This window comes from Lates calcarifer, linkage group LG21, assembly GCF_001640805.2.
Source record: "Lates calcarifer isolate ASB-BC8 linkage group LG21, TLL_Latcal_v3, whole genome shotgun sequence".
Taxonomy (NCBI): Eukaryota; Metazoa; Chordata; class Actinopteri; family Centropomidae; genus Lates; species Lates calcarifer.
The window spans coordinates 27991562-28135740 of record NC_066853.1 but is presented as its reverse complement, the minus strand read 5'-3'; the positions used below and the strand labels follow the sequence as shown (position 1 = coordinate 28135740).

Genomic DNA, 144179 nt, shown 5'->3' with positions numbered 1-144179 from the left:
CTTCCTCACAATCCCTTTTGCCTTCCTTGCCTGTCTTCCTCCTCTTTCCATCTCTCTGCATGCCCCGCCACCCTCCACTCTCCTCCCCTTTCTGTGTTTGTGTCCTCATCTGACCCTGCTTGGCCTGAATCGCTGTTGGTGCCCATTTGGATCAGGCACAGCTGGTGTTGCTGCTGAAAGCTGAATGCCATTACCACCACTGTCTACTGTCTGTTCTGTCTGCCTGTTTGTCTGAGAGACACATTTTCATAATGATATTAGCCCTATTTCTCAGATTTTATATAGTTTTAATTCAGTAATCTCACTCCTGAATGTTCTTAATTTTATGTGTTGTATCCTTGTTTCCCTAATCCAGGGGGATCATGTAAGTTTTCTCTTATTTGCACTGCCATTCAGGAAATGGGAAGACATGACAAAATGAACATATAAGAGAGACACTATATTAAAATATAACAGAACAAAAAAATAAAATGTCAGTCATTGCAGGACAGAACAATACAGTGTGGATGAGAGAAAGGGTGTTTGTGCTCCTCACTGTCCAATCATGGGTCAATAAAAAACAGGAAATGGAGAGTGTTAGCTGACAGGACAGCATTTCAGCAATAATCACTTTGCCAGTAAACTTAGTGAAAGCAAAGAAGCAAAATCAAATTCTTCTGTGAACAGCAGAGAGCCAGAAAGAAGCTCAAGGAATATTTGTTGGAAACCACGCTCATAAACACACAAAAACAACGATAAGTATATACTAATTCTTATGATCAAATGTAATATTTAATGGGGCATGTGTAGAGTTCATGACATTTTTGTACATAGATACAGGTGATTATGTTATAAAACATTAATCTGTTCTCCTAAAAAAAATTCTCAGTGGTAGTGGTATATTTATGCTGAAATTTAAAGCTGCTGCTGAACTAAACCCTCACAAGTCTTCATTTAGTGCTCACCCATGCCTGTCAGGTAGCTTCAATAGCCTCAGTCTGTAGATCTTTTTTTATAACTTGTAGAAAATTTGAAAAGGATGCTTGTAAATCAGAATGATGTTGACTATGACAATCAAAAAAGCTGTGGGGATTAAGGAGATTTGAATGTGAAAAACGATTTTTGCAACCCTGCATGGGAAATTTTGATGCACTGGTTCATTCCTCGGTTCAGTTCTTGAAACAGGGATCAAGGCTTTCATAGCATAACATGGATAGTCCCATTTTAAATTTGATCTCCTCTACAATAACCACTAAAAGACTAAAAAAAATTCTGATTGCATGGCAAGCGTTGGTGTATAGTATGACAAACAGTGCATTCAAAAAGTATTCAGACCCCTTCACTTTTTTCACACTGTCATGTTGCAGTGTCATGCTAAAATTGTTTGAATTTATTTTTCATTTCCCATCAATCTACACTCAGTACTTCATGATGTTATAATCAACTCTCTCTGTCTCTCCTAGCATTTATTCTGGAGCTGAGGATAATTTTTTGGATAAAAAATTGTCTCAACAATTTGGCATTCCTCTGGTGGCCTTGAACATACAGCAAGAACACACAGCTTACAGCTAGCGCACTGGATGGTGGAGTCACTCTCCTCACCTGTCACAGTGGTTTTGTTAGGTAACCATCAAGAAAAAATGTTATTCAGTGTCCTCCCAACAAAACACCCCTGGTTCTCAGTCATCCTTGGTTAAAGTTTTACAACCTCTGCCCATCAGTTGGCTCTACAACCTGTCACGCCCTGAAGACACCTGGGAAAGATACATCAAAGACTTGTTCCAGGTATTATCTGCCCATCTTCCTCTCCTCTGGGTCTTGGCTTTGTCTTTGTGGCTACCTTTCACTCTTGCATCAACTTAAATCACATCACTGTGAAAAATAAATATCAACTCCTTTTAATCAACTCCGCTTTCAAGCCCCTCCAGGTGCTAATTGGACATTGGCAATACTTACTATCTAATGCACATAAGAGAGAGAAAGAGACAAGTGGAAAACTGTGTTTAATACCTGTCTTAGCCACTTTGAATATCTGGTGATGCCGTTTGGCTCGACGAATGCCCCCAGAGTTTTCCAGTGATGTGTTGCGAAATTTCTTGAACCGCTTTGTTTTTGTGAAACTTGATGATATATTACTTAAATGAATGTATATCTTGTGTGCACCAGGTCCTCCAGAGGTTCTTTGAGAGAAAACTGTATGTTAAGGCTGAGAAGTGTGAATTCCACTCTGCTACATCACTGGGAGCAGGCAGGTGAACCCACAGAAAATCAAGGCAGTTTCAGAGAGACCTCAACTGACTTCATGAAAACAGGTCCAACACCTTCTGGGCTTCACTAACTGTTATTAATTTAACTTTTTGATTCATCAAGGACTTCAGCAGACTTCAGAGTCGCAGCACCCCTCTCTGAACTCACGTTTTATGTTCCATTCACAGACCTCACCATCTCTGCACCAGTCCTGGTCCACCCTGATCCCTTTAGCCAATTCATTGTAGAGGTAGATGTACCTGACACAGTGTGCTAGGGCTGTGTTGCCCAAGTGGAGTGCAACTATGTAGGATACAGAGAGCCACTGGTGATGAAACTAGCTCTAGAAATGCAATAGAAATGAAGGCACTGGCTTGAAGGAGCAGAGCTACCATTTTATTGTGTGAACAGATCACAAAAAATACATTCAAACTGCTAAGCGCTTTCTCAGGAGACTGAAATTGTGGTGCCCTTTGTCCAAATGCACCTTTTGTCACCTTTTGAGTACTTACCAGATCATAAAATTAGGATGTCTTCCAAAAATACTCCTTTGAAGACAGATTCAAGGAAACTCTCATCCCATCATATCCGTGAGATGTTGAAACTGTCACTGTATCCTGAGTTCTACAATTGGGTCCTCCTGAAAATAGACTCTACTGAACTTAACATGTTGGGGTAAAGATTTGGTTGGACTTAGCCACAAAAACAACTTGGTTAGGTTTCACACTCTGTTAAGGTTTGAGGAAATAATACTTGAGGAAGTAAAATATATTATTATAATAAAAAGTTAATCCCATGTTGTAATAAGCTGCATAAACAAACAAACAACCCAACGGGTCATGTTTTATCAGGGGACAGTCTCCAATTGAACAATGAAGAGATATTCATATTACCAGGCATATTCATAGCGCTTTTCTAATTTTCAAATTTTCTTGAGAAATGATAATTGAAATGTTTGCAGATTAATTGGTTGATTTAGTTTAAAAGCTGATTACTTGACAAATTGATTCAGCTCAATACTCATATTTTATAGCAGAATAAAAAAAACGGGGGAACCTGTTTGGAGGAAAGAAATGGGAACATATTGCCATTACAAGGTTTTTGGTACCAAAAACACAGTTATCACTTAAAGCTATATTGATGAAAATCAGACCAAAAGATAAGTCATTATAAAGTCACATCCTTTTGTACTTTAGATGCATTGTGACTACAAATGTTATTATTTTGGCAACAAACTTTGAAGGACTAACTGATGAGCACTCAAAGGTGACATAGGTCACCTTCACTTTGCTCATTTCATTTTTGCATGATTTTGGAGCACATGAGGTATACATGAGGTACACTGCAATGAGGTAATATATGTTGCAATTTTCTGTGTTGGTTTGAAACTGCCAGTTATGTTCTCCTCACCTACTACTAATGTTGCTACCACAAATTTATATTCATGTACACCAGCTTTAACTTGGCTGACATGACTAGAGACACTTTAAAATGTTATCAAACCCAGCTGTGCCTGAAATTTCCTCCTCGGCCATAGAAGTTGTAAAGTGAGAGGTCTGAGAAGCCAACCTCTGTAAACAAGTTGCTTTGGCATGAATGTTGTTTCTATATACAGCTGCCTGACCAGAGCTGTCAGCAAAGAGGGAGTCCGGTGCATGAGTAAGCCAGTGGAATCTAGCCAAAATGATGCATCAGTTCAGTCTAATAGACAAAATGATGTAATGGATCATTCTAATCTGTAGACAAAGTGACCGATTCTACAATAATATGCAATCAATAAAGCTGCATCATACGTATTATCGTTTTGTTCAGGGGGAACCTATCCCAGCTGACCATGTACAGATCTCATCTCATCTCATCTCAGTGATCTACTCAGTGTACACCACTTACCTCTTAGTGCTGTTTGTAGAATGATGACAAAGGTTGAAACAGTGTTGATGATGATGTTTTTGTAAATAATATTGATGAATGAGGAAGGACTTGTTGTGAGATACTATTCAAAGTGACAAATGTTCAAGGCAATGTGTCTATGTAGATATCCAGGTCATGGTAGTAAATGGTCTGACCACTCAACGCACTTCGCCCACTCACATACACATTCAACACTTATTCTATACATTTATGTGCTCTTTAGCACATACACACACATTCACACACCAATGACACATCAGAGGCAGTTTGGAGTTCAGTATCTCACCAACCTGCCAATTGGTGGGTGACCACTCTACCTCCTGAGCCACAGCTGTCCTGTAGTCTTAAGTGCTGGAGTTCAAGGCAACTGGACTTCTTTTAGGTTTCTTGAAGACATTTCACCACTCATCCAAAAGACTTGACCAGTTCTGAAAACTGATTGGGCGGTCCCAGGCATTTATCTACATTTAAAGGAGAGGGGACACTCCTTTGAGGACAATAATGTCTACACCCTCTGGACTATATAGTGTCCATTTTGAAGGATTATATTTCTTTATTTCTTTATATTTTGAAGTCTGGGTTATATCACTATTTTGTTGCAATGCAACAATTTCCCGCACGGGATTAATAAAGGGTTCTGATTGTGATTTTGATTTTGGATAGAGAGGACAGATGGTTTGAGAGAGGAGTAAAAGAGGCTATCTATGCATATCTGGAATGTCCATCTTTAAACAGAGGTGGTGGCCTACGACACCAACTATCTCAGTCCTGAGATCCATAACCAGGTGATTTAACTGTCATTGACACCTCAACCCATGTGATCCTAACAACTCACATAATGACAGGCTGGGTCAATGACTCTCATGACCACCTCCAAGAGGTTAAATACCTGGGCCTCTAGAGCTGAGAAAGCCTTTCGGATGAGAGGTGAAACATCTTCAAGAAAACTAAAAGAAGTCCAGTTGCCTGACACACATATTGTCTCTCTATTGTCTCTTCTCTCCATCATGACTAAACACAGAAAGCACTATTTCTTAAATATGGGTTCAGTGAGAGGAGACAGTAAAAAGGCTAAATGCCATGGGTTTACTATGCATCCATCATAACGACCTAAATAACAAAATGGAGCACAAAAATACCTCATATCGAGTAAATAAAGTTAAATCAATTCTTAGCAGCAAAATAACATTGTAATTGTGTTGCAAAACTGTTAATGACTGTTTGAAAAATTATCATTTTAGCATCTTCTCATGTGCTGTCACAATAGGTGAGTTATGGTTAGTTTTAGGCATTGCAATGTATATAGGTATGGTTAGTACAAAATTGTAGTCACATTGACTGTTAGCAGGATATGGAAAATGAAAAGTAGTGTCTGGTGTCAAAGTAACACTCTTGCTTGACCTATCCATTCACTCCTGCCCCCTGCTTCAGGGGTGTTGCAGTACCATAACAATGTCTTAACACTGCCTTTTCATTTGCTTCTGCCAGACAAGAGTCATAAATCACATGACTCCTACATGTCCTTGTCAAACACAGACACCTGGACAAATGACAAATACTTAATTTTCTTGTAAGGACAGCATTGGAGTTTTCTTGGTAGATGGGAAGTAACAAATCAAAACTTTAGAGTGAAATCCTAAAACATCTCATAAACAGGACTGAACCAAGTTTTTTTTTTTACAAAGGACTAATCTTCTAACCAATTGTGATTTTGAGGAAACTTAATTTCACCCAGATTACCAGTACTAAACTAATTTGCAAAAGAGCAATTACCTTCACTTTTTCAATACCAAAGCAAGAAGTCTAGTAGTGGTCTTACAGTGCAGTATAAAGTTGTGGTGACGGATTGGTGCACATTTACCTGTGACATCATGGTCCAAGATTAGCATCCTGTTTTACCACAACATCAACTGGGTGCCTTTAGTTCTCCTAACAAACACACATATTTGAAAGACAGATACAAAAAGGCAAATTTTGCTGATACACTACATGACATTAAAAAAGATATTGCCTCCATCCAGCCACTGGATGGATGGTTTAATTTTTTAAACGTGACTACTGCTGTTTATTGCTCCACATGAGATTGTGGTCTCTTAATGCCCTTCTCTGTACACTGCTTCTGTGCTTTCTCTCAGGGAATGCCATTGTTGTGATGTAAGAAATATTTTCATTGTACACTAACTTTGGGCAACACATATATAAACACACACACACACACCAGATCATGTGGCATCAGTGAGCTTTTTTTGCACTGTGAATGTTTTCTACCTCTCTTTCTACCTACCTCAGATTAAAGGAGAGAGAAGTTCCAATGGTACACAAAAATTCAGAAAGACTGACATTGTCTATGACTTGATCTGAAATATATAGAGGAGACCTAGTCCAGAGTAGCAAAAAACAGCAGTTTTAGAGAACATCAGTGAACATCATGGATGATGATGATGATGTGTCTTGTATGCTTATCTCTCTCTCTCTCTATTGAGCTGACAGGAACTGCAGAGTTGGGTGATTATTCTAAGCAGTTTGGGTGCCCCTTCATATTATACACTGTCAATACTGTCATACGGAGGAGTTAAATATTATGGTCAGATTTATTTATCTGTATGATCCAACAGAGATTATTGTAACCACAGCAAGAGACTCTTATTGTTTGATTTTGATGTTGGTTTCCCACACTCCAATTACTCCAATCACTTTATTTTCTATTGACTGACTCATCAGCAGGAAACTTTATTTAAATAAACCAACACAGCTTGACTTCCTTAATAGCCAATCATACATAAACAGTCCATCCACCTAGACCTAACTGTATAGAGTATATCATTCTTATAATTTTAATAAATAAATAAGCAGAGGCTCTGGGTCTAAGATTCTGTTTTGTGTTTATGTTTACCATATGTTATTATAAACCCTCATCTTAGGAGTCTGCTTACTAGATTGAAACACAGGCCTGATTTGAACTAGTTGTGTTAAAGTGCAGATATTACAAACTGAAGTACTGCACAACCAGAGTCTTACACAACAGCACTGCTCTAACACAACAGCACTGATCTAACTTAATAAGTGATATATTGAGATGATAATTGCTTCTTGTTCAATTAGATCTGGTCAAGTCTGTACCATATACAATATGATTGTATCTGATAATTTGTATAATTATCTGAAACTTTTAGTGCCTCATTAATTCAATTCAGTTTTATTTCTATAGCGCCATATCACAACAAAAGTTATCTCAAGGCACTTTTCATACAGAGCACCCCACATTGCCCCCGATGTTTGTAACATCGGTGTGTGAATGTGCTAGAGCGCTTTGGCATAGTGCAAGCGCTGTATAAATGTGTGTGAATGGGTGAATGTGACATAGTGTAAAGTGCTTTGAGTGGTCGATATGACTTGAAAAGCACTCTATAAGTACAAGTCCATTTACTCTTTAAAATAGGTATTTACAGAGAGTGACCCAACAGATCCCACCATGAGCAGCACTAGGAGACAGTGGCAAGGAAAAACTTCCTTTTAAGAGGCAGAAATCTCAAGCAGAACCGGACTCAGGGTGGGTGGCCATCTGCCTCGACCGATTTGGTCATTAATGCCTGTACACTAGTGTTAATACTGACATCTACTTTTAGATTTGTATTTAGGTGTTTTAGAGAAGTTTAAGTCATCACTAATGTTGAATGGACACTTAGTCTTTGTCATGGGAAATATGAACAGTGACAAATATCTTTCTTCATAATTTTCATAAACAATAATAATACTTTACAGGCTTTTCAACTATAAAAACACAAGAATAGTTAAGTTAAAAAGTCAGACATTAAAGACATTATGTGTACCATGGTGGGTTTCTGTTTGCTACAGTGTTTTTGCTACACTACTACTGAGGGAAGTTGAAAATTCTCAAATTGTACACACCGAGAGCAGAAAACATAATAATAATTATACAATTAACGACTGTAGTATTTACACTGTAGCATTTAACGAAACATGTTGCTGATAAGAGAGTCAACTTTAGTTTCCTTTAACCATGACCATGATCATTCCCTGATCATTCAACCATCCATTATCTATACCACTTATCCATAAGGGTAACAGGGGGTTGGAGCCTATCCCAGCTGACATTTGGCCAGAGGCCGTTACACCCTGTACAGATCACCAGTCCATCACAGGGCCAACATATGCAGACAAACAACCATTCACACTCACATTCACACCGCAATCAGAGTCACCAATTAACCTGCATGTCTTTGGACTGTGGGAGGAAGCCGGAGTACCAGAGACAACATGCAAACTACACACAGAAAAGCCCCTGGCGAACTGGGGTTTCTACCTGGAACCTTCTTGCTGGATTTATTATTTTAGTCTTGACAATGACGACTTCCATAATGAAGAAGTAATTTTAACCTAATCCACAATATTTTCCAAATCCTAAACAAGTCTTTTTTTGTCTTTAAACAACACTGATAAATGATGTCATCCTTGTTGTACTTATTGATTTAATGCCTAAAGAAGAGAAGCAATTTTTTCAATTGTGACTTAAGTTGATCAATGCAAAATATTTGTGAGTTTCAATCAAACTATGAAAAATAAGTAAAATTAATGATATTTGAAATTCTATTAGTCATATAAAAATAACTGCTGTTAATATGTTAATACAGTGACACATTTTTGCTGTGAAACAAACCTTCCAGAAAGCACTTACTCCAAGCTCCATCCTCAGGAGGCTCTACCAATCAAATGTTTTATATTATATATGTTATATATTTATGTGGTTGATGGTCGGGTCATGGTTGGATTTTAAATCTACCCATCCTGGTGAAGGATGCCTGACCAGAGAGAGAGAAATATGACCCCTGAGCTTGAAAAATATGCTGCATATTGGCTGGGCACCACACCAGCAAACATAGTCTATTTACTGATGGCAATACTCACTACTGGAGGAATCACATGGGCTTAATGGTACAAGCAGCCCTAGATCTATTGTTGACTGTTACAGACATGGGGTCATGTTCTGTGGCCACGACCAATGGGCTGGTCTGCTGGTCAGTTGGGACAATTCTGAGGTGGCCTCAGAGTGGTGGGCGTGGCCCTGCCCAGATGGCCGTCGTATACAGCCCAGGGACACCCCCCAACAGACCAGATGGAGACCATTACAGTGGTGGGGTATCTAATTAACACAGTTGTTGAAATCTTCTCAGACTGCTTTTTTCTTGTTTCTCTGACACAAAATGCTCCCTCCCAACATGCACTGCAAAACCTCCTGAGAATTCCAGACTGTCACACAAAACAGAGGGACGGACAGAGAGAAAAATGCGGAAAAGAGGAGAAAAAGGCAAATGAAAGATATGTAAATCCAGCTGTCTAAGGTGAGAAGCATTAACTAGTGTTAGCAGGATAGCTGCCTCTATTTTTAGTGTTTGCATATGTTTGTGTGTGTCTTTCCATGCATGTCTGTGTGTGTCTATCTCTCTCTGCCGAGGTGTGTGATTACTTTTTTAAGTCTGGGCTTTCATGTTCTAGTCAGACAGTCTGGGCGTCGAGATATGTCAGCAGAAATATTCTGCCTAATTGAGGCACTTCACAAATGAAGCTGTCAAGTCTGGGCTTCAAACAGAATACACAACTGCGGTTAGAAGAAAATTTCTAGGACAGCAGTGTGAGGGAGGAATTAAAAAAAATCAAAACAAGTACAGTGTGTTAAATGATTACAGGTTGGTCATCTTCACAGTTGCCAAAATATCTAAAATAAAACTTGAGTGTTGAGCAGAGTAAAAAAAAGAGCAGCCATATCTTCAATCAGGTCTTCATGAAGTTCAGTTAAGGATGCATTTAGGTAATTTATTAGGTAGTCATGGTATTGACATTACGGACGGCTGGTCTCAAAGCCATCCAAAATAAAACTTTCAGATGATGTAATGCAGTGTCTATTTCGTAGCTACTGGAAGCAGCATGTCTCCAAGTGTACAACATTGCTTTGTCAACATGCAGAGCCCAGAGGATACATAATATAAAATAGGAATTAAAAGATAAAATAGTAAACTCAATAATGGAGATAAAATAAAGTGTCAGATGCTTGAAATAATGCCAAAGTAGCTCAGTTGGGAGAGCGTTAGACTGAAGATCTAAAGGTCCCTGGTTTGATCCTGGGTTTTGGCAGCAAATGTGCTGTTTTTTATAGTATTTCATTGTTTTGGAACAGTGACAATAAAGACTATTCTATTCTATTTTAAGTACAGTAAAAAAAAAAACAAAGAACAGAATACATTAAGTTCTAGTGCAGAATAAGAATGGTAAAATGCAAAATACCAGTAGTGGTTCCTGGTTGGTATTGATAAAGTGCTGATGCAGGATTGAAGAGCAGATTGAGTTTCCTCATTCTCCTCTATGACAAAGGGGGGAGTTAGGGAGCTGGCCACTGTTGGTTGTTTGATTTGGATTCGGTTGTTGTCAAAGTGACAGTGGAATTTGTTGAGACTGTTAGGTAGTTTGGGGTCATCACTGAGTGTAGAGACAGTGGTGTTATAGTTCGTTAGCCATTTAAGGCCTTGCCATACACCCCTGCTGTCATTGGTCTTGAGTTTATTTTCCAATTTGTACTTGTAGTCAGCTTTAGCTTTCCTAACAGCTCTCTCAAAATCATATTTGGCCGTCTTATACAGTTCCCTGTCTTTACCCTTGAAGGCACTGTGCTTGTTTTTCCAAAGTTGTTTTATCTCTCTAATGAACCTTAGCTTGTTGTTCCTGTATACAATCACAGACTTAGATGGAACACACACATTTTCAGAGAAGAGACCAATCTGTATTGTCCAGAAAATCCCTTAGGCTACCCATTGCCATTGGACCATTGTTTTACCACTTTAGTCCTTGGTTTGACAGCTTTCAATTTCTGACAGTAAACAGGGATGAGAAGGATCACATTATGGTCTGACTGCCCAAGGGGGGCCCAAGCTATGGCATGAAAGGCATTAGCAATAGTTCTATAATGCTGATTAAGTACTTTATCATACCTGGTGGGCACATGAATCTGTTGTTTAAAACTTGGCAGTGTCTTCTTCAAGTTAACATGGTTAAAATCCCAGAGTAGCAGTACCGACGAGTCTGGGTAGGAGTTTTCCATTTCCATGATGTGGGCTACCTCAGATGCTGCTGCTTGCAGAGGAATGTAAACAGCGACTAATATGACAAAGTCTTGTGGTGGGTAGAATAGTCTGCATTTAATAGTGAGTGTCTCCAATACTGTAGAGCAATCCTGTGAGATCACTGCCATGTCTGTGCTCCACTGCTGGTTCACATAGATATACATACATACTCCTCTGCCTTTCGTCTTGTATGCTGGTCACTGAGTCACTGCCTTAAAACAAAAAATAAATTAACTATGAACAACTAAAGGAAGTATAACTGAGGGAGCAGGTTGATAATGCAACAGGCCGAAATACTTTGTGGCTTGAGCTCAAGAATGTTGTGGGGCTGGCCAGATGGCCCAGGAGCTCAACATCAAGAGACAAGAGTGGCTGAAGGAGAGCACCAGCAGCTGGATGCCTTGTGGGTCTGAAAGTTTGAGCGGCCCATTTTGCCTGAGGCCTCAAGGTAAGCCCATTCAGTCACCTCAGTCTGACATAGTTCGTACCACCTCTCCTGGTTTTATTATACGGATAGCACCGCACTCTGGAAGCCCTCAAACAATGGCCAAATAAGCTTGGGATTATCTATAAGGAAGTGTGTTTATGGGGTGGAGTGACATAAGCTTCCCCACTAGGCTCTACAACTTTCATTCAGTATTTCCTCAGTCAGTGTAGGTTTTGTCACATACAGCGTGACGTGAATATAGAATGCAAAAATGCAAGATATTTTCCCACAAATATACAGAGGCTGAAGCTCCACCACGGCTGGTTGTGGACATATTTTTTAGGATGTTTGTAGGACTGTTTGAGGGTCCTCTTGGGGATGTGAATGCCACATTTGAAGAGGCAGGGGTCCAACTACCAGGATCCTTTGACCCAGAGCAACCTCTGACAGTCTTGTGACTGTGTTAATTGCGGTGTGAAAGCTCAGAAAAATCAACCTCCTTTTAAAAAAAAAGTGATCACTTTTCCGTTCTATGTGAAAGTTGTCATAACAAAAGCGACAGCTCTAAAAAATGACATGTGAATTAATCATGTGTAAAAATGCCTTAAAAGTGAATATTTCAATATCAGTATTTCAATATTATAATAACAAATCACGTTCCACTACACAGATGCTATTAGAAATTGGAAACTCCCATGAAAATTTACAAATGTGACACTGTGGCTACTGTACTTAAGTGCTTGTCTATAAAATCTATCAAATTCACCAAAGCATTTTTTCAACTTTCCAGTTGTAATCTCCGTTGTATAAAAACTTCCTCTCTCTTCTGCTTTTAACAAGTCTGATTTAGCTAGACCCCTTGACTCAATCACACTCACCTCTTCTATCAAGCCATGACTTTTAGTCCTTGAATGGCCAGGGCTTTTTGGAGGAACCAGTCATTGTTAAAAACTACCATCCACATATGGATGTGTGAAGCAAGACACACGACAAGTAAAGACGCCTGTTAACTTGTGTAATTATTTTTTTACATATATAATAGTCAGCAAATGAGATGGGGAATGACATACAAGAACTGTACCTGCACAGTCATAAACCAAGTCTTACTTTATATCATAATCCATAACCACACATCACAGCATCTTACTGGGGTCTCCAAATGGCTTAGTGCTTAATATGCATATTAATATATTATATTAATAGCCATATTCAGGCCAGGGATTTTTGTTGCATGTCATTTCCTACCACCCTCTGCTCATGTCCTGTCCCCATCGCTACTATGCAAAATGCAAAATGCAAAAAATAAATAAATAAATTCAAGTTTGTTTTTCCTGTAAACTCTGTTTACAATCAATAAGATTTTATGACATTAACTGAAACTAGTGCAGTAGTGCAATGCCTTTTCAAAGTGTCCCTTTAGGTGGCCTGATGTTAATAATGGATTCTGTTCACAAACTCAGAAAGCAGCGGTCTGTGATGTCCCTGATGACATCACAGTTTATGTGACAGCGTTATTAATGGCATAAATCTATGTTCATTTTTTGGATTAGGGTCCTGAAAACTACACCACAGTAGAAACTGCACTTATTCAGCAAAATACCCACAAAGTTTGATGATGAGCAGATGAGCAGTTGTCAAGAAAATTGAAGGATAGATAGATAGACTTAGACCCCATTTATGCCTGGTGTTAATATGGTAAATGGACTGCACTTATATAGTGCTTTTCTAGTCATATTGACCACTCAAAGCGCTTCAAACTACAGGTCACATTCACACAATAACACACACCATTCACATGCACATTCACACAACAATGACACATCAGAGACCAAGCCCAAGCATACTTCTTCCTTATCTGCATAAGGAAAAACATATTCATCCATTATCTATACTGCTTATCCTTTAAGGATGGCAGGGGCTGGAGCCTATCCCAGCTGACATTGGGTGAGAGGCAGAGTACACCCTGTGCAGATTGCCAGTACTTTGGCCAGAGAGACAAACAACCATTCACACCCATGGGCAATTTAGAGTCACCAATTAACCTGTATGTCTTTGAACAGTGGGAGGACGCAGGCACAGGGATAACATGCAAACTCAATACAGAAAAGCCCTGGACAAACTGGGGCTTGATCCTGGAACCTTTTTGCTGTAAATCAACAGTGCTTACCACTGCACCGTGCCACCCAGGAAAAACATATGGAAGATGTAAACATGTTTTGATCAGAATATGATCGGATCTGCTCAGATCTGCCTGAAACAATAATTCAGGCCAGGAATTTGAGCCCATCCCAAGCAACCCTGTTCACACAAACCACCAGATGACTAATTTTGTGGGCTAACCATGCAGACCTTTTCAGCACCAATGTCATGATTACCTCATAACTGTTAGCTGAAGTCAAAACAGAGGAAAATATACAATCTATGTGGAAAAACTGGAGGCAAAGTTGGATCACAGCATTCATTTGTAAACATCTTAAGATTTATATGCCCTCAGTTTCTCTTAAGTATACAGGTTTGCTTTCTAAATAAGGTAGTTGTAAATATCTCACCTGTAATCCTGTCAGATTGGGCATCCATTGCATTAGAGTGTATGGGTTGGTTAGTCTGGTTCCACAGGTTAATGTTAACTTTTTCAAGCAACACTCCTGGTTGTGGAGAGTGAGTGACTATACATATTCAGAAAAACCCACTTTTTCAGCCATTGCTTGAAAACAAGCCAACAAAACTTCCTTGCCTCCACCCATGAGAAATGTCATAATGTTTATTAACAGAAAAGGGATAAATTTGTTTATGTAATGGTACCATACCAGTAATTTGTCCACTGTGTTCATCTGGGAGGAACGTTATGCTGATTACGAAATACAAAAAATTGGGACTGACCAACAAGTAGCATATCTCAATACTGAGTTAGGGTATGCTGTGGCCTTTATGAACCCTCAAACTCAGTGGGAATACACAAATCATAGCAAATACAAACGTTCAAGGCTTGACAAACAAGCTGACTTGCCTACAATTTTGAAAAGATCCTGAGAAGCAGATACATGGCTGCTATGTGCGTCACTGTGAGACAACTAACTACACATGTGCATTGTTAGTTATGTGTGTTACCTCTGCTAGAATACTCTTGCAATCAAAATAAAAATAAAAATATATGGGGATACCTCATTTCATTACGCATTTGACACCTTTACACAAACTGAATTGAAAGAAAAGCATTTCAAGTTTGCTTGAAAGTTTATCAGTCTGACATAATGTTGGTTTGCTAGTTAATTCACCCAAGTAAACTAACATCGTGAAGGACAGCCACTGTTTAACGTAGCATGACCACACAGGCTATCTGCATCACACTTCATTCGGCTTCCTGTCTAGTTTGTTGACATAAATAGAGAACCACTGTGATGAGTGAAGATTTTGTAGTAAGGACCAGATCATTCACCCACCCACACACAAGCAATGATGCCTGTGATCAGAGAAGGTCATTGATCATGCACACTCTTTACAGCACCACAGTATTGTTATTTTTAGGCACTTATTATTGACTCTTATTATATACACCTGTGGACCTGTATTGTGAGTAGAAGCATGCTGCAGGCCAAAAGACCCTCAGGCTACAGGGAAATGTCTGGGTGCTCCCAATGGGCCATCCACCTGGATCTGCCTTACCACTACTAGGGGTATTCTGGCTTGCATTGTGTTTGGATACACTCCTTGCATCAAAAAATACCTCAAGTGATGAAAATGTAAAGAAGGCTATAACAGGTTCATGTCCCTAGAGCACTGGGAAATTAGATGCTTGTTGGCTTTTAGGGGTGTCCAAGCAAACTGGATTTATAGTAAGATAATCAGATGTGATTGGCAGTTATGCATGTATTGCATTGTATTGCACTGTATTCTAAATATCTATACACAGTCTCAGTAATGCTAAAATATAATAGAATACAATTTAAAAAATACTTGAAATAGTTTAAAAGTTGTAAAGTGTTGTAGTTTGCTAAAAGGTGAAGCATACAAATATTAAAGCCAGAAATACAGGCGGTAAAAATATTAGGTTACTATAATACAGTCAGCATTGAAACATACACTTTTTGTTTTATTTATTTATTTGTAACAAATAAAAATTATGAATCTGGTTGGGTTAATGGGTTCATAAATGGCAGTAGAGGCAAAGTACTATACAGCTGATTTGACTAGTGCCACCATAAAGTGTTCAACTTTTGTTATTCCATTTTTTTCCTTTAAGCTGTAATCTGTTTACATTGATTCAATTGTCAAGAGTAATTTAGTGTCAATATGGCTGAGAAAAAAAACTGAAAGTGCAGAATTTGAAAGACATGGGTATTAACCATACAGGAAGGGCCTGATGAAAAAAAGTTTTGGATCTAGGGTATCTAGGGTTCAACTCTTACTATGAACAAAAAGTCATGATATGTCTGGCTTGCTGCATAACTTTTGACCATTGAAAAAAGAAAGTCTGTCTTAAGCCACCCAACTTTGTGTGTGTAATACTAGATCATTGGAAAGAGATACAAATATGGAGAGAGCAAGTTTCCAATCGTCATGCTACAGGAAATATGCTGTGTACACTGACCTTAGTAAATTTAAAACTTAATAATGTACAAACAAAGAAGTTGAACAATCTAGTGTGATGAATAAAAATACTGACATAGTTGGGGAAATCTTGTTTTCTGTAGCAGAGTGTGAGACTACTGTAATGGAGGAGTATAGCTGTGGGGAAAGTGGATCAGTGAAACAATAGATGACTCTCTGTTCTGAAACTTTCACCATGAAGTCTAATACTCCACTGTGTTTGTCAGTGCAGTCTTTGTTTAGACAAGAAGAGCTGAACCCTGAGAACAGCAGGCTATTAGGGCTTGCTGCAGAGAGTGATACCAGTGGCTACAGATACCATATGGCACTGGGAACTAGATACAACACAAGCAAACAGGGGTGGGCAGACACAGACAATGGGATTACATAGGCTAGGATGCTATGTATGTGTATGTGGATATCCTTGATGCTGTATGGTTGTAGGTGTATGTACTGTAGTAGTGCAGTGTCCATTCAAAAATGTGCCTGCCGGTAGCCTGATGGGAGAAGTGGGCTCAATTTACAAACTCACAAAGCAACAGTCTGTGGCATAAAGGCAAAGGCAAACCATAAGTGTATGAATATGTGGGCATGTGATACAGCATTCTGTATATAAAACTCTGTATGAATGTGTGTGTGAATGGGTGAATGACCTGTAATGTTAAGTACTTTGAGTGACTGACATGACTAGTAGAGCACTATGTCCATTTCCAATTTACAACCTAACTATAACTGAATATTGTTTTATAGATGTGCTCAGGCCAAGACTCTTGACAAACATGAGATGTTTGGGGCAGCTTAGAGAATGAATATATGAGTTACAACTACTTCCCATTCAGTGGTGAAGTTTTAATACACCATAGTCAATTTAATGAATTCAAACATAACTTCCCAACTACAAATTTATGGCTAATCAAAATCATTGTTTTGATTATTATGAAAAGAAACAACCATGACTTTATTTTTCATAGTTTTCCTCAAACCATGAAAAATATTCTCTCAGGAAAGTATAATGACTTTGCGACTCTACAGGTAGATTTAGAACTGTATGTGTCATGATGTACATTTTGAATGGGCACTTCTTATCATGTTTGTGGTATATAAAAAAAATGAAAAATAACAACAGTGCTTCTGCTTGAAATGGAACTCGTCCATTTAGACTGGTGGAATCAAATCAACTCTAAGTAAAATATGAGGACCCATTACTGATGTTTTTCTATGTTGCCATAGAGACTGTTTTACACTAAGCTTTTGATTTGTCAACCCATAACAATATCCTTCCTTTGTGTATCATTGACTGTTAGAATCAAACAGAAAATGCTGCCATCTCAACAATACTGCTGTAGCTGTTTTAAGGAGCTATCAGGATACAAATGAGAATACATGAAAATACATGCAGCATACAGTGTGTTTGAGGAGGAGACATTGCAGCCATGGGCCCATTGTACAAAAAGATCCTTTGTTGTATTACTGCAACACGCACACACATACAGTACACACACACACAGCAAAAATGTGTGCTCCATGCATACCAGGCAGGGCAGAAGGAGGCTGCAGGTTTAAAGCTGTGAAGTCTGAAAGTTGCATTTGTCTCATACAAATGTGTTGTCTTAGCTACACTGCATATCATATTGCACATGCATCTAGTGTTTCAAATTTGTGTGTGTGTGTGTGTGTGTGTGTTACTGATTATGTGGACAAATCAAGGTTTAAAATCTACTAAGGACATTTTGGCATTGTGAGAACATTCTGGCTGATCCCCACAATGTCAAAGGGTTAAGACTTGATTTTAAGGTTTAGGTTTGGATAAAGGGCTTGGGAATGCATTATGTTAGTAAACTAATTTAAGGTGTGTGTGTGTGTGTGTGTGTGTGTGTGTGTGTACACTGACAAAGAGAAACTGTAAGTGCATACTGTATGTGGGTCAGGTCATCTTCACCTGCAGGTTTTGTCAGAGGGTAGACAGGAAGTGTTGTCAGTGTGTTAGTCTGGCAGCCCCAACCTCCTCCACCACCTTGTTGACAGCTCTGTGCAAACATATCTTGTGGAGATTTCACAGAAGTATGCAGGATTGCAGAGTATATCAAAATGTAAACACAAACCTTTCTTTTTTACTTTTATTTTTTAAGAATGTGTCATTAAAATGTACATTATGAGGCATAAAATTGGATCTGTCTGGAAATCTCTGAAATTGCTTTCTAGTGATTTATGTTAATGTAATTAACGCAAAATAAGCATAGATTTTTGACATGTAGAGTCTGCACATTGGATGGAGCTGGAACCAAATACCACCTTTCCTTTTACATATTTTTAAGGTTGGAGATTTATTTATTTGATTTAGTTTTGTTGTTTAGGGAAAAAAATGAATATGCATTATCTTACTATACCTTCAGAAGTCTCTGTTTGTCTGTGTGTCCTCCAATTTGCCCGCAGTGGTGAATGGTTGTTGGGAAAATCATTATATTACTTGGCCAGCATCAGCAAGCAGACTAAGTTAGTGACAAACCGGTGTGCTTAGTGAGGCAGCTAAAGAGACAGATATTTCCTTTTTCAGGAGCTAGCAGAGACCAAAATCAGAACTAACCGTGGCTCGAACGCCGAACCTTTTTGCTGTGAGGCGACAGTGTTAACCAGATTAGATTAGATTAGATGGATACTTTATTAATCAGCAAATTGGTTGATGTCATGGTGAATCCTTTCACACTTTTATTATACTAAAGCCATTAGATCAATGCTTCAACGTTTATCAAATACTGTACATCTCTGCTCACACTGATCAACATTTTCCTCCACAGCCCTGCATGAAAAGTTTGCTTCTCATGTTATTAGATTTGATTTGCTAATTTTTCATCTTGACAGCTTCAGTAAAGCAGCCTGAAAAGGCTCAAAATATTTCTGTGTGTGTGCCAGTATGGGAGTGAAAATGAATACAGCCTCCTTGCCTATTTCCCTCAAATCTGTTCATCTATGTTGCTATTTCAAAAGCAGTTTATTAGTTTTCTCCCTTTGAATTTTTGAATCGCCCTCCTTAACCCTCCATCTTATTACTCTTTCCATACAATACTTTGTATTTTTTCCAGCAGAGAAAAAACAACAACACTTGTCTTCTGGCTCCCAGTTTGTCTCTAAAGTTTTCCCTGCTTTGGTATTGGCTGGCTAGAGCATTTGATGTATTGGTATTGGGTGGTTCCAGCAGGTGAGGCATAGCTGTGCCACTTAATCAATGTCCTGCAGTGAGGGAAGCAAGTGCCAGACACACAGTGCAGCAACAGTAGCTGCAGCCGTCAGCAATGGCAGCTCTCCATGACGCTGAGCATGGGGATGGCATGACCTTCAGACTGCCCAGACTAGCAGGGGAAAGACAAACACATACACATACAAACTGTGAACATTTGTCTCGCAAATGACATTCTTTCTCAAAGTGTCTGCATAATAGTTTCAAAACAGTTCCAAACTGAATTCATATGATATTTAGGATGCAACTAATAAAAGAAGAATCTGAGGCTCTCTGGAACCATAAATACATTTAAATGCCTTTACCAAATAATAGATAGACACCAGCATGTTTTGGCTTCATTAAGGCAAAATGCCACTTCACATCACATCTTACCTTGTTTTCTTTATCAATAAAAAAGATCTGTATTATTGCTAAATAGCAATGATAATGATGACAATAATAATAACACCCACCACATCTGTCAAGGTAAACTGTGATTTAGTTGTGGGGTTTTAAGTTTGGGTTTGATTATTTTGGTTAGGGTGAAAGACAAGAACAAAGCTGGTGTTTTTCTGTATCTTCCGTACTGTTAATAAATACCATGGAAAGACCAAAACACACACTGCTTTATCAGGTATTCAGACTAAAAATACAAGGGGCTGATGGGGAGCATACTGCTTTTGGTATTATTGTGAAGATGAAAATACTATGCAGGAAAGCTGGTTCAGGTAATACATTCATGTGTTTGAAAGCTTCTAAAACACCAAAAGACTGTATCTTCACAGATGGGTCACAACTACATAGTCTCATTTTTATAAAATGCTTGGTAATTTACTAAAACATCTTTTTTTTTTTTTTTTTTTTACCAAAAAGTGTCTTAAATGGGAGAAAAGTGTAATTGTTGACAGTTTTCAGCTATGGATCAACACAGATAGTGAGTATTTACAGCAGCAGGATGGTTTATGTCAGACAGAGAGTGCCTATGTTTATTACAGTAACTCAAGGGTGCCCACTGGTTCCCTCAGTTCCCAGTAATTATGACCTGACTTCATTTGATGGAATCTAATTATTCTTAGCCCCCATTTGGATTTAATGTCATTTCATTTAATATAATTCATCATCATTTCAAATAAAAGTAATATTTAATGTTGAATATTATATATAGGTTACATGTTTTCAATCAGGTCCAAAATGTTGGATCCTTGAAGACCTCTAGAAGGAAACTGTCACCTAGTGCAACAGTGTGACTCATTCATGTATTTGTAAAAGTTTCTGGACAGCAGAGGAGCCATAAATTGTTGGCCAGATTAAGGCATGCATGTTGCATATTGATATAAAATGTTTTTTTTTTTTTATTTTAAAAAATACTTATTTTTCCTGACATCAGGCTCAGGCAGCAGCTGTGAATGGGCAAATATCAGCTTTTATTTTGATCCTGTACTTAACCAGGTTTTCAATATGGCTGACTTCACATCGGCATATATTCAAAAGAAATGCAGTCCCAGATCAATTCATGCTTTTTCATTCAGGAGAGATAAAAATATACCTTACATGCACCAATTCATTTTCACTTCCTCTCCCTCCACTCTCACTCCTGTCTCCAGCACTTGTCTCCAACACTCTCCCCACATATTGTTCTCCTGCCTGACCTACCCTCACTCTATCACCCTCCTATCCCCTACCCTCTTGTGAGCCCCGCACAGAGCCGACAGGCCCCCTATGTCGCTGATGTATTGACAAGCCTCAGTTTGCTTTAATGATGCCTCTGCTTAAGTCTGTGCAGCTGCTGCAGGTTTGAATAAGGAGGATAAGTCCGGGATCTTCAACATCCACATCATTGTTTAACTGCCATTCTCTGCTGTCATGTGTATTAGACAGAGAAGGGAAATGCTCTGGTTGGATGTCTCTATCTATGACTGTTTCATTTCAAAATGTATATTATTTATTATTATTTGTAGGTTTCAACTATCGCTGTCAGAAATCTCAAAAATTACAGTAAATATGTTATCACACATAATAACTTTTACTGGCTCTTTTCAACTGTGAATAAGACACAATAGGATTTTAGAGGATTTCATGTAATTACACCACACTGAATTTCAGAATTATTTTGACTTATGAATACAGGGGTGTTAAATCAATAATAAAACAGGTATTTTAACAAAAGAAAAATAAAAAACTAAGTACAGAAGGAAAAGAAAGAAAGATATTAAAGATGAAAAACAGATTGAAAAGACAGACATAAGAAGAAAGACAAATAGCCAAATTCTGTTGCTGGACTAATGTCAACTCTCTTCCTACTCAAAGGAGGGAGTCTGAAAAATGTTTTTACAACAACAATAAACACACCATATGTGTTTTTACACATTTATATCCATGTATAAATAATGAGCCCATGTGCCATAGCATAGCAGACAGTTGCTGAAGGATCCGTCAGTCAGCTGCTGTATTTATAGGGTGATGACCACCAACAGCTGCATCACACAAGGACAGAGACAGAAAGTGAGACAGAGAGGACACAGGAACTTGACATGCTCAGCACTCACCTCATCCAATTTAATGTGAACTATCATGTTAGTCTACACAGCATTTGGAACAATGTTGTGTTGGCATATTAAAGGCAGAGACAGCAGAGGGGACTGGTGGTACATGTCCATCCCAAAACTGAGGAAGATAAAGTGTCCCTTGCTAACAAAAACTGACTGATGAAATAAGTCAAAGTCATAGTCAAAGTCAGCTTGATTGTCCATTCCGCCATATGTGCAGACATGCAGAAGACTGAAATTGTGTTACTTCTAAGGCTTTTATTGTGAAATAGATTTCTGCTTGCCTCCTTTTACATAAGTCTGATAGCTGTGTCAAAGAATGGATTACTGCCCCAGTTTATAGTAATCCTTTGTAGTCCTATATGAAACCAAGCATTAGCTATGTATTTCTCCATGACCTGATTTATTGTGTGATCAGTAAAAATTTTAAATAATGCTGTTAATCTTAAAGGTTGAATGAGTAAAACCAGTTGTCTGTTCCTTTTTCTTCTCCTTCCAGATGTACCTGCTTTAAATTTTAATAGTTTTCAGTCTAATATTGAAACCTGGTGGCATAATGCAATCTTCTATGTGGTCTATCAGTCAGCCCACATGAGCTATACTACAGCTTTAGGACAAATTCATGCTATTTCAGAAGTCCTTAATCTCTTGATTCTGCCCACGTGTAAAATAGGTAGATGGAGGTGTGAACAAACATGGTGCTTACCAGGTGAAGGAAAGCAACATGGTATCCTCTCAAGGGAATGCTGAAGTGGTGTTACCAAGACTGGAATACCAACTGAGCAATGTGGGGTACTGTCTCAGGGTCCCAGAACTCCTGGGGCCCCGGCAGTTTCACTGTATGTCAAGTGACTTTTGTTAATTTTAGGGATGCAACTAACAATTATTTTCATAGTAGATTAATCTGCAGATTATTTTCTCAGTTGTTGATAAACCCTCAGAAAATTGCACGTAAATTACATAACAGCCATGAGGTAGCTCCTTTTTTCTTTGTGTTTATACATATAATTAAAAAAAAAAAATAGAATTTAATATAAAAATGTTAATTTAAATTTGTTACTTTGTTATTCCAGTTTTGTGTTTATATGTTGACATTTTTTTAAATAACTGTTGAATCACATTTTCAGACAGCAACTCTGTGGCTGTATGGTATTCAAGCATAAAAGCAGTTTGTGGGAGTAATGCGGGGCCTAATAGGGACAGAGAGCTGTGAGAGTGAGGAAACCTTTCAACTTGTAGTTTGTGGCCAAGGAGTTCACATTATATTTACACCTTCATTTTGTGTGCATTCACACCTGCATTAATATGTACTTATCTAGATAAGACATCCAGCCTGAATATTGTTGATACAAGGTGCAGATGGGATAAAATGATCTGCTTTGAGACAGCTTATTGCTACAAAGATGTAGGGACATTTTGATCCTTTATGACTTAATTTGTATTCTTTTACCTTATTACACAAATTGGGTATTTGCCATATCTGACTGATCTACAATTAAATACAATTTTGTCTTCAATGTCATAACAAAACATTCCTGCTATCATTTACATTGACTGAGTCATGGAAACTTGGCACAGTTTTCAGCACTACAGTAATCACTGGCTTCACATTTAACATTTAACAAAAATTATCCCAGTGTGCTCCATGTAATGAGATATACATATTAAAACTAGTTACTGGTAACCTTTTTGTAATGTTGTGGCTGGATGGTGTTAAGGTTGGTAAATATAAGTAACATACAAATATTGTTAATATTAATCTGTTCAGAGTCACATGCCTTCCAACACTGACTGAATATTTCATGAGACAGAGTTAGTTTGCATGCAGTGGTCTGATAATTCACTGCACCATGGTCATGACAGTGATGCTATTTGATTTCTAGTCACACTGCTCCTCTGTGGAGGACACAGCCTTCCAAACAAGCGTGGTGCATTGTTCACAATATGTACAAGAGCCTTAATGAAGCTGATTACAACCATGTTGTTGATGATGACTGCAGCACAAAGACCAAGGAAGCCAACAAGAAAACAACTGCTCTGGTTTTTTGTTGGATCCTACCCCAGCGTATCCCACTGAAGTACGGTACATCCTATTGCACATGCTCAGTCTGCTTATTTGCCATACAGTCAAAAGTTGGCTTTGAAGCTCTTTAAGGTGGAAAAAGAAAGAGAGGTTCATTCTGAGTTTGAGCTCAGCTGTGATGTAACTGTACGACGGCTATGCCGCAGTCAATTTAGGATTCAATGTCCTCAAACGACCTCAACTCTCTCCCCCCTCCTCCTCTGTCTCTGCCTCCCTCCTTTCTCTCCCTCTCTCTCTCTCCTCTATTTTTCTCCTCTCCTCATGCTGATGCCATTTATCTCTTCCACACCCTATCTGTCTTGTCTTTTTTCTGCTACTAAAATCTGCAACCACCCTCTCATATCTTCATGCACACTCTAATATTATCTTTTCTCCTCTTCTTCCCCTTCTCTGTCCCCTCTCTTGGTCTCAGCTCTTCCATGCATCACTGCCTCTGCTCTACTCCTGCCCAGCATCCCTTCTTTCTTAGGATGCAACTCTAACCTTCACACACATATAGAATGGGATCTCCCACTAAATTCACTTCCATAGGGCTCTAGAAGCGTGAAATGTGTTTACATGTTACAAACTGTCTACCTCAACAATAAAGTTGCTCATTGGACCTTACTGCCTTTAATAACAGTATATCTCCCAGACATATTTTGTTCTACTGTATGTTTATGACCCCTCCACACATCTCAGCCTCTCCCTGCACCACTCTCATCATTGCTTGCCTTTCCACTTCCCTACCTCTTTCCTCATGTACTTTCTCTCTACAGCCTTGTGCTTACCTGTCTCATCAGATTTTTTTGTGTGTACTGCTGTGCTGTATAATATTATAATGCATTTTATAATTAATAAGCATGTATCATGTTCAAACATAATATTTTGAATATTAGATTTTATATATATGTGTGTGTGTGTGTGTGTGTGTGTGTGTGTGTGTTTAAGTGTGTGTGTGCTCATCCTTCATTCCCCTCCTCTTCTCTCTCTGACTGATGGAGGGTGGGGTAATCTGCACCGGTTGCCATGACACCAGACAGCCCTTGCTTGGTGAAGGCACGTAGTTTCCTCTCTGCTCTATTTCCCCAGAGCCCTGCACTCAGAACTATGTGTGCATCTGTGTATGTCTGTGAATCTGCGAGTCTTATATGATGCACAAGGCTAAATGAAAAAATATAACATGAGCTTTTTTACTATCTCTAGATGTTGAACAGATGGGCAAATAAAGCAAGAAACACCTATCTAAAAGCAAATAAAGGTTTTCAATGCAATTATTTTACATACATGTCTAAAACTTCAGAAAGTTTAGTTTCATTTTTTCATCCTCTTTTGGTGAATTACAGTATTCCTTAGTATGCTTGCACATCCACTCAGGGACTGTGGGACTTCCCACAGCAGACTCTCATTACATCCTGTATACCTACTACAAATCTATATTACAAACCAGATCATTTCCCCTTTTAGTCATTTTTCATTTTTTATCCAGCCTCACTGTTAAGACAACTTATTCCGAAACTCAAACTGTCAGTGGCAGCTGGGATGCTTGGGCTCCTGGCATTTTTTCAGTCAACACATAGCATCCTGAATCACCTGATACAGGGTTATGTACTGGTTAAAATTAATAATTAGCGTATTCCTAAAAGATTTTTCTTCCATTTTTTTCTTAATTGTCACAGTCTACAGGAAATATGCAGTTATGATAATCATATATAAACAACGCTAAGCATATTTTTACACTTCACAAGGTTGATACATGCAGAGATCTGTCCTTATTTCACAGTTTAATTTAAGACTTTTTAAATTTAATTAGTCCAGTAAATAGCTGTTCCCAGACCTGATGCAATTACTTTTCTTAGTCTCAAAAGGCAATCATGGCGTTTTGAACCACTCTCCTCAAAGCTCTTGGAATCCTAATAAAAGTGTCCATGCCAACTCCTATCCATCTATCTATCTCTAGACTCCAGCCTAGTTGAATAATTTAGCAGGCTATATTTCCAGCCATCTGCTTCCCTCTCTCACTCATTCACACACTCTCTCACTTGCTCTCTCTCTATCATTCTTCTTTTCCTTTCTGAATTGAGTTGCTCAGTTCAAATTCTGCTCTTTTTCTCATGCTGGATTATGGTTTGTGATGGAGTTTCACATAAGAAGCCACATTTAGAAAATGTACACAAATATATTTTTATATTTTACTATTTATATTTTCTATATTATCAATATTAAAGCTTTCAGCTTCTACCACCAATGTAATGTCTGCTGCAAAGCTGACTATAATAATGTCCAACAACACATTAAAAGTCACACAAATCACGTCATTTGGGGTCAAAATAGTTTTCATTACATAGGAGTTTGTAATGTCAGACTATTTTAACATTCTTTAATTTTGGCACATTTATTGCTGTATTACTGACTCTATGCTGGATAACAGCAGGATGCAGCACTGACTCTCCTGAAACCATTCTAAAAGCCAGAGGAAGCCTTGAGAATACATATACATTGTGGATCAAATCATTAACAGATCAACATCTGCAACACTGTCTGTCAGAGTCCAGCAGAGGTCAGCCAAGTTCCTTAGTCCTGTTAGCACAATGAGCAAAGCAACCACATGTTCCTCCACCACCATCGCTTTCATCATCTGTGTGCAACATTTACACTGTCTGAGTATTTGCTGATCCTCTCATGCTTGCAGCAACAATGTGAGGACCACAACTAAAAAGGAATACATAATTACATATATGGGAACTGGCTGATTGTATGGCATGTGAGATTTATGTAAGCAAATAAAAACAGCCGGGGTGAATGTAAGGATGGTCTCAAATCACTGAGGAGAAGGCAAGATGGAGGAGCCAGCAGACAGACAGGGAAAAGCTCCAGCAAAGGTTAATGTTAATGGATGGAAGTCAGGTTGATCATGCTGGGGGAGAGGAAGGGGAAATTTAACGATACTTACTCCGTAAATTGGATTCATGTTACTTTTTTGCATTTTTTATCCTCAAAAATAGAAATAGATTATATGTTTTTAAACCATGAATGAGTTTCAGACAGTTCATTGATAAATCGTGTGACCTCTCGATAACTATAAATACCAAGTATACAAAAAAAGATCACCATCCTTTCCAAAAAATACTGTACTGAAAAATATAGACACAAGTATAATCTTATAATCTTATAACTCATCAGAGGGTAAAACAATCATATCTCCCCATTTTGGTACCAGGCTACAAATTCTGTATGTTCAAACTCATTTTTCAAAACACACTTGACTAAAATCTCCTTATATTTTTGCATACTATGAATCTCTGTATCAAATTGCTATTTGAGTGTATGTAGTACCCAAACAATAATGAGTAATGGGCAAACGTTATCCAGCACCTACTGGTAACCAGACAAGAGGTTATTTTGACCCAATGTTACATTATCATACTTTTTTTTTCTTTCTGTCTTTTTGGTTGTTGTTGTTTTGTTACTGAAACTAAAGTATGGTATTGTACTGAACTCTTACATCTTTTGTCACTCCTGATGCTGATTATGACATTAGAACTGCAAATAATATGCAGTTCTAATGTCATATTAACTATTGTCATATTTTGTATAACTACCAATAAATTTGGGACAGAAAGACATAACTTTGTGTCTAACACTCCATCAAGATAATTATTCTTTAGTTTGGGTAAATAACCCTATGTCAATATAAAACAGTAATACTAACACTGGGTGAAGATATCCCTGTATCATGTCAATGCTATATTGACCCAAACTAGATGAATTTCTAACCAAGTCATATTTAGTATGTGGATAACCCAAACTAATTTGGTTGATCTTCCAAGGAATCCACCCCTCAGTTGTTATTTATTTATTTTTTAAATGGTGGTCTTTGAGTGCAAATATAATCCAGTGGACTGGCCCAAAATGACCCAAAAAGTTAAATGCCAATTCATACATTCAGAAAACTTGCTCTCGAGAAGTAACTCTTCTAAATCTCCCTATCTCTCTGACAAACATATCCTCTCAATGCCTGTACATAGACTGGATGATCCATTTCCATGAAATGTGCTGCAACTTAAGAGATATCTTCTTAACATCTGTGCATCTGTGTGTTTTCATTTGAATGGATTTTTTATTCAACTACTGTACCTAACTCTAGGTTTTAGGTACTTCAACTTGGAGTATTTCCACTATTAATTACAGCAGTTAGCAGGAGTTAACCCTGCCTAGACCTGCATTAAAATACATAACTAATGCTCCCCTGTAATACATCCATAATAGTAATCTGATGATACATGGTTAGCATCACTATTGATGTTTTGCATGCATTTTGTTGCTAATACTTTTTCGAGTGCGGGACATTGCTGGTATCTCTACAGTGTGGTACACAGTATTGCAAATTTTACTTGAGTAAAGATCAAAATACATCTTTCATCTCATGGTGGTCTGCACCTCATTGTGTATGTGTGCACTCTCTAAGTTAGAGTAAAATAAATACAGAGAAAGAAATAAAAGAAAGGTAGTGAGGAAGGGGAAAATAAGAGACAGGAGAGAATAGGGCAAAGGAAGAGGTGTAGTGGGTAGCGGGTTTTAGGAGAAGGAAGTAAAGAAAAGGGAGATAAGAAAAAAGTGGAGAAAAAAGAAGAGGAGAAGAGGCGAGACAAGGAAAAGGAGTGAGGCAAGGAGGAGAAAATTAAAGTGAGTGGAGGGGCTCAGGGCCGGCGGGGGTGGAGGGGAGCTGCTGCTGTTGCTGATGCCGGAGCACAGCACGGCCAGGCTGAACCGAGTGAACTGCAGTGGAGGTCAGGGAGTCCAACATTCCTCTGGAACACTGTGTTTACACTGCGTAGCAGTGAGGGGGTTGGGGCGGGGGGATGTGAGGGGGACGACGCGCAGGGAAGGAAATCATCTCCTTTCACAGAAGGAGTGTGTGAGCGGGTGTGGGAGTCACTTGTCCTGTAGCTGTGTAGAGCATTTCTTAAGTACTGAAGTAACTCGATTCCAAAGCCCCTGTCTCCTCCACCACCCTCTCCTGCCCCTCCCTCCAGCCAAAGCTATTTAAACCAGCATCATCATCTACATATGACTGACAGCCATGTGCCACGTCCATCATCGAAATCCAAAATTCAACCTGAAAGTGCTGTATCACAGCCTGGATGAATTATCTACGCCATTAAACACTTCAAAATTTGAGAAAACAGAGCTGCAATTTAGACATTTTAAAAATGTATTTGGAGTCTGATGCTTTCAAAATAAGAGGGAAAAGACCAGAAAATTAGGGTTTTTGTCTCATGACTGTAACTGGAGAATTAATGCAAGATTCAAATAAAATAATATTTAAAATACATTCAAAAGAAAACTAAAAAATTTGTTTTGATTAGGGACATTATGAGATGATAAATATGTCACTATTACAATATTTGTTAATCATATTGAATCTAATCTTTTTTAGTCAGTGCTGATCTTTAAATGTTTAGAAAGAGCCTACAAAACTTTTTAGATTGTTGCAATTAAAGTATATGTGAATTATAATTTAAATAAACAAGTCAGGAAGGTTGACATGATTTCATATTGTTTTTACATTAAAAATACAGTGAAGACAGCTTTAAAAAATGTAACAACAAAATCAAGAATGTTTTGTAGAGAATATGCACTCAACAAAGCATAGCATTTTTTTTTTCCTTTTACAGCTTAGAACAACTGCAAATCATGGTCAATGGTCAAATCATTCTATTCTTTTCTAAAAACATTGGTAAATAATTTTCAACTGCAGGTGACACTAACATAAAAATGAAATGCAATGATACATTTTTAAAGATCTAAATAGCCTCAATTTTTACGTTTACCACACCAAGAAAACATTTGTCTGTGTGAGTCCTGTGATTGTCTGCTACTATGCTGCTGCACATATTTTCATTCATACCATAAAGACGTTTCCTTCCCCCATCTGCTGGTACAACAGAGAAACTACAGTACATGCAGTGACAGTGCACGCTGCATGCACACTGCTGACAACAGACATTGCTCTTACCTATCATGTTTACTATTGCTATCGATAAACCATGCTCACTGTGTGAGAGGTGTGTAATGATACAAGAAATAGCTATCAAATTAGGTCTTAAAACTGACTTTTCTGTCAGTTTAAAGCTATCGAAACCCTGTTTCCTTCCTAACTACTTCACAAAGAAAGGGTTTTTCCATCACTGCATATACCAGCCAGTTATTTTCCAGACCACATTGATGTAAATATTACCATTTGAATCTGATTTAGATTTACTATTCAGCTTGAGTGTTTAGTGTGTCACAGAGGAAATTATCACTGGTGGCATCAGTCCGCGACATTTCAGTGAATCAAAGTAAAGGAGGCAACAATTGACTGTCTGGGCTCCAGACTGAATAATCAATTTATCCCCAGACTGCTGCATAGCAAACACTAGTTGCAAAAGAGCAGAATATACAGAAGCAACAGACTAAAGTTTGGGGATGTGAGAATCTTTAAGTCGATTTAAATCTGAAATCTATGGCCTTTAGACCCCATGTTTTGTATCCCAGTCCTGACACAGCAGGCATCTTATTTCTGAATACTGTCAATGTATGACAACAGCTTCACATTCAGTATTCAGTATTCAAACAGAGAGCAGATCAATTACAGTTTGACATCAGTTGTCAGCTCTGGTTTGTAGTGTCCAGACAAATCATATACAGGCTGAGCCATGGCTTGATCTATTTTCACTTGTGGGCAGAAGTATATGTCATTAAAAACTGAATTTGAATCATTTAAATTAAGCAAATGAATTCAATTTCATATTAATACATTCAGTTTCAAATTTATTGAAATTTATTTCCTTATTTATATTCCATGCCAGACAGTTAAATGAAATTTTAAAAACTATAGTGTTCAGATTTCTTTTTCAATGCAATTCTTAAAACATGTGATTTTAATTCAGTTTATATATATATATATATATATATATATATATATATATATATATAGACAATTATCAACATACAGAGGAGACTATATATTTGGTTAATACTCCTGCATCACCATGATGCACCTGAAAACTCCAGCTAGTAGGCTGCTAAAAGGATGTTAAGATTTAAATTCTTTTTTTCAAACTAGGGAGATTTTACATTCACAAAAGAAAACACATTTTCAAGACCTTATCTCAGAATTATGATTTGCTATCTATTAATTACAAGAAAACTATCTCATAATTATTATCTTGAGAAAAGGTTAGGGTAGGCAGAGGCATAATTGTATTACCTGATTTAATTCTAATTCTATACTCCAATAAATACTCCTTGGTTTGAGACAGTGGGAGATATTAATGTCATTAAGTATAATCGATGATGTTGGGGAGGGGGGGGTTGTCTGTCCTTTAAAGCTCTATAATGAATATGAGCTTTTATCTTTTTTTCAGCAAACTATTCTGGAAAATGTTATTGGTTGTTATTTAACATCATATTTATATTTTGGAAAACTAAGTGCTATTAATTAGCTATTAATTAATCAAATGAGCTATTAACAGATCCTTTTTGCTATTTATCATTTGTTGTACATTGAATTAATTTGATACTGTAGAAATCTGATGATTCTGAGTCAAGCACTGAAGTGGTCCTGTTCCATTACATTATATTGTTAATATCAGAAAATTTTATTGTAATTATGAGAATTGTGGCATCTTTTCTTGTAATTATGAGATAGTAAGTCATTATTAAAAGTTATGATCACCAAATGCATTTTTATGAAATATTGGACAATTGTACTTTGAACAGTTATTTAAATGGAACCATCTTAGAAATTGGAAATAACTTGAAATGTAAGAGATCCAGTCAGATAAAGCCTTTTGTCAGGGGTCACAAGCCAACGGTTGGGAACAACTGCTTCACTCTTTAACCATGTGCTGTTTTTTTTATCTCACATTTTGTTTAAAATCTGTAGGTGACAAGCTGTCAGATAAATGTAGTGATGCAACAAAGTACAATATGTAGTTACATACTTAATATTTATTCTCTGAAATGTAAGGAAGTAGCAATATAAAGTAAAACACAATAAAAATATTCAATATGCAAGTGAATTGTAATTATGTACAGTACTTGAGAAAATGTACTGTTACTTACGTAATGTAACCATACCAATGAACAGCTTTGTGTCAGATATCTGTTGCATTTCTCTCTTTTCTACATTCCCATCCCTCACTCTGAAAAAAGACAGAAGCCCGGGTAAAAAAGGTAGGAGAAGGAAAGCAGAGACGGGTGAGATAGGTGTCAGATCAGGGGTGAGCCTAGAAACAACAATGGATGGCCAAAGCTTTTACAATGCCTTTCCAACCTTGACAACCAACCACCACTCTACCCCCCACCCCCCTCCTTTCCACAGAGCCAAAACCTTTGCTATTTCTCCATGACAGACAGCATTCTTTTGTCTGTATCTGCCAGACTCTGGCTGGACCCAGACAAAGGGAACAGAGGGGATGGTGGAGGGGGCTAATAAAGGGAAGGATAGATGAATGGAGGGGGTAAAATCGATAAACCGTGCTCACCTTTTGTCTGACACTCTCCCTATCCTTGACTATGTGTGCGTATATGTCATTTATTTTCTGATTTTTTTTTTGCATGGTAATCCAGCAACAACATTATTTTTGTCTTTCTTTTTAAAATGAGGGCCATCAGCACCCACAGCATGCTGATTATTACGTTTGTATTTTCATGATAATGTAGACTTTTTGCCACAGCTGCAAAGTGTTTGTCCTGAACACCATCTGCTGTGATCAGTGTGGTCCACTCCAGTTGAGAGTTGGAGAGGAGAGGTGATGTTGTTTAGTTCTTGGTTTCAGTACTCTTTTTTCTGCTTTACCACCAAGTTACATCATCAAAAGTTCCCTCACTCCCATCCAACCTTCCTACTCCATATGCTTACTTCAACAAGTACAACAGTCTGAGGTCAAACGTGGATCTATTGTAGCATATACAGCTGAATGCATGTACCATCATGGCTCAGTTTGTTCCTGAGAAAGGTACAGTGGGTACATTATGTACTACTCAAAGTATATCCAGCAACACTTGACAAACAATGACAAATATTGTAGAAGAGAGAAATTGAAATTATCTCATAGAATCATGAAGTTTAACATTAACAGGAATAGATATACTAATAAGCAGTATACTTTAGTAGCTATTCTGCAATTGCCTGTAATCTAAGATACTTAGATTTTTTTTTACTAGGTGTAAGAGTAAATCCCAGAAACAAGAGTATTTTTAAATAAACTCTTCTCACATCACAAGTTGTCCAGTAAAAAAAATGTAGGCAAGGTGTCCTTTATTCAACCTTGTCTCCTAGAAATGACGTACAGCTACTACAACAACAAATATGTTTTGTAGGAAACATAATTGTGACAGTTCCCTCCAAAACATATTTGTTGTTGTGGTTTAGAAAGGTAATTTCTAGGAGACAGGATTGCTTTCACTTCACTTAGTGTTTTTTTTTTTTTAATCTCATCATTTAGCTCTTTTCATCAGCAAAATGTGGCAAAATGTCACAGGTTTTATATTAACAATAAATCAAATCACACTGTGTAATAATAATGGCTTGCTAATAATAATTGACCACAGAGATTCCGTAACTCTGCTGGTCTACAGAGCCAATTAGCCTTGCTCTTTTAGCTCTCTATTTTGTTTTCATGGCCTGCAAATTTACTGTATGGCTCAATCTCACTGTACTGATTATTGCCATTTCCAGCCAAAAACCGAGATAAACTTTATCTAGTTCAAAGTTATCTGCTCTGCTTCAAAGGGCTAATAAATACAGTTGATGTTAGGAACATAGAGAAAGTCGAACATCTAGCAACCAAAGACAGATGGTGAAGAACATGGCAATAGGAAATGTGAATGGGGGCCCACAGGGTAATGTTACACCCTGTACCTAGTGCAGTGTCACCTCCTGTAGTACCCTAGGCTCCCTCACAGGGCTGTAACTCATAAGGTGCTATACTCACTACATTATACTGCATCTTCTGCTGGGGCACAGAATCAGCAGTGCAGTCAGTGTTTTTTAACGGCTCAGCAGAGAGAGGAAGCCAAGAGGAAGTGTGTGTGAACACAAGCAGAAGAACAAGGGAAGACGTTTTCCACTATAAGTGGTTAAATAAGTAGAGATGGAATCTGAGGAGAGAAAAGTGAATAACATGACAAAATGAACCCAATGAACTTAAAGTGCAAAATGGCTTTTTTCCAGTATATAATCTAGGATATGACTATGATTATCAATGATGATTGAAAAATCTGTTTTGAATTGATGTAAAATGATGTATTTACTGTAAAATTAACAGGGTTTAACTAAATTAATCAACTAATTTTGTACTAACTAATAAGACTGATATATACAAGGAGCAAAGATAAAGTAATGCAGTTTGGGTTAGGTGTCTGAAAGACTAAAAACTGAGAGAAAGACAGAAAAAAATAGTTGTCTAGTCCCCAGAGGAAGTGAAGAGCTTGATAACTCTAAAGCCTTCACTTGTACAGTTTGTCTCATTTATGTGTTCTGCTGCTGCAGTCTACCACGGTGACTGACTAGCTGGCTTCTTGGCTGGCTGGATCATGAACTTATTGGCTGAACAGATGAAACACTGACTGACCTGACCTGACACCTTACACTGACTCACACTGACAAAAAGCTGTTTGCTGCCCTCTGGGGCTCTCTGTTAACCTCCTGTCTCTTTATGGTCGACAATCAACTCTTTTTGGTTAAGTTCTGCATTTTTGTAATTTGAAGTCATAGTATATCCCCATGTTTTTGTGGCCTCTCAAGCTTAGTTTATATTTCTGTGTATGACACAGACTATTTCAAGTGGCCTAAGCCATCATGAGCATTTTTACTTAAATGCTGGTGTGTCTGTGCCACTCTGCAATTACACAGCCAAAACGCTAGCTGGCGGTGGGGTTTCTATACCACTGTGTTGAGTTTCTTCATGAACTTTAGTTGAGTTGAAGCTAATAAATGTTGAACAATAATTACTTTTACTGAAATTACTGCAACACATAAAAGGGAGAAGACATCTGAAGAAATGGTGTGTATGACCATTGAACAGATTGAGAAAGATGGAAGGGTGAGGTTTCTTTGCTTGTCCAGGCTCTAAATTGCCTGTAGGTGTGAATGTGTGTGCAAATCTCTACATGTCAGCCCTGTGATAGACTGGTGATCTGTCTGGGGTGTACCCTGCCTCTCACTGTCAGCTGGGATTGGCTCCAGCCCTCCTTCAAAGGACAAGTGATTTAAATATCTTATAGCAACTATATTTATAGCTACTGTTGTGGATACAGATTTGTCTTACAATATGGACAGTAAACCCCAGGACCACACTTGTTTTAGAAATGCTTTTGAAAGACTGATGAAATGCTGGATGAGAGATTGCTCTGAGTTACAGAAACAGGCAAAACAGAGGCCAGACAGGATGTGATGTCATAATTTTGGATCTCTACAACAACTTGGGCTTTATTTTTCTATATCTTGGACCATCATTTCTATCCGTTATGATAGCAGTATACATTGTACTAACATAAAAATGTAACTACTGTGTATCTGTGGTTTTACCTCCAAACAGTGATTTAGATAATGAAAATCTTACATTTTGATTTATAAAGTTTTAACATCTCCAAGTAAGTTATTATACATTCTACTGTTATAAAACAGCATACATACGGGTTTGTAGATTTTTGTTTGTTCACTGTGAATGTAAATTGCATGTAGCATCTGTTATGTTTCAGAACTCAAGGAATGCAGTGTCTTCAAACACATATTACTATATTGCAACTTGCAGAACCTAGCTATAACATATGGCCAACTGCTGTAAAAACTGCTGTGTCACAGGAATTACAGCAGCAGTAGTAGTTGTGGCTCATAAACAACATTTCTTCACCCTGATGATTTTGAAATGAAAATTATAGATGAAGCTATTGGCTTATTTTAACAAACACAAATATACCATAATTATACTGTCATAGCATTATTGTATTGTATATGCATTATTGTATTTGCTCACATTTATGTACCGATTGAGACATGTCTGTAGAATTCAAATCCAAAATAATGCAAAAAAAAAAACTAAAAGATGAGACAAAGAAGGTGTATATAATTGTATTCATACTATTTCTGACGCAGTTTGGCAGGAGAGACAAGTTTCCAAGAAAGGGAGAGGCAGTGAATACAGTTCAGAATCTCATGCATTCATTCATGCATTAAAGCTACTGTTCCAAAGCTACTACTCAAACTTTTCCCCACCAAAAGTCTGAAATTGCACAGTTATAGATCAGCAAAATCTACTTTTTTTTTTTTTTATTTATTCTCTTAACCAAAGTTACCTTCCTTTACTTAGTTGTTTAGTGATTATTTAACAATGGGTAAAAATTATCTGTTGATTTAATGCTATTGTCAGGAAGTGCTTTTGTAGTGGAGAAAACAGAGCTGGTGCTTATTTTTGTTTCACTGTATTGGATGATACAGCCCCACACTCACTGACCACCTGCATCAAAACTCTCCAAAAACCTCCTGCTGTTAGCCACACCCTCCTTAAACTTAATTATATACAAAGTCCAGGTGGAGCCCCAGCCTCCAGGATCTCAGCTTCAGGCAAGCCTCTCACATCACAGCATGGCTGCCCTACATTCCTCTCACTTATCTGGGGTAGCTGAGCACAGACGGCCCCCTGAGAGAGGTTGAGATATTAGGGTGACAGGAAAGCTTTGGGGAGGTTTTCTGGCTGCCAAAATAATTACCTGTCACAGGGCAATAGTTTGTGGAGAGAATCAGACATTCTTACACCGTGAAATAAACTAGTCACAGGGATAGTCTGATTATCCCCAAACCCTGTTTAGCTCTGCTTTAATTTACTGCACCCTTATTCGCCTATCTTCCTTCATTGCACTTCCTCTTGTGCTGGTCTCTCACATTTCACCACAATTCATTACCAACTGTCAATCATCTGTCCAAGCTAGGAAGGCTTACACATGACATTCAAGCAACTACAGACAAGGACTGTGATGAACAAGCAAAATACACAGAATGGGCAGATAAATGCTTGTAGCCATAATTTGAAATAACAGTCATACTTCCATTTCTGTCTTTGAAACAGTAATCATTTATTTTGTAATGCCAAGCTTACAATAACTATATAACAGCTTAGTAAATAAAACAAAACAAAAATATATTAACCAACAATGCAGAAAATAAGGACATGCGCTGTAACTGCCAGACAATGTGTTGAAGTTTGCTGTGAGTTTTTGCTGACTGCCTGACTAAGGAATAAATAAGTTCCAGTGTGGTTTTCCGAGAACATCCATCCATCAGGTAAACCACTTACTGTGATGTGTGGGGGTCTGCAGCCTATGCCAGCTGACAATGGAGAGGCAAGATACACCCTGGACACCTCCAGGCAATTTAGAGTTGCCAGTTAACCTAACTTGCATGTCTTTGGACCAGGCATAGGAAGACCATGCAAATTCCACACAGAAAAGCCCTGGTTGGCCAAATCTAGAACCCTCTAGCTGTGAGGTGACAGTGCTAACCACTACACCACTGTGATGCCAATGTTGATGAATACTGAAGTGTAAACAGAGTATTGAGAATAGATGTGTTTTACTGGTGACAGTAAATGTCAAAGCCAACTAGACAGTCGGTGGTTCAATCCTCGGCTCCTCCAGTCACATGCCAAAGTATCTTTGGACAAGATACTTGAACTGCAGATTGTACCTAATATATCATTTGGTATGTGAATGGGTCTGCATGTTAGAGTGCTTTAATATGTAGCACAAGCGCTGTATGAATGTGTGTGAAAGGGTGAATGTGATCTGTAGTGTAAAGTGCTTTGAGTGGTTGATATGATTAGAAAAGTGCTGTATATTTGGCTACAGGGAACCTATTCTTACGTGAAACCAGTAAAACCAGAGTGTGCTGTGGGGAGTGTGCACATGAACACGTTTAACTAGCAGAGGTTAGGTTAGTGTAACTTCATTCATGGTAACAAAACTGAAAAAGTCACAACAAAAACAAGACTAAAAGTTGAAAAAAGTAACCTTTGAAAATAAACATTACAAGGAAATGGATGGCAATTTTAGTCTATGAACCTGGATACATCTATGGAATGTACTGGCAGCAGTACCAAAATATCTCCTCTTCAGAAGTTGATTTACCTGCCTGGCCTCACAAACAGCATCTTGCATTTAAGTACCGCAATATCTCTGCCAGTAATATTTGCTAACGTAACCACTTTTTGAAAGGAAAAAGGTAACAGATTTAAGAATATACTAAAACTTATAGTCAACAAATAACTAAAACAGATATATTCCTATGTCAAAAGTCTTAGTCTAAAACTAAATCAAAATTAGGTGCCAGAAATGTTTTTGTATCTCAAAATTCTTGGAAAGAAGATTTGATTTGATTTGATAAAAACTCAAATGAATTAAAAATATTGATTGGTATAAACTAATATAGGTTTATATTTTAATGTTTTATGTTTTAACACTGTGTAGTGTTATGCAAAATTCAATTCAAATATCTAACCAAACGTCTTTTTGACAAAACATCACATATCAAAACAACATTCCTGAGCTGTCAAGCCTGAGTCCTACTGATGGGCAACAGAGGATTAGAACAGTGGCAAAAGAGAAAACTGACATGCACCTCTCACATGCCTCATGGCTTCTATTGGAATGCCTGCAAAGCCACTATGTGTCATGGTTTACAACTTTTGTCCATTTTTGGATCAGTTTAAGAAGTGTGGTAAGTTGTGAATGATTGATGATTTGATATTATTTAAGTTTTTTAATGGAGAAAATATGTTAACTTGCAGATATTTTGAGCACTGTATGCACACTTTCTGCAGGTCTGCATTTCTGAGGGAATTACCCACAGTTCCCCATGGGGTTACCAGGGGAAGGCCTGAGGCATTAAAAAAAAGCTAAACAAACAAGCATGGAAAGAGCAACCACCCTAATGTTACAAGATAAAAGAAGTTCACATGTAAATATATATACATAGATCACTGTTGAGTCATAAAAACACAGAAATCAGAGGAATGCAAGAACATGCTTTCATATACATGCATTCCTCAACCATCTAGTTTATTCATCATCTAGATTATTCACTCTGCCACTTTGTAAGGCAAGAGCCAACAAATCAGGCAGTAGGTCCCTTAAGTGCCTTGGCCTTGAAGAAAGTGAAAACCCCCCAGTAGTAGGAGACATGCTTTGGCGTTGTTAAGGTCCTGTGATATGTCCGATTCTTATTTCTACCATTTTTAGCCTTTGTAGCCTCTGGCACTCACACGCTCACACCCAGGTGATGTTAGTTAATTTTCTGAGGGTTCAGGGCTTAGGCCTTAGGGGTGGCACTGGGTTTGGGCCAACATAGTAGAGGATTTGCAAAAATTTTCCTTTGTGGAGAGCTAAAGCAAATTTAAAAGGCAAGTAAATATAAGCCTCATATTTGCCAGAAACACAACACAACACAACACAACACAACACACACCCTTGGTGTCTAGCTTTGGGCCTTGTCAACCTGCACAGCCCTCCACCCACACTTTGGGATTCAGGGTAGTTTAATCATATTTAACAATAATGCCAATTTGTTCTTCTTTCCACCAGGAACCAGATGTGACCAACCTGTAATTGCTTCCATCTTCCCTCTACACTGTACAATGGCAGGTAGCTCAGACTCCTTGTATGGAAAACATAGGCTCATACTGTAAACAGGATTTTTGTTTGAATTCCATGCACCCTCCATACTCCCTCCCCAACATCTAATATACAGATCTGGAAAAAATTAAGAGACAACTGCAAAATTATCAGTTTTCTCTGATTTTACCATTTATAGGTATGTGTTTGAGTAAAATAAACATTTGTGTTTCATTCTTTAAACTAATGACAACATTTCAGCATTCAAGCATTTATTTGCAGAAAATGACAAATGGTCATATGGTCATATAACAATAACAAAAAAGATGCAGTGTTTTCAGACCTCAAATAACGCAAAGAAAACAAGTTCATATTTCTTTTGAAACATCACAACAGGTTTTCAATGTGATTCAGGTCTGGAGATTGGGCTGGCCATGACAGGGTCTTGATCTAGTGGTCCTTCATCCACACCTTGACTGACCTAGCTGTGTGGCATGGAGCATTGTCCTGCTGGGAAAAAACCAGTCCTCAGTGTTGGGGAACACTGTCAGAGCAGAAGGAAGCAAGTTTTCTTCAAAGATAACCTTGTACGTGGCTTGATTCATGTGTCCTTCGCAAAGACAAATCTGCCCGATTCCAGCCTTGCTGAAGCACCCCCAGATCATCACTGATCCTCCACCAAATTTCACAGTGGGTGTGAGACACTGTGGCTCGTAGGCCTCTCCAGGTTTCCGTCTAACCATTAGACCAGGTGTTGGGCAAAGCTGAAAACTGGACTCATCAGAGAAGATGACCTTATTCCAGTCCTCTATGGTCTAATCCTTATGGTCTTTTGCAAACCTCAGCCTGGCTCTTCTTTGCTTCTTATTGATGAAGGGCTTTTTTCTAGCTTTACACAACTTGAGCCCTGCCCCTAGGAGCCTGTTTCGAACCACACTTCACTTCACCCCAGCTGCCATTTGCCATTCTTTTTGTAGGTCACTTGATGTCATCCTGCGGTTGCTGAGTGACATTCGAAGAATGAGTTGATGGTAATCCCGGTCAGTGGAGAGTCGTCCCCCCCCCCCCCTTGCCAGCCTATAGCTTTGTTGTCCCCAGAGTTTGCTGCTTGACCTTGTTCTTATGAACCGCCGTCTTAGAAATTTTAAAGATGGAAGCAACTTGACGCTCACTGTATCCCTCTGCCAATAAGGCCAGAAATGAACCCTACTTTTCCTCACTCAAAACTTTTCTTTTCAACTCTTTTGGCATGGTCACATTTTATTTCAATTTGAGATACTACTAGCACTGTTTTTGCCATCCAGCCAGTCCTATTGCAAGAGGATAGTGATGACTGCAGCAGTGGTTTTTATACTTTTCAGGTGATCACCTAATCAATACCTCATTAAGTAGAATGAGGTGTGCTTGTCTTGGAATTCAACAGACACTAGAATGGAATGGCTGTCAAACATGTAGAGATGCTGATTTGAGAAAAATTTGAAGTGGTCTCTTAATTTTTTCCAGAGCTATATAAAGATGTGTGTGTGTGTGTGTGTGTGTGTGTGTGTGTGTCTGAGGAATGCTTTGAGCAGCTTGATGGCCATAACCCCCTTTACTAAGAAATAAACAAATATGATTGGATTATGATGCAAGGTGCAGATTAATTTTCATAATTTTTCTTGTGTCTCTTTTTTTAATCAGTCTGAAGACATATTACTATTCTCTCTGAGGCCTTGAAGAACATTAGTTTAGTGGGAAATAGCTGTCTCCTATTTCCCCAAATTACCACTGTGGGTGGATGTTGAAAGCATTTTGGAAAGTGCCACTCATTTCTTTGTCTTGCCTGAAACAGAACACTGACAGTGGCATAGTTAAGTGGAGTAACTGCTTATGAAATGTGTATGCCTTAGTCATGTCTTGACACTTTCACTGTTATTAACATGGTAGTGATTTTTTTTTCTCAATTGGACGCTTCTGCTTTCCTATGCAGTGGCATTTACATATGCATACCTTTGTGTTATCTTGAGCAAATGACTGTGTTGCTATCATCTCAACTGTAACAGCTCTGACATAACAGGGACATTCCCAAAATGACCTCTAAATGATTTATCAGCAACCCTCCTTATCTGATCACATACATCACCCCTAAACCCTAACCCCATAGTAGACTCATAGTCTTGTTTAACTGTAACCATGACCCTTGTCTACACTTGACCAAGGTTTTTAGTTGTCCAAACCTTACCTAATCTATTGGCCATAACCACAGTCTTTGCCTAACCTTAACCATAACATACGTAGTTGCCATGTCCAGGTAATAAAGAAAGAAAAACATCCTGGATTTTGCAGATTCATCTAATATCAGTGCTTGTTTCTTTCAGTATTAAAGTAAATTCAGAGATTTGTTTCTAAACACATTATTAATATTAGAAAATAGTTCCTTAAAACACATGAAAAGACTATCAACTATATGTTGTTGAATTGTGGCGTTGGACCATTGTTAGTATCTTTTTCAGGATTTTATGGGTGGGTCTGAGATGGTAGTTTGATGATGCACTGGAGCCACCACTCAGCCTAACCCTGCTACTACTGTACTGCTGTAACTGTTTAAATATTACTGCTGCATTGACATCAGTGCTTCAAACAGAGACAAAGAATGCATCTTTCCTGGATGCCAGAGTATGCAGAAAAGCTCTGTCATTGCCTTATTTAAAAATTCAAAGGCTGAGGAGATTAAGAGGAGAACAGTGCAACTTGTTTCTTGAATCGTAAACCTTACCACTTTTTAAAACACAGGCATTCCATTCCACTGTAACCAGTAAGAACTTAACCTGGTTCTGGTGGTTCAAACATGTATGGCTGTACAATTCCACAACTGGGTGTGGTTTCAGTGTCTCAGAGCAGATAGAGCTCCTTATTTTTTCATTATTTAGAAACCTTATTTTATATATTTGCCAATTTTCGGTTCAAAATATGAAGGATTTGTTGCCTCAAATCCAAAAAACTTTGTGGTCTGTCTGACAAACATGCCAATCAAACCTTAAAGACAAGTTAGACATGGCATAATTATCCTCAGCCTTTACTTACCCAACATCCTCTGACACTCAGGAACTCTGGCTAAACAGAGAACAATGGTTTGCAACCCACACAAAGTCGCTCCAGGCCAGTCTAGCACAGTCCAGCCCTAGGCTGGACTAGTTGGGAAATTTCAGCTCAGTTCAGTTTCACCTCTGGCCTCTGTCATAGCAGCCTGAACCACAGCTACACAAAGATTCACATTGAATGTGAGAATCCCTTATATCCTGACCCCTATTACCATGACAATTGCCTAGAGAATGAAACTGAAAGCATAGAGAAGAAGACAGGAGTGAGTGAGCTGAGACAAAATGACTTATTTTAGAGCACAACAATTTCCCACAAGGGATCAATAAAGTATTGTGATTCTGATTCTGATTCACTTGGTTTACCTTTCTCACTCACTGAGAGTAAAAATTTGTCTCTTTATGTTGCTCTGAGACAAAACAATAATAAGACAATAAATGTATAGATAACACCTGAAGGGTCATTTGGAGGCACTAGTATAGCTGTTCAGTGTATTAAAGCATCTTGGCCAAAATCTCATGATATCAATTCATATTATATATTAAATATACAATTTTATTAGTTCTATAATTTCCTGGTTCTGAGAATTTTCTTCATGTGCTAATCCTAGCCAATTCTTTGTTTGCCTGTGCTGCAGATACCTTGCTTACTTGCCTCCTGGTTCATTTGCCACACTCTTTTACTCATATGTCTCCCATACCTGCTGAAGAATTGGTCCATTGAACTCAGTCTCCTAAGGTCTTGCACCTCTTCAGACCTAGGTGTAAAATCCCCAGCTCTGGCTACAATTGCTCATTGTATAGCCCAGGACCCATGATGTCACCAGGCCAACAAAAAGGAGATATCCTTCACTATCCCTTCTCTCTCTCTCTGCCCTGCGCATCAAGAGAGCAGGAGCCTTTTATACTCTGCTGCTCCTCAAGAGAGAACATTAGTTGCTCTCCCTCTCATTGTCCTACCACAAGGGTATGAACAAAGCTCATAAGCACCTGACTGCACTGGAATGAACTTTGGTAGCGACACAAGAGCCTACCAAAGGATTTAAGATCAAGCACCAGCAGGTGTGATATATGGTCTGCCAGTTGGGTTTACCAACAAAAGGAGCTACAAGGCAAGGAGAACAAAGACACAATCACTGATCCCTTCAACAACAATGAAGCCACACAGCCATGACAACTGCAGTTTACTGAACCTTAAACACAACAAAGCAGCACACCAAAAAGGCATCTTCTTTTCCCCTCCAATTGGCTTAGTAATGTAACAGGGTCTAGTTTACCTCACTTGACAAAGTACAGCATAGCTATACATAGGATTGATGATTCAATGTATTACTGAGCTTCTATGTCTATGAGCTTCAATGTTCATAAAGCAGGTTAGATATTGTGTGTTGTCATTTCATTTTGCTATGTCAAATAAGTTGTTTTAAATATTGAATATTTTTACTGGTCTGCTTAATGTTGTATGAAAGTGAATATTGCCAGCCTCTACCCTTCAGAACTCCAAATACTTTTCTTTACTATTGATAGGATAGTTTTGGTTGTAGTTATTCAATCAATTATCAATCAAGGTTCCAAATTGAGAGTTAGTATATTTTTTTGTGATTTAGTGAATAGGCCATCTGCCAGCTTTCTATAATTGTGCCTAAGAGGTGGATTTGATGTAAATTAAATTCTATTACTTTATGACATAATGAAATATACAAGTTTTGGCTATTAAATAACAAGACTAATCCTCTAATACAATTTCATTGAACATAGACATTTTTCAGTGTCTTTCTCCTTCAACATACTCCCCTTCTGCATCAACACACCGCTGCATTCAGGTCTTCCACTGATCAAAGCAGTGCAGTAGATCTTCTTCGGACAGTTGTCTCGGAACCTCAACATCATTCTTTTCTTAACTTCTGACACAGACTCAAAAGGTGTTCCTTTGAGAACAGATTTGATCTTAGGAGAAAGGAAAAAGTCGCACAGTGCTAGATCGGGTGAATAGGGAGGGTGATCAAGCACTGAGATTTGTTTTTGTTTTCCCAGAAACTGCTTTACCAAGAGTGCAGTGTGAGCTGGTGTGTTGTTTTTTCACAGTTGTGGTCTCTGTCTTTGACTTTTTCCTCACTGTTTTTTTTCCTCTATCAATGGAGACCATTTCTGCTATCATTCTTATACTGAGTCATCGATCAGGATTTGTGCAATTTGTTAAATGTTTTCAGAAGTTTTTGATATGCATGGGCGTTCAGAACATTCGTCGTCTTGGACATCCTCAGCGCAATCACGTTATAATAGCCATACCTTGTATAATGTCTATATTTTCAGCATTAACATTTATCTATTTCTGATAGCTAGTAACGTTACACCTACCAATGCCCACCATCCTTGAGCACTTTGTCTGTGTTGACGATATTCTCTTTTTTTTTTCCCAAAGACATGTCTAAACACATTTCTCATGTCCATCAGGTTCTTCAAGGTTCCTGGAAAACAATCGAAAGGTGTTAACTATGAAACTGGCATTGGAGTAATAGCAACATTGGCTGGAAGGAAATAAGGAGTCTTTTGTGGTTTGGTAAAAAGCACCTAGCCTATACTGAGTCTCTACTTAGATCAACCAACACATTGCTGACCATCACTGGTTCCCTGCTCCAACATACATACCAGGTCAGAAAGTTTGGCTGTCTTCTCACCTCACTTTATCAGACTGTTTGTTGTGGAGAGTGTTGTGAACCCTTCAGCTGTCACGTTAAAACCATCCAGTAATATGAGAGTACATCCCACATTCCATCTTTCTCAGCATGAACCATTCTCTGCCAGTCCTCTGCTCTCTATACCTAGTTAGGCTTAGATTTCAGAGGTTAGGGTAGAGGTTTAGGATTTGGATAGCATTTATTTTTAGTTTGAAATGTTAATGCCTTACCTCAGAATTTCTGATTAGTTAATTAGATTGTTAATTGCCATTATTAGTCTTCTCAATTAAAAATATATTAACCCATAATGCAGAAGTAGGGGACGTGCACTGTAACTGTCAGAAAATTGCCTTTATTTTGCTGTCATACCTGGATTTGACACTAGATGGTTCCTCTACTGCTTAATGAGACTGAGTTACAGGGCTTTTCTGTGTTTTTAAAGACTGTACAAAACAAGCATGGCTTTCTGAGCTCTTTGTGACAGTGATGTTGATGAACACTGTGCGATAAAGTTGCGAGCAGCTGCTCAATCAATGCAAGAGTTGAGTATTAGACAGCAGTGAGCCCCACTGTAGCTGTATTAAACCTGCTTTGAACACAATAAACACAAAAGTAATAAACTGCATAAATGATGTCTTTCTGCTTTGAGTATACACCACCAAGTACATTATTAGAAACACCTGCTTATTCATGCAACCAATCAGCCAGTGATGTGATAGCAGTACAATACATAAAGTCATGCAAATAGAAAGCAGGAACTTCAGTTAATGTCCATTTCAAATATCTAAATGGGAGTAGGGAAATATAATCTCAGTGAATTTGTGGCTTGATTGTTGGTGCAAGACTGGCTGGTTTGTGGATTTTCTGAAACTGCTAATCTCCTGGGACTTTTACAAATAATAGTACCTACAATAGTACCTAGAATGGTGCCAAAAACAAAAAATAAGCAGCAGTTCTGTGAGAGGAAACATCTTATTGATGAGCATGGTTAGAGGAAAATAGCTAGACTGAAAGAAAGACTGTGGTAACTAAGATAATCATGGTCTACAAACAGTCTACAACAGTAGACCACATTGGGTTTTACTCCTGTCATCCACAAATCTGCTCAACAGCCAACAGAAATCTAAGGCTACAGTGGGCACAGGCTCATCAAAACTGGGGAGCTGAAGACTAGAAAAGCATAGCCTGGTCTGATGAATCTCAATTTCTGCTAAGATTGTGTCAAGAGTTCAACCTGCTGGTGGTGGTGTAATGGTGTGGGGAATGGTTTCTTGGCACACTTTGGGCACCTTAATATTAGTCAGTCATTGACTGAATGCCAGAGCCCATCTATTTTATTGTTGCTGACCATGTGCATCCATTTATGGCCACAATTTACCTGTCTTCTAAGGGCTACTACGAGCATGATAATGCACTGTATCACAAAGCAAAAGTTATTTCAGATTGGTTCATGAGTTCAGTTTACTTGAGTGGTTTGGATTTGAATCCAACAGAACACTGTTGGGATGTGGTTGAACAGTAGTGACAGCATGAATGTACGGCTTACAATGAAATTATGTGATGAAATTATGTTAACATAGCCCATAATCTCAACAGAATGTTTCACCATTGTGTGAAATCCATGCAATGAAGAATTGAGGCTGTTTTGAGTGCAAGGGCGGCCCTACCCATTATTAGTGTGGTGTCCCTAATAAATGCTTGTAGATGCTTTTTACCACTGGTAGTAAATGGATAGATAGTTGATCCAGGACTGATAAAGTTCATGTTACGGTATTTTTGCATTCTAGGGCCATCTTTCCCAACAGAGCAGGTGTCTGCAGCAGTTGAACAAACGTTAACCATACACCGTTTTTCATAAATTGCTAATTAACTGACTATTGATTGTTATTAAAATTTCATCGCTAAAGTGAAAACGAGCTTTGTTATCTTGAGAATATGAGAGAATTAACCCAGGGTTTGATTTATCCTGGATCCCATTGAAGTTACACTATTTTGGGTGCATTTATTGAAAACAGGGAGAGAGAGACTTGAATCATTCAGGTCACACTCGTGACATGAGCTCCCCTGAAAAATGACCTGTGAAATTTTGGGGGGTTTCTAAAATATGCTGTTTTGGCCATACATTTCCATTTTTTCTGTATCCCCACCATCATGAATCATGTAGAAAATGGGGCTATGTATGATTCATGCTGGAGGGGGGCTCACAATAAAATGTGCTTCTGTTATTACTGAAATAAACAGCATCTCTCTCTCTCTCTCTCTCTCTCTCTCTGTCTGTTGCTGCTCCCAAAGTCTCTGGGTGCTGACACATAGCAGGTAGCAGCAACTGCTTTTCAGGTTTTCTTATTCTTATTATTCGTATTCCTATTCATAGAAATAATGATAAAGGTAAATCAAGTGCTTTATAAATGTTCTATCTGCCCTTTTTGACCAAAATAAAAAAAAAAACTTTCCTTTCTTGGTCAGAAAAAACAAATGCAACATTTATAATTGAGTCATAATCTCAAGATAACAGCATAAAAAAAAGAATATTCTCAGCTTCCATAAATCAATGCTTGTCTGCACCATCACTCCAGCACTCTACCCAAAAATGAACCAAAATGTAACACAAAATAAAAATACAAATAAAACCTAAAATAAGAATATGAATAAAATGAGGTATTTTGTCAAAGACTGCCCGAAGATCACATCAGATGCTGGGAAAAAGAGAATTTTGGAATAAAAGGTATAAAAAGACATGCTAATATTTAGATTAGAATATATAAATATATTCATCAGTCAACACTGATGCTAACTTTTTCTGCTGTTTCCTTTTGTATGCATGGGGCAAAGTCATTTAGGCAACACAGAGATCTGATTAGAGGCAGAGTGAGCTGCCAGACAGAGCCCTGCCTCTCCCCTACCTCCTACTGCACTGCCTGTGGTCATTATTGCCCTCCAGACTGCTGTAATCATCTCTATAAATCTCTGCTGGCTCAGACACGGTGTAATGAGGAGATCTGTGAGCCTGTCAACCTGCACCTCTCACCCCTGTCAAGAGAGAACAGAGGGCTATGAAATTGGTGGAGGGAAGCTGGAGAGAGACAGACAGAGATGTAAAGCGAGATAAACACCCACACACACACACACACACACACACCACCACCACCACCACCACTACCACCACCACCATTATTACCACCATTCAACTTCAGTTAAATTGCTTATGTTCTAAAATGACTAAATTACCTTACTCCTTTATCCCCCTGCCCCCTGAATATGCGCAGTAATGTTACTGTTGCTCCCATCATACCCCTGGACTTGGCTTTCTTGCCTTTTTATATTATAAAATATTATCTTTTTTTTAAGTTGTGCAGTGCTAGTTATGCATAATTTTCTGTGGTATTACTCACACTTATATTTGTTCGCTGCTCTTGGAGCTGAATTATAAAATCACATATTAATTAACAATTCATTTTAAGACACTGTTAAATACTACATAGTATTTAATATTGTAAGTAAAAAATAGTGCAAAAACCCTGGAGATTAAACTCCTTTCTTTGTGACTACTTTCTAATGAGCATTCTGTTCTAACACATATGTGGACTGTAAGGGTCTGTGTCCAGGCCTTATAATACATCCATGGTTAAATGTAACAGTAGCATAAGTATAAAAAGCCATACAGTAATGTCACAGAATCGCCTGTATCTAACTGAAGTTTGCTAACATTAGAGACCAATAACCATCATGACATGCACAATCCCAGATGACAGGTGAACAGGGAGAGCCGGTGTAGGCAGACACAGACAATCAAAACTATATGTAAATATTTCAACTTTATATTTACATTGCACACTTTTATTATATTTTTTAATTCTATAAGTTTCAAGTTTGGGGTTGTTGTTTTAACTGCTATTTTCAGCTGTACAGGCCAATTTCACCAAATTTTAATTGCTGTACAAAAATATGTCCTGCAGAATGACAAAGTGAGAAAAGCTGCCTCTCCTGTCAAAATCCCTTTAAGGATATACTAAAACTGTCCTTGTATACTGCAAATAAGTTGTTTATCTAGGAACTGCACATCCACAGTAGCTGGCTGGTACAACTGCTTGAGGGAAAAGTAACAAACAGAGAGATAGACCAGCACTGACCTCAATGATACAAAGGGTATGTGCATATACACCAATCAGCCATAACATTAAAACCACTGACAGCTAAAGTGAATAACATTCATCATCTTGTTACAATACAATGATCTGATGAGTTGTGGTGTGGTAGGAACATTATCCTGCCAGGGGAGGCCCCTGACATTGGGGAGTGTTGTTACCATTGGATGGGTGTGTGCTTGGTTTGTGACAATAAGAGCATTATAACGGGATGATCAATGTTATTCACTTCATCCACCAGTGGTCATAATGTTATGGCTGATTGGTGTATGTGCAAGAGCTAGAGAGAGGCACAAAATGTGTAAGCCAGCTAAACTCTTCTACCTCTACACTCCTCTGCTATTTCAGATGTCAGTCAGAAGAACCCTGCATCATTTCAGATACCCATGAAGCCAGTAAACCAAACGCACTCTCTGACAGCTGATACATAGCATGGACTGTGACCTGCACTGAACCTCACAACAACAGCCCCATCATCCAGCGTCAGCCTGGCACTTCCTCTGGTCCAGTCTCATGCCCTCCCACACTGTCAGGAGCTGTCTCCAAACCGCCCACATTCAGTTATGTAAGGGGATAATCCTCTGTAGTCATTAAAATGATGCACACCACTGGAGGTATACAGACACATAACTATTCAATGCCTATGGTGAAATCAGTGCATAAATGTTTGATAATCGTGACACCTTGCTGCAGATTCTACCTCCATACAAAAACTGCTCTTCTTCTCAGAACCTGGACTGCATCTAACATTCAGAATGCTTGAAGAACTGCAGCTTCTCTGACATGTTAATGACCCCGCTTCTCCAGACTCCCTGTCTCTTTCTCAGACATCTCAATCATCTACCTCTCTGGCAGGAGAAAAAAAAATCTCATTTCACATGAACACTTGCTGTGTGGCTCCTCCAACAGAAACAAAATGGCAGGCCTCTCCATCATCCAGCAAACCATAAGCTTCCCTTTATTTCCTCCCTCATTAAACTCTGAATAACTCAGCAGAGAAGCAAAAAGAAAAGAATCTGGTGGAGGAATAAAAGGCCCTTAAGGTTGCCACTTTGAATGTGTGCCATGTCGAACAGGCTTGATCCAGAGATGCTGGAGACAATGGAGCAGGGAAGAATAGTCTATAGACATAGGTCCAGACCAGCTGATCCACTGTAGATAATTTACCATGGATATTGTGTCATTGTACTAAGAGACTGGAGTTATGATGATGACCCATTACAAACTCAGGGGGAAGTGGGCAGAGGCGAAGGAAGGGGCTGTGAAAGGGAGGTCAGAGGGAAATCAAGGCTTGACTTGATATCCCTATTCAAAAGGTGCACTGACAATGCAGTCACCCTGAATGTAGCCCAATTATTTCACTAGAAATCCTGGGAAAGGGGATGCAAGAGAAGAAAAATGGGTTTGACATTCAGGCAGGCAGGCTGAGGGAGGTAACAAGTTCGCAGCCCTTTCAAAAAAACATGGGTGCCTGCTGTGTGATAGATCAAGGAGCCTCAGATGGGCTGTGGGAGGAGCATGTGGAAACCCAGCCTCCCAGGAGGAAGGGAGTCACCCTGACAGTTAAACAAATTAACTCCTGATGGTTGTGATATAAGCAGCTCCAGCAGCTTTCTGAGTTGCCCCATATGGAGCCATAATACTGCTGCTAAGAAACTGCACAACACACAACACATCTATGCCCACCGTAAGGACCAATTATTTACATTGTCAAGCTAAATAGTATTAACCATGGTGAGCAAACTGACCTTTACTGTATGTGTGAGATCAGTGGAGTGCTCCTTTAAATGTTGCAAATTGAATATAATTTATGTATAATTATTTCATGCAGAAGTCTGGCTGTGATGTATATTATGTCTGGAACTACAGTACTTGAATGAAAAAATAGATTCTTATTCAAAAATAAAAGAAGTCTAAATTTAATCTCTTAAACCAATCACACACACACAAAGAACTATGTATTCTTTTTGTCTTTGTCTAAAATCTGCAACAAAAAGGATGCTTTCCTGAGTCACAACTTTTTTTTTTTTTTTTTTTTTTGATCAGCCATTCAGAAGAAGTAATCTGAAATTATTCCTGGCAAATCATCACATAATGAAGAACAAAAATAATGAACAATAAATCATGACATGGACTTCTTTATTTTAACCAAAATGGCATAACAATCTAAGTATTTTGACTTCAAGGAAACCTTAACAGTAGTGCTAGTGCAACTTTAGTAAAAGTAGTTACACTGAAAGTAAAAATAAAGTCTAATCCTTAAAATGTTTATTACCGTAGAGAAAGTTTAATGAGGACATGTGCATGAATCTAGGATAATGCTGGTGAACACCTGTTGTAACCATTACAAGCACGAGGATCAAGCAGAGAGGGTCAGCTACATTATGTCTGAGATGCCAGAGATGACAACACTATCAGACAGTGAGGGTGAGAAGCACAGAGCAGTGTAATACTGCAGTGTTATCTCCTTAAATGAATGTGAAATTCTTTGCATATTACTAGTTGGCCAACATTTTACTATAACATTTTGATATTTTAATACTAAAATATTGAGCGGTTATACTGTATGGTCAGCACATAATCTAAGTGCATGAATGTGTGAGATATTTGTAAAGTAAGCTTAAACAGAATCTGTAAATTAAATTTATTGTTTTGGTAATCAAGTAATGAATTGATAATTAAGCAAAGTTTTGATCAAAAGTATAAAACATTCACTTGCTCCAAGTTCTCAGAATCTATTGCCTACCTTTTATCATATATCATTGCAAACTGAATTTCCTCAAGTTTAGCATCATTGATTATATAAAAAAACAATTTGAATATGTCATTTTAGGCTTTAGGAAATTCTATAATGGGTTCTTTTACACATTTTTTTGACATTTTACAAAAATGATTAATCAAAATCAGCAGACTAATCAGTATGAAAATATTAGAGTTACTGGTGAATAAACTCACTCAGCACCTCTCCCAGATTTTTATAGTAGGGGAAAAACTTACAAAGTAATAAAGTACATCATAAGATACACACACACACACACACACACACACACACACACACACACAAAATACACTGGAATAGTTCTCAAATATAATAAGACAATGTATTATTATTAGTAGTATTATCATCATCATCATCATCTAGTCCTAGTCCACTCTTCTCTCCCCTTTGCTGCTATATTATCTGTGGTGTGCTCCACTTCCACAACCCAGGAATAATAAACCTGTCAACAACAAGTCTCCTGGGAGGCCACTGCTGGCACTTAGTTGTCAGTGGCAAGGCACACTGAGATAGCTAATGGGACAGGCCCTCAGGGAGGCCTCAGATGGAAGACAGCTCCAGACAGGTGAGCTGTCTGACAGGTTTAATATAAAATAAATAGCCATCAATAATAACCTTGCTACCTCTGTTGACTTAAAAAATTGATATCTGCTGTAAAAACCCCACTTATATTACTACTGAATACTTATAAATCCACTCCATTATTAGATATGAGTGATTTAAGTCAAGAACAAGGCTTCACGAATTTACAGGAATAAACTTTATAATGAAACATAGTTAACGTCAATATTTTGAAAATATTAGAGTATGAATATTCAGAAAATGAATGCATGAAACCAAATCTCATCCAACTCATCATGAGCAGGGCAATACAATCTGCAAGTTCAATCTGCAGCCAGACGTTTTGTGAGAAATGCATGCAAAGCTCCTTTCACAAAATCAGGTCTTTGTACGTCCGCCACAGCCTCCTCATCACCATACACACACGAGAGTGAGAGTGAACAACCAGTCCATGGTATGTCTCCATGATTTCTCCCTTATAGTAACCACATGTCCACATTCACTGAGGCTGTCTTCCTTCAACACGTGTGCATGTGAACATACTGTATGAACTGATCAACCATACAGTTTCCACATGTAGTGCTTAGGGGAGCAGCTGCAGTTTCAGTACTTTCACTCTGCTGTGGGTGACAACAGTCAGATGATGCTGAGTGGAGATAGTGTGTCATTCACTGTGTCAGTCTTATACAATTTTCCATCAGTAAATACACGTTTTTCTTAATTCCAAAAACAAGCAGATGTAAAAGGACTGTATGCACAACGTACACTAACTAGAGTCTGAAGACAGAAAAGCAAAGTGAAAGAAAAAGAGTGAGCAGTTGTATGGTCTTTCCTGGGCACTGACCTGGACAGAATAGCAAACACAGCACCGGTCAGCCTCTCATCTTGCTTCTCTTCTCAAGATTCACACTCCAGATCCCTCCTGACTGCCTTTTGATGCTGGTCCCTCCGCTATTTCTGAAGTAAAAATCGTTGGCAGAGGATGGAATGAGGGAAAGGAAGAGGTAGATAGGGGGAGAGGTCTTTCTCTCATGCCTGTTTCCCTTCATCCTCCTCCTCTTCTTGTTTTCTTTACTTCCCCTTGTATTTTTCTCTAGCTGAAATCTGCACCTCCTTTTGCTCTTCCATAGCAAAAAACACACGCTCACCACTGGGAGAGAAGGAACAAAACTGGGAGATAGAGAAGGGAGAGAGAGAGCAGCAACAAAAGTCTGCTCAGTCACCTTGTCTCCCTCCTGTTCAAATTTAGAGGCTGGATTTCAGGCTGTAAGGCAAACTCTACTGGGCATGCCCACAACTGAGAGGCACACTTTATAATGAACATTCACTTCCTCTCTTGTTCTTGTGTTCTCTCTCCTCCCTCATGGCTCTTTCTCCTCCTCCCTCTCCTCTCCTCCCTCTCCCCTCCCTACAGATCTCAGTAGAGCAGAGATCAGGAATGCTGGACCTAAGTCCATCTGGCAAAAACAAAAAGTTTTGAAACAAAAGGTTTCAAAATTTCTAAAATATAGTAAAAATTTGATTTAAAAAAATTAGCTGTACAAGTATTTTTGGTTTGAAGCATATTTTCGATCCAAGTATTTCGGTTGTGCACTTTATATGGCTGTCTAGACTTCAGTGATGTCAAATTTAATCCAAACAGTAAATTTTGATAATGAAATGTGCTAATGTGAACAGTTTCCTGCATCACCTCATCTTGAGTGAGAAAAAAATAAATATTAACTGGATCTATGTGGTATCTTATTCAATATCTGCCCAGGCTAGGCTCTGTTGTGCCTTATCACAGAACCCACCAATACATATGTTGATATTTCTAAAACTCAAGCAGATACATCCAAATATTGTTTTGTCCAGTCTTCGTACAGTGATGTGTGAGATATTTGTTTAGCGAGTCAGCCTCATGTCTGTGCTATCTCAGGCTCCCCACACTGACCCAGATTCTCCCCAGCGCACTATCAGGACACCATGTATCAAAACCAGGCTATGGAATGAGGACAGCAAGTTCAGAGAGCAACAGACAGTGAGAGAGAGAGATACAGACAGAGAAGGTTCCCTTGCATCTATATTGTGCTATTGAAAACAAATAAACAGAAAACCCACAATACACAATTCCCATCTATTGTGCCATGGGATGCTTCAAAATAAATAAATAAATAAATAAAATACTGTAAAGCCTGCCAATTCCGGGCTGGCTTGTTATATATATATATATATATATATAACAATAATAATTCTGTAGCCAGAGTAGGTGCTCTGTTGTGACAACTATGTAAAGCTGTAGACATCCTGAGCAAAGACTAATCCATCTGGATCATTTGGGTAGGGACAGGGTCCAGGTCAAGGAGAAAGATCCAGACGGCTGGGAGCTTGAACTTGAGAGGTCAGGGGTCATGGGACACAGCAGGTCAATATGAAGATGGCAGGTCAGTGCCACTGCTGGATAAGCCAGAGCTGTATGTGTCCAGGTCATAGAGGTTGATTGGAGTGGCAGGAAAGTGTAAAGAGGCCAAAATGTAAAGCTACAAAGTCAAACAAAGGAGGAGACAGGCCAGTCAAGCTTAATTGAAAAATAATGTCAGTATTGATTCAACTGTGGGAGAGTAAACAAAAAAAAGATGTAAAGGAGTACTTGAGAGAGATTTTGGGTATTAAGTACTCTGTTGCATACTGAGGCCTTTATACTTCTGCAAAGATGCAACAGTTGCTGCTGCCAGTGTTGATGTAAATGTTGGAACAGGTCTGACTTTGATAATTGATACACACTGAGTTTGGGTGTACTTGAGAGGACCTCTAGTTCCAGTCCTCAGACAGTGTTAACTCTTGGTAACGACAAAGGATAGGTTCTGGAAAATCAACATTTTCTTCTTATAGATGTGCCAAATGCTTGTTCATAAGGCAAGGCAGATATGACATGGCAGCTCTGCAGCCTCCTATCAGGAACAAAACAGACAAATTGGTCTTGGCCATGTCAAAACCATCTGGCCCTGTGGCTGTAGACCTCACTGGCCTGCTCCTCTTAGCTCAATACTGACTCATTAGTCCTCTCATTTTGCTCTCTGAAGACCTGTGACCCAAGTTATTGTCTGGCATGGGCCTATCCCAATGAGAACCCCACAAGTGAACAAAGCCTTGTCATTAACTCTGGCTTGGCTGTCCCCCCAGCCATGACAGGCAGCCTGGCAGCCTGTCTGAGGGTCAGACAAACACAATGCACCGTTCGTCAGCTTTAACCCCACTGACAACCACTACCCTGCTGACCCACCATCTCAAGAGGACAGGGAATGACACACTGTTTACAGGCAATAGATGAGCAGTGTCCATCCACCTGCTCCTGTGCAAACACAGATGTGTGATGAACTGCAGTGAGCCAATACTAAGAGCATAGTGAAGGGTGGTGAATGCAATAATGTGGTAAGGCAGTTGTTTTGTGTAATCATTCTCTGAGTCAATAAACCAATAACAAGAAGCTAAGAACACACAGACATGTTAAACATGCTAAGCAGTGTAGTGGTGCCTATATGTGAGTATGATGCTGCCTTCTACTAATTCTAACTCACTAATGTAAAATTAATCTGAAATTAATCCATGTTAAAAATTAGCTAAAGTAGGATATCCATTAAAACCTCCACCACCACACTTATAAAATATACTGTTAAATGTAGTTGTAGATCTATAGAATTAGCAGGCCTTTTATCCAATTAAAGCGATTAGCTTGGGACTATGATCAAAATAGGTTTTGAGAGTATATTTCCAGCTTGTAAACAACATCTCCAGAACAGGCTAAACACAAACCAAGCAGAGTAGGGACAAACAGCAATTACACAAATCCAGATTTGTCTAATTGTGAGCAGATGTGAAATGTACCAAATTCCTCTTTCACCCATTGATAAAACAATTTATTTTGCAAAAGTACTGATCTAGTCTTGCCTCAGGGGTCATGAAGAATGTGGTTATAAGTAATCATGCTGACAATAAACTCATTGTCAGTGCATTATTAGCAACAAATGTTGGAACACCTTTTCTTTAACTGCCAACCATAACAACACATAACATATTATCATTCTCAAGACATCATATAGGCTTCTGAGCAGAGGCAGTGTAGAAAACAGAGCACACTGAATGAGTGCAGTGACATGAGTGAAACTGCTGGAGATAAAACATGTTGAAGGCTTTTAAAAAAGACTGCAGACACTGAGAACTATTGAAACAGTATGATGATACATGATGCCCAAGATTTCTTTTTTGTGTTTTGCAGTGGCTGTTTAACAGCCGGTGCATGTTGGGTAAATGCACACATGCAGCACTAGCACCATCCTTTGGACAAAAATCATATAGCATTCAATCTATTGAGGAAAAAAAATCTAATTTGACCATTTTCTTTCTAAGCGTCTCTTGCCTTCAGGTAATTTTCGAACCTGGCGTGACCTGCTCCTTATTAAGTTATTTAACTATTTCCTGGGGTGAAACTCCCCAGGTTGCGTTGTTGGGCAACACATCCCCTTTTTTCACCCTCCACTTGCCACACTTGCTTGGTTTGATGTCCTCTGTCCAACTGAGTGCTAACAGAATGGCTAACAACCCTCCTGTGAATACTTTTGTTTGACATTTTACCTGACTCTGGTATGATGAATGCTATCCCAACTCTATTACTTTCTGTTTTTTATGCTTCAGTGTATATTTCCAGATAATCTGAATAACATTCTTCTATGTATTTGTTAACTTGACTATTGTCCATCCTTCCTTGTTTTTGCCTTCCTAAAAGATACATGTCACCACTGCCTCCTCTAACAACCAAGGTGGGACAACAGAGAATGGTATAGTGAGGCTTAACTTTATATCCCCTATCCCTATCCCTTGACTGTGTTCTCTATTACCCAACCAAAGCTCTTGAACTGCTGTTTAACTTTTTCTTGGCAAGGTTGCAGTACACTCTTGAGTAGGATGATTCTCTCTCTCTCTAATACTTCATTAATCATAACTGAAAACAACACTGGACTAACTATGCTCCTTTGGGGAGTTCCATTTACTACCTACTGACTACTGTATTCTTTTCCTATTCTTACTGATAATAATCTGTCTGTTAAGAAGTTTTTCACCCATCTAAACATCCTCCCTAATTCCCATCCTATGTAACTTTATCATTAACCCCTGCCTCCACATCATTTCATATGTCTTCTCAACATCAAAAAACACCGCTACCACCACCACCTCTCTTTATTTATTTGAGCCTTCCTGATCTCATTTTCTAAACAGAGAGCTGGATCAACCATGCTCCTTCCTTTCCTAAATCCACTCTGATAATTCTTCAGAAGCTCTATGTGATACTTTAACCCCTCATTTATATTTTTTTTCTGTAACTTTCCCTACATGTGATGTTAAAGCAATGGGTCTATAACTTTCTGCTAGGCATGGGTCTTATATCTAATATCTTATTTGATCCTTACCTGGAGTTGTTCTTCCTGACTTGTCCAATGCCTTATTTAATTGCATTATAGTAAACATCTTTATTGCATCTCCATTTCCCCTATCCTTTTGCAGTACTTCTATATTCCTTGCTATTGTTCTCTCTCTCTCTCTCTCTCTCCTTTCTTCATTGCCTTCCCTCAATCTTTCATTATTGGATATCCATATTCTTTCCTATTTCCCGACATTCTCCTAATTATACCCCATACCCAGTCTTATGGTGTTGTCCTACCTAGAGATTTACAATACCTCCTCCAACAATCCCTTTTCTCACTGCCTGCTTCCTTTTGTATTCCACTAAATTTTGAATATTGTGTGTTTTCTTCAAGACTTTAAATGCTTTATTTCGATTTTTTATTGCAGTAGAACACTCTTGTGTCCACCATGGAACTATCTTTTGTCTCCTACTACCAGTTCTTTTTGGTATAGATTCCTTTGCTGCTTCTACAATAATCCTGCTTATATCTGTGTTAAGGTCATCTATTGCCTGATCCATATTTACCTCTTTCAACTTCCCTTATCATTCTGTACTTTGCATTCCCAATTTGCATTTCTAAACTTCCATCTCCCCTCTCTCTCATCTTGTACTCCCTCTCTTTCCACTCCTATATATATTGGATAGTGATCACTACCTATAGTGCTCTCTTTACCTACCTCCCAACTAGCTCTCCCAGCCAAAGACTGTGAAACCAAAGAGAGCTCTATTGCTGACTCTGTACCCTTTGCCAAAGTCACCCTTGTGCCTGACAAATCATTTAAACATACCAATTCCTTCTCATCCATTATCTCTTCTAAAAATCTCTTCATTCAAATCCTCCTGTTCACCCCATAATGTGCTGTGTGCATTGAAATCTCCACACCAGATAAAATTACCTCTCCAACATTCCAGTATTGTTTCTAGTTTCCCTTTTTAGTTTAACTTTTTCATGGATTATAACCGATCTTCCTTGCTCCATACCTCAATGACTACTCCTTCCTATTCTTGTGCTGTTTTTAATTCTCTATTCTTTAATAAAGATAGTACATCCTCCACCATTACCGCTGTCCCTATTCTTGTGTATAGTAGTGTAACCTTTAATAATGAAATCCAGAGTTTGCTTAAGCCATGTTTCCTGAATGCATACGACATCCGGTTTCCTTTTTAACTTCTCTATATAACCCTTAAACTCCTGTCCATTTGCTATCAGACTTCTGGTGTTCCATTGGAGTAAAAACATTAAGGTATTATATGAGAATTTGCCTCTGAGGTTCCTTCTCCTTGACTGAGATCTGCGTGTATCTTTGCCCATGATAGCTCTTTCATGTTCAAGAACTTAGCCACTGCCTTATCTATCTTCTAATCCTCGCTTCCCTGATACTGACATCTGGCTATTACCTCTATCCTTCTTCCCTACTCCCCCTCCTTTCCTACTATTCACAATACGTGTCCATCCCATCTCCATTTCTTCATCTTCTGACAACCCACTACTACTTGCCATTTCGATCCAGTCACAATTCAGATTATGCCAAAATCAGATTAATTGAAGATGATTAATTGAATCAATGAATTGAGATCGATTAATCTCCTGGATGTGTTGTTGTTCCATGTGATGTTCCATTGGCTGAAGAGTAAGTGTTACTTAGTAACAGTTGTGGAGACTGTGGGGGGCCTTGGCTCAGGCTTCAGTCATCATCAGTCAGTCTTGTGTTTACAGCTTGTGCAGCATGTGGCCTTAAAATCAATTAATGCAGCTGTAAGTTTATAGTTACTTTACTGTTGCCCAAAAATTGTATGAAAATTATTTCTTCACTATTAATTTGATGTAATACCAAGTTAAGCTGATGTGCATAGCCAGGACAACAAAAAGTATCACTGCCCATGTACTATTAATAGTGTATATTAGATAAACCAGTAACCAGTAACATGTACACAACATTACAATACTATCTTAGACAATGAAATGTCAAAATTCATTAGAGCAGAAACTCTCTGAGACTCAATGTAATGTTCAGCTGGTTCTGCAGCAGCTGCTGGAGAGGAGGAACAGATTTTTGATCTAATCTCATCAATTTTACCACAAAAAAAATTTAGAAACTCATGCGCCATAAAGGGCAAGCAGCTAAGATCAGGCTGCTTCTCAGTAAATTTAGCTACAGTGTCAAAAAGAAATTTAGGATTATCAGAATCAGAATCAGAATAGACTTTATTGCCAAGTAAGTTTGCATATACAAGGGATTTTTGTTTATTGCTATTGATTAAGTTCAAGAAATATGCTGCTCTGGCAGTAGACAGTGCACACTTATGTTCCAAAACACACTGGTGCCACTAGAGATACAGAGATTCTGATTTTGATTTACACCATTTGCGCTCCAAGGGGCCAGGACCTCTGGTAGTTACTCACCAAGAACAGCTAAAGTTGAGGGACCTATGTGCCTGGTAGAAAATACATTTGAAACAATTTTAGGGGGACAGGCTAAAGTTGCATCAAATTTGATAAGAAAATGGCCAGAGATAACAGAAGTGACAGGAGAGATTCAGATTAGACACCTCTATCCCACTGGAAAGAATCAAGTTGAGAGTGTTACCACCACTCTGAGTAGGTTCATGTACAGACTGTATGAACCCAAAAGTATCAATAAGTTCTATTTAGGTGAATGTTAAAGTCACCCATAATTAGAATGTCATCACTATATGTGACAAGACATGATATACAGTAAACTCTCCAAATTCTTCTAGAAATTGTGAATAGGGGCCAGGTGGTCTGAAAAGCACCACAAGGTGGAGTGGTCGGAATCTCTTCTCCTGGTAAGGGAAATCTACTGGAGAAGGTTTCAATCCTAGCGCCTCAAAAGAGTTAGAAGTGACATTAAGAGCTGAGGTTAGACCAAAGACTTATAAATTAAAGCGACACCCCCAACTTTTTTCGTAGCCCAAGCAACATGTACATTGGTATACTCAGGAGGGGAAGCTTCATTTAATAGTAGGTGCATATCCGGTTTAAGCCATGTTTCAAATAGACCAATCATATCCAGATTATGCTGAAGAATAAAGTTGTTTATCTGTAATGCCTTAGTACTTCCTGTTTTATTTTGTAGATTAGTACCCTGGTGTGTCTGTTATGACTTACTTCATGCCTTTGCCTGTTTCCCTCCTTTTTTCAGTCCCACCTGTATTTGGTTTGCAATTATTTGTTTGCAATTGTGTATACTGTATATAGTCCAGTGTCTCTCCTTTTTAGTTGCTGGAGTATAGAGTTTGTTCCAGTTTAGTTCATGTGCTGTGTGTCAGTTACCTGTGGATCCTCCTGTGATGTCCCCTGAGTTTTGGTTTTCCTCTGTTTTCGGACTTTATGGACTTTTGTTTTCTTGACTCTCCCGAGTGCTTTCACTGCCAATAAGCCTGGACTTTTTGTGTTCTTTTGGATTTTCTCTCATGCCTGTTTTGCCATTGAGCTTGTAGTTGCTCGTTTTGATTATCATTTATCACTGAACTATTTAAGACTTGTATTTGTATCTGCACTTGGATCCATTTTCTCATATCCCTTGCCTCATCATGATATCACTCTAACATCTAGTCTGCCCTCAGTCCGACATTAGAAGATGAAATAGCACAAAGGGTGTGTTTTAACATTTGGTCTTGTAAACGCAGAAAACATGCAAATGTAGCAACTCTGCATAGAACTCACAAACTGTGAAGCTAAAATGGAAAAATAGTTTGAGACAATGAAAAATATTGGTGGTGACATTTCAGTAATACCTTGGCACCAGTAGGGACATGTTGGTACTGTCCATATTGTATACTGCATAGTCTCAAAATATAAAAAACATGACAGTGATAATGCAGGTGAATGGCAGTTACCTCTATGGTACTAAAACCTCTATGGTACTCTATGGTACTAAAAAATGACATTTAAAAAAAGCTACTTACTCAGACTACTTAGACTGCTGGAAAACTCAAGATACAATAATGTCAGCTGTCAACTTGTCAGTAATGTTAACAGCAGTTTATTCTCTTTTCGATTTTCCCTTTGCAAACCATTAACATCAACACATGGAAGGATAATTTATCCAGATGTAATAATCACTCAAACTCTAAAACACACATGCATGTTTGATTATTAATTTATGAAGTACATTGTTATCCAGACAGTCCCAATGCTGGCTCTGATCCCATGTTGATATACAATAGTTGCTGAATCTTCACCACTTTGTAAACTTCAGAATGATTTTTTCGCTTGCGGTGGGAATGTAACACCCAATACCTACAAATGAGATCCATATAGTGTATTTTAGTCTGATGTGCAGTATAAATGCAAGGAGAAAGACTTCTAAATAGACATTTTCATAATGGACTTACCAACATCAGGTCTTATAATTTTGCCATCTGGAGTCTTGACCAGGAGCTCCCAGTATGTGTGGTCTTTATCATCTCCAGCCACACCATTCACACTCTCCAGGTAAGGACCATAGTTTGGATCTTCTGTGTAGGTAAACCTGTAGGACAAACAGAATAACAATTTACACCCACTTTTTAATTCTTAGAATTGGGCAATAGCATCAATAGAAACCACACATGCATTTGATGCTGGGCTCTATTTTTCAAATGTGGCTTAACTAATCAGGAAAACATTCTCTCAACAATACTCATCCAGCTAAGTGGGTTCTTGGAATGCAGACTTATGATTGATTTATTAATCCTGGATGGAGTTATCCTGAATAACAGTGTGGTCATTTTGGAAATAAAGGCAAATGTTTGGCTGGGTACTTATCATATGATTACACATGAGGTTGGTTGGGAAGCCTCCCAGCTAGCACTGTGGTCCATGAAACATTTAATTTCCATGTGTGCTGACATGCATATGTGTGGAAATTACAGCAAAGCTGTTACCAAAACACATTGTGTGTATCTTTGAGGTCTAAATAACATGTGAAGCACATCTGCTTTTTTTGTTTGTTTTTTCTTTTTTTTTTCTTTTTTCTTTTTTTTTTTTTTTTTTTTTTTAGATTTTCAGTTCCAGCATTGTTGACAACTATGTGTACTGGTCTGAATAAATAGAATTTGTTTTATGTGACAATTGATATTATGAGCTTACTTAAAGTTTTCATTGGAGTTCATGAGTCTCTTCAGTGCACCCAGCAGAATCCCTCTGTACGCCACATGAGTGGTGTAGGTCAATGGATGGGTGTCTAGTAGGCTGTTTTCCACCACCACATCAATGAGAACTGGATCACTAACTGGGTGATAGATGATAAAACATAAGAAGAAACTTTGTTAAAGAGATTCTTTGATATTCAATCATAATAAAAATCATTTGAGATAACTTTATAAAAAATATTTTGAAGCTTACTTTCAGTCAGAGCTCCAGGAAGCAGCAGCAGCAGAGCTGCAGAGTACAGAGCAGGCATCATCATCATTGGCTGTTAGACAGTAGACTTAGCTGACTGTATGCTCACAGTCACTGTGTTTTATTCCAGTCATCACTGTTTACATACTGGAGTGGAGTGATCTTTTGTTGATTTTAGTTTGAACAGGCTGATAATGTTGTAGAGCCAGCTCAAATGTCACCTTGAGATTATGTTATGAAAGAATATTTGCACTGTTAATTCTGTAACCTGTACATTGAACAATGACATGCAAATATATTTCACCATGTGTCAAGATCAGCTTATCCTTCCGACACCCAGACTGGTGTTTTATTTAGGTATACTGACACATAGATGGTTGAAAGGTGAGAGGGTAGTCACTACACCATTGTCATGAAAAGTGACATCAGGAAATAATTAGTGACTACGACATTAAAAGTGACATTATAAAAGTAACATTATGAAATGAAAAGTGATATGAAAAGAGACATGAAATAAAAAGTGGCATGAAATACTTGTATAATTGGATTAGAATAAAATAACAGGTCTACAGTATTATGAAATAAAAGGCTCTGAACCTTATCTCCATGATTTTATGCCCTGCACTGCTGCCAGCTGATTGCATTAATGCATGAATTAGCAGGTGTTCCTGATAAAACGAAGGTATATCAGTTTCACACTGGGATAACTAAACTAAGTATGTGTTTGATTTAATATAAGAAAACATTGTAAGAGGTCATTCGTATTGACCTGTGACACACAGAGCACACTTGACGAGCTCAAGACTATGACAAATAACAGGAGGTGGCACAAGTAGCTGAAGCAAAGGAACCATTAATTTATTTGAAACTAACACAAACAACTAGATATATCAAAATGTCATGAAGTGTGGTGGTCAGTAAGTCAATAGAATTGTTATGTATGCATTAACGGTAGAATATCAGTTTAGTGTTGGATAGTAAAAGAAAAATCAAAGATGGGAACACATCTATGTGGCCACAGCCTGTGAGGTAAAAGTTGTAAAATAACTGCCTAAAATAGCTACTGTTGTGCCGCACTTTCTCATTGTGCCACACTTTCTCCTATACAGTCTATCATAGACTATGGGAATGTTTTGGTTTTCATTTTGGAGCCCATGTTACAAGTCACACAACTGAGCGACACACGTTACGCTTGTCTCAAGCCTTACGGCTACAGTTCTGGTTCTATTTTTCACTTGTGACTCATGAAATTAAAATAATGATTAAATAAGGAATTGAGCAAGGGGCCAGAGTAAAATATATTCAGACATAAGTATGTCACATATAGGGGCACTTTTTTTACATTCACAAGTGAAGAAAATACATTTTTAGTTCATTCCACAACAGGGGGTATTTAGAGAAACATTTCATTTGTTATGATGACAATAATAACTAGAAATTAAGTATATTCAGGTTCTGTATATTTGTTCCTCATGATGACTCCTAACTGGATGTAAAAGAGAGGAGATATACATTTTTAGATTTGGAACTCAAGTCAATGATGAAGGATTTGATAAGTTCTACCCTAAGCATTAAACAGGTGCCCAGTTGCATGTACGTTCAACACCCAACTACGATGAAACTATGATGGTATGTCGCTTTAAACACTGCTGCAACAAGGAATTATGGGACAGCATGATATCCTTTCTTTTCAGAAATCTAGAAGAGCTAGTGTATTAGATGAGATAAAATAGGAAGCATTGAAGTTTCTCTTCTTAGCATTTATAGAATTCAACCAGCTCTTATCATGAGTATTCGATCACAGCCATCATCTGATGAACAGCTTCTGTGTAGCTGAACACAAGTGTTTCCCACGTATGTTTTTCTATTTTTTGGGGGTTCTTCTTTAGGTTAATAGCTGTGAACGTAAGTGTAAGTGTTAGGGAGAGGGGCCGCCTTCCCTTTCTTCCTTTCTGTTTCTTGGAAAGGTGAGGTCTTTGAGTGGGGTCCAGATGCTTCCTATAGATTATGAAGACAACTAACATATACATACTGATGTTTAGAGCTGTTAAGGAGAGAGATCCATATTGGCTCGGATCCTCTCACAGGCTAATGCAGTACTTGTTTTGATGCTGGACTTCGTTGTAATAAACTTCTATATACAAGCAAGACAGTGTCGGCGGAGATCTCTTCATCATCTTCACATCATCATCATCTAGTTAGGTTCACTTGTGTGATTTCACTTGCCAGCTTGCTAGCATTAATCCATCTGCCCAATGTCAGACTGATAGACTTTAGTTTAAAGTTAAGTTAAAATGTGGTATCCCTATATATTATTGTTATCATTTCAAGATTATTCTAGAGGAGGCAGGAAATATTTGCATATAAATACGCAGTTTTTTTCTTCATTGACACAGGTGAAATTGAAAAGACTGGATCAGTCACAGAGAGAACGTGATGGAGATGTGAGAGGAAGAGCAGAGGTTTGTACTACAAAGGGAATTTAACCTACTCTGATTTAACTCAGGGTTATCAAAAAAGTCTGAGGTAACTTAATCAGACTTTGCATCTGTGCATTTGACTTGCTGCAATACCTGCCTGTCAGTTCAACCTGGACTGGGCACCTTACCTGCCTACACTGAGAGGGAACTATGTGAAAAGCAGTTGGCGGACAGGACTCTCTTGTGCGAAAAAGGTTTAAGGAGTCTGTCATAAAATACCTGAAACACTGGGATTGGCATACTGTGGACAACTGTGTGCTGTACAGCATTTCAAGGGACCAGAAAACCAAGGCAAAATTTTTCCAGTATGTTGTCCCTGACTCACTCTGACTCACTGACTGAGGTTTGGCAGGGGGGTCATGATGGAGTGGGTCATCCAGCTCAGTTCAGGAGCCTCAGCTTGACAAGACAAAGGTTTTTCTGCCTGAACCTCGACAGAGATGTTAGAGACTATGTTCAACATCATCAGTGATGTATCTTGAGTAAGACAGTTGAACCTGAGGGAAGAGCTCCCCTTGAGTCTATTACATTGACAAGGCAAATGGAGCTATACTGACTTTTGGTCGTCTGAAAACAGAAGTCAGCTAAGGACCAGACAGCTAAGCAAATGGCAAGGGTTCTCCGGGACCAGTATCTTTGGCTTCCCAAAACAGATCCATAGTGATCAAGATTAAGAAAATGCTTGCTGACAGGTGGGAATTGAACATCTACACTGTGGTGGACCTAAACCTGGAGACACACACATACAGGATCCAGGACATAATCACTAGACAGGAGAAGGTGAGCCACAGAAATCTGCTGATGCTGGCAAATTTCCTCCCTTTGGGGGACACGAGAACTGTCTGACCCTACCTCGTCCATGTCTGTAATAGAATTCTTTGCTTCAGGGTGTGATAACATTGAGGAGGATGGAGAAACCTTGTTTGAGAGAGAGAGACCACAGCTCTTTGTGGAGCCAGTGAAAACCTTGACGCTGGAAGTGATAGTAACTCACCTGTGCCCATGGAAGGGGAACTTTGACTAATCCGGAGCGTGTGAATGCTGAAAAGGGAACCATAGCATGGATCACACTGCTGTCTACACCAAGTCTGTCAGAGGTGGACTTTCCTCACATAACAAAAGAGACCTCTGACGCCCAAGATGCTTCAGTCTTACCTTTGTGAAGCTGTAGTGTAGTTGGTCCTCATATTTGATAAAACTCAGTGGGGGTGGGTGTAATGGGGTAAAAATGCATATTAATATTTTTGAATTTTGTCTTAATGAGTTTTTTTCATTTTCTGTTATGTCTATCCTGTGGAAATGACAGTATTGCACTTTGCCTCTTCTGTACCTCATTGGGCATCCACTGCAGAGCCAACACATATAGACAAACAACCATTCACACAGGCAATTTAGAGTCACCAATTAACCTAAGCTGCACGTCTTTGGACTGTGGGAGGAAGCCGGAGTACCCGGAGAGAACCCACGCAGACCAATCTATCTCATGTTTTGGGTTGGGCACATGACATCATGTACAGTCTGCAGCTGTAATCATCAAGTACATACTGGATGTCCATGTTAGCATTCCACGCTTGCAAGAAATTCCGGATTGTATCCATTAATTGAACAGTCTTTAGGATCACGCTTCCTGAGTATCATATTTCCGCTAGTTAGATTAAAAACACATTTCATGTAGTCTTCATAGGTCAGGTTGCATTTTGACTTTTTGCCTGCACCTCTGGCTTTGTTCTCACTTTGCTGGTTATCATCCTTGTCATTATCATCATCATCATCTGGGCATGGGAAGGTAGTTACAGTTTTGTCCATTGGGAGATTAGCCATCCTTTGAATGGTTTCTGCTGTGAACTTTACACAGTTGTTGCATAAATGCACAAAATAATAATTGGAAAGTCCAATTTACTCTTGTTGTATGCACCACTCGTTGCACCACCGTCCAATTTTGGGACGGAATTAACTTTGATATCAATATTCTGCATTAATATCCACACCGCAAATTTTAATCAGTCTGATATCTAAGATCGTGATTTCTCGATCCAGGGATCTGGATCACCATTGCAAAGAAACATACAAAACTTCTGGGTCTACATGTGTATTTGCAATTTATTGATTACTAAGGTGACTATACAGATAGAATGAAAAAATGTGAAAGAAAAATCAGAAATGTGAGGATGATCAAACTAGCATGGTAAACTAACAGCAGGTAAAATGAGCAGAGTGATATGGTGGAGGCAAATAGGTTTAGTCTATAACTATAATCTATTTCTACTGATGTCTATTGATGGCGAAAATTAAAGTTTACTTATTTTATCATCAACCCTTGTCACGAGCAGAATGTTAAGACTGGCTTACTGTGAGTTGTGGCAGCTGCAGACTTGGCTGGAATCCAGGTAGCTGAGGCTGCGTGGTAACCATGGAAACGCAGGATCCAGGTGGATTCTCCCGGAGGCTGTGTCTCTGGTTAACACAGTGACAGATTCTGCCAGTGTCTCAGCGGTTCAGCATTAGTTGAGTTTACTCGTAGACTTTCTGTCTCTGCAAACTTAGTTTCTTGCAGGTTTCTCTGCAGGTGGTCGTGTATCTGAAGGCCTCTCGCGGGTTGAGGAAAAATAAGCTCTCACGTAGCCTACTTAACGTTTTCTGGATAACTTTAGAGGAGCCTGGTGTCTGCCACATGACTCTAAGCTAACCAGTGCCCTGACCCAGATCTGGGAGGACATCTCCCGGGACATACATGCAAAAATATACAAAATAAAATCATCAAGACACCTCCAGTGGAAGCGATTTTGAGTTGAGTTGATTTATAGTTTTTTATTTAGTAAACCTGGTAACTTGAAAACTATTTATTCCTTAATTGTGGCACATTGTTGGTAGAGTGGTGCAGCGGTTAGCTCCTCACAGAACGAAGGTTCTGGATTCAAGCCCCAGTTTGGGCCCAGGGCTTTTCTGTGTGGAGTTTGCATGTTCTCCCTGTGCCTGCATGGGTTCTCTTCAGGTACTCTGGCTTCCTCCCACAGTCCAAAGACATGCAGCTTAGGTTAGTTGATAACTCTAAATTGCCCGTAGGTGTGAATGGTTGTTTGTCTGTATGTGTTGGCTCTGCAATGGACTGGTGATCTGTACAGGGTGTACCCTGCCTCTTGCTCAATGACAGCTGGAATAGGCTCCAGCCCCCCCTTCGCAACGCTTAATGGATAAGCAGTGGATGTGGCACATGTATTGATTTAATATATTCTATCCTTGCACATAACGTGGGTATCTACGCTGCTGTGGCAACATGTATCGATTCAAAAAATGTACTATTAATCGATTACAGACATTATTGCTTCCACATATTTTCATTCAGAATTTCCCTTTGAGTAATACTACAACATTTGTGCAATCAGCTGAATGAGACAAGAAGCTGACATCTCTACTTGCACTGTAAACCTGAAGATCTTTTTCATCATCTGTTTTAACCATGCAAGCAATGCACTTGTGGAGGAAAGGAAGAGTTAGTTAAAACTTATGTCATGAGACATCTTATGTATATTACTTAGCACATTATATATACAATATATATATATATATATATATATGCTATTCTGTTGTGTGCTATTACAGTAGATGTTTCCACGTCCTACATGTACTATACTTTGCTGCTACTTTACCATAATTTAGCTTTTAGATTGTACTATTGACAATATTGGCACAAGTTTATGTATACTGCTTAATATTTTTAATTTGTATTCTTACCCACTATTCATTCCATAATTGGCTCTACTTGGTGCAATTTCTGTTCTTGAGCTTCTGGAAAACCTAAATTTGCTCAGGGGTTTGGTGGTCAATAAAAGATAGATAAATTTGTTGGTACCCTTCCATGAAAAAGACTACAACTATCTCTGAAAACAAAAATGAATGACATCAATCATTGCCCATTCAATTTTCCCAATTCATTTCCAAATATTGTAGATAATAAACCAAATGAAAATGGCATGGACAAAAAAAGATGGTAACCTTAACTTAATATTTTGTTGCACCACTTTTAGCAGCAGTCACTACCAACAAGTGGTCAAGGTAGCTCACAATGAGTGTGACAAAGTGGCTTTCGTCACTGACTGTGTACCAGCACACACACACACACACACATACACGCACACGCATAACCTTCTGATTCATCCCATTTCCTCCAGTTAACAAACTTTTCAATCATTCAGTCATGTTCCCATTCCCATTGAAGAAGACCGACCAGGGGTGCACACCTGGTAGTTTTATGTCTCTTTAAGCATACATTTAAACACGTGGCATATCAGTCATTCCAGTTATGGAGTATGATGCGGCAAAACGGGGGCATAGCATTTGCCACTATTACATTTCATGTTCTCGCAGGGTTTCTGGGTCATGTGACCGATTTGAAATATCTATTTTTGGTCTTTTATTTTCGGTGTGATTTTCCTGTCAAAGCATTGTAGATGCAAAGAACTGTACTTATGAAAATACAGTAAATGTTTGTTTACTTTATATTTGTGTTGTGGAGCCTTTAGAGGCATTGTTGGTGAAAAAATTTATTTTTTCTATTTATTCTTGAGCCTGGAAGGAGGGGCTATGGGTTTATAAGGGGCTGCTGTGGCCCAGGAAAGGCAGTCTTGCTTTTGTTACAGAGGAAGTAGCAAGTACTGACACGTTTAATGAGTATGAGTTACTGAAGAACTCTATTGGGTTTGAATTTTTTTGTTGTAGTTTTTGCATTGTTTGTTTTTCTCTTTCCAAACATAGTTTTTTCGTGTTGTAAAAATTTCTCACTGTTTGCACTTTGGGAGGCCGGTAAATAAAAAATCAGCACACCAGATTATCTTCTGTCTACGTGTGAGTTTTTCCTGGGATTTTCTCTCTTACCGCCACCATTTTGGGATTTTTTGGGAGGGTTAAGAAAAAAAACCCTGTGACAGATGGTGTCAGAAGTGGGATGGCTAGTCGCAAGAAGATAACTTGCCTCCCTAGGTGGTCAGGGCTGCATTCCCAGCAGTGGGCACAGCTGAAGCGGGCAGGAGCGGCAGGAGATGGGGGCGATCCAGTGTGGGAAAGTATACTTTCTTCAATGGAGGAGGAACAGGACCCTAGCCCTGGCCCCTTGTCTTCAGGTGCAGCAAGGGGAGAGCTGCTGACCCTGATGAGAGACTTTTTGACAGGGCAACAGAGGCGGGAGGAACTTCACAGTCTGAGGGTCTCTCCAGCCAGCAGTCCAGCTATCACAGGTAACTCGAGCAGCTGCAGCTACAACTCCCCCTACAATGACTGCAAGTAGTCCCAGACTGGACCTGCCAACACCAGCACCTCGCCGCCAAATCAACGTGCCACAATCATTACTTATTTCAGTAAACTCATACACAGACATACCTAAGCAATCAAGACTAGTACAGAGGCACAATCCAGGACCCCTGAGGCCCATGATGTCAGAACCAAATATCCCTCCATATAAAATGGGTGAGGACATTGAAAACCATTTAAGGTGCTGAACATATTGCTAAAACATGGAAATGGCTGGAGAGTGAGTGGGCATGCAGACTTGTTCCCTTGTTGTCAGGGAAGGCACTGGAGGCCTACACTGCAATGGATGAGGGGAGAGCCCACTGCTTTACAGATCTCAAAGCCGCACTGCTGGCCAAGTTCGACATCTCCCCTGAGACATACTGGCAGCAGTTCCGGGCACCTACTGTTCTGCCTGGTGAGATGCCCACTGAGACCTACCACTGCCTTAAGAGGCTCTACCAACGCTGGATTCCACTAGAGCAGCACACCAAGGAGGAGATCGGTGAGGTGTTTATCCTGGAGCAGTTACTCCATTCTGATGCTCAGACTGAACTTCAGCAGGTCATCTTGTCCATGTCTACATGCCTAAATGCATTGAGTTGCTGCCATGTGATTGGCTGATTAGATATTTGCATTAACAAGTAGCTGAAGAGGTTTACCTAATGAAGCGGCTAATGAGTGTATGTCAAGCCAATTTTTATTTATATAGTGCCAAATCACAACAGAAGTTATCTCAAGGCAGTTTTTATATAGAGCTAGACCATACTCTTTAATTATATTTTTATCATCCAAATTCAATTACTCATTCATTCATTCATTACTTTGAATACACTGTGATAGGAGAGACAAGTGAGGTGTTACAGAGAAAAGGACAGGTAGTGAATACAGAGGGACCTGATTCTCATGCATTACTGCTTTACAGACAAGATAGACAATTTATGCTACTGACATGGGTTTTAAGGTATTGTTATTTTTGACTGTGTACTTATACTCTCGATCTGATCTTTTTTCAGGGGGGAGGCATGCCCCTGAAACCCCCTATAGCAAGCTTGGTTGTTTTGCTAATCGCCATCGCCAACCTACATCTCTGTAGCTCATTCTCTTCTGAATGTCTTCCATTTAAGAGTTATAGTGGCCACTGTGCTCTTGGGAATCTTCAGTGAGACAAAATTTGTGCCTCATGGCTTGGTTTTTGCTCTGATATGCATTGTCAGCTGTGAGACCTTAGACAGGTGTGTGCTTTTCCAAATCATAGGTAATCAATTGAATTTACCACAGGGGGACTTCTCAGAAATGATCAAGAGAAAAAGGGGGTCATCTGAGATAAATTTCAAGTGTCATAGTAAAAGGTCTGAATACTTATGTCAAAGTGAAATTTCACTTTTTTCAATTAATTGGCCAATTTTCAAAAAATTAAAAATTCAAAAAATTACTTTTATTTTTCGTAACATAAAGCTGCGACATATTAAAATGTGAAAAAAGCAAAGGGAAATATTTTGCAAACACAATGGTGTGGCCCATTTACACAGCAGGTAGAACAACCTTCTCCTTCCCAGGTTGTAGAAATGTAACTTTTCACTAGAAAATGATTAACTGAATAAAAATCTACAAGTTTTTACTTAGTAAATAAAGGCTTCGTGAACAAGCTTTTTCTATCCTGTTAAATCCCCATCCATTGCACACATCACTGTGGATGTGAAGCACCCACTCTGAAGTGCCCTGTTATGCCTAGTTACCAGGTGTGTTCACTGGAGAATTCCTCCCCTCTGGCAAGTTGTAGGGAGACTCAGAGATGAGGAACAAGAGGGGGATAAGGAGATGGACAGACATCGACCCTAAATGTCTGATTTTCAGACCAAATTATCAGCATTTTTTATGCATGCTAATATACCAATGGTGGATTTGCTGGCAGGGAGGCTAGCATCTGTATATAACTATAATATGAATAAAAAGTGTTTGATTACAATACTACATGAGATCCATGAGCCATGAAATATCTTGTCCTCATGAAATTCACAGCCAGGCTAAGAAGTCATAAAAAGAGTTCACTACCTGCTGCTGATTTCATTTCCAGATGAGAACATTATCCTTTCCAGGCTAGAGAATGGTAGTTGAGGTGGCTGTGGCTCAGGAGGTAGAGCAGTTGCCCACCAATCGGAGAATTGGTGGTTCGATCCCCAGCTCCACCAGTCCCTATGCCAAAGTGTCCTTGAGCTAGATACTGAACCCCAAACTGCCTCTGATGTGTCACTGGTATGTGAATGTGTGTGCACTTAAATGTATATGATATAAGTGCTGTATGAATGTGTGTGTTAATGGCTGAATGTGACCTGTAGTGTGAAGTGTGTTAGTGTGATCGATACGACTAGAAAAGCGCTATATAAGTAAGTACATCTATATTGTGGGAGATGAGAGGGTAACCCTAACCCTAACCCTAATCATCAAAAACATATAAAAAACTTTATTAAACCCACTGTCCCTTAGTACACAAAGTGAAGTGAGAGGGGAATTTATCATTTCTTAAGTATTTTTCTGTATTTTATTTTTAGTTTAAATGTCCATTAATTTGACTGATTTAATCATCTAAAATAAATACTGAAATTAAAAATTAATCTAGCGGCTAATAATTTTGCATTATAATATTGGCATTATGAGCAGAAATTGCTCATACACTGCTTTGTGGTCCATTTTAAAATGTTGGAAATAAGTCCTTTAGTGTAGAAATGTGGATTACATAAACATAAGCCTACACCTGTCCCCCATGATCAGGATTATAAATGCAGAAATGTACATTTCTATGAAGAGGAGTCATGTCTCTCCCCATGTGACTCAGTCCCAACAGCAGGGTCTGTACAGTGGTTCAGTGTCCTTTCTCAATCCGTCCTGTTACGTTCCAGCCAACCCACCCCCTACTGATCCGCCCTCTCTGCTCTGCTGTGCTCTGGCATGCAGTGATGCTGTAGATGCAGCAGACTGGAACAGACACTGTTTGATACTGAATGCAGTAGCCAGGGAGCATAACAGCATCCTGACAGACACCAAGGAGGACAACGATACTTAACTGGACAGCATCCAAGGTAAGGTTTTTATTTGTTTTTCCCCCTTCTTTATCTTTTCCTGACAAGTGCTACTTTCAGTATCTTAAATGACCCATATTATCCTGTATTGGATATTTCGCCATTCAACCTGTCCCCTGTCCACTCATTCAATTCTGTCTTATTATATGTTCTCTGGGTTTAGGCAGTCCTTTTGACAAGTTTTCAAAGTGGAATAAGTACTTATTTGTAATATACAGAAATTTGTAATTTATTACACTCAAGTGAAGAGCAGAGAGAGAGAATAGATCAGAATACATTACAATAAATAGATCAAGTTTATTTTTACATCTCGTGTCATTTGCATTTGTCTTAATATTTGAAATGTAGACTATGTTAAGTTATGTATTAATCTTAGGCATCAATCTCCTTAATCTGCTTAAGTCAAGGAGTGACTGTGATGTTGTGTAACATTAGAGGAGAAAAAGGCTATTGAAAAATATTTTAATTTTAGTCATTTTGACTAATAGAAATAATTGACCTAGACTTGTTGTCCATCAAATAGTTAACTTGTAAGATGAAGGAAATGAGTGTCGTGGTCTTTTATTATGGTCTAATATTAGATTTATGAATTTGTTTGTTTGTTCCTTGAGTACTTTAACAATTGACTTGTAAAGGGATGCAAACTCAATTTATTCACTACTCACTTTAATGGTAGAAAAAAAAATACCAAAACAGCATTGTTTTTCTTCTTAGCTACTATTTACTTTCTAATCTAAACAACAGTGTTAGTAGAATAGTAGTGCAAACTAGAAATGGCTATAATTTGAAGAAAACTGGAAATGCTGAAGTGTCAGTTAAGTGGGAGTACCGCATGAAGTTAAAGTTTTACTTCAAATGATAAGATAAAATAAGATAATCCTTTATTAGTCCCACAATGGGGAAATGTACATTGTTGCAGCAGCGTGTGATTGAAAAGATAGAAAAAGACATAAATACGAGTAAAAGACAAGATAAAAACAAGATAATGCTATAAACAATATACACAACAGTATAAACATGACAATGTAATAAAAAATATTAACAGAAGAGTAATATACACAGGACTTTATACATAGAGACAGAAAATGAACTAAATACAGATATTGCACATTTTGAAATGGAATTGCTCACAATGAATGACTGATAGCAGCTGTTTTGGATTAGGATGGATAAATTAAAGTGCAGAACCTAGTGAATGTGTCCACGTGAGTATGTGGTGAACTAGGAGCAGTGCTGGTTGTAGAGTTTGACAGCAGCAGGACGGAAGGACCTGCGATACCTCTCCTTCACACACTTTGGGTGAAGCAGCCTATCACTGAAGCACTGAATCATGATGAAAGCACTGAATGATGCTGAAATGTCAGTTTAAGTGTAATCATTGAATGAGGTGGAAGTGTAGTGTCAATTTAAGTATATTTACTAAATTAAGAGTTAAGTGTAAGTACTGAATGAAGTTGCGTCAATTTAAATGTAACTAGAATTACTACTTTGCATCTGTATGCCTCCACCAGCCAGTCCTGTGCTTACTTAGTATGTGAATTCTTGAGTTATGAACAAAAACACATTTTGTGAGGTCACAGTGATCTTGACCTTCAGTTTATCTTTGTGAATATTTGTACCAAATTTATAGAAATTCCCTCAAGTCATTACTGAGATTTTGTGTTGAGAATGAGAATGGGACATACAGACAAAAAGATGGCCAGATGGATGGACAACCTGAAACGTAATGCCTCCAGCCATACTGTCACTGGTGCAGAGGCATAAATATTGAATTCATCAGTTGAAATGACAGTGCTGAAGAAAGTTGAAGATTAAGTTTGTGTTTGAACACTGAAAGAAGTTAAAATGCCAGTCTAAGTGTAGGTGATCAATTCAATTCAATGTTATTTATATAGAGCTGAATCACAACAGAAGTTATCTCAAGGCACTTTTCATATAGAGCAGGTCTAGACTGTACTCTTTAGATTATTATAATTACAGAGAGACCCAACAGTTCCCACCATGAGCAGCACTAGGCAACAGTGGCAAGGAAAAACTTCCTTTTAAGAGGCAGAAACAGACTGCCTCAACCGGTTGGGTTAAGAGAGAGAGAGAGAGATGGAGGGGAAGGGAATAGCGACAGGAGAGCATAGTGCAGATTCATGTAAAAATGTAAAGTGGTATCAATAATACAAAAGAATAATAGGTAATAATAGTAATGACAAAGTCGTAAATGTAATAGTAGCAGTAACACAAGAAGCACTACTAATAATTTATAATTATAATAGCAGGTGTTGAGTGGAGTTGTAGGAGCAGCAGGAGACTTGTCATCACAGATCAGACTCTATAGCTCCAGAGGCAGATATACCTGCAGAAAGAGACAGAAGGAGAGAGAGAGACAAAAGAACACAAAACTACAGAAAAGGGAAGATAACGAGTTAGTAACATGTATTTATGGAATATGAATCCATACTGAGAGAGAGAGAGAGAGAGAGAGAGAGAGAGAAGCTCAGTGCATCATGGAAAATCCCCTAGCAGTCTAGGCCTATAGGAGCATAAAGCAAGCCTGAGCCAACCCTAACTATAAGCTTTATCAAAAAGGAAAGTTTCAAGACTACTCCTAAAAGTGAAGAGGGTGTCTGCCTCCCGGACCTAAACTGGGCGAAGGTTCCACAGTAGTGGAGCCTGATAGCTGAAGGCTCTGCCTCCCATTCTACTCTTGGAAACTCTAGGAGCCACCAGCAATCTAGCATTCTGGGAATCCAGTGTTCTGGTGGGATTGTAGGGAGCTATAAGCTCTTTAAGATAGGATCGTGTCTGACCATTAAGGGCTTTGTAGGTGAGGAGGAGGATTTTAATTCTATTCTGGATTTGACTGGAAGCCAATGTAGAGAGGCTAACACAGGAGAAATATGGTCTCTGTTCCTGTCAGTAAACATGCTGCAGCATTTTGAATCAGCTGCAGAGTCTTTGGAGACTTGTTGGGGCAGCCTGATAATAATGAATTACAGTAGTCCAGCCTAGAAGTAACAAATGCATGGACTAGTTTTTCTGCATCCTTTTGAGACAGAAAATGTCTGAGTTTGGTGAAATTATGCAGGTGAAAGAAGGCAGTCCTAGAAGTTTGTTTTATATGTGAGCTAAAGGACATATCCTGATCAAAGATAACTTTGGGATTCTTTACAGTGGAGCTGGAGGCCAGGGCAATGCTATCTAGCATAACTATGTCATTAGAAAATGTATCTCTGAGGTGTTCGAGGCCAAGTACAATAACTTTGGTTTTGTCTAAGATCAAAATAGAAAATTGCTGGTCACCAAGTCTTAATGTCCCTGGCATGCCTGAAGTTTAGCTAACTGATTTGTTTCATTGAGCTTCATAGACAAATATGGTTGTGTATCATCTGCATAACAATGGAAGTTTATGGAGTGATTCCTGATAATGTTGCCCAAGGGAAGCATATACAAGGTAAATAGAACTTGTCCAACTAACTATTATTTATAATAGACATAATACTAGTAGTTTATCCTTCTCTTTATTAATCTTTATTATCACAGATTAAGTGTTTTTAAACTGATAATACACACGAGAATGCTATTTTAAACAATTCTTTTCATTTGAACTAACAGAGAGAGGATCCCCAAACCTTCCCCACATCCCCACAGTTGTTTTCAACTTATATGTAAAAATTGCTATGGTAGATTATGGAGCCTGTGTATGCTGATTTTTTTCTTCTGTGAAAGCCTCTTCAGTGAATTAGCTCTCAGAGACCAGTCCTGTTAACCTACTGGTCTTATCTTAATATCCTTAAGCTTCGTCTTCTCATGTTGTGTAAGAGCAGTCTTACTCTGATGGTTAGGGTTAGAGACCATAATTACCATAACAATTAGACCATAATTAAGGTTTAAAGCTTTTCAACATGCTGTTTTGTCATCAGAAATGCAAACATCCAAGCTAACACAACACAGTACTAATTTTGCAGTTCAAACATACTTACATATTTACAAGGCTCAAAGCAGTCTGTGAGTCATCTCTCAGCATGTTTACAGGTACTTATTACTTCTATGTGCAGCCTCTACAGAACATACATTCTTGTTTATGTACAGTTGGGTGGACAGAATGTCTCATCCATATTGTTTGCAGGAATTTACATTTAAATTTTAAAGTTTAAAATAGAATGCAATATTGGACCAAAAAGAGGTGTAATGTTGGCAGCTAAATTTGGCAAAGTCAGTAAATGGTAAATGATAATACACCAAATGTTATGAGCCAGTCAACAAAAAGAAAAGACAGTATGTGGCTGCTACTGTACAGGACACACTGCCTGCATTGCGTGTACTAGATGGATACCTCTACTAGGTATAAGTCCCAATGTGAGGTGAGTTCTCCCTATCTTTGTGGAAATGCAGCTCCAGGGGTTTCCAGCTAGGCTAACTGACTAACAACACTGTCAGCAGCCTGGCAGGAGAGATGCTCTGCAGTGTCAGATTTCTGAGCTAACTTGGAGGTGACATCACTCCCAGTTCAGAGTTCCAACCACCAATGCAAATGGAACACAGCAATATCTCAGTAGTGATTACGCCATACAATTTATGGCAGCGACTGACAGCTGGAAATGAATACTCACCATCATGAAGTTGCAATTATCGGATTCTACACAGGGATTTTAATTTGAAACCGCAAATACAGGAAGTGGAAACTGTGGTGAGAACTGGTTGAGGCGATAGGGAAAGAAAGATGAAAAAAAAATGAAGTGGGCAAGATGGCCCACCCCGCTAACGTGAGCCCCTGCCCTGCAAAGACAAAGAAAAAAATTATAAACGTAATAAAACAAAATATTTCACTATGTTATTATTGGTATTTAAGTGCACTCATTACAAGTCAAGTTGTAATAATTCTATAAAATCATAGATGGACAGACGTCAACATCAAACATCTGAAAGTCTGAAAATATCAGCTTTTTTCAGACACACACTGCTGCTGATGAAAAGCTAGCCCTCATCCCACAACCCAGAGCCAACAAGTCTTCACATCTGTAGGACCATATAGGCTAATATATATATATAGGCTATTAAGGTAATTTTGCTGCGTTCTGTTTACCTCGGAGGTCGGAACTTGGAAATGGGAATCACGTCACTTTCAGGGTAACGGAAGTCGGGAAAACATGGATGCTGACAAAGCTTTTATAGTTGCTCTTTTGGAGTACTGACAACTTCAAAGCAAATCTGCACTCCACCTGAAAAACATCTCAGTTATTAAAATGTAAACACTTAAAATGTTCTTAAAACGCAGTTCAAATTGAACTGTTTGATTAAAAAAAGAAATGTTAAGTGATGAATGTAAACCCTTTCAAATGTATACCGGACTAGCCATCATTATTGCAAACAATTGTTAGACAGATAAACATTGGACAGTACTGTGTGTATGACAGATTTATTTGTTCCACATTTAGATATAACTGCTATAAACAGCAAAATTAGCAGAGTGTTCACTAGTATTTATGATTGAGTAGCTGCCATCTTGAATTTTTATGTCAGGGTTGGTGGGGTTTCTCTGACTTTCTGAGTTGGAATTCCAACTTCAGGGGGAACGCAGCATTAGTCCCTGTATACCCAGATAAGCCATAGGAGTCTACTAGCAGCAGGCCACCTAACTCCCTCCTTTGTTCCCATAACTAACAACTGGAGGTTGCCTAACAATAAAACATAACTGTGGGTTGTAATAAGCATACTCAGAAGACCTAGAGCCATTTTTAACAGGAAGACCACCTCAGAGCATATGTATACAGGGGTATGTATATTTTACACTTATTTTTGGATAGATATTCAGATTAGACTTCTGAGTTCATTCCAGTTAAATCAGGCAAGTGGCATGAATCATCACTTTGATGCCTCCATTTAGCCATGCGAACCTGACCACTTTATTCTTAATTCTAATGAGGCTTTAATCAAGCTGTATTCAGGGCATCAAGTCTTAGAGTCAGATGCATTTGTAACAGTGGTACTGTAGATAATCTGAAGTGGTATGATCCCAGGTCACTGAGTTCTCTGCTTCTCCTCTCTACCCTCTGTGGACCTTCCCTCTCATCCAGAACAGTGCAGTTGACTCATATTGGCATACATAACATGTCTCTCCATTTCACTGCCTCCTCCTCAGGAGCACCCTTTGACATCCAGGAAAAAACTTCTCAGCAGCTTCTCTCTCCATGCTGGCAGGTGGAGGTGTGATCTGGAGGGCAAGTGAAGGAGCAGGCATTTCCCATACATTAACTTGGCTTTGTGGTTGGTAGTGCACCTGAGTCTGCAGAGTTTTTTCCCAAGCTAGTAATTCTTGCCCCCTCCTGCCCCGAGTAGATCAAGGGTAGAAAAGAAAGTTGATTTTAATCCCCAAGGAGATTACAAACCGCATGAGTGATTAAATGAGACTTCTGTCTCAAAACAGGACAAATTACTGTACCACCTCAGACTTGGGAACCATTTTTACAGTGGTCTGTGCAGAACAAAGTAGATTAGACGTATCTCCATTTTGATGATCATTAATCACCTTGCGATCACAAGGAGGACTGCATATTTCTGCTGCTTAGAGCCCTGCTAGGACAGTAGGCATGAATTTTGTCTGATGACAGTCATGCTTAAGCTTAAACTGTTACCTGTAAATGTAACAAGTAGAAGTAAAGTAGAAATGCAGAAAATTTGAAAAAATGCGACTGTGCAAAACTAATTACATCAAACAGCTGAAAAATATTCACTGTAAAATGCAAAATGTTCATACTGACTACCTATGAAATGTAATCAATGTAATTTATTTTTTTCTTTCAACATCATCCCCTGGCATCTTTTATCTTATAGGGAACTCCAAGCAGGATTGTTTGCATACATATTGAAAAGTCAATGCCGACTTGGAGTAGAAGACAGGATCCAAACTCTGGTCTCTGCTACTGAAAAGCTTTGTACACCCAACCATCCACTGCTTGTACTGTATCTTCCCTATGACTTCTCACTGCAGTCTAAGAGCATCACAGTACTTCCTGCACTGAAACACAACGGTGGATTAAAACAAAACCTCATTGTGGACATAAATACCATGATCAGTAAGGTGAATAAATTGAAGCTAACCATCTGCACCTAATGGAGACAGTCAAATTGCAGTGTTGCTAATATAGCGCATCTTTATCCTTAGTGAAATAATCATTAGAATTCATGCTCACTTCACTAACATTCAGTTCGTCCCAATTATAGCTGTGGATCCAACAATTTATCTAATAAATCACATAATCATTATAGCTGACTGAACATGTGTAAGCTCTGAAAACCTGTCCTTATCTTTTTGTTTTGACCATCTTGGTATGTCAACACTGAATTTTACAGAAATGATTTAGTGTGGACTTGGACACTTGGACACAGTGAGTGGAACAGCTTTCAAAAATACTGTCACATTCACTCATGATCTGTAGTTGCTGGGTGAGCAATAAACAATGCACAGAACAGGTGCTCTGCTGTTTTGCTCTTTCAGTATGGAGAGAGATTTTTTATTAAATGACCTCCAAAAATGCTAGCAAGGCACCAAATCCCTAGCTGGGGTCATAAAATTAGACATGCCCAAAGATAATTAGCCATGACTAACTTCCCATCTTTCTCCACTTTTGCCCTTTGTACCCTTGGACCTCCTCTATCTCACTCTTTCCTGGCTCTCTTCCCTTACCCCTTCTCCCACAGACAGAGTATGGACAATAGGGCATTGGAACCTGAGTCTGTGAGTATCCCCATGGAGGAGGCCATCATGTGTAACAGAGAAGGCCAACCTCTAGCTCAGCTTCAGCCTCAGCAGCAGCAGGAGTCATCCATGTTGACCCAACTGAAGAAGGTTGACAACGAGATCACTGAAGCCCAGCGTTTCTCCCACCTACCCAAACGCTCAGCTGTGGACCTGGAGTTCATCAACCTCTCCTACACCATCCAAGAGGGACCATGCTGGAGAAGAAGAGGTAATGTACAAACAGAATTTTCAAAGGATTTTTAAAGTGGGGACTGTGTCCTATCTGTATCTGACTGCAGGATAGGACAACTCAATGGCTTGCCGGTTAGGACAAAGGAGCATGAAGAACACTGCATTTCTTTTCTTTAGTTTAATAAGTTTGTAAAATTGTGTATCTGACAGAAAATAGAAATAACACATAATACCAGTCATATGGCACAATCTAACATTTCAAAGGTTAAACTAACAAAGGATATCCTAAATACTAACTCGAATCTTAAGGCAGCAGTGGGCCAGGTGAAGTGTAGGAGGAGGAGTAGAAGGGGGATTTTCCACAGCTGCCCCTCAAATATGTACATATTTGACTTAGAGGAAAATCCTTATGGTGATGTATAATGAGAGTCTGGGTCTTCATCCTGGATCCTTGTAAGGGAAACTAGCTGACTGACAGGACAGCACATAGGTTTTTCCCCCTTTTTTTTCCCCATTTCCGCCACGCTGACACTGCTATCTGAGCTTGGGAGCAATTTCTGAACCTTTCCTATAGGCCACAAGGCATGAGGAAGGTGGGAGTCCACAACCAGCCGAAAACTGACAGCTGTATTCAAGGTGAGGTTAGGGTTATCCACTTTCCATTTTTTCGATGTTGAAGAGTGGGTAGGTAATATTTGAAACTTGCCAAGAATTGATGAGCGAGCACTTGACTGTTACAAGTCAAGCTGCCCCATGAGAAGAATTCAATTTAATTCAGTTCAATTTTATTTATATAGCGCCATATCACAACAACAGTCATCTCAAGGCACTTTTCATATAGAGCAGGTCTAGACCGTACTCTTTAAAATAGGTATTTACAGAGAGAGACCCAACAAATCCCACCATGATCAAGCACTAGGCGACATTGGCAAGGAAAAACTTCCTTTTAAGAGGCAGAAACCTTGAGCAGAACCGCACTCAGGGTGGGCGGCCATCTGCCTCGACCAGTTAGGTTAAGAAGGAGGGGGGGGGGGACATAGCATAACACAGGTTCCATATCAGATGTAAGATGAGGCCAGTAATACAGCAGTAGTAATGATAGTAGTGATAATTAAAGTATTAACTGTTAACACAGCAATACAACTAATAGCTATGTAAGTAATTTCTAATTCTAGCAGCAGGTGTTGAGTGGAGTTGTAGGAGCAGCAGGAGACTTGTCATCACAGATCAGACCCTACAGCTCCAGAGGCAGAAATACCTGCAGAAAGAGACAGAAGAGGAGACAGAGACGGAAGAGCACAATACTACAGGAAAGGGGAGATATTGAGTTAGTAACATGTAACATGGGATATGAATCCGTATTGAGTGGAAGGGGGGGGGCTCATTGCATCATGGGAGATCTCCCGGCAGTCTAGGCCTATAGCAGCATAACTAAGGGATGGTTCAAGCCTGAGCCAACCCTAACTATAAGCTTTATCAAAGAGGAAGGTTTTAAGCCTACTCTTAAAGGTGCAGAGGGTGTCTGCCTCCCGAACCAAAACTGGGAGAAGGTTCCACAGTAGAGGAGCCTGATAACTGAAGGCTCTGCCTCCCATTCTACTCTTGGAAACTCTGGGAACCACCAGTAAACCAGCATTTTGGGAGCGCAGAGTCCTGGTGGGATTGTAGGGGACTATGAGATCTTTAAGGTAAGATGGAGCCTGACCATTAAGGGCTTTGTATGTGAGGAGGAGGATTTTGAATTCTACTCTGGATTTGACTGGGAGCCAATGTAGAGAGGCTAACACAGGAGAAATATGGTCTCTTTTCCTAGTTCCTGTCAGTAATCGTGCTGCAGCATTTTGAATCAGCTGCAGAGTCTTTAGAGACTTGTTGGGGCAGCCTGATAATAATGAATTACAGTAGTCCAGCCTAGAAGTAACAAATGCATGGACTAGTTTTTCTGCATCTTTTTGGGACAGAAAATGTCTAATTTTGGAGATGTTACACAGATCAAAAATGCAGTCCTAGAAATTTGTTTTATGTGTGAGTTAAAGGACATATCCTGATCAAAGATGACTCCCAGATTCTTTACAGTGGAGCTGGGAGCCAGGGCAATGCCATCTAGTGGAGCTGCATCATTAGAAAGTTTGTTTCTGATGTGTTCAGGACCAATTATAATGATTTCAGTTTTATCTGAGTTTAGTACTAAGAAGTTGCTTGTCATCCAGATTTTAATGCTCCTAAGACAAGCTTGGAGTTTGGCTAGATGATTGGTTTCATCAGGTTCCATTGACAGATAAAGCTGTGTATCATCTGCATAACAATGGAAATTTATGGAGTGTTTTCTGATAATATTGCCCAAGGAAAGCATATACAGAAGAGGATTGGTTCAAGCACTGATCCTTGTGGACCTCCATGTCTAACTTTTGTGTGTATGGAGGAGTAGTTGTTAACATGTACAAACTGAAGCCTATCAGATAAATGGGACTTAAACCAGTTTAGTGCAGTTCCTTTAATGCCAATAAAGTAACAAATGCATGGACTAGTTTTTTGGCATCCTTTTGAGACAGAAAATGTCTAATTTTTGCGATATTACACAGGTGAAAGAAGGCAGTCCTAGAAGTTTGTTTTATGTGTGAATTAAAGGACATATCCTGGTCAAAGATAACTCCCAGATTCTTTACAGTGGTGCTGGGAGCCAGGGCAATGCTATCTAATGGAACTACATCATTAGAAAATTTCTGAGTTGTTCGGGACCAATTATAATGACTTCAATTTTATCTGACTTCAGTAGTAAAAAAATGCTTGTTATCCAACTTTCAATGTCCCTAAGACATGCCCGGAGTTTGGCTAGATGATTGGTTTCATTAGGCTTCATTGACAGATAAAGCTGTGTATCATCTGCATAACAATGGAAATGTATGGAGTGTTTCCTGATAATATTGCCCAAGGGAAGCATATACAAAGTGAAGAGAATTGGTCTAAGCACTGACCCTTGTGGAACTCCATGTCTAGTTTTTGTGTACATGGAGGAATTGTTGTTAATCTGTACAAACTGAAGTCTATCAGACAGATAGGACTTAAACCAGTTTAGTGCAGTTTCTTTAATGCCAATATATTGCTCCAGTCTCTGTAAAAGGATGTGATGGTCAATTGTATCAAAAGTAGCACTAAAGTCTAACAAGACACGTACAGAAACAACATAAATGACAAGTAATAGGCTCCTCTTGCATTACAGAGGGCCTTTTTATATCTTTTGAGTCTATCTTGCCAGGCTAAGCGGGATTCTTCCAGTTTACTGAAACGCTTTTTCAAGCCTACATGCTATTTGTTTCAGTGTACAGGTTTGAGAATTGAACCATGGAGCTCAGAAAAGCGTGTAAGACTGCAGCTCTGTCTCCTGGCCTGAACTCTAGATTGTCAGGGCTTTGGCTCCCTAATAAATTCAGATTTCTAGATATGAGAAATGCTCCATCAAAAGTTGGATGAAGGCCATCTCTCCTAACCAGACCAGGTCTCCCCCAGAAGCTCTTCCAATGATCCACAAAGCCAACATCATTTTCTGGATACCATCTCAACAGCCAGCGGTTGAGTGAAGACATGCAGCTATACATGTCATCACTGGTCAGATCGGGCAGGGGACCAGAGAAAACTATGGTGTCCAACATGGTCTTTGCCAATGACACACTGAATTAATATTGACTTTTGTGACCTCTGACTGGCGTAGTCGGGTGTCATTAGTGCTGACGTGAATAACAATTTTACCATATCTGCACTTATCCTTAGTCAGCACCTTTAAATACGATTCAGTGTCACCCACTCTGGCCCCAGGAATACATTTAACTATGGTCGCTGGAGTTGTTATCTTCATGTTCCACAAAAGTTGCCAATCACCAGAGTTGGCTCCTTAGTGGGTGTGTTGCTTAGTGGGGAGTATCTGTTTGAAATGTGAACTGGGTGGTGGTCGGCAGTGGGCTTCTGCTTACAACTACGGCTGGCCTTACGAACAGTCACCCAGCCAGCCTGTTTTCCCGACTGCTTGGGAACTGTTGGGGGAATGCTAACAGGAGCTACGCTAGGCTGCTCCGCACCGGCTACAGAAGGTTGTTTAGCACTAGCTGCTGAATTAGATTCCATGTTGCAGAGCCGGGACTCTAATTTGCTAAGCCTCGCCTTGAGTACAGCAAACAGACATTTATTACACATACCATTATCATTAACGAGGCAGAGGTGTGACTAAACATCTGACACACAGAGCAAGAGAAGGCAGGAGAGGGAGAGCTGAGAGTTTGGCTAAATTAGTCTCGATAGATAGCATGAATCAATGAAGTAGCGCACAGAAAGTGGAGAGTTGAGGGTGATTTAGCAACTACTATTATTGTGAATGTGCAGATTAAATTGGTGATAAAGTCAGAGATGTAGTGTCGGTAAAGACAGAGTATCTAGTCTGAGACAGGCAGGCAAGAAGCAATGATCACCAAACACCAGTAACTGTAAGTGACAGAATACGCTTACCACGGCACGTCAGCACTCAAGCATCTTCATGATGTGAGAAGTGAGAGCTACAGGCCTATAGTCGTTGAAGTCAGCAGGGAGTCTCTTGGGGACAGGCACTATGCATGATGTCTTCCATAGCTCAGGGATCTTTTGTAATTTCAGACTCAGGTTGAGGAGGTGTGTGAGGATGTCACACAGCTGACTGGAGCAGGTCCTAAGGATTGTTTTTTTTTTTTTTTTTTCGACTCCCACCACTAAAATAAATAGAAATTGAGTTCAACCTTTAAAAAACTGCAGCCAGCCACATACTGGATAACAAATATGGTCAGTTTTTTATTGATAGGCTGTGTTTAAATCCAAAGTATCATTCATGTGTTTGAATTTGTTTTAAGTCTCTTTTTAATAGTTACACAGTATAGCTACATAAAACCACTTTGTGTGTTTGCACAGCCTTAGTATAAAGTGTATCACGTTAGTAAATGAAGACCTCAGTTAACTTCCTCAGTATTGTTACAGTAGGACCCTGTAGGACTGTCACTTTTTCAAACTGTCATGATAGAACGAATATAAAATGCCACACAATAGTGCTGGCCAAAAACTTTGATTTCCTCTACCAATGTCACCAATGTCTACAATGTTACCATTGTTTACTGGTCAAAAATAGTCAAACTTGCCCATGAGGCACCAACAAACATTCTATGTTCAAAGTCACTGAGATTACATTTTTTCCCCATTCTGATGTTTGATGCTAACAGTAACTGAGGCACTTGACCAGTATCAGCATGATAATGCATTGCATTGGTGGTAGATGATTGGCTGGTTGGATAATTCTATGAATAAGCAGGTAGTTTGATGTGCAAATTTGTACCAACTACGACTGAAAAGAGACTAAAAATACTAACTGTAGTCAGTAGTGGTGTAGTGGTAAAAGCACCCATCCATCCAGCAGAAATGTAGTCCCATCAAACTCAATCAGCATTATTGGTGGGTGCATGTGAAGTTACTGAAAGGCTTTTGTCCATGATGCAACACTAGTGGAGCCCACTTGTTAATTTGTCTGTGCTGTGTCCTTCTCTTCTTTCTCTGTCTGCATCCCTCCCTCTCTGTCTCTGTCGTTTTGTCACCTCCCTAAGTGCAGAGGGAATTGACGAATGGACCAAAATATCTTTCAGAGCTGCTGTCTGGTCTAGGTACTGTTTAAGCTTGTCAAAATCTGTTAAAGGTTCAACTGGGATGATAGTGCCCCTGTCCATATGGCATGAGTGGTTGCTGAATGGTCTAACGAGTATGAAAATTATGTGACTCATATGGTATTGCCTTCACAGTCACAAGATCTTTGTTTAGTACCAGTGTGTTAGACAGCACTCTCCACCTTCATATCAAAACACCACATGTGGAAATATCTTTTGGAAGAATGTGTTCCGTATCTCCAGTAGAGTTCCAGAGACTTGTAGAATCAGTGCCAAGGCAAACTAAAGCTGTTCTGGTGACTCATGGTGGCCCAACACCTTACTAAGACATTTCATGTTGGTTTTTCCTTTAATTTGTCGCCTTTCTGTACGTAAAAGCAAAATTTTGTCTCTCGTAAACCAATTGGAATAGGCTGGGGATGCTGGCCAGGGTGTGCATTCTGTTTAGGATCCTTGCAGAGGAGGTCTGCTGCTTTGATATTTCCTGCCCTATGATAGTAGGGCGAAGTCACTATATCCATTTGCAAGTGACAGTTTAAAAATTAGGATTTACTGCAAGTCATGTTGACATGCAGGAAATTCTTGTAAAATAATGTAATGTTTTCATTGTTAATAAGAATCATTCAGTGTCATCAATATTGTTGCTGTTGCTAGGTTTCAAAGCCTTACTGAAGTGCCTGTCTGGGAGGTTCTGCAGTCGGGAGCTGATTGGAATCATGGGACCCTCAGGGGCTGGGAAGTCCACCTTAATGAATGTTTTGGCTGGGTACAGGTGAGAGAGCAAAAATACCCTCTACAGCTATTGTAAAATAAAAGTGCTTATTTGAGACAAAGTGGTGCAAACAGCCAAACACATCATAATTAGGAGAAATCAGCTTTCATAAGGCAACTATGGAAAAAAGGTCTTTAACATTTGGGGTAAGGGCCCATGTGTTTCTGTATCATGTTATCAGTCTGTTATGCAGTATATATCCCATTGAATTGTTCAGTATTTGTGGATGTGTGTATCCTTCTTGCTGCCCAGGGAAACAGGGATGAAGGGTCAGATCCTGGTAAATGGTAAACCCAGGGACCTGAGAACATTCAGGAAAATGTCCTGCTACATCATGCAGGAAGACATGCTGCTGCCACATCTCACTGCACGGGAGGCAATGATGGTGAGTTGCTATGCTCATAGCGTGGCCAGGAAAATGTGAATTCATGCTTGAGTGTGTTCTATTTTGAAAAGTTTGGATGATTATTATAGTAAGGACAGTACAATATACTATTTATGTTTACATATGATATATTAAAATATGGTCATTTCTTTTAGAACTAATGAGGTAATAAGAGGTAATATGCCAAGGTGCTGCAGGAGTGTGGTTGTGACTTGAGAATGTTGCATATTGCTTTTGCTGTACTGTGAATACCTGTTGCATTTTATATTTGCATCTGTATTTCTCTTTGCTGCAGGTTTCAGCCAACTTGAAGCTGGATGAAACTATAGATGTGAAGAAAGCACTGGTGAGCTACACAAATAACATCTACTAGCTTAACTTAAACAGAAAGAAAAATGTATTATCAATAATACTTCCCTAATAGTTAATAATAATAAAATAGTTAATCCTGACCTTGAACACACCAAACTCATATCTTAACCATCCAGTCACATTAAATATGGATAAATTCCCACTGTTGACACACTCCACTCTATGGACATATTTTTTCATGTTTGGTTTTTAGCCTTTATTTAACCAGGAAGTCCCTTGAGAATTCAGTCTGTTTTTCAAGGGCCTGGCCAAGACGTTGTGAGTCAACAGCTGATATGTCAGGCCCAGCTTCAGTTATAATCAGGACAATGTGCAAAACAAAACCAGTTACAAAATTAACACAAACTTGCATAACTGTGGTCCTGTCTCTATTAGAGACACATTTGATTTGTTTCTGGGCATTAATGACCTTCATAACTAGCCTCCACAGAAAATGAGGCATTAGTCAGAGAACAAAGACACAGCATCTGCTGTGAGAGTGAGCCAGTTTACTTGGAATTGAAGATTTTTCTTGGTTTTAAGTTAGACAAAGTGAACAAGGGTGAGTGATTCTTCATTACATTTACTTTCATAGGATAAATAAAATGAGGGCAAGGTAGCAAAGTGACTATTGAAATAGGCAGTCTCTCTTCGAGGTCTAAGACCATGTTCATAGATATGATCCTGTCTGGTGACTCATGGTGGCCCAACACCTTTTTGTCCTGTGGACTTCCTCTGTCCCTTTCTTTCTCACTTTCACTCTACAGGTGAATGAGATTCTGACTGCTTTAGGGCTCCTTGACTGTGCTCACACTCGCACCAGCTCACTGTCAGGAGGTCAGTGTAAGCGGCTGGCCATCGCCCTTGAACTGGTCAACAATCCTCCAGTCATGTTCTTTGATGAGCCCACCAGGTGAGATGGGACAGACACTGGTGTGCAGATGAGGGTTAAATTTAGATTAAAGACCTATTTAGAGCATATTATGTTGATATTATCAACTGTGAGATGTGCTTCAATCAAATAGACATCCATCATTGATATTACAATGATACACTATTTTGGATATCTAAGCTAGCAAACTACTGCTGGTATATTCAGAGCAATCAGTGGATCCATGCTGAGATTTGAATACTGTACAAACTTTAAGCATTCAGGTGTGTTTTTCTTGCCTATACTAAAAATATACTTTGTCAATTTTATTAGTAAATGGATGAGTTGTCAGCATGGACTTAAGCAATATTAACTGAGAGGGTGTGCTTTAACATCATTTGAGCACGACAGTGAAGAATCACTGAGGTGCTCAAATGACATTAAAGCACACCCTCAAGTTTAATATTGCAATTATACAACTATTACCAAAGTAACCAAAGTAAATGTATAATCAAAATCTGTTCATGTTGAGGAGCAATTTGCTCTCAAAATTAAAAAGATTTTGTGAGTGTTTTTCCCGTTTCCATGGAAATACATGGGGTCTGACTAATAACTGGAACACAATCAGTCACATCAGTGGGCTTCTATGTGTAATGGAACCAAGTTTACCACTATAGCAAATAACCGGACCCTTAGTAACAACCTAGCAACAGAAATGATTTTCTAGTCCCAAGTGAGTGAACTCTAAGCTGACATTAATGCTTTATCGAGGTCTCGGAATCTACTAACAAAACAAAACTAAATCAATAGCCTACTGCACAAATAAATGCTTACTTTTATCAACAACATTATAACAAAGATGCTGCATTTTTTACTCACACAGATGTAGCTTCTGCAACTGCAAACTTTTACATGAATTTTAAGTTATAGAACCGTGTCACCGACACAGCTGACGGAGAAAGCCAAGGCGCTTGCGCCGAGGTCTGCAAGCATCACTGAGGTGCTCAAATGACGTTAAAGCACACCCTTGAGTGTAAAGTTGTGATTTACAACTATTACCAACAAAGTAAAATGTATGTGGCGGAGTAATATTTTTAGTGATGAGTAAGGCGTGCTGTCATGCTGAGCACATTCTAAATGTTTAGTTGACCAATCAGATTGCTTGGTCAGAACTACTTGTATAATTTGGAAGCAAAACTTTGAATCTGATTCAAGAGAGCAGAGCTGGCTACATGCTGAGTCATGTGGTAGTTGGAAAATTTGTTTTTTTCTATCCAACAAAACTTGATGCGATGCATCAAATCCCCTGTCACAAATAACACCACATTCTAATCTTATCTAAAGAGTCAGTATCCCCTTATTTCTCGTAATGTCTGAAAACATATGAATTTGTTGTCTAACTATTCTGTAACGCAAATAATTTTATTGATCAAATGTTTTCAGGCAACTCAGTGAAAATCAGAGATTCCTATGATATTCCTAAACAGAGATATGTAATAATAATAACATGAGGAATAAGTTAAATATCTGTCATGGAGTCCTACTGCCTTACTGTCATCGTCTGTAATGTCTTAATTGATTTTGGTGGAAGGCGAATATGTGATTTGTGCATGGGAACAAACAAAGTAAATAAATACATAAGATAATGATAAATAATAATAACCTGAAAGTCATTTTTTCATTCTATCTGAGAAAAAGAAAGGGATTGGGATGAATTAGAGACCACAGTACCCCAGCCTCAAATGTGATACCATGCTACAGGTATAAAACCCTCAACTGCTGAGTCTCGGTGCCTTTGGTTGCCAACCACATGCAGTTTGTTGCTGAGGTTGCAGACTCTGGATACGGCTGACCCAGATCATGGTTCTGGAATCCCATCAGCAATGAGCTGTGTCTCCAACTAAAAAGACAGCTCAAGTAGGCTAAACATTTCATTACCTGCTCATGACTTGGTTGATGCCAAAATAAGAAATCGTAATCTATGATAGTAAGCGCCTTAAAAATTTTTCATTCTCCTCATTTTTACCAGCTGTTAGTGACTCATCTTTGATCATCTTTACAGCTTTATTTTTATTTTATCATTTGTTCACTGCTAATTGACCGTAATTTAATAAACCATATATATTTAGGCCCAGTCATTCTGTGTGTTTCTTGGCAATGGAGAATGGGATACCTTAAAGAGGAAGTTTCAACTCCAGATATTAAACTGAATGAATTCACAAGCAAGATTAAGATTAAAATTCTAATATTTAATTTAGAAAAGATTTCTGTCCAGAAGGACAGTGGCACCCCTCCTACAACGACTGCTTGTTAAATTTGCTGACTTATTGAATATTTGCTGTAAGAGTATGCTTGCTATGTAAATGCACATTTGATTTGATTATTCAGTTTCAGATTGGCTGAGTTCTCAATTCTCCACTGCTGGTCTCATATATTGTATAATAAATAACTGTTGATTTAAGTAACTTTACAAATAATTATGTGCATCAATAGCTGAGTGACACCTGAGATGGTCATGGTGATGTGAAGCAACACTGTGGCTCAATATTATATATGTATTAGCTCATATAAATAGAAGCAATAGTTTGTTGGTAATAAGGGATACCTGAGTTTTCACTGCAATGATGTAGCTGGCTGAACCAGCTGAGATCAAAAATGTTTCTGCTAGAGTGACCAGGAAATAAAACAAATTTCTCTAGTGTACATAAAATATATTTGTAGTTTATGTACATGTTGCTGTCAGCTGACAGTTGACATCCTTACGCTTCTACATCTTTTATGATAAATTACCAACTGCTCATTAGTGTTCCTTCTGTATGTCTGTCTCTCTCTGTTTAGTGGCTTAGACAGTGCATCATGCTATCAGGTGGTGTCACTGATGCGTTCTCTGGCGCTGGGAGGACGGACCATCATCTGCACCATCCACCAACCTAGTGCCAAACTATTTGAGATGTTTGACAAGGTATGCATCTGCCAAAAAAGAGGAACTTAATGGATGTTTAGAAGTTCCAGTTTCTGCTTATTTTATGAGAAGCAGTAATACATGCCAATACTGCTTTGTGTCAATTAAAATTTTTTGAAAGTTCATTTACCTGTCAGCCTGAAAAATCTTGTTCTTCCACAGCTTTACATTCTCAGTCAGGGACAATGTATCTACAAAGGCACAGTCCCTTACCTCATTCCTTACTTGAAGAGTATGGGCCTTTATTGTCCTACCTACCACAATCCTGCAGACTTCAGTATGTTCACCTCAAATTTATTCATGAATATGCAACAATTTTGCTGAGGATGATCTGAAACATTTTAATCCCTTCAATATGTTCATATATTTCTGCTTTTGTCTCTGATTTAGTTATTGAAGTGGCATCAGGAGAGTATGGAGACTTGAACCCTGTGTTGTTTGAGGCAGTCCAAGGTGGAATGTGTGCATTAGAGGGGAAGAACCAGTGTGGTAACAATGGCACATCAGTCTGTGCAACAAAATACCCCATGGTGTGTAGTAGATGATGTGCTGCTATACTGCAGTCAAGGCTGGACTCTCAGCTGGGAAAAGCAGGCAGCTGTCCTGGGGCCTCGGATCCTCAGGGGCCTCACTGTTTAATTTTGTGGCAATTACTTTGATACATATTCTTTAAGGAAACTGTTCAACATTTTAGGAAAACTGCTTATTCGTTTTTTTGACAAGCATGAGAAGGCTGATGCCTGTATCATAGATATGAAGCTAGATCCAGCAGCTGGTTAGCTTAGCACAAGGACTAGAAACACAAGAAAACAGCTAACCTAGGTCTCTTTAAAGGTAGCAAAATCCACTAACCCGCACCTCTAATGCTCATTTGCATTCTTCTGTACATAACACATGCTGTTTTGACTGCATAACTGGGAGTGGCTGTGGCTCAGGAGGTAGGGCGGTCACCTACCAACCAGAAGGTCGGTGGTTTGATCCCCGGCTCCTCCAGTATCCAGTATCCTTGGGTATCCCCAAATTGCCCCCAATGTGTGTGCATGGGTAGTCAGCAAAGTAGTCAGCAGATATTTTGGTAGACAACAATCATGGTCCAGTGTTGCCATCATCATTTTCGGTAAGTGCACAACAGACATGTTCAATTTGCGACAACACTACCCTGTTGAAATTCAATCACTACGCCAGTAAATACATAGTTTACTACATGGAAGTGTTCCAGTGCAAGTATCTGAATTGAGACAGAGTCTAACTGTCCCTGTACAGTTGCCAGGCAACCAGCAGAAACTCCAGAAAGTGACTTGGCCTGGCCAAAAACAGGTCATTAAAAAAAAAAAAAAAGCAATTTTTCCAAATTTCAAGCTTTTATTGTTGCCATTATTTAGACATATGTACAAATGACACATTTCATTTCACACTGCTTAGGGCTTTTTGGGTTCACTGTGCTTGATGGATTTGTTTTAGGGAGGGGAGAGACTGATAATGCTATCTGCATGTCAGGTCTTACTATCAGAGACCTTTGTGTTCCAATACCAAACAGTGATGCAGGTGTGATGTGGTAAGGAGGACCTATTGAGGTCCTCCTTACCACATCATGGTGAGGACAGTTTAGGATGGCTCACTCTCTTCAGTCAATCCAGGAAACTGCATGTCTGTGCATGCTGCTGTGTTTTTTGTTTTTTTGTTTTTTTTTTTGTTTTTTTTTTTTTGGTTTTGTTTTGTTTTTTTTGAGAATGCTGTCACATGTGAGGTCTAAGAGAGCTTTTTTCTGTGATGCGCATTTCCAGGAACTTAGTGCTGCTGACCCTTTCCTCAGCATACATGTACATGCCTTTCTGTAGTCAGTGATTGAATTGCCATTGTTTTCCCTATGTTTAAGGTGATTTTAACACTACATTGCTAGCAGGTCCTCCTCTTCTCTGTAAACCGATACATCATTGTTCCACCACTGTTGTTTCATCAGCAGACTGCAGACTGCACTGCTGAAAGATGTGGTGCAGTCGTATGTCATCATTGTCAATGGGAGTAGGTTGAGGACGAAGTCCTAGAAAGTTCCAGTACTCAATGTCTGACTGTGATCAGTGAAAAAGTCCAGCACACAGTTGCAGAGGCAGGTGTTAATTCCTAGCTGACTCAGCTTTATAATCAGGTGTTGTGGGATGACTGCGTTAAAAGCTGAGCTAAAGATAATAACAGCCTGACATAAGCATTCTTTTTAAAAAGAGTGACAGAGCTGGGTGCAGGGTAGATGTTACAGCTTCTTCAGTAGAGTGGTTGGGGCAGTAAGCAACTTGTAGCCTCCTGAAGCACTTCACAATGAGGAGCAGGCCTGGAGTGGCTAATCGAAGAATCAGGAAAATTCCTGGTGGGCCGGGTTGGTTGTGGGGTGACAGTACTGTACAATGACAGTAAATAGATCATATAGGCTGCACTCGCTAGACTACTCAAAATTTAAGTAGCATTTCTCTGTAGACAGCAATATTCTCCGAGAGTAAGCTTGCTCAGGAGGTCTGTGTCCAACTGGAAACACAAGCTTAACAATGGTTCCGTAATAACGTCTGATCCTTGAGTTGTTCCTCCAACCTGAGACAGAAAATGCAATATGTGACAGGAAAGGTGTATAAAACGATGGACAATAAAAAGAGCAAAGGCGGCACTGAAAAAGTCAGACTTAGAAGCTAGAAAGCTTTAGAAGCTGACGCAGCCAAATGTGCCAAACTGAATAGGTTGTTTATTAACACAGTGTCCTGTGTTTCTGTTGCCAAATGCAAAGTGGTTGTTGATTCTCTGTGCATAATTCAGTTTTGCTTCTCTGATGCCATGTGACATGTTATTTCTTGTTGCTTCAAGGTCTGGTTTCTCCCCAAATCTCCCCAAGCCATGGCTTCTGCCCTTGAGACCTCAAACAAATCCATGCTTTCAAAGCAGTCCTCAAGGCTGAGACAGCCTTCAGGCCATACCTTAATCTGTAATCTGATTGGTCTGGAAAGTGGTCTTTATGCTGGGATTAGCATGACAGATAGATGGTCTGAATGGCCACAGGTGGGGCATTAGAATGCTTGGTATGCATTTTTTGTGTTTGTGTTAGTGTATTTTCTCTGTATTCTCTCTTGCAAACCATACATCCTGGTGGATTTTGGTTGTTTTTCTAAAATTTGGGTAACTGAAGTCAGCAATGATGAAATATTTGTCAAGGTGTACTGTTTGCTGATGCCACTGAACACCTCTTATAACACCTCTTTTCTATTGGTGTTGGGGTAATAACACTGCTACAATAATAAGAGTACCTCCCTCTTCAGATAGTATGGCCAGCGCTTCATGATCATAGATTTCATTACAGAGAACACACAAAGTATTCATGCACAATCTGTTGAGTCATGAGTCTTATTAGATGACAATTCCCTGTGAGCTCAGTGGGAGGTTAGCCCATCCAACTCAATAGCTATGTCCAGAATTTTGCTATGTTGCCATGTTTTAATAAAAACAAAACTCACAATAATTCTTTGTTTCATGCTGAGTAGTTTTTATAAGATGTATAAAGACCAATGTATTGTCCAGTGAGCATATATTAGGATTAGGATAGACAGAAGAATAGCCTTCAGGCTAGCCAAAGCTGCAGTAAGTGGGCTTGCAAAGTTTAGCAGGTCTAAGACTCCACAACTCATATGAAGGTGCTTGAGTTTGGTAGTTTCCGTTCATTCTTCCAATCTCCAGAAGATCCTGGCAGCTGTAGCTGAATTTTGCTGCATAAAAGGTGGTCTTTTGAAGAGGCCCTTACATGGGGTACATGCTACCACAGTAACCAATGAAGTTTGTAGGTATTGTAGTCTTCACTAACAGACAAAGAAATAACTATCTGCAATTAGTTGAAATAATTAATACTGGTTGTCTTCGCTTACACCTACATCATCTGGAAAAACCCTGTGTTTTTTTTTCTTAAGTAACATTGAGGGTATCAAAAATAACATTTGGGAATATAGAATGTGGAATACACTTATTATAACTCTTATTTGCAATGCTACACAAGTGCTGGTAGGTTGATTTTGTTACTTTTGGACAGAACCAGGCTAGCTGTTTCCCCATTTTCAGGCTTTGTGCTAAGCTTTGGTTCAGCTGTTCAGAACTCTGCATTAAAAAAAAAAAAACAACCCTCTCATGGAATGGCCATTATGGGTGGGGTTACTCCAGCCCTGACTGTAGTATGCTGTGTTGTATTGTTTTTTTCCTGAAATTAGGTATAATTGTACATTTTTACACTGTTATGAGATTACTAGCTTCCATTTTCCACAGGATGCTGGACACACAGAGAGACATACTTTTGCCACAAGCACACTAACACAGTTCTGTTATCTCTTCAAGAGAACCCTCATAACAATTTGCAGAGACCAGGTAGGTGACAGCATCTGTTAAAAAAATATTAAGCAAATATCAAAAAGTGTGTAAAGGGAAAACTGTCTCTTCCAGATTAAGTGATCTTAAAATTTAGTGACGTTATCTAAAACCATCAGGCAGTTTAATCATCCAAGGCTGTGATTAGGTATTTATTTTGTTCTGCTTTTGTTCTGTTGTCAGGTTTTAACCCACCTGAGACTGATGTCCCACATCTCCATAGGTGTGTTAATAGGGTTGCTCTATCTGAACATTGGCAATGATGCCAGTAAGGTCTTTAACAACACCGGGTTCCTCTTCTTCTCCATGCTTTTTCTCATGTTTGGTGCACTCATGCCAACTGTGTTAACTTGTGAGTATGATCTATGGGTGGGAATTATTTAGTTTATTGTTGATACTGTTGTGCCCATCAAGGAGATACAATTTCAAAATCTGAATTGACAGATATGTAAATGATGTAAAATGTAAATTTTTATATACCATTTGTAAGTTCCTCTGGAGATGTCTGTGTTCCTGAGGGAGCATCTTAACTACTGGTACAGCCTGAAAGCCTACTACCTGGCCAAGACCATGGCTGATATCCCATTCCAGGTGAGCTGGCAGTGTTTGAGTTGGAGGGGTGGGTGTGAGTGTCAACAAACCACATAGCAAAATATATAGTACACCACTGCACTCTAGTGTTAGTTGAGGGCACTGTCTGTTGTTGTGCACTCAGATAGTACTTATACTAGATTATATCTCTGTCAACTGGCAGTTTTCAGTTAAAGAATCAGTTTGCACTTTGATTGTAAGATTATAAGATAAGAATGAAAGCCTACTGTGCCCACCTTGTCTTCTGTATGTATTGTACTGCAGATGATAGTGCCCTCTTTTCCAAAATAAGAAAGATTGCTCACTTTGCACCAGCAAGCATTTATCTGGCTACAAAATATTTGTAGATATTTCCAAACATGGATTAAATAAAACAAAGGCAATTTAGTTCAGTTGTTTGTGATTCAGATGAGATGGAAGATCGGGGTTTAACTCACCATGTGTTTTATGTGGCACCACCGTCTCTACAGTTTTCAGCAACATCGGGGCACAGTAGATAAAAGTTTAGGGGTGAGGTTTTCCTACACTAAATAATGGTTAATGAAAATGTTATTTTAGGTTATCTGCCCCATCATGTACTGCAGCATAGTCTACTGGATGACAGAACAGCCTCCTGAGGCCAGCCGCTACCTACTCTTCATAGCCCTGTCCACCTGTACTGCCCTGGTAGCCCAGTCCCTAGGCCTGCTGGTTGGGGCCGCTTCCACCTCACTACAGGTATTGTAGGGTTGCATTGTTAAATACAGTATTTCTTGGGCTTGTGTTACACATATAAAACAGATTATGTTCTCCACATTCTTATACAGGTGGCCACATTTGTTGGACCTGTCACAGCTATCCCAGTGCTTCTTTTCTCTGGATTCTTTGTGAACTTTGACACAATCCCCAAGTATCTGCAGTGGAGCTCCTATGTGTCTTATGTCAGGTGAAGAACAACAAGAACAATTACAAACTGTAGACATTTAGGTTTACATGTACTGTTGCAATGTGGATTAAATGATCACCTAATGACTAAACTGACTAAATTGGCTGAATTTATTTGATAATAATTTAACGTTTCTTGGCTTAGTTAGCAGTGGGACATAAAGATGATGCTGCTTTATTGTTTTTGTCTATCAAGAGCAAATTATCTTAAAATAAGTACCATGTTGTGATTAATAGGGATTATAATTTGAGTGATAAATTATTTATTTATTTAGATCTTTTAACAGCAACATCACCAAGTCATTTAGCTCAGATTGTCAGCACTGTGACACATTAGGGCACTTAAAATGTCCATGTGTTGCCCAGCATCCCAGCAATTAATTTGGGGAGTACAATCACATCACAGATAGAGAGATTCAAAGTTACTAAAGGAAGAATAGTAATAAATCAAAAATTGTACAAATCTGAATTTATCCTTCAACAACCACTCTACACATTGGTATAAAATTTGGTTTGGATATTCGTGATCATGATCCCCCAGAGACTGATTTTTAAGTTCAGTAACACTCCTCTTTGCACACATTTTGGTCCATAAAAACTATGTCAGAAGATGATGGATTAATTTTAATCAAATGTGTTTTGAATATGCATGGTCCCTACAGGATGAATCCAGATATTTTGACCCCTGAACTTTCCACCTTTCCTTCCCTCTAATAACCAGATTGCTAAAGACAAATTCTGCTCCCATGAGGATTATCTCTACTGATTTTACTGACTACATGGACTTCTTTTGAGCATCACTACATTTGTAACCCCATTTTTGATAAGGTTCTAGGAATACTGAAACCATCAACATGTTGTTTAATATTGCTTGCTTTACTTTTGTGCTATTTTGACTCAGAATCAATAGATGATTCATTACTTGCAATTATGAATTATTAATTAGCCTCATTCTTTGTATCTCTCTTACAGGTATGGGTTTGAAGGAGTGATCCTGTCCATCTATGGGATGAACCGTTCAGAGCTGGAGTGTCCAGGGAAGGTGTGTAAGTTCCAACAGCCTGAAGAGGTTCTGCAGTTATTGGATGTGGAAGACGCAAAGCTCTACATAGATTTCATTGTGCTAGGCATTTTCTTCATAATCCTACGACTGGCCACCTACCTTGTCCTGCGTTACAAGGTCAAGTCTGAGCGATAGGTTTCATTTGGCTCTAAAGGCTCTCCTTAATATCATTGCAAACCGGACCTTGTTTCAAGGCCCAAAAAAGCCAATCTCTGTCATGTGGGAATTTGTTTCATTTCCATTTTGCACATTGCTGCTAAAATGACAGATTATAAATTCTGATCTGTTTACTGCCAGCAACTATAGAGGGCAGTGACTGACAATGCATAGCATAGAAGAGTCATAAATAAACATATATCTTTTTATCTTTTTTACCTCAGACATTAGAACTTAACATCTGCACTCAAAACCAGATTAGTCATAAGGAGGGCAAAGATACTGAGCCACTTTCAGCAGCATTTCATATTCTTGTAAAACAGAAATCTTTTTATAACAAGGCAGATGTGCCAATAAAAAAGTGTTTACATTCCTCTATTAACCAAAAAAACCTGAGGACAAACTGTTGCACTGGAGAATAAGTGTGATATATTGTGTCTGAAAGAGTGTAAATGAATTATATTTTTTCAGTGATAATATATCATTATATCTGTACAATGGATGAAAGCAGTCTGTTTGAGCTAGTTTTTGTTGTCTTATGACTGAATTTGAGTCCCAAAACATTTATTTTCAGTGTATCAATCTAATCATTGTTTGAGTTAAATAGTTTTTAACATGGTGATAGTTGTAAATTAAGCTCTGTAATGATTACATACAAATTACAATACATTTGGTAATTTTTTCTACTTCCATAATTTCTAAGATCTTAGTAGAAATACAAATTGTTTGCTTTAATTATGTTAATACTGTGCTGTATTGTCTTAAGTATTACATATATATGCAATTTAAATGTATTTAATCAAAATAGATTCATTAATGTATCATTATTCTTTTGTTTTCACGCTATATCCAGTAATGCCACATGGGTGCAACATGCTCCTACAGTCATGTTTGGTGCTATCTGAAGTTTGATGTTTTATTGGAATAATGTATTATTATGAAAAAGTTGAATGCATCTCAACTGCACATTACAAGGATACTGGACACTTCCACCTTAGACATTCCTGGAACACTTCCACATATAGGCACTTCTTGATGAATTGGTTGTCCAGACCACCTCAACTGGCTCCTTTTAACATGAAAGAGCTGTTATTCTCCTCCATGCTCCATCATTCTATCTGTAAGGGTGAGCCTCATTAGGGTGAACTCAATATTGCCACTTGAGATCCTAGTCTGTCATTCATAAACCAAACCTCATTACTATTAATGAGTGCTGGATGGTACATCAACCAGTAAATCTGGTGCTATGCCTTCACTCTCAGCTCCGTCTTCACAAGAATGGTCTTTAAAGGGGCCCAGATACTTATTCTGATACTTAATCTCAGCTCTATGTCAAGATTGTGGCTATGAAAATTGCAAATAGAATAGGTGACAATGCAAAAGCTTGAGAGAGCCCAACATCCACTGATTTCTTGAGGATAATTCAGACAAAGCCTTCTCCTTGTTTATACAAGGGCTGAGTGGTTGGAAGTAATGGCCTTGCCCCAGCAGCCTCCAGCAGTGTCTACCACAACCAACCCTGTCATAAACCTTCTTCAAGTCCACAAAACACATGTAGACTTGATGGGCAAGCTTCCATGACCCAGCCAGCAATTTACAAGGTGAAGCGTTGATCCATTGTTCCATGACCAGAATGGACTCCTCATTGTTCTGAGGCTCCTCATTGTTCTGAAACTGAGGCTCGATAAACCCCCTACCATCTTTTTTCCAGTGCCCTGGTATATACATTCCTGGAGAGGCTGGGTAATGTGAAACACTGAAAACTGGAGCACACCCTCTGATCCCTTTTTTGAAAATGGGAGCCACCACCCCTGTCTGCCATTTCAAAGGCACTATCCCTGACCTCTTTATGAAAATGAAGAGACATGTCAACCAAGATATCCCAACAGTGTCCAGACCCTTCAGCATCTCAGGACAAATCTCATTTATCCCAGGTGCCTTGTCACTGTAGGACTTATTGACTACCTCAGTGAAACCTCATGGAGATTTGAATGAGGCTTTGTCCGAGCCTGTCACCGCCTTTATGGAAGGTAGTGTCTGTTGGTCAGTCAGTTTAGTTCACCCCAGTGTTCCTTCCACTGTGCAATAATAACCTCATTCAAGATTCCTCGAGGTGGGAGCGGAAACCATGCAAAGTGCCTCAGCCAAATGTTTGCAGTTCACCCACACTACTGTTTGCATTTACCAGGTCTGTCCACCACCATCCACCACCAATTGATTCTATTTACTACCAGGTCCTGATCAAATATCAGCTTTCTCTTTACATGAGTGCCTCATCCTTGGGATATTGACACCACTGTAAAGTGGACAGTCAACCTTTGACTGTTGGCTGTCCACAAGCAAACCACCAGACTGCTAATTTTGGAAGGTAGCCCTATTTAATGATGTAATAGATACCGCACTAGTTATACATTTGGCCACTATGTTCATCTAGGAGGAGGTTAGCTATCTGAATAGAGATATCAGTTATTGCTATTCCTCCACAAAGACATGAGACATACAAACTGTGTAGCCCAAACTTGTGTCACACTATTAGCTTATCAGCTACTTTGCTACCAGTGATCAGTATGCTGAGTGTTTTAGCTTGTGTTTTTAACTGACCTGGTTCCATACTGGCAAGCATGTTGCTTATATATAAAATTTTGCTTTGTCTTCCTCTCTGCTCCACCCTCACTTTTTTTCTGACCATGAAAACAAATCCATTTCGCAAGGCAACTAAAAGGTTATCTGTGGAGAAGCAGGTAGACTGTTTCTATGCATGTTGCCATATCATTTTTGAATCTGTAAGGAGGGTGAGAGCTGTGCCTGATGCATGGATTCATCTCTGCGTCCTATATTATAGCTTGTCAAGTTGACCACAGCAGGCCAAACCAACCCTCAGGCCACTTGGTCCAGGGGGACTTGATGGGCTGTCCGTGTGCAGACAGTGGTCAAAGACTTCCTTTCGGACACATAGAAGCCTCTCATTCTCCAAGGAAAACTCCAACACAGTGGCACTGGTCTTTTTTTAGTTTTCCCTCTGGATTACTCATTTCTCACCAGTATACGCAGCACACACAAAAAATAAAAAGTTCTTGTTTGCAAATGTAAGATTATTTCACTATTGCTAATAAATGTGTTTTTGCGCCAGCTGGCTTTGTCTGAAATTTGTTCCTTCATATTATAAAGGTTCACTGAGTATTTTCATGTACAGACACAGACATGGACTTTTACATTACATGAGGACTAGCTAAAATGCATCGCCATTTCATATTGTTCTTATCAGATAGATAAGACTGATAGCTTGATTAAAAAAATTGCCAGTAGCTTTCTTTTGCTTCAGTAGGTTACTGAATTAATACATTTGGTTTAATAAGCAAATCATAAACGCATTATGTATTATTTATGTCTTGTGAATGTTTACATTCATTTGAAAAATTATTTCCAATAATGACTAGCTTAGGTCAGTACTGTAATTTTGTTGTTGTTGTTTTGTTGTTGTTGTTGTTTTGAAAACCAGAATAAGTCTGTCTAGAAACTTAAACATTCTCAACAATAGGTACCACATAGGTGACTTTTACTGTTGTGGTGCCACTCATAGAACCTAGGTTAGGTTAGGAATAAATGTTATGTTACATCAATCAAAACAAATTTTCAGAACATCATGTAGTATTCCCCACTGTGAGTTCCTCACACCACCTGTAAGTACATGAGAACACAATACTTTTGTTCAACATGATCCACCAGCAAGCTGAGCTGTGAGGAGATGATACTCAGTTTGTATATTCTATCATCATGACATCAACAACTGATACAAATACTCTAAACACTTATATATACAGTATCAGTCAAAAGTTTGGACAGACCTTCTCATTCAATGGTTTTTCTTTATTTGTATTATTTTCTACATTGTTGATTAATACTGAAGACATCAAAACTATGAAGGAACACATATGGAATTATGTAATAAACAAAAAAATGTTAAACAAACCATTCCTTCATTCATTCATTATCTATACCACATATCATGTTAGACATGGAGTTCCACAAGGGTCAGTGCTTGGACCAATCCTCTTCACTCTGTATATGCTTCCCATGGGCAATATAATCAGGAAACACTCCATAAATTTCCATTGATATGCAGATGATACACAGCTTTATCTGTCAATGGAGCCTAACGAAACCAATCAGCTAGCCAAACTCCAGGCTTGTCTTAGGGACATTAAAACTTGGATGACAAGCAACTTTTTACTACTGAAGTCAGATAAAACTGAAGTCATCATAATTGGTCCTGAACACATCAGAAATAAATTTTCTAATGATGTAGTTCCATTAGACGGCATTGCCCTGGCTCCCAACTCCACTGTAAAGAATCTGGGAGTTATCTTTGACCAGGATATGTCCTGGACTACTGTAATTCATTATTATCAGGCTGTCCCAACAAGTCTCTAAAGACTCTGCAGCTGATTCAAAATGCTGCAGCACAATTACTGACAGGAACTAGGAAAAGACACCATATTTCTCCTGTGTTAGCCTCTCTACATTGGCTCCCAGTCAAATCCAGAATAGAATTCAAAATCCTCCTCCTCACATACAAAACCCTTAATGGTCAGGCTCCATCTTACCTCTCATAGTCCTCAACAATCCCACTAGGACTCTGCGCTCCCAGAATGCTGGTTTACTGGTGGTTCCCAGAGTTTCCAGGAGTAGAATGGGAGGCAGAGCCTTCAGCTATCAGGCTCCTCTACTGTGGAACCTTCTCCCAGTTTCGGTTCGGGAGGCAGACACCCTCTGCACCTTTAAGAGTAGGCTTAAAACCTTCCTCTTTGATAAAGCTTATAGTTAGGGTTGGCTCAGGCTTGAACCATCCCTTAGTTATGCTGCTATAGGCCTAGACTGCTGGGAGATCTCCCATGATGCGCTGAGCTTCTCTCTCTCTCTCTCCCTCCCTCTCCCCACAGTATGGATTCATATCCCATAAACCTGTTACTAACTCAATATCTCCCCTTTCCTGTGGTATTGTGCTCTTCTGTCTCTCTCTCGTCTTCTGTCTCTTTCTGCAGGTACTTCTGGAGCCTCTGGAGCTGTAGAGTCTGATCTGTGATGACAAGTCTCCTGCTGCTCCTACAACTCCACTCAACACCTGCTGCTATAATTAGAAATTACTTATACTGCTATTAGTTGTATTGCTATGTTAGCAGTTAATACTTTAATTATCATTACTATCATTACTACTGCTGTATTATTGGCATCACCTTAGGTTTTATGTAGAACCTGTGTTATACTATGCTCTTCTCTCGCTATTCTCTACCCCCCCCCCCCTTCTTAACCCAACCGGTCGAGGCAGATGGCCGCCCACCTCTGCTCGAGGTTTCTGCCTCTTAAAAGGAAGTTTTTCCTTGCCAATGTCACCTAGTGCTGCTCATGGTGGGATTTGTTGGGTCTCTCTCTGTAAATACCTATTTTAAAGAGTATGATCTAGACCTGCTCTGTATGAAAAGTGCCTTGAGATGACTTTTGTTGTGATATGGGGCTATATAAATAAAATTGAATTTAATTGAAAATTGAATTGAACTGTCACATACTTGAACTCTGTGTAGAGTTTATGTGGGCTCTAATCTGAGGTGTTGTTAATTAGCAGTTTCTGAGGCTGTTAACTCTAATGAACTTATCCTCTGCAGCAGAGCCAGTTTCATCACAGCATTTGATGGTTTTCCCGACTGCACTTGAAGATACATTCAAAGTTCTTGAAATTTTTCAGAGTGACTGACCTTTATGTCTTAAAGTAATGATGGAGTGTTGTTTCTCTTTACTTAATTTATATATATATATATATATATATATATATATATATATATATATAATGTGTGTGTGTGTGTGTGTGTGTGTGTGTGTGTATTGACTGGATATCAATGATGAACATTGTTCATAATCTATAGACGTCAAATAAGTTACCGCCGTTGATAAACCCGACAAACACTTTTGCACCGCCTTAGGAATCAGTACAATTTATAGTCATTCCCGCGATGGCCATGCAGTTCTCGGCAGGCAGGCAGAACTCGGAACAACACATTAATTCAGATTTGTGCCGTGCTGAAATGCTGTGTTCCCAGGTCCAACCAAGTAAGACTACCGTCATAACTTTTACGTTTAACATCTTCAATTACTATCAGATGAATGTAGAAGGGTGCCTGTCTGAAATAGGTACATTTACTGCATTCTCAATTAACGCGAGACCACATGCGGTTTGAACGTCTGAGTATCGCGAGATTTGACCAGCTGTTTAGTCTGTTTTTTTTTTAGGCTGATGCTAGTCGGTCAACACGTGGGGAGGAGAGATTGACTTTCCACGGGGACACATTTGAAATATTCACATTATCAGTATCGCTTTCAACGTGGCGACACCAAGGAACGTAAAACACTGTAAGTAAACTAAAAAGTCTAGTTAGGAAAGAGCGCATTTACAGCATGCTAGTCTATAGCCATCTGTATCATGTCCACACAGTATGATTTAGTTCAAATCCACTCACAGGGGTGTACTACACGCATAATATTAAACACCAGTTTACTGACATTTCCCCGTGTTTCTGTGAGCTACCAGTAGCTTACTGTGTCACCAAATGAGTGCAGTAATCCCATGTCATTGAACAACTAGCCTACACATCTTTATCTTTCAGCACACTCCAGCTAACCTCTGTCCCCGTTGTGTAACTTAAATTACCCTCATTTCTTCTTTTCTGTGGAATCTATGCACTTACTAACAACTCGGCCATGTGTCTTTAATTGTAACAAATGCGTAAAGGATGTCAGCAGTGAGATTGCTGTTGGCTACCATTTTCCCCAGGGCGGCTAGCAAGCTAATGTGGAGGTCTGAGGCCCAGACAGGACAGAACCACGCTTGAGCTTTAAATGTCCTTTAACCCTGCGTCGGTCTGGCACTTGCCCTCAGTGCTGCATTTGGTTGCGTTTTAAGCTGTGTTATGCAATGCCTTTATGTTGTGGCCTAACCCGGTGATCATTTGGTGAAACCAAACTCTGAAGTCGTCCTAAACACGAGGCTTTAGTCATGTAACCAACCAACGGTCATAGTCATTGGGCCAAAGATAATGCAGTGGAAGAATCGTGCGCTGAGCTGCCTTGACATTTTAATTCGTGTCTATGTTCATAGACGTTTTAGCATAATAATCAGTATGCTGGCTTAGCCTGCTACCTTAATATTTGTGTCCTGCACTGCGGCCTCCCCTGCCAGCCATGCTTTATTCCTTGTGGTGTAATATTAGCGTCAGGTCACAGCCACCTACTGCACGCGATTCAATTCCTGGCAATATTACGCCAGACTCGCGACATAAATGCCAGTTAACCATTACTGCCCGATTGGCAAAGCGTAGTGCTTGTTATTATTTGGCATCAGGTCTTCTGTGGATGTTCAGTGTTTTCTGGTGAATTCGGTATTCAAATTCCGCACCTATCATGACATAGTAAGTTTCAGTTTCTATAAATTGTTCCCATTGCCTGCTATCCTGTCGGCAACCAGTTTCGTTTATTTTCTTTCAAAGACGGTCTGTACTGTGTTAGCTAAGGCACATCATTTTGCAGCAGAGTGGTGTGTTGAGAATTGAGACATGCAAAGCTAAAGAGACTCGTTTGGCTCTAACTTTGATATGCACAATGTAGCATTCCGTACCTCACAGCAAGGAAACATTAAACGGTGCAGTTTTAAGTTGGGGCTTCATAGTTGTTGGCTAACTAATTCCATTGGCCGGTCTATGTTGTGATGGAGTGGTCGTACACGGCGGTTTTCTTAACGATAGAACTGAGCTACACACGGCACGAGACAATGCCTACAAGATTATTCATTGCGAGCGACAAATATTCCCATTGTCTGTATTATCAGTACGTAGCCTCCTAAAATAAACTGCCATTAGCTTATGTCGTCCCTGAAAGTTGGTATTGTGGCCTTCGTGTACAACAGATAACCGGGAGAGTCAAGATGCAATTTCTCATCATGGGGTTGTAAATGCCAAGAAGATCTTTGTCGGGCTTTAGTTCTCTGTCAGATGAACTGAAGGATTAGCCAGTTGTCGTAGCTAACATTAATGTTTTTTAAATGAAACTAGACTGTTGGGAGTGCTGTGAGGCCACTACACCATTTTGTCCTCTCTTTTGGACAGACTGCATTCTAAAATACACAGAGTACTGATGAGTTATCAACAGACACAGACCTCATAAAGTTTCTAATGAAATTTTACCAAGGGCCACCCTACAATTGGGCATACTGTCAATTCTCTTTGGTGTTAATGATTATACAGTCTCACCCTTGAGAATTTGGTTTCTGGTTAACACCATACTGATAAATACAGGGAAATTAAATTACAAATTGTATAGGGAAGCACTGGGACTGATGGAAATTGTGTAAGTAAAAGTATGTCCTTAATTTTGAGTGATAAGGTATTGCTTGTATGAATGGTACACTAAGGCAGTATTCATTGTACAAGCTGCTCAGATTGCCTGAACTCAGCATGTTATAAGGTTTCTAACATGTAAACACAGCCTGACCACTCCTATCTGATTCGCCAAGGTCAGAGTCTAAATCTTGACTTGAAGGTCAAGAAAAGCACAACGAAATACCAGTCTGTCCTGTAAGGAGTGATCTGGATTTGTTTGACTGCTAGTAACTTGTGTGTTAACCTTGTCCAAGGTGAATGGAGTGTGGGCCACCATTTCATAGGCATGTAGGCTCATCAGTACCATTTTCTGTTTTGGTTTCAGTACCCATATGGAAACATTTCAGTTGCTGATTTGATATTGAATTGTGTTGTGCATTGAATATTACAAGTGAAAGCTTCAATTATTGCAGTCATTTTAATATCCTCACAGAAATAACTTTCACTAAATCTGGGGTTGTATGTTGTAGAAAGCTGTGGTGGAAATGGGTTTTCATTTGGTAGGAATGGCAGGATTAATGATGTGTTGGAGGTTTTGAGTTCTACCAGTCTTTAAGACTTTAGCTCATCTCACCAGATTATTGAGGATGCTTCTCCTTAAGTCATTCCTGTCATATTGTCCTTTGCAATACTGTACTGCTGACTTATTATTATCTAGGAATTACAGTGAATATAGTGCATATACTTCTCACACTTGATCACATAGATATGGTTGTATTTCTTGGAGCTGAGGGACAGTCCCTTTTTCTCCTTGATATAGACATTTGTAGGCTACAGCCCTTTCAAATGTGTTGGTTGGGCTGTTTTTCAAGCATACATGCATAAAGCCTGTCCATTGTTTAGAATTACGTTGCTTTTCACTTTGAATTTAGTTTGGAAAGCTGTTGAATAATGAAAGGCAGAGTGTCAATTTAAGGACAATTTAAATTTGATTCAAATAATTTACTTAATTTTTTGATTTGTGATTAGTGACTTTAACTGAACAGTGTTGCGGTTGTAAAAATAGCCCAGGTCAATTGTTAAATTATACTTTCTTTGAGGTAAAGCATGTATGTTGCAGGTATTTTTACTGATAACCTAGTACTGATCAAATATGAAGCTCTAAAAGGAGATACAGCACTTGATACAATAGTAAACTGCATGTTGATGTATCATGATTGTTGCTTGCCCATTATATCTGCATTGCTGCCTATAGCCATTCAGTAATGGCAGTGAATTTTTCCCCCAACCCTAACCTTGACCTGACATCTAATAGCAACCTGTATGATACAACAAATAACCAAAACTACATGACACACATCCTCAATGCTTCTATTGAATGTGTCTAGTTTCCACCAGTTGACTTGTTGTGAGACTGACAGCACATAGTTGCAAACCCCTGTTTTATTAACACCTGTCTTGATGCATTGCATAGTTTCCAAGTGCCAACAATTCCTGAAGGAAATGAGCACAAATTATTGCAATTTCAGTATGAAAAATATGTAATATCAATATTTTGCACAACATTTTGGCATTGCATTAATGCTGTTTTCTTCCTTTCCCCACGGATCCTTGAAGGCTTCCCTATAAGGCGCAAGCTGACACTATCACCTTGTGTTGTCTTTATTAAGTTGAAAAGGGGGCAGTTTAAATAGTCTGGCACACAGTGGGTACATGTCATTTGATTAGTTTTCTCACATTGATAATTCTTGCACATGGAATGTACAATGTAATGGAACCGATACAATGACTCAGTTTAAGCGGTTTCAGAAACAGTTTTGTGTTTAACAGCAAACCCAGAATATATGCTCAATTAAATATCATACAAATTTATATTACACTCAAGAAGCTCTTTTCTTGAACTCTTCTTATGCACAGCTTCTGCACAAACTTTTAAATGTACAAATGCCAAATATCAAAAATCTTTACAAGGTTACATTTTGAAAAAGATAGTTGGGGGGGGGGGTGTTTCCAAGAAATTGAAAGTTGGTTGGTAATTTTATCCACTTGTAGTTGTCTACCAATTTTATGCACTTGTACATAACAATTGAATCATCAGCACATCACCCTGATGTGTATAATGGTGTAGTCTTTCTCACCTCATTGGGAATGAGTCTTCGTGGTTATTTATTATTCAAGACAAGGGCCACGACCTCAGTACATTCACGTGTTTGCATCCTTTAGCCAAAATGCTGCCATTCGAAGAAGAGAGTCTCTACTGATCAGTTTAATTCATGGCATACTGTGGTGTTTTCAGACATGTATTTCAGATGCAAGATAACCATGAAGATAAACCATGAAAGTTATGGAGCTTTCCAAATGGGGTTACTTTATATGAATTTAGCTTGGTGAATATGGTTTGATATTCTAAACTCACAGTAACTCAGTCTTTTATTTTCTTGCTTTAGCACAGCAAATTCCTATAAGTCAGCTCTTTCTGTAGTTACTAATGTTGAAAGTATATCCCAGAAGTCCGTTGCTAGCCCTTAAAGGGCCAGCATTTGATTACGTAGAACAGGTGGCACTCCTAGCAGCCATAGAGGTCAAAAGTCCAGGGTAACTGCTGGTGCCGTCTCTCTCTCTCTCTCTCTCTCTCTCTCTCTCTCTCTTCCCATTTCTCTTCTTTCTCTGAGTGTGTCCTCAGCAATAAAATTTCAAAGTTGGTGAATGGTATGCTTTGGAGTTATATTTTTAAGAAGATTGCAGCAGAAGTGGTTAATATAGAAGTGATGTTTAATCTTTCATGGGGTGACACTGGGTTGAGCAAATTTCCGAGTACATATACTATTAAAGATTAAAATTAAATCCATAAATCAGTGTACAGTCAACAGGCAGATCCAGCCAGTTTTGAGATTTGCTCAAAATTGTATGCAGTGTGAGATGTCCCTCAACTAATACAAATCTGTGTCTTTTAACTTTCAGGTGTAGCTGCTAGTGTCCAGAGGAAATGCCACTGAGGTTTCGCTCTTTTGTACCGTACACACTGCCTGGAGTTCTTGCACTTATTGGCTGGTGGTGGTACATCTCACGGAAGAGAGAGCGGCTCATCAGTCATGACAGCCCAGACGGGGCTCAAACTGCCATGGGCCTTAAAACATCTCCAGCAGAGGGTAGCAATGGCTTGGTTGAAAAAGGCACTGTATCCTCCACAAATGACACAGAATGCCCCACCCACAGACCTCCAAAGGTCACTAACCAGAGAACAGAACATGAAAATAATTCACATATACATGTTCAGGGCAGTGAAGCCTCGCCTTCACTGAAACCAACTTCTGAAGAAGCTTCCCCTCACCTTGGCAGAACAAGAACAGAGGAACTCCTTAAACCATTGGTCGTGACCCTTCCATCACCTGGCGAAGAAGACAGCCCGCAGGTGTCATTGAAACACCAGAATGACACAGAAAAAAGCTCATCACTTGCTTTAGGAAGAGAGCTAGAGAAACACCAGATCAAAGATTCAGCCTCTGCACCAGAGGCCTCAGAGGAGGTTATCTTGCCCTGTCACTCTAACAAAGACTACCTCTCTGATGCAGAGAGGCCTGAGCCAGAGGGAGAAGTTGCAAAGCACAACAGTACAATTAATACACAAGATAAGATTATTGTTTGCGCAGTCACTCCAGCTAAATTGCAGAGCGTGAACCCATCAGAATCTGACTCTCTTGAGACACCCCCTACAGTGCAGGATTTCCACCAACACATTCTAACGAGCACACCTACCACTCTGGCCCTGACCTCCACAGCCTTGACCATGGTCCAAGGCTCTCTCACCAACTCCGTTACCCCAGGGGACATGCAGATACACAATAGCAGTGGAAAGGAGCAGGATCTGGAGCTTCTGGCAGCTGGACTCATATGCGAGGTCATCTCGGCAGCCACACAGGAGGTCTTAGGTGTCACCAGGTCCCAAATCACAGATAACAGTCAGCCCAGCTGCAGCAGCAGCACGCCCCCGGCTAGCAGCAGATTGTGCTCCCAACAGGAGACATTCACAGCGGCACAGCAGCACCACCATCTACTGACAAGCTCTTCTCAGATAAGCTCTGAGTCTCCAGAGGCAACAGAGAAAGAATGGGAAGGGATGCCTAATGGATGTTCCTCAGCTCCAGTATGGGAGGCTGCTGAGGTCAGTCATAGAGTTTGTCAGACACACAATGCACAGAGAGGCCATTGGCCAACAACATCACACGAAGCAGCACAAAGTATTCCTCTGCTTAACATGAAACTGAAAGTTGATGAAGTGGCTTTGCTTGCTGAGGACTCAGCCTGCAGCACATGCCACTCTGAGGATGGCATCAGCAGCGAGGACCTCCAGAACAGCATGTTTAACAACCAAAGGGATGTGATCCAAATTACAGACTTGTCAGCAAGAGGAGCTGCACAGCCTCAGTCACTAGTTGAGTCTGCCTCAGAGGCAATGGTTTTGGCTGCAACTGAAGAAAACTCAGTGGATGCTGTATGTGAGATAAAGAGGCTCAATGGAATAGGCCTGAGGAATGGAGCTCATGGGGCATGTGAGCTGGAGACAGACCAGTCTGGAGGTGAGACATCAGTCTGTTTATTTTGTCAGTCATGGATTGAAGAAATGTACCAGTATTAATAACAAATGGTTAATGAGTTACAGCCCATATTCGTTTTGCCCTATCTTTTACAGACATTTCTGCTGGTAGCAGTCATGTTTTTCAACTGATCTTGCTTATTTATATTAGAAGTGTGTATCTCCATTTCCCAAGGCTGTATAACAAATTTAGTGTGGATAAGTCAAAATCCACATTTTCGCATTATACAAATAAGCAAAAAATCCGTCATGGTGGACTGTTATGGTCCAAGAGGCTTTTTTGCAGAGCATGTTGAGCTGGATGTGTGCCACCTGACATTACAATACAAGGGTTGTGACCTTTCCTAAAAGCATGTTTTTGTGTTCTAATTACAGCACCACCATCTGGCCAAGTGGCTCATGTTTCATTCCAGCTCACAGCAATTCAAGCCAAAATGGCAGACAAAAAATGATAATAAAAAGGGCCAAAGACAAAAGGGTTCTCCCCTAAAACAAAAATGCAAACACATGAATGTAGCCAAATGAATAGAGCAAGCAGCAGTTTGTGGGTTCTAACCTTTTTGCAGTCAACAGAAGAAGGTAACTCAAGATTTGACAAAGCCACTTTTGCTTGTTAAATTCTGTTTGAAGAAGTAGTGAGACCATGAAACAGCCCAAAAATAATAGAGCTTGAGCTGAGTGTCATTTATATCAGCACAACCATGTTGCAGTGTCATATAGTGTTTGCCTGGAAGTTGGTTAACCTGGGGTTGGACCTTCCAGATACAGGTGCATTTAACCTAATCCTTTGATGAGGGTATTGAAACATCTTCTCAAACCATCATTAGTACTAACAGATCCTTCCTCAATATTTAAAAATGTGTAGTCTGTAGAACAATTGTTGGTAGATGGAAAGCTTTACTGTGAAGCGGTAAAACTAACTGTTGCTGTATGCATTAATAGACTAAACTGCAACTCAGATTGGTGTGTATGTAAAAACCTAGTTTGCTATCAGTAATATTAAATACTTGGGATGTGAATCAGCACTGGACTGTCCTTTCCATCATCATCCTGATTTCTCTCAACTAAAGTGCTAATTGTGGTTAATTGGGGCTGTCAAAAAATTGTTCAGGATGAGAACTGGACCCAGAAACCTTTATGTTTCTGTAAATGTGAATGTTGCTGACATGAATATAGGCTATGATTAAATTTATTTTTGTCTGTCTGTCTGTCTAGGCTCTGATGTCAATAGTATGGACTCAGTGGATAGTGGCTGCACTATGGGTGCTGGGGAAAGCCAGAGCAACCACGCTGCCTCCTTGAGCTCAGAGCTCATCATCTGGGAGATTGAGGTGCCAAAGGTGAGTCAGGATGCAAGAAGTAAAACCATATCTCATCAGGGTCCATCTTGATGTAAATGTGCGGGGATGTATGCATGATTAGTTGTCTCCCAGAGGATGTCTTGACAGAAGAGGCTGAAACTACAACTTGTGGATTCTATTTATTTATTTGTAAAAAAAAAAACAGACCAGAATAACTCATACCAACATGTTTTAATAATTGCTTCCTATTACCCTATATCATTCCCACTGATATGTGTGGCTTAGCTGTGGCTGCAGTGTTTGGAGACCGTGTTAATTGAGTTTTTATAGCATTGCTTTTGTAATAGCAATAATTTATTCTGGCTACATGACATGCCGGTCTGTGATGCAAAACTCTGTTATACTGTGTTTCTGTATATTGTTGATGGTTTCTATAGCTGTGACATCATAATGACGGAATTAAGAGGTGGGTTAATTCAGGTAGAACAACAGTGAAGGCCTAGGTGTGAAATGCTCCAGGGCCCAGTGAAACATGTAAGGACTTAATTTTAGGCTCTGAGGGAGATGGCTTTAGGAATTACCAATTACTAATTCCTGAACCCTTAGCAGTATTGTTAAACTCTATGTAAATGAAAATATCTGCTTGGATTCTTTAGTCAATGGAATGCTAAAGAAGGCTGAACACAAATTACCATTAAAAAAGAATTTAGCTTCAGGTGGCACATTAGTGACAAGTGTTTGTCATCAGCTGGCCAGTCTTACACTATGTCATTTAATGCTTATGAGTCATGTACTAGATTGGATTTGTCTGCCTTCAGTACTGGCTATACTGGGGTGTTACAGTGAGCCTCAACTACCACCTCTTAGATGACCCACTGCAGTCACAAGGCTTGAGCCCAGTGTGACATGTGTGTCTCATTGGGACTGTGGAATCTTTTTCAGTTCAGGTTTTGTTTTCAATGCCAAATTTTAGTTTTAGTATCACTGTTCTAGCCCCATACTGTATATCCTCTGTTTTCATGAAAGATCTTGTTCTTGTTTATGGAAAATGGAAAGTATGGAAAGTAGGTATAATACTTTTCAAGTGGGTGAAGTTCCCTTCAGGTGTCCATCATTCCCAGCTCTGACAATACAGTATTTATATTGCAAGCCACATGTACTTCATAATTCAATGTAATGTTGAAATCTCTGAGTATTAGTATCCCCTCTGATTCTAGATTGATAATCTTAAAAAATGTTTTCCACAATCTGGGGGTGCATATACAGCCCAGAAATATTTAGACAGTGTTACAATCATGATTCATGATTTGGGCTCTGCATGCCACCACCTTGGATTTGAAATGAAACAACTGAGATGCAATTGAAGTGCAGACTTCCAGGTTTAATTAAAGGGGTTGAACAAAAATATCCTATGAAACATTTAGGAATTGCAACCATTTTTATACAACGTCTCCTCATTTAAGGGGCTCAAAAGTAATTGGACTAATTAATATTACCATAAGTAAAATGTTAATTTTTAATACTTTGTTGAGAATCCTTTGCAGGCAATGAGTACCTGAAGTCTGGAACCCATGGACATCATCAAATGCTTTGTGATGCTTTGCCGGGCCTTTACTGAAGCTGTCCTAGTTGTTGCTTGTTTATGGGTCTTTCTGCCTTAAGTTTTGTCTTTAGCAAGTGAAAGCAAGTGTTTTGGGTCATTGTCCATCTGTACTATGAAGCTCTGTCCAAACAACATTGCGGCATTTGGCTTAATCTGAGCAGAAAATATATCCCTGTACACTTCAGAATTCATCTGGCTGATTAATGGTTTGCACCTTGTGGTGAACCCTCTGTAGAACCCTCATGAAGTCTTCTCTTTATGGTAGACTTAGATACTGATACACGTACTTCCTGGAGAGTGTTCTTCACTTGGGTGTATGTTGTGAAGGGGTTTTTTGAGTTTCCAAGCTCACCAGTGCGCTCTTTTTTTTTTTCTAAGAATGTACCAAACTGTTGATTTGGCCATTCCTAACATTTCTGCTGTCTCGCTGATGGATTTCTTTTTTTCAGCCAAAGGATGGTCTGTTTCACTTGCATTGAGAATTTCTTTGACCGCATGTTGTGGGTTCACAGCAACAGCTTCCAAATGCAAATGCCACACCTGGAATCAATTCCAGACTTTTTACCTGCTTAAGTGATGATGGATTAACAAGAGAATAGCCCATGCAGCCCATGATATAGCTTTTGAGTCAATTGTCCAATTACCTTTGGTCCCTTGAAAAAGAGGCGGTTGCATATTAAAGAGCTGTAATTCCTGAACCCTTCCTCCAATTTGGATGTGAATACCCTCAAATTACAGCTGAGAGTCTGCACTTTAAGGTCATATTGATATATATATATATATATATATATACCTGTATCTTGAATATGTTTTGGTAAACAGCTAAAGTAACAAAACTTGTGTCAGCGTCCAAGTATATATGGATCTAACTGTACATTGATCAGGGTGACCATATAGTCTTCCATCCTCACACATTTAATTTAGGATCTCAATTTTTGTTGGATTTGCAGTTGAGATAGCTACCCCCTCTTTTACAACACACTCAAAATGAGCTACAGAATATATTTTCAAATCCTAACTTTAAAATTTTCTTGTTCTTGCTGAGACAAGTGTGTCTCTTGGAGATAATTGACCTGTATTTATTTTTAACTTTGTTTTTATTTTCCCCCCTTTTCATTACTTAAAGACACCATTTTAACACAATGAAGTTGCATCCTGCCCTTTCCATCAGTTGTCCTCTATTCACCTGACACTGAACAACACAAAAAAAACAAAGGGATCTATTGGGCCCTATTGGGAGGAGATGGATAAAATCCACATTTTGAAGGAGGGGTCCCAGACTAGAGCACCTATTAAGGATCTTCCTTCCCCTCTAATTATGTCCAACTTTCCTTTGTAGTTTACTACCAGTTGGATTACATCTTAAGATAAGTCTTTGTGTTGGGAGCTAAGCTGTAGCTTTGTGTCCACTCTTTGTGCTCCCGCTGAAAGTAAATATAGCTCCATAAACTGCTGTATTTTGAGAAATGTTGTGGTAATGTTGGCAAGGCATTTGTGCAATGCCTCAACCACGTCCTTTCTTTTCCATCTTTTGAATAAATGAACTGTTAATATCTCTTCTGCCTGTCTTCCTGTACCAGCATCTTGTGGGGCGGTTAATCGGGAAGCAGGGGAGATTTGTGAGTTTCCTCAAGCAGAACTCTGGTGCAAAGATCTACATCTCCACCCTGCCTTATACACAGGAGTTCCAGATCTGTCATATAGAAGGTGAGTTAGGCAGACTCGGTCCCTACTTTCCCTAATGACTTTTGAAGGGAAGTAATGGAAGAGAGAAATCTGAGCATTGAGAAACTTGATATGGACTGCAGCTAAAACTTGTTTTATGTCTCCCCAGGTACACAGCAGCAGGTTGACAAAGCCCTGTCATTGATTGGAAAGAAGTTTAAAGATCTGGACTTGACGAACTTGTATGCACCTCCTCCGCCCCCACTCACGTTGCCATCACTTCCCATGACTTCCTGGGTAAAGATGCCCTCTTTGTATAGTATATTGCCAGACTAGCATTGCTGATAATGAAACCATTTTCATGCTTTCCAGCACATGTCAAGCGAACGTTGAGGGACAGGCTTTCTCACTATCATTTCGGTTTATTAGTGTTTGAAGGTAAAGGAATTCAGGAGGAGGCTAGTTTTTTTCTACTGCAGATTTAACTTGTCAACCACTCAAATGTAATGAGAACTGACTAATGGCTAGTGGGAAGAATTTGCCATAGCTTGAGGGTAAGAATAATATCTCAACTGTCTCACTTTGTTCATGTTGTGTGGTAGTAGCATGAAAATCCAGGAGATTTAACAGTTCGGTCAGTCATAGTTAGGGATTGGTTGGTTGCATTTGCTTTATTGTGAAGGTTTTGAGTCTTCATTGGAAACCCTTGCCATGGCAGCATGGTGAATTTCAACATTTCACCTTTTAATAGGAAGAAGTTGTAACTCACATGCATTGTCCAGTCTGCCTCAAACTTCAGAGGTTTGATGAGAGTCTTGGTCTGAACACATCCACATGCTAATAGTCAGCTATAGTAACGGCACTACCCACGGCCAACAGGAACATGTGTTGTACTTAAATGTACTCCTCCCAGCAGGTTGACAAAGATCCAAAATAGATCAAAAATGGCAATTCCATTTAAAACCAGCCAAGAGGGTACAGAGGAACAGAGGCTTAAGCCCATTTTAGGGTCTGTCTGTGCATGTGGCTGCTTTTTAGTATAACAGTAACAGTTTCTGTCATGTCATTTGTCTTTCCAGCTTCTGCTTCCCAGTGGGGTGACAGTTGAAGTGATAGTGGTGAACATCGTTTCAGCCGGTCACGTCTTTGTCCAGCAGCACACCCATCCCACCTACCACGCGCTTCGAAGCCTTGACCAGCAGATGTTCATCTGCTACTCCCAGCCAGGCACCCCTGCCTTGCCATCACCTGCTGAAGGTAACCTGGGTCACACAGTAGGATTAAAGTTGATGCACACTGACAAAAGTGTCCACAGATTTAGTGAGCCTTTGACTCCCTAGGCAGTCAGAACTGCATCTTCAGCAATAATTAAATCTCATAGTTGCATTAATGGGCATATGAAGCTGTAGCTGGGTTGGGGAATTCACAAACACTTTGCTGAACAACTGTGAAAATTGCACCAAAGTAAAACTGGTCCAGTGTTGTATTTAACCCATTAAGCCCAGATGCAACATATGTGTATATCCCTTTAAGAGGTATGACGTAAGCGTGTTTTATATGTTGTCATATTCAAGACACATTACAGATGAAATGCATTGTGATTCCCTGAAATACACATGAAATGTCCATGTGTTATAGGAAATGTATTTTTCTTTTATTGTATTTTTTTTTTTTTTTTTTTTTTTTCAAGCAAAACGGTTTTAAAGTTGTGCTTCAGACAATGGCTGACAACCTTAGCCATGGGATTGATATTAAAGCCAAACAGCTGTTACTTGGATGAAAACAATGATGACAATGACTTCGAAGATTCAGACCTGGTTGATAAAAGTTGTACTGCAGCATACACTAGGGCTATCACATTTTCAAAAAATCAAGATCGAATGAATTAGAAATAGCCCGTAATTAGTTCAAATGTGCTGAATAATATGCAGTCAGACGAGGCTGTCCTACTGTCTCAGTGGGATGGTAAGCTAGCAGGTGAGTCCACAGATTTGTTGTTGTTTAGTATGGCACTTGCCTTTTATAAAGTTGACAAACAGCCTTATCTTTATTCGTGGCATTGCCATCCACAGTGTAGAGCCCAGAATACTTCCACTAGCTGCTTCTCAGTTGTTTTGATGTTGTGACTATCTGCTTGGGATGGCTCTGCTCGCTGTTGTTCTCCATTTTCACAACAGAACAACACTGTATACCATTAGCTTAGTTTATTGACAGGTCAATAGGGCATGCAATAGGTCAAGCTCATAGAGCGCCCTCTTCCAGATCACAAGCAAACTATTTTAAATGGTCTGATGCGCTTATAGAGACTGCAGCCTACATTGTTGTTGCAGTTTGAATATAAACTTTTCAGGAATGTTCAAACAAATTTTCAAATTCTGAACAAAAAGTGACAGCATACACTGTAAAAGTTATACAAGTGAACTTTTCAGTGGAGGTGTAGAATTGTGCACATGCCAGAAACAAAAAATGACACATGTCCACCAACAGGTGGCACTAAAAACTTGGCACACAGTACCGTATTTTTCGGGCTATAAAGTGCACTGGATTATAAGGCGCAATATTAATTAACGTGTCAATAACGTGTCAATTTTCATACATAAGGGGCATTGGATTATAAGGCACAATAAGCGAAACAAAACGCAGGTCATCTTCTTGCTTCCTCCACTTCCATACCATTGATTCATTAATGTTGAATCCTCTCGCAGCTGCTTTATTCCCATGTTCTAATGCGTGACTGATAGCCTTGAGTTTGAAATCCGCTTTGTAAGCATGTCTCTTAACAGGTGGCATTTTGGGGTCCTTATACACACACCATAATATGAAGCACAGTACCGGAACGTATTACTCCGTGAGGCTCCTGATTACGGTAGCCGTAATGCTCCGCTAATCCATCAAGCAGTGCGGCTCTGTAGCTTACCAAAGTCGTACTAAAACATTTTGACAGATTTTTGAGTGCCGTGTACCACATAAAATCGGTTCGAGGTCGGTGAACACAACCAGAATTAATACATAAGGCGCACCGGATTATAAGGCGCACTGTTGATTTTTGAGAAAATTAAATGATTTTAAGTGTGTCTTATAGCCCAAAAAATACGGTATGTATGGAGTCTCTCGTGATCCAAAGCTATCAAAAGAATTTTGATGATCCAAAAAAATGTGCAAGTTACAAAGGAACAACTTCCTGTAGGTTCCCGTCAAAACAGGTAGTGTTGCATATCTTAACAATCACTCCCATTAACACAAAACTTGCTCTAGTAGCTTTGCATGCTCCTCTGGGGCTTTATGCAAAATTGGCACCAGCCAACCACTAGGTGGCACTGTAAGTGTGATTTGTATGAAACCAAATTTGATACTAATGATAAGTTATAAAGCAGGATCATACACAGGAAGTGGTGTCGTGTCGACGTATTTCTGTCCAATTGTTATCAAGCTTTTTTTCCATGATCATGAAATCTGACTGACTGCCTGAAGAGAGACACACTGACATCTATGATGGACATATCAATTAAACCATAGCAAAAAACGTTTAGAAAGACTAATAGCACAAAGTTTGTCTAAGAACAGATAGTGATCAACTATGTTGAAAGCTTAGGTAGTAGGAGTAGGTAAGCATCATTGATAAATTTTATCAGACCAGTAGTTGTAATAAAATCACGTCAGAAACCTGATTTGTACGGAGATGAGATGGAGAAAATTATGAAAAATTTTTTTTTTCTAGAGAATTACTTTTTCAAACACTACAATGCTAATAATAGGAAGAGGCCAATAGGATCACTACCTTTTATGCAATGGGGTGTTCCTGGCATATGCTATATAACATGAGAGGTGTACTGCCCTTGCAGTGCATCTTGTGCAAATTAGACAGCCAGCTGACACTCGTAAGTCCTCCAATACACAAGGATTTACTTTTCTTGTATGTTACTGAAGTCTTGTTTTCTCTCTGATATTTGCTTCTGATTTTGTATGACTAAAACATTACAGAGATAAGAACATAAATAAGTACACAAACTTCCATTATTATACACATAACTAAGTAAATGCACAATTCCTACTAATGTATAAAGCAGCATTATGCTGCTTTATACATTGGTACAATGCAGCATTGTACAATATAAAAGCACAGCTCAACTAACACAAAAGCTACAGACACAAATTCATTTAGCGACCACAGCTAGCTACTGCCATAACTGCTAGCTAACAGAGCACAGCTAGTAGGGAGTGAAACACTCTGATTATGTTTTCCCAAGAACCAACCAAGCACAGAGCACTTACCCTGACTGTTTACATGAACTGACAGAACACAGAACACTTTATTTTTCAATTATTTAACAAATATTAACATAATTTTAAAGGCAGCACAAGAGGCAAGCCTAATAAATCTCATCTCTAAAACACGTGGCTCAGCATGACTACTTGAGCTTATATCACAAATAATCTACTGAACATCAATTGGATGAATTGTTCTAAAAGAGAAAGAGCTGCCACACATAGTTATTCAATGAAAGATCAGATTAGGAAAAAATCTGAAAGCTGTGAACTGCAGACAGGAAAATGCTGTACTGGCAGTAATAGAAAGCTCATTAACAATTTCATTAATCTAATGTGAGTAGTGGGACCTTTGGAGAATATGTCAATTACAGTAATAATGATCTTCCAAAACTGTTAAGGGTTATTGAAGTCATGAGCTAAGGAGTCTTAATAATAATGGATTTAGCATTTCTTGTTTCAGTTGTACATATATTTCTTATAAGTGCTCCAATCAGCAGAAACCCTAATCAGGTGATATTTTTCCCAGGCCTTATCTCTTTGTTTAAAGAGACTTACTCAATATTAACCCAAGGTAAATATCTACCCTTGTCTTTGGGTTACTTAATGTAATCCCCAAGTCTTTGATAACAGTGAGGTATTTCACTATGGGGAATTGCTTTGGCATGACCAACTACAGAAGCTCCAATGACACCATGTCACGACAGACAGGTCGAGCTGTGCCTGGGGCACACCACCCGTATATTAACACAGTCGACCAGCCACTCTTAAAACATTCCAGATCGGTTTCTTTCCATCCAGGAGGGATGTGATGGTGAAACACCTCACTCTGTTATCAAAGAACCAGGGATTACGTTAAGCAAACCAAAGTTCTTTTTCTAATGTAGACCACTCCCAGAGTGCATAAGCTTCCTGAAGCCATAAACATTTCCAGCCTGTCAGCAATCATTATGCTGACCCTGGCGTGTTCACTTCTAGCACTGCTTGTACCAAGGATGGCCCCAAGTCATCAAGCCTGTAAAACCTCACAAAAGTGTGAGGGGTGGCCCAGCTTTCTGCAGCACAAATGTCCTGCACTGACACTCCCCTGAACAGAGCCCACAAAGTGGCCATACCCCTTGGGGGACTGCAAACCCCCATGCTTATAGGCCAGAGAAATAGCCTCCACAATCCAGTGAGACAGCCTCTGGCGGGACAGTGGCTTGGCTTTATGAGTCATATCATTCATTGCAAAGGAATGATATGCCTAGAGTCACACCATTCCTTAAAAATCTGCCACTTTGCACTGTAAAGAGAGCGAGTGGAAGAGGCCCTTGCACTCTGAATGGTGTCAGTGACCTGTGGAGGCAGACCTGCAGCATTCAGGTGTCAATGACCTGTGGAGGCAGACCTGCAGCATTCAGTTTCCACCTCTCACAGGCCAAGCATGGTCGCCCCCCATCCTGATAGGGACACATCTGTCGTCATGGTTACCCTGGATGATACTGTCCCCAGTGGGACTCCTGACACGAGGGCTGTCGAGTCCCTACATTGGCGGAGAGCCGCCACACACGCTGGGGTGATTTTCACCCTGTGGCTGAGGTTATGGGCACAGGCGCAATGCAGCCACCCAATGCTGAAAATCCCTAATTCTCAGAAGCCCCAAAGGTACAACAGATATCACTGAAGCCATGAGGCTGAGCAGACGTAGGCAAAGCCTGAACGTCATGAACTTCCCCAGCTGGAAAAGGGAGAGGCAGTGTGTGAGAGACGTTAACCTCCCCTCCGATAGCGTGATGTGATAGGAGAGGAAGTGAACCCCAGATCACTGAGATGGTTTATCACTGTAGCGGAATCTCTGATTGCCTGATCCTGTGAGTGGGAGCATATCAGATAATTGTCTATGTGCAAGAATATTCTGATGTTAACATTCTGAAAGTGTACTTTTGTAGGTGCTTGTTTGACACACAGAGATCCAAAATGGGGCAGAGCTGAGCTGAGCTGAGCTGAGCTGGGCTGAGCTCTCTTTCTTTGGAACAAGGAAGTAATGGTATGGATGGCTGGAAACAATAAGCACATTTTCACATTTTTGTTTAGTGTCTCTTTTTTTTTAAGGAGGAAGAGTGGCTACATATTATTATGTAATCTATTCAATTTGAGTCGTGTCAACTCCTCCTTGTGACAGCTCCCCCTGTGGGTACAGTCACGGAACCACATGGGTTTTTATTTTGTTTTTGGGGAAATATTCCACCCTTGGCCCTGGGCCTGGCTGCGAGAATGCAAGCTTTATTTGTGAACAAAGTGGAAGTGCTTGGAGACACCTGGGAAAGAACTCACCAGGGCCTCTGAACCATGAACTTTGGGATTCTGTTCCATCTCTCTTCTCTTCTTTGTGGGATGGGGAGAGGGAGAAGCTGTGGATGCTAGGTTGCACGCTTCTTCTTCCCTTTCCTGCGGTGAGAGGAGCAGTTTCTCGCCACCACAGCAGCAAAGCAGAGCTTCCCCCATGGTCCTGGGTTTCCTGACCTGCGCTGCTGGTTAGTCTTTTGACTGGTTGACTGGTTGCCTGTTTCTGTGGTCTGGGACCCTGGTGTCTCCCTCTCACAGCTGCTGCTGCTGCTGCCACAGCAAAGCCAGGCCTTGGTCCCTGGCAGGGATGAGGGACATGTTAACTGGTTAGGCAGAGGTCAAAGGCTTCACCCTCTTGCTTTCTGAGGGTGCTGGTTTCCCTCATTTTCCAGAGCCAGACCAAAAAGACTGCTGCACATGAGGAGTGCAGGATGAGGTTGTTCACCACGCAGATCTCATCCCAGAGAGCTGGGTTAGGTGACCCAGTGTCCAGCTGCCAGCCCATCTCCTCCAGAATTTCTGCCTGGTATGCAGACGGCAGTGTCATAGCATTCAGGGAGCACACTGACTGTGCTGCACATTTATACATCCTCTGGAAAATGGAGGCAGTGAGGCGCTCCATTTTGCTAGGCAGAGAGATGTTGCTGGAGGCTGAGAGAGAGTGACGGCTAGGGTAGAGGTGATAAGCCACTGAAGGCTCTACCACTGGGGCTTCGGCCAGCCCCAGTTCCCCCATCCCGTGGATCTCCACCTGAGAGTAGCTTTTGGTGGGAAGCTTACACTTGAGCAGGTTAGACTGGTACCTACTCACTTCCTTCATGCAGGCAGGCACTGCCAGCAGAAGTTGTTTCACTGGCGGTTGGGCTGGTGGGAGCCTCTTATCATACTACAGGTCTCTCTCTGCCCCTTCAGTGTCCTGGGCAGCCAGCCACTGAATCCCCAACTTGGATGCAGCCTGTTTGCAGACCTTGTATAAGCTGCTGTCCACTGGTGGAACAGCGTCAGACGCACTGGGGGGGTCTGAACTGTGAGACTGGGAAGCGGAGTCATCCTCCATCTCTTCCATGTTGAGGAGGTCAGAGTTGGCGTTGCCCTCTGCGTCATTGCCGCAAATTTCCTCCTCAAGGAGTTCCTCAAAAAGTGGGGGCATACCTGGAGGCTTAGCATCCCTGATGTCCACCCAGCTCAGAGCAGCTCATGGCAGATGGGTGTTAGTTGTGGCTTTTGGGGTGGCTTCAGACAGGCATGGATCATGGCTGTTGGCCACCACCACTCTAAGCCGCCTTTCCATTATCTTTTCTGGCATAGACACACAGTGGGGACATGACTGGGGGTCCGCTAGCAACGCTTGAATGTGTTTAGTGCCTGTACACGCTATGCACATTGGGTGAGGGTCCCTGCCCGAGATGGATGACTCACATGACGCGGGGCACAGGCGAGATGCAAAAAAAAGATAGTAAACAATAAAGTGAAAATGCGCTTATTGTTTCCAACCAGCCATCCATCCATCCATTATCTATACCACTTATCCGTTATGGGTCGCAGGGGGGCTGGAACCTATCCCAACTGTCATTGGGCAAGAGGCGGGGTACACCTTGTAGAGATCACCAGTCCATCACAGGGCCAACACATATGGACAAACAACCAAACAAAGTGGCATTTTGTTTAGTGTATACTGAGTGCTTTTCAAGTTCCTCTGGACTCTTCCACAACAAAACTTGGTGTGTATGTTCAGGAGCCAGCTCAGGATGTCAGTAGTACTCCTTACCATGACTAAAAGGCAAGAGTCAGGTAGGTACTTTGAGTTTTAATAGTCTTTCTATCTCTGTCTGTCTTCCAGTTGGTGTGATCTGTGCAGCTCCAGCAGTGGAAGGAGCCTGGTGGAGAGCTCAGGTCATCACCTTCTATAAAGAGACAAATGAAGTGGAGATTAGATACGTTGATTATGGGGGCTATGACAGAGTTAAGATTGACTCACTACGGCAGATAAGGTGAGTGTCAAAGGTCTTACTGTATTAAAACACAAGAATTTCTAAACAAAGATAATATCAGTACCTCTTTTAAGTTTCCTGGTAGCACTACATAATACAGCCTGCTGTTTATACTATAATTACCCAAGATTTACTGTGTAATTCCTTTACAGTATAATTTTGTTAAATGAATGAGCACATATAAAATACTTATCTGTTCCTATTGGTACTTAAATCTTGGTACAGTAGAACCACTAAGTAAGAATTGGACATGTTAAAGGGCTGTTCTTGTCATATGTGGGGTACATGATAAGCAGAGTTAAACAGTTGACACATCACTTCCTGTGGAACCTCTTATGTAACGTATTACACATAACATATTTCTTGGTTATGTAATAAGTCCAATAAAAACAAATGTTTTTACACTTTCACCATGACATTCCTGGGATTTACTATGCATGTCCTCTACTTCAAGTCAAGAATTTTTTTTCCTCTTCATTGAAGATTATTAACATACAGACATTCAGCTGGTGGACATGGAATGGACATTCTTATGCAATCAAGATTCCCATGAGAAAACAAGTAGGGAAATTAAACCTTAGTCCATCCAGCACTGCTGCAGCTCATAATGGGCAAGATGGAATTGAAAACACAATGCAGTAATAACGTCTGATATCTAATAATGTGTATAATATTTATAAAAAAAACACCAAAGGGTCTAAGCACCAGCTACTGGTCAACAGAGCAATCACCCAAGACTCTTAAGACTAAATAGACCAACCTGAGCACTGCCTGGATCTCACAAACCTGCATTTCAATGCCCCACACATGAATACTAGGCACTATACAAGGCTAACAGTGCACTGATAACCTTGATCAAGAACTCAGTGCAGCTGTGGAAAGCAACACTGGAAGCCAACTTCAAGGCCATTGCACATGTCCCAATCAGGTGCGGCATATACCAAAGTGATGCAGTGTCCCTCCTGCTGTTATGTATAGACCTGAACCCCGCAGCAAAGAGTGGACATAGATACAGATTCAGATGTGGAGTGACCATTAGCCACCTCCTATACATGGATGACATCAAGCTGTGAAAATAACACAAGCTGGCTAAAATTACAGCTGGGTAGAATGTCCATTCCATGTCCATGAGCTGAATATCTGTATGTTGACAATGTTCAATAAAGAGAATAAAAATGGTTTTAGCTTCATTTTGTCCGTTCCGTAATGACTGACAATTTTTGTAAAATGTTCAGCTCTGTTTGTCAGTACTGTATCCCACAGGTACCCAGTGCAAAAAATACTTAGTACATAAATTGTTTCTCTTTTCATCTAAAGTGCTAATTGTTACTCCCTTAATCCACTGTACATACATTTAAGTACTAGTAGTAAGTATTTTATATGTACTTATTCATATTGAGAGAAATTACACTGTAAATGTCTGGAAATTAAACTAAAAATCAACTTTATTGACAGTACAGCTATATGACATTTAGGGGATCGAAGTAGGCTGATGTCTTGTCAGTACAAATAGTGCAGATGAATTAGTGAGCAGACTTTAAACTTTATAGCCAGGAATAGTGTCTACAGTTTAGTTAATAATGTGCACTTTACACAGTTTCAATTCAGGGAAACAACAGTGTTGCTTACTTGTTGAATGTGGCTGAAGTTTGAGTTTCCAGGGTAAAGTGCTTTACACAACATTGACAGGTATGAGATGTAACTGAATCATAAAGTATCAAATCTAGTCAAAATGAATCAGAATTCATTGGAAAATCAAAGGTGGTATCCAGTCCTAGCAACAAGCTGGTAGAGGCCAGTAGGAGCCATGGCAGTAATTAGTGCTCTGATGACACAATACAGAAAAATACAGAATAAAGGGCAGTGTAGAGATTTTAAATTGTTTAACAACACAAAAATGTAACTTTGTAATTATGGATTACCATATGGAAAAAAATTATTGTCCTAACTACAAAGTGTTTTTAACACACAGTATGAAATACATTTGCATAAATTTTCTTCAACAGACTGCTCCTTTTTATTTTTCAGGTCTGACTTTGTAACACTACCATTTCAAGGTGCAGAAGTATTGCTTGACAACATTGCCCCACTTCCAGGTACAACATTGTTTGTGTTATTTTATAACCCACAGGTTCAGTTGTGTTCAAATTAATAGCAGTCCAACATCACTAACCAGATCAGTCACTGGTTTTGGTAGAAATTATATTCCTACATGGCAAATAATTTACTAGTAGGTGTAGTAGAGTGATAGAAAACCAACAGACCCAACAGTCATGACATGCATGCTTCTGATTCTGTGTAATTGAATCATTAATTGAAAAGGGCGTTCAAAATAATAGCAGTGTGGAGTTCAATTAAAAAAAAAACAGGTGTCAAACAGGTTGGCCCTTATTTAAGGATGAAGGCAGCAAATGTTGTACATGCTGGTTATAGTGCATTTCTCTCTGAAAATCTGAGTAAAATGGGTCGTTCCAGAGATTGTTCAGAAGAACAGCATACTTTTATTAAAAAGTTGACTGGAGAGGGGAAAACATATACACTGTGAAAACAGTGAAGCATGGTGGCACAAGCATCATGATATGGGGATGTTTCTTTTAACGCATAACAGGGATCATGGATATGTCAAAATACTTGAAGAGGTCATGTTGCTTTAAGAGGCATTGCCCTTGAAATGGGTGTTTCAACAAGACAACGACCCCAAACACACCAGTAAGCGAGCAGCATCTTCAGGCATTTTTCAGTATATACAGTAAATGTTTGAGTTTGTAAAGAAAAATGTAGACACTACTATTTTTTTTTGAGCAGCTTAGTATTCCCCTTTCTTCACTTTCTGTAAAATAATAACAAATTTGATAGATTTTTCTTCATGTTTTGATTTGGACTAGAATGTGCAGTGTTCCCAATGCATTTGCGTGTATGGAAATAGAAGCTATTATAAGGATTTTTAGCTTTGCTCACTTTTTTAAACACACTGCTATTATTTTGTACTTGTCACAGCTGACAATGTGACAAGTACTAGTTTGTCAGTCTGTTGATCATATTGAGTATGTGGAGTGTATTTAGCCAAGTTAGTGTCAGTTCTTTCAATGGTCACTGGTTTTGTTCCTCTGTTCCTCAAAATTTGTCTTAAAACCAAGTGTGTACTTAGCTGTCTGAAAGCTGCAGATATTATATGGTTGCAACGGTCATTAATATTTTGTTGTTCTGACTTATATTTAAAACGTTTTTCATCAGGAGAGGATCGTTTTTCCCCTGAGGCCACATCAGCATTGGAGGAGATGGCCAGAGGAGTGGCATTGCTTGCACAGGTAAGACCACCATCCTCACTGAACCACTTCAAAGTGTCAACTGTAATCTCTAACCATTTGTCTTTCTATAGGTATCAAACTATGATAACAACACAGGCCTCCCACTGGTCCACCTGTGGAACATGGTCGGAGATGAGGTATGATGCCTTTACTATGACACTGGAAATTTAGTTGAGGTTCCTCCCATTTTTCTTGATTATCACTGATGTGTTTTTACACCTTGGTTTGAGTTCACCTGTGTTAAAATCAATCAATTGGACATGTTTTGGAAAGGCGCACACCTGGTCTCACAGCTGCCGATACATATCAGAGCAAAAGCCATGAGGTTGAAGAAATCAGAGACAGGATTGTGTTGAGACACAGATCTAGGAAAGGCTACAAAAAATATTTCTGCTGTACAGAAGGTTCCTAAGTGCACAGTTGCCTCCATAATTATTACATTTTTAAAACAACCAGGGCTCTTCCTAGAGCTGGCCACCCCAATCTCCAGAGATCCTGTGAGGAGCTGCATCTTTATTTGAAACAATATATAGCATTAGTATTTATTTTTCTTCAGACATGTGGTGTGAGCTTGTTGTTTAAATTTACTGTTGATACCGTTTGCTGTGAATATAAACATTACTTCCTCTCTGTTTACCCGCTGTTTTGATATTGTCATGATATTTGTATAATTTGGTGTTAATCTTTTGTCAGTTAAACTTAGTACTTCCCACTCTCATGTTTCTCATTAAAAACCTTCCAATGGCCCAAAGGAAATAATCTCTTCTTTTCCTGGTAGGTCTTTAGAAGTGTGAACGAAATGCTGAGTTTCATTTCACAGCAGGCTGAGTATGACATGACTGTTGTCGTCCTGACAGAATTAGTGCTGTGGAAAGTGTTGTGTGGGTGTGTGTGAGTGTAATCTGAATGTTTCTCTTCTTCCAGGTGATTTCAGTGAACCGTACACTGGCAGAGAGAGGCCTGGGTACTTGGGTGGATGGATTTTGAGCTCCTAACATGCTCTGACCTCTACACCTCCACCTACCCTCCTTATTCTCTTGTGGTCAGCAATCTGGGACCTGGGCTAGCCTGTGGTCCCAGCCCCACCAGCCCCACCACTGGATCTAAGAAGATTGTTTTTCCTCTCTTTTTTGTTGTTGTTGTGGGGGGGGGGGGGGGGGGGGTTGTTTGTTTTTGTTTGTTTGTTTTGTTTTTTCCCCTCGTTCACTTCCCTATTCCTTTTGAAAAGAAAGTTTTTGCAGGAGTAATGTACAAGAACATAGCACTGCTTCAAAATAAAGCCACCTTCCCCTCTTACACTTGTACACAAAAAAAGAAGAAGATACTTGTAAAAAAATTTTATAAGAAAATCTTTATTCTAACTAAATAAAGGTGCAACCAATATTTTTTCCTCCCCCATCCTACATTAATTTTTGCTCTGGGCCTTTACACTTTAACTGTGGATCATCATGGTGTATGGAAGGACAGACACCTCCATCAGACTATGTAGACAATTGTTTTAGAATTTCATTGGCACCTCAGCTATAATCATATATAGGTTAATACTTTTCAAAGTTGATTTAGCAGGGAGTTTTCTTGTCTGGATAGAATGTTGGGGGTGCCCTGAGACTATAGAGATTGCTGGGTGATATCACTGCAAAGAGCAGATGAGGTCAGCAGGGAGTCCCTGGTGGAATACAGAGCACCCAGCTGGTTGCTCAGCCCTGTAGCCTCAAGAGACATGGACTTCTCTGGGGTCTCCACTCAGCTGTTGCTGCATCTCCAGCTAGGATGGAGGAGCAAGCTGATTGCTTTTGCTCTTTGCCCTGTCTCCACCAACTTGCTCTGCATTACAGAAGAACCAGGATTTTCAACCTACCAGTCAAATGCAGTTGAATAGCTTTTCCCATTGGATCTCTGGAACTTTGAAAGTTGGGCAAGATTTCTCAAATGCCATATTTCCAAGATGCATTTCCTTGATAGCCTGTCACCAAGGCAACATATAGCTGATCCACATCATTATATGCCTGTTTGAAGTCCTCAAATTACATATGTTCCCTTTTTAAAGACTGACACAACTGTTAATATCCATTACAATTTTGTTACACCACCTTCAAATCCCAAAATGTTGTATCCAAAGTCTTGAAAGATGATAATATACATTCACTAAGCACTTTATCATGAACACCTGCACACATGCTCATGCAGACACAGGTTAGTAGCTTCAGTTAATGTTTACATCAAAGATCAGAATGAGGCATAAGTGAGACCTCAATGACTTTGACTGTGGCATGATTGTTGGTGCCAGATGAGCTAGTGTGAGTATTTCTGATTTCCTGGGATTTTCATACAGTCTAGAGATCTAGAGTCTACAGTCTAGAGGTTGCCAGACTGGTGCAAACATAAATGCCTTGTAAAAGAGAGATCAGAAGAGAATAGGCAGACTGGTTTGAGCTGGCAGAAGGGCTACAGTAAGTAGTGGCAGTGGTGAGCAGAAAAGTATCTCCATAAAAGACCATGTTGGGTTCCACTCCTGTCAGCCAGGAACAAAAATCTGAGGCTGCAGTAGCCTGCAATGCAATAGCTTGCCTGATGAATCTCGATCTGTTGAGACACGCACATGATAGGGTCCGAATTTGGTGTAAACAGCATAATTTCATGGACCCAACCTACCCCAACCTGTCAACAGTCCAGGATGGTGGTAATGGTGTAATGGTTTGGGGAATGTTTTCCTGGCACACTGTGGGCCCCTCCTCATCCTTTTTCCAACATCATAATGCACCATCTCAAACTGGTGTCATGACCAGGAGAATGAGTTCAGTGTACTTGAGTGGCCTCTCCAGTCACCAGAGCACCTCTGAGATTTGAATAAATTGAAGATTTGAAGCATGAATGTGCAGTAATCATGTGATGCAGTCACAACAACATAGACCAGAATCAAGACTCTCAGGTTTTGAGTGCAGGAGGGAGTCTGTACCCTGTATTAATGTGGTGTTCCTAATAAAGTGCTTAGTGTGTGTGTGTGTGTGTGTGTGTGTGTGTGTGTGTATATATATATATATATATATATATATATATGCACAAGACATTTCCTCTTCCTTTAAGATAAAGACTGAGTGCATTTTTTAAACATGGAAATTTGAGGGGGAACAAAGCTGTTAGAGGTCCAAGTTGATTAGTCTTTGTGATGTACCTGTTCAATTCTGTGCAGTCATAGCTGGGATTCAGCATTAACACACTATGTTAGTGATTAATCTGATCACTTTCAGTATGATGGCATAATGCTACCATTATTGTGAAGCTCTAATGTCTACAAAGACCTCCACTTAGGGAACCACTATTAACTCAGACTGATGAGGGAAGGAAAGACCACACAAAATAGTTTGCAGTGCTGCACTTCAGTGAAGACCAATTTTTAACAAGTGATGAAAATCTGGTTTGTGTCATTAGTATGCATTGTAAACTGACCCAGGAGCACCCTTGTTCATCACTTCACTGTGTTGACATTTGTATAAACTGAGTGCTCAAAGTCTCAGTGGACCCTGTCATGTATCAGCCTGTGTGTTAAAATACAGTGTGCAGTGCAGAGCAGCAACTTGTTCTTCACATGTGAATAACAGATTTAACTTTGATAATTGATGATTTGACACAGTTTGATTTCAAGTCCTCAAGACCAAACCTGAAAACTGTTGAGATAACTTCGATTTTTAGGAGCTTGTATAATGAAGTGGATTTGCTTAGGGAACCCCCCCAGATAACCAGTATCACAGAGCTGATTACCAGTCATCTATCTACTCTGGGTTTTCCTATCCAGGTATGAGAGTGTTCGTGTGGAATAGGTGTCCTTAATGACAAATGACACTATCAGAGCCACAAGTGTACTTAATATGACACGAGATGACAGTGATACCTATGGAGAGATTGGGTTATTAAGAAAGTTGAGGTTTTCATCAATCCAACTCAAAAAGAATGTGTTCACAGAAACTGATACATGGTTCAGGAACTCAGACAAAAACAGATCCCATCAACTCAGTGTGGCTTCAATTTGAGAAGAAATCACACCTAAGAAAAAGGAATATATTTCATTACCCTGAAATGGATACAGTTTTATCGGGTAATATTGCTTGCTGAACCACCTGTCTGGATCACTTAAACCATATTTGAAGAACAAGGTGCTTCTGAGGGAGAACCACAATCCTACATACTGCAGCAGCATTTTATCTTTGGATTTCAGTTAATGTGTCTTGTCACTGTAGTAGAAATGTATTTTTTAAAACACTGAATTATAATCCTCATCCAGCATAATGAAGTCAGACCTTCCCTGTGTTTGCACTTCTGAAATGACGACGTTAAATTCAGCTTGAAGGGGCCGAGTGAAAAAGAGACTAATTTCCACAATGACTGTAATTCTAAATAACATTAAATCCATGTACGTCATTATTTTTATTGTGTCTCATTTCAGTGGAAATGAAGTCAGTGTTACTCTAGCAATAAGGCAGCTTTATTTGGGGCAGGGGGTGGGGGAGTTATACTAAGAATTAGGAAAGTTGACTGAATAACTGTTGTCAAACATCACACAGGTAAAAGCCCTTAATAATACATTACTTCAATAATGTATCTCAGGAATGGTTAATAAGATGATTGCTTTGTAAATCAACATGCCGGAGGGCAGCTGATAGTGGACAGGGTGATGACTGTGCTTGAAAACTTCAAATTCAGATGTATAGAAGATAAGACATGCATTATTTCTTGAAGAACGTAAGCACATATTGGTGCTGGAATCGGAGCAGTAGCCATATTGTCTGTTATTGGCTAGTTTGTATCCTTCCTCTGTTTCTCATGAACTCTGCTCCTGTCTCTCTTTTTTTTAAGTCTAGATAAATATGCCGGTGTATTTCCCCCTGCTACCCAGAGACCCTCTAGGGTTTTGTTCATTTCTCTGTAAATAAGATTGACTGTACTTTTCTATAACACTGGAGAGAAAGAGATATAAAGGGAACTTTTTTTTTTTTTTTTTTTTGGTTTGTTTCTATTTGGTTTGGTCAGGTACATCCTGCTTCCTCTCTATCAGTGAAGTCACTTAATGTTCTCACACTGTGGAACAGACTTTAAGTGTTTGGACAGCTAGACAAGTCATCATTTGATTATTTAAATGGGTGTTAAGCTGTTGTGCCCAAAAGCATTTAACATGTACAGATCAGTTTTTGCTAGACTCATCTTAAATTTGATTTGCTGATTGTACAGATGTATTGGGGAAAACAATAAAAGTTATTGAAAGTGTTTTTGGCATTTCCTATGTGTAATATGATGTACACCTGGTGCAGATAAAGTTGTACAAGGATAAGGAAGATTGAAATGGAACTCAAAAACTACATGTAAACTACCAGCTGACTGCAAAGAAAGAAAACCAAACCCAGAAACCTGTATTCAAGCAGCTACAAATTGGTGAAATGACATTTGAAAGTGTGACTGGGACAAACAGGTCTTGCTCTTAACTGGAACTAACTGCTTAATTGGCATTTTTCCGAAACACAGTCCTCAGTGTGTAAGATGTAATAATAACCACATCTGTTTATATTATGCAGCACATTATTGCATTTGTTCTACTAACATCTTTTACACACTCAGAACAATTAACTCATGAGTCAAAAGTAAATACATTAATCAACTGACTGACTGCCATGAAAATGAAATTTCCTTGTATTGTTGATTAAGCCAAGCCAAAGTCCATTGTTTTTTGTTACTCATTTAGACATTCAAATAGTAATCCAATTATAAAGGCCAGATATTCTCTACAGCTGTCAAATGGCAGTTTCAACAAAAAACAGCATTCATAGGTTTCTGGCTATCATAGTACACTTCAGAATAATAAAAACAGTTAACAGTGTAAAATACAAAAAAGAAAAATGTTACAACACTACAGTAATGACAAATGTCTCTGTACAACCAATGTATATGTCAGTTAGAAACTGTAGTAGAAATGCCTTATCTGGCCAACATAATGTAATCTACCTCAGCTCTGATATTTGCTTTCGCAAAAAAAAAAAAAATCTCTGCTCTGACATCCTCATAGGCAACACGTTCTCTCTGTCCTCTTTCAGTATTTTAATCACAGAGGTTAATTTCACTGGATAAGTTGGATATACTGTATTTGTTTCATCATGATTTGGTGATTTAATCCCTGGTTAGTCTTGTCCACCTATCAAAGAGTTCCTGAGCCACAGAGAGAATCCAAAAGCTTTGTCTCATTCCCATAAATGAGCAGGTTTTGAATATTTGTATGTTTCAAAAGTGACTATATTTTCAGTATACAAGAAATGGTGTATTATAAATATTAAAATGTACCTGAATAGTGAGAGAATAGCATAAGACAGGTTCCATGTTAAAAAAAAAAACATAAAGTGATAACAATAATACAGTACTAGTAATGATAGTAGTGATAATTTAAGTATTAATTAGAGTGAGAGAGAGAGAGAAGCTCAGTGCATCATGGGAGATCTCCCGGCAGTCTAGGCCTATAGCAGCATAACTAAGGGATGATTCAAGCCTGAGCCAACCCTAACTATAAGCTTTATCAAAGAGGAAAGTTTTAAGCCGACTCTTAAAGATACAGAGGGTGTCTGCCTCCCGGAACAAAACTGGGAGAAGGTTCCACAGTAGAGGGGCTTGACAGCTGAAGGCTCTGCCTCTCATTCTATTCCTGGAATCTCTGGGAACCACCAGTAAACCAGCATTCTGGCAGCCAATGTAGAGAGGCTAGCACAGGAGAAATATGGTCTCTTTTCCTAGTTCCTGTCAGTAATCGTGCTGCAGCATTTTGGATCAACTGCAGAGTCTTAACAGCCTGATGATAATGAATTACAGTAGTCCAGCCTAGAAGTAACAAATGCATGGACTAGTTTTTCTGCATCCTTTTGAGACAGAAAATGTCTAATTTTGGTAATATTACGCAGGTGAAAGAAGGCAGTCCTAGAAGTTCGTTTTATATGTGAGTTAAAGGACATATTGTGATCAAAGATAACTCCCAGATTCTTTACAGTGGAGTTGGGAGCCAGGGCAATGCCATCTATTGGAACTACATCATTAGAAAATGTATTTCTGATGTGTTCAGGACCAAGTACAATGATTTCAGTTTTATCTGAGTTTTATAGTAAAAAGTTGCTTGTCATCCAAGTTTTAATGTCCTTAAGACATGCTTGAAGTTTAGCTAGCCGATTGGTATCATTAGGCTTCACTGACAGATAATGCTGTGTATCATCTGCATAACAATGGAAATTTATGGAGAGTGAAGAGAACTGGTCCAAGCACAGACCCTTTGTGGAACTTCATGTCCAACCTTTGCGTACGTGGAGGAATTGTCATTAACATGCACAAACTGAAGCCTATCAGATAAATAGGACTTAAACCAGTTTAGTGTGGCACCTTTAATGCCATTAAAATGCTCCAGTTTCTGTAAAAGGATGTGATGGTCAATCGTATCAAAAGCAGCACTGAGAACTAACATGTCTTCTTCATGGTGGTGCCTAAGGAAGAGCTGAGTTCATAAAAATCCTAAGAGTTCATTCTCTGAGCAAAATCACACGACAAACCATGCACTAGTTGTTGAAATTCATTCATTCATTCATTCATTATCCATACCACTTATCGTCCAATGTCAGCTGAGCCTATCCCAGCTGACATTGGGCAAGAGGTGGGGTACACCCTGGACAGCTCACCAGTCCATTGCAGGGCTGACATATACAGACAAACAACCATTCACACTCACATTCACACCTACTTAATTAATTAGAGTCACCAGTTAAGTTTTCCATTGCAGCCCACGTAGCATAGAGTACATTTGTAACGGTGATGACTCATGTCTGAGAAAAGATAGAAACATAAATGCATATTGGTTGGCAACAGCAGCACTATCATTCATACTGTTATCTGCAACCCAAGCTATTATGTAACAAGTTAATATTGCACATGTATATACTTTGATGACAATGGCATCAATATTTTTACACCTTGTCCTCTAAGCTTTCAACCACACTAACCTGAGTGATAGATAGCTGCCATGACCTAAACACCTGCTATAACAGTGAAAGTTTCAATTAGACCACAAAATATCCAAAACACATACACAACAGGGATCAAAAAGACCTTTCTAGCATTCATCTGCTGTGTGATCCAGGGATTCCAGAGCTTGATGTGATCTTGCAGCTGCAAATTCTAGAGACAAAATATCAAGATGGTAGAGGCCCATAGGAAAGGAGTGGGGTGTTTTGCCACAGCAAATTAACAAAATGTGGTCTGTGATCCCTGCTAGCAATGCTCTCTTCTCTGTGATGAACTGATTTAGAGGTGCAGTCATCATTTAAAGATCATATATACTGTATGTGTGTGTGTGTGTGTGTGTGTGTGTGTGTGTGTGTGAGAGAGAGAGAGAGAGAGAGAGAGAATACCTTGAGAGATGTTAATAAAATAACAGGTGGGGTCTTAAATGAGCTCACAGGGGGATTAAAGCGTTATTATTTACTTTTGAGCTCACAGTGGGGGACATGCAAACGGACATGCACCAGGGACCACGTTAAGGTAAAAGTCACTAAAAATTATGATGTAAACTCCTATCTGGAATCAGAATCAGGTTAGGGTTAGGGTCAGGTGAAAAATACCATACTCTACAGATCAGGTTGCAGGTGACATTTAAAAACAACAAAAGATCAATTTAGAAAAGATATAGAAAGAGAGCAAGATTTGATTTTTTTTTTTTTTTTTTAAATATAAGCAGCTTAAGGTAAAAGTGCTGATGCAACAAGTGTCCTAAAAACAGACAGTGTCAGCAGACACTTAAAGTGCTGGTGCATTGTTTGTACATATGTGTTATCATTTGGTGTTTGACAGAGGGATTGGGAACAGAATTCTGAGGGAGTTCATAGTCTGATGGTTTGAGGGAAAAAGCTATTCGGCAGCCTGGTGGATCTCGTACAGATTTTCTGGAGCATACTTCCAGATGGCAAGAGTGCAAAGAGGTGGTGGGAGGGGTCAGACATTATGTTTGTGGCCTTTCTGACGCACCAGTCTGTGTAGGTGCAATTGAAGGGAGAAAGACACCCGTGATCTTCTCTGCAGCTCTAACTATTCTCTGCAGGGACCACTCAGTTCCTCGATTAGATAGTGATGCAGTGTGTCAGGATGCTCTTGATGGTTCCTCTGTAAAAGGTTTTCATGATAGATGGAGGGGGGGGGGTTACTTTTCTCAGTCTCTGTAGGAAATAGACGTGCTGCTTGGCTTTCTTGGTAAGAGCAGTAGTGTTGATAGAGCAGTTCAGATCATCAGCAATGTGCACCCCGAGGAATTTGGTGCTGCTGACTTGTTGATGGTCAGTGGGGTGTGCACACTACAACCTTTCTGATGTCAACTACAGTACTATGTGTTGGTCTTCTCCACATTCAAGGACAGGTTGTTGTTGCTGCACCATATGGCCAATTTCTTCAACTCCGCTCTGTAGTATACTTCATTGTTGATCATGAAAAGACCGACCAATGTCGTGTCGTCAGCAAATTTATCAATATGGAATTGGAACTGGATCTAGCAACACGGGTCAGCAAGGTGAACAAAGTGGACTGAGCTCACAGCCCTGAGGGGAGCTGATGCTCAGTGTGATGATGCTCAAGGTTTTTTCTTCCTATCTATACTGACTGTGGCCTGCAGGCGAAAAAGTCTAGTATCCAGTTCTAGCGAGGTATCCTGTGCTCAGCTTCCCAATCAGCTGTTGTGGGATGGTGGTAGTGAACGGAGAGCTGAAATCAATGAACACTCATTCTGACATCCATCCATCCATTATCTATTCAGCTTATACTTTAGCCTTTATTTGATAGAGAGTGAAGAGAGGCAGGAAATGCAGGGAAAGAGTAGGGGAAAGACAGGGTCCGGCCAGCCGGGAGTCGAACTGGGGACCAGCTGCTCAGACCATATGGTATGTGTCCTAACCATTCGGCCATCAGGCCACCTCAGCAATTACTTTTAAGCATCACTTACACAATGGGCTGACAGGTGGTGTTTTTCATCTCATCCCATTATTCTATCTTAATGAGTAGCCGAAGAACTTTTCTGTATCATTAATCATGTCGGATCAATTTGTTTAAGATTTGCAAGTGACACATTGTTTCTTTCTTGCCAGTAATAGTGCCATCAAGTTCTTGTGTGATGTCTCAAATGATTATGGTGGAAGGCAAATATGTGTACACAAACTCTACTCACTGTAAAGTGCCAGAGATTCTGGGACTGGTTGCATTTGCACTGAGCTAACAGCCATTCACCATGCACTGTATCCCTGTTGTTTCAACCTTGTGTCTTATTCTGTCATCAATGTTCATGAAAACCAGGTAGGCTGCTTGCCCAACAAAGAACTGCAAAGGGCCCAACTGAGTTTCAGGACTGTCTTTAACTGACACTTGAGATGCACTGGCAAAACCACTGCCAGGCCACCATACAGATCCAGATCACAGCTCTTCTCATCAGTCTACAGCTGAGAGGACAGCTCAAGTAGGCAAAATATTTCATTACCTGCTCATGAGTGGACTAATGCCGAAATAAGTGAGCTTAATCTGCAAATTACATCTCAGCATTCATGGCCTAAACCTATTTGCTATTTTGCTTATATATTTAGACCTAGTCATTGTGTGTGTTCCTTCCTAACTTAATAATACACTTGTTGATATTGAAAATATTAAATATATCAAGCTCATCAGGTCTCTATAGAGGTGATGGAAATAAAAATGAAAACACTACATGCAAAAGTCATATTTATGCATGTTTGCTACAACAATATACATTGCTACATATCTTAATAGGAATTCTGAATAATTCACATGGCTATTTATTGAGGTGTAATGTTATCAACAAGTCTTTTCTCATAATACTGTTGTCTCGGTCTAGAATGGCTCAAGCTTTTTAAGGATAACAAAGCACAATACCAAGAACAGGGATGTATGAATTATTATAAATATAAAAAAGATGACCAACCAAAAATATCTCTGTTCTTATCTCTTGCCCAATGTCGGCTGGGATCGGCTATTAATATATCAGTAGCAGCTCAGTAGCAGTTGGGTGATGCAGCAGGAAGATTACCCTAAACATCAAAATCCACTACAGAATGACTACTACTACTACTACTACAGACTTCAAACAAAGACAGTCTGCCTTTTGGCAAGGCCCAGTCAGAGCTCAGACCCTAATCCAATATAGATGCTGTGAGACAGAGGACAGGCCCAAACTTCCTCCTAAACATTGTGCAGGTCTGATCTATAGCTACCACAAGCTCTTGTTTGAGTATAATGTTGCCAGAAGACCTTCGACCAGTAAATAAATCCAAGGATCACTGACTTTTTCTACCAGGGCTTTGAATGTTGAATGAGAATATATATGTTGAATATTGAAATATATATATATATATATATTATTAGTAATTTTCTTGCTAGTGCATGACTTACGAGTGGACAAATTTATAAAAAAAAAAAAAACCAAAAGAAACTTTAATGCTCATGTTAATATATTTACAAACATGACTCATAAACAAATCAGACAAGGTAGCACAACTAGGAACTATTCTTGCAGACAAAAAAACTTCTGTGGAAATAAAAATGAAAACACAACAATCACTAACAACCATTACAGAGAAGTAAACATGTCTAACAATGTCTAATATTCATCTTCTGCACCATGTTGTTGAGCCAGAGGTGTAGAGCTCCTTTAAAAAATCTAATCTAACAATGGCTAATATTTTCTTTTCTTGTTTGGTATTTAATGAGTTATGTGAACACACAGAAATGAGCTCCATATAAAATGGCTGTATAACATCTAGCCAGTGATGTGGTTTCTGCTCTGTTGATATGACATACATTCTTGAACTATCATGGGCAGAGCAGAAGCTCATATGCACAGTAAACAATTCATTGCTGCTAATGGCTTGACCTCAGTATATGTACATTCATGACACAAACCACTAAACCAGTAGAACATTTCTCCCATCAGTCATCCAGATGATTCAGTTGCTCAGTACTCGACAGAAATTCAGGCATGTTTGCCGATCAGCTCATTGAACGATTGAACTGAGCCAGTCAGAATTTGGGTATGCATACCAGGAAGAGAAATAAATCATTAAATCATTTTACACTATTCAGTACTTTAAAGGAATTACTTTTTTTACACTTTTCCTTAAACTGTCTCAGAGTGTGCCGATGAAAAATTATGCATTTTAAACAATTTCATTACAATTTTGAATGTACAGAATTTGTATTTCAACTTTGCATTGTACAACTTAAAATAAGTTGATTAAGAATGGATTAACTCAAAATTGAAACTAAACATTGATTTGAATTGAAAAATACATTTTAGAAAATTATTGCATTGCTTTAAATGATAAAGGTTGTCTTTAATTTACAGCTGTGTAAGCAGTGTGCCGGATACAGTTTTATTCCCATCAATCCCACGGAGCTTGATAGAGTTTGATTGGCCAGACTCAAGTGACTGCAAGTAAATTGAATAACAAAAGTATATTAAAAACTCTTTAAAATTCATTTTAACATTACACAATTAATTCATTACTAAACAAATATTTATGATATTCATAATAAATAATGTAAATGTAAATTTGGTCCGTTTTGACAAGTTAAATCAAATAATTTATGAACTGATACCAATTAAAAACTGTAAAATTGTCATTGTACTCAAGGCTCCATACATTTAGCTCTACTTACAAAGATCTTTATGTTTCCTACATTTCCCAGTGTCTGTGACAACCAGAGGTACAAGTGTAAAGACTACCTACAGTATATCCAATCCGTTACTTCCGATAACCTCTGTTGTGATTTGGCACTATATAAATAAAACTGAATTGAACTGAATTGAATTGAACCTGAAGTACAGCACCAGTATCTGAGTATGAACTACTGCCTTACTTATAGTTTTGAGTGGATTTTCCCTGTGCCTTATGTGGACATCTATGAAATGACATACAGAGCCTATATTTCTGACTACACATGCTCTGGGATTTTGGAAGACTAATAATTGTATGTGTGCTGAAAAAAAAGAAAAACAAAGAGAAATCCAAAATGTTGAGTGATGTGATGAATAGTCGACACATCTCATTTTATAAGAACAACGAGCAATTATGGCTTATTTCTCAAATTATTTTAAAATTGTTTCAAATTATTTTATGCAAAAAAAAAGGAATTCTTGTTTCTTTTCTAGATAGTCCTAATGATGCTTTATCTTTAGGGAAAATAACCTGCACTGGTTATTGTATGAGAGATCTGTGCTTGTGTCAAAAAATATAAATGAGAATGGAGGAAAATAATTAGGTGGGTGTCCCTGAGAGAAGAACACATCAACAAGTTCCCTAAAAGAACAATCATACATCAGCCTCCTTCTAATCTCTCTCTCTCTCTCTCTCTCTCTCTCTCTCTCTCACACACACACACACACACATACACATACACACACACGCACAAACAAACAAACAAATATAGTCAGATAAATATTGCCTTAAACAACAACCAGATCATTGAGATACATTTCAATAAACAAAACTCTGATTATCAAAGACCTTCAAACGTTGAGTATTATGGAGTAAATATATCGAAGTATGTGGCGTTACTGTGCATATGGAATCACAATTGAGTAATTAGGAAGTGGGTGAAAGGTCACGGGCTAAAAACAGTGTGTGTTGTGACTCATGTTGACTGGTTCTGACTTTTAAAAAAATTATTATTAAGACACACACTTGTGCTGTGTCTGATGTGTACCTTTTGTTGATTCAGTTCACTTTGATGTGAAGATCAACTGGCAGAATTTTCCTTTAAAGATAAATATTCAAACAAAAGTGGTGCAAAATGCACTAAAGTCAACATCTAAATGAGACAAAGCATACAGTTAAAATGAGCTAACATTTCCCCTCTCTCTGATGATGAAATCATCTTATGGATTTGTCTGCTTAAGAAACACTGCACCAGTGCTAGAACCTTCAGAATGAGCAATGTCACTAGAAACTGAAGTTGAATTATTTATATATTATTTTTCTATATTTATTTCTATACATATAACTTGAT

General features: G+C 39.3%; 2 protein-coding genes and 1 non-coding gene across 5 annotated transcripts; all 3 read left to right on the top strand.

Moving 5' to 3' along the window:
• The first annotated feature begins 10214 nt into the window (after positions 1–10214).
• On the top strand, positions 10215–10287 carry trnaf-gaa (transfer RNA phenylalanine (anticodon GAA)). Its single transcript has one exon. It is a non-coding gene; the product is annotated as a tRNA-Phe (tRNA).
• A 72048-nt stretch (positions 10288–82335) lies between these two features.
• LOC108900069 (ATP-binding cassette sub-family G member 4-like) lies at positions 82336–100743 on the top strand. Of its 3 annotated transcripts, none has more exons than XM_051065736.1 (15): positions 82336–82597; positions 88884–89001; positions 89254–89386; positions 89682–89732; positions 90505–90650; positions 93447–93570; positions 93733–93847; positions 93961–94076; positions 95327–95337; positions 97842–97956; positions 98140–98308; positions 98447–98547; positions 99106–99264; positions 99354–99472; positions 100444–100743. In XM_051065736.1, the coding sequence occupies exons 1-15, from the start codon at positions 82336–82338 to the stop codon at positions 100667–100669; spliced, it is 1965 nt and encodes a 654-aa protein (XP_050921693.1). In that variant the 3' UTR covers positions 100670–100743. The 3 variants fall into 3 exon arrangements, with proteins under 3 accessions (XP_050921693.1, XP_050921692.1, XP_018556406.1); XM_051065735.1 differs by lacking the exon at positions 95327–95337 and adding an exon at positions 94852–94887 and having other exon boundaries at positions 97858–97956; XM_018700890.2 differs by lacking the exon at positions 95327–95337 and having other exon boundaries at positions 93961–94100; positions 97858–97956.
• A 6200-nt stretch (positions 100744–106943) lies between these two features.
• On the top strand, positions 106944–135368 carry akap1b (A kinase (PRKA) anchor protein 1b). Its single transcript, XM_018700596.2, has 11 exons — positions 106944–107092; positions 112015–113630; positions 114863–114987; positions 118132–118258; positions 118386–118513; positions 119296–119473; positions 126651–126801; positions 128830–128897; positions 130036–130109; positions 130181–130246; positions 131034–135368. The coding sequence occupies exons 2-11, from the start codon at positions 112040–112042 to the stop codon at positions 131094–131096; spliced, it is 2571 nt and encodes an 856-aa protein (XP_018556112.1). The 5' UTR covers positions 106944–107092; positions 112015–112039; the 3' UTR covers positions 131097–135368.
• The last annotated feature ends 8811 nt before the right edge of the window (positions 135369–144179 follow it).

Coding starts and splice junctions, on each gene's coding strand:
- LOC108900069 (XM_051065735.1), top strand. CDS start 82,336: ATGGACAATAGGGCATTGGAACCTGAGTCTGTGAGTATCCCCATGGAG. Junction 89,733..90,504: donor TAGATGTGAAGAAAGCACTG/GTGAGCTACACA, acceptor TTCACTCTACAG/GTGAATGAGATTCTGACTGC. Junction 99,473..100,443: donor TCCTATGTGTCTTATGTCAG/GTGAAGAACAAC, acceptor TCTCTCTTACAG/GTATGGGTTTGAAGGAGTGA.
- akap1b (XM_018700596.2), top strand. CDS start 112,040: ATGCCACTGAGGTTTCGCTCTTTTGTACCGTACACACTGCCTGGAGTT. Junction 119,474..126,650: donor CTTGCCATCACCTGCTGAAG/GTAACCTGGGTC, acceptor TCTGTCTTCCAG/TTGGTGTGATCTGTGCAGCT. Junction 130,247..131,033: donor GGAACATGGTCGGAGATGAG/GTATGATGCCTT, acceptor CTCTTCTTCCAG/GTGATTTCAGTGAACCGTAC.